Source organism: Dermacentor silvarum, chromosome 1 (genome assembly GCF_013339745.2).
Source record: "Dermacentor silvarum isolate Dsil-2018 chromosome 1, BIME_Dsil_1.4, whole genome shotgun sequence".
Classification (NCBI taxonomy): domain Eukaryota; kingdom Metazoa; phylum Arthropoda; class Arachnida; order Ixodida; family Ixodidae; genus Dermacentor; species Dermacentor silvarum.
Window position 1 is genome coordinate 288,338,544 of NC_051154.1, and position 144,179 is coordinate 288,482,722.

General features: G+C 47.0%; 1 protein-coding gene, 1 long non-coding RNA gene and 1 other non-coding gene across 4 annotated transcripts; 1 reads left to right on the top strand and 2 right to left on the bottom strand.

The window, feature by feature from the left end:
• The first annotated feature begins 7,197 nt into the window (after positions 1-7,197).
• LOC125942206 (uncharacterized) lies at positions 7,198-15,719 on the top strand. Its single transcript, XR_007464897.1, has 2 exons — positions 7,198-7,399; positions 7,873-15,719. It is a non-coding gene; the product is annotated as an uncharacterized LOC125942206 (long non-coding RNA).
• Positions 15,720-37,590: 21,871 nt separating this feature from the next.
• Positions 37,591-103,168, bottom strand: LOC119437199 (syntaxin-6-like). Of its 2 annotated transcripts, XM_037704253.2 has the most exons (7): positions 102,939-103,166; positions 101,762-101,931; positions 97,291-97,385; positions 95,267-95,329; positions 94,933-95,034; positions 65,774-65,975; positions 37,591-38,025 (listed from the first exon to the last, which is right to left on the bottom strand). In XM_037704253.2, exons 1-7 carry the CDS (start codon positions 102,971-102,973, stop codon positions 37,949-37,951), a joined length of 744 nt encoding a protein of 247 aa, XP_037560181.1. In that variant the 5' UTR covers positions 102,974-103,166; the 3' UTR covers positions 37,591-37,948. The 2 variants fall into 2 exon arrangements, with proteins under 2 accessions (XP_037560181.1, XP_049516313.1); XM_049660356.1 differs by lacking the exon at positions 94,933-95,034 and having other exon boundaries at positions 102,939-103,168.
• Positions 103,169-127,234: 24,066 nt separating this feature from the next.
• Positions 127,235-127,398, bottom strand: LOC119437887 (U1 spliceosomal RNA). The gene has a single exon (XR_005189572.1). It is a non-coding gene; the product is annotated as a U1 spliceosomal RNA (small nuclear RNA).
• Positions 127,399-144,179: the final 16,781 nt, after the last annotated feature.

The following is a 144,179-nucleotide window of genomic DNA, read 5'->3' on the forward strand; positions in this document are numbered from 1 at the left end:
TCATGAGCAGCGTGGCCTGGCTATACAGATCAACAATGATCTTGAGAACGCCCACAAAACATTAAATATATTTTCAAGTTTATTGATGCATCGTGGGGAGCGTAATGAGAAGTTCAACATCGTCACCAATCCCGAACCGTACGGCTGCCTTATTGCGGTACGCGTGCAGCAGACGACACGCACTTGCTTGCGTGACGCAATGCGCGCGGCGGGAGACCTTGCGCACGCCGGACACACTGCGCATGAGCAATGCTTCTCGTTGCCGCCGCTGAACCGCGCTGTGCGCTCAGAAGGCCACGCGTTCCCGTGTTCACCCTCAAAAAGATTGCGACTGTACATCTCGAAGTGCCGGTAACAAGTACGGACAGTTGCAGCAGCAGTCCGCGAACTTAGCTACACAGATTCATTCCATTCCTTAATATACCAGTCAATATTTTTTTCAGCCAACTACTGCACAGGTCTTCAATCCGCATGATTCAGTCCAGCGTGATTGGAGCACAGTGTATAAGCGAAAACTCAGTAGCATTTCCGACAGCTGATCGCAAAGAAGCAAGGTAGAAGCGGCAACGGTTTCGTATTCGTGCACTGTCGCTGAGGCCACGTGCGGCCTTGCGTGCGGCGCGTAAGGAAGGTCCCGAAGGGTAAATCTCCGCATCGCTGTCATTGCATGCAGACGCTCAGTCGGCGCTAGCGCCAAGGCCCCACAGCCCTAGCAGGCAGGCGATACTTTGGCAAAATGGTATCGCCCACGGTTGTTTACGTCGTCATGGCAACACGAACAGCAGCCGCACGGAGCCTTCTTGCTCTCTCTCTCTCTCTCTCTCATTTTTTATTTATTTATTATTTTATTTTTATGCCGACACGCTCCGGTTGCTCCTCTACCCCCCCCCCCCCCCCCGTACCATGCCCATACCATGCCGCGCGCATCGGATTTTCTTTCTTCTTTTCGTTTTGCAGCACTGGCTTCCCGATAACAGCAGTAAACAAAACTTCAGGAAGCTGGCACCGGCACGGCGGCGGGCGCGCGCGGTGGCAGTCGAAGGTGAGGGAGTACAAGGGGAGCGGAGTTGCTAGAAGGGGCGTCAGAGGAGCTATGTCCTCCGAGATATGCGCGCCGGAGCGGAGTTTCGGGAAGGGGCGTCAGAGGAGCTGATGAGCCTGTGAGAGGCGGTTGGAGGTTTGGTGGCAGAAAAATAGGGAGACCACAGACAACGGAGACGTACAGAAACAAAGTTCCCAGTAATGGTTCCAAAAGGTTGATGCCTGTAATTCTTAATATTTGTGTGTTTCTCAAAATAAAGGTAGGACATTAGGCAAAATAATAACAAGAGCTTGGTGACGCAACCCACCACCCTGTTTCAAAGGCGACGCTCATAGCATCCATCCATCTATTACACACTCCGGCGCGCGCATGTTTCGGAGGCTGCAAAAGAGCGAATTTTGCTTTTCCACCTGCCTGATGGATGACACTAATTACCTCTCCACGGAAGCGCCGGAGATTCAGAGGCGTAAGGTCCCCAAATAAGAGAAGTAAACTTTGTTTTATCTAGGAACTTTAGCGATGGATGGATGGATGGATGAGGCTGAACCCTTTAAATCGGGCGGTGGCATACGCCACCTAGCCATGGCTATTAACATAATTTGTACTTTGTGGTGGGTGAAATTTCACCCCTGCCTTAATTTTATCCACCAATCAGATAACCTCTGTTTGGTTATTTCTAGCCGCTTAAAGTCTATTTTGCCTTCACTGTCCCTAAACCCCAATGCTTTGAAAAAATCAGCCCCGTTGCCTTGCACTGTAGGGTTAAGCCCCTTACAGAAAAGTATGAGGTGTTCAGCCGTTTCCTCTTCTTCTCCACACGCACATCACAACGTGTCTATACCTTGGTACTTGACTCGGTACATCTTAGTCCGCAATACTCCCGTCCTGGCTTCAAACAACAAAGAGCTTCCCCTAGAATTATCGTAGATATTTTCTTTGGCAATTTCTTGCTTGAAAGTTCGGTATGTGCCCAGTGCTGATTTCGTCTGCATCCCTGTTTTCCACAGACCCCTCTCTGTTTCCTTAACCTTTTTCTTAACCGCTGTTTCCTGGTTTGCACCCCTCCTGCAGTCCAAATATTTGATTGACAGTTTTCTGGTCAGCTTCCTCCATTTTGTATCAACATTCCTCATGTACAAATAACTGAAAACTCTCCTTGCCCACCGCTTTTCTGCCATCTCTCTCAATCGCTCCTCAAATTCTATCTTGCTGCTGGCTTCCCTGCCCTCGAATGACGTCCATCCCATGTCACCCTGTACCCCCTGATTTGGTGTATTTCCGTGTGCTCCCAGAGCCAGTCTACCTACCCCTCGCTGCTTAACTTCCAACCTTGCTCGAACCTCTGATCTCATGCACAGGACCGCATTGCCGAAAGTCAAACTAGGGACCATCACCCCTTTCCAAATCCCTCTCACCACTTCGTACCTATTGTAATTCCACAGTGCCCTATTTTTCATCACAGCTGCATTTCTGCTACCTTTAGCCGTCACATATTTTTCATGTTCCGTTAGGTACTCAGCCCCATTGTTTATCCACACTCCAAGATATTTGTACTTATCCACCACCTCCAGCGTAACCTCCTGTATCCTATGCTCGCTGCCCTGATTATCATTAAAAGTCATGACTGCCGATTTTTCTTTACTAAACTTCAAACCTAAGCTATCTCCCTCTTTACCACAGATGTCCATTAATCTCTGCAAGTCTTCCTTGCTGTCAGCCATAAGTACAATGTCATCTGCATACATCAGTCCTGGTAATGACTGTTTAATCCATTCTCCCTGCTTGGAATAGGAAAGGTTGAAGCCAAGTCCGCTCCTCTCTAATTTTTTCTCTAATCCTTGTAAATACAGCATGAACAACAGAGGTGACAGAGGGCACCCCTGCCTAAGCCCCTGCTGTATCTCTATAGGCCCAGATACCTTGTTTTCCCATTTTATAAGCACCCTGTTACTTTTATAGATATCTTTTAAAAGATTTCTTACTCCATCTTCCACCTCTAGAGTGCCCAGTATGTCCCACAAATCCTTTTGGATTACACTGTCATAGGCTCCCTTGATATCCAGAAAGGCAAGCCATAGGGGCCTGTGTTCCTTTTCTGCTATTTCAATACACTGTGTCAATGAGAACAGATTATCTTCTAACCTTCTTTGTTCTCGGAACCCATTTTGTAGTTCCCCAGCACCTCCTCGCTCTCCACCCATGCCTGCAGTCTGTCCTTTATAATCTGCATCACCACCCTGTAAACCACTGACGTCACTGTTATGGGACGGTAGTTGTTTATGTCGGCTTTGTCCCCCTTTCCCTTATATATCATGCTCATCCTGCTCAGTCTCCACCCGTCAGGGGCTTTACCGTCCATTATCATTTTGCTCACTGCCTCTCTTAATGCTTTCTTAGATTTTGGGCCCAATGTCTTTATCAACATAATTGGGATGCCATCAGGACCTGTCGACGTGCTACTAGGAACCCTCTTCTCTGCCCTTTCCCACTCGCTTTGTGCCAGTGGAGCCACTGCACTGACTAGTCCATCCTCACCTGATTGAGCACATGCTATGTTTCGTTCTTTAAATTTTTCTGTCATCATTGTTCTTATATGTTCCATTGCCTCATCTCCCTCTAGTCGAACACCTTGAGCTGTAACTATAAACCTCTGCTCTAGGCTAGTCTTATTACTCAAGGAGTTGAGATGTTTCCAAAATTTCTTCGCTGCTTTTCTATCCTTTTTGTTTACTTCTGACAACCATTGGCTCCCCTTTCTTCTGATCTTCTCATTGATCAAATTGGATACTTCCCTTCTACAGCTTAAGAAGTTGTTCCATTTTCTGCCTACATCAGCTTCTGGTTCACCCCTCTGCTTTGAATATCTGTGTTCCCTGGATGCTTCCTGGCGTTTCTCTATGGCCTTCTTAACCTCCTCATCCCACCAGCTCTTGGGTTTACGTCTTCTGTTCCCTTTTGTCCTGACTCGTACCTTAGTAAGCTCTAGCTCAAATAGTCCTGTTAAATTTGCATATGTCCATTCTGTTTTTGTGTCCTCTGAAATTACTTCCTCAATTTGCTGGGTTGCTATTTCAAGCTGCTTTTCCGAGTAAAATATCCCACCTGGTTGTTCATCTTGCCTCCTACCTACTTTCATTTCCCTTCTAAAACTCACCTTAATACGTTTGTGATCACTACCTAGACTTCTGGAGCCATATTCATCTATGCTCATTACATTTAGCCTATCGTGCATCCTATGTGACATTAGTGCATAATCTATCGTCGACTGCAGGCTCCCTACCTCCCATGTTATGTGCCCTTCACACTTCTCAGTACTGTTGCATACAACTAAGTCATGCATTTCACACATATCCAGCATCATGTTGCCTGTTGAGTCTGTGTACCCGTCCATGTCTTCTATGTGTGCGTTCATATCTCCTAGTATAATAATCTCGCACCCTTCTCCTAGCTCATTAATGTCACTTGATATGCATTCCAGCATTTTTTTGTTTTCCTCTTTGGCATTTGCTCCTGTCCACAGGTATACAAAGCCAAGGAGTGTCTGCTCTCCTGCAACTTTCCCTTTTAGCCATAAATGCTCCTTGCATTCCTGTTTGACCCTTTGCCAGTTCATACTTTTATGAATAAATGCACCAATTCCACCCCTTTTCTGCTGCCCTCTGTTCTATTGCAATGTTCCCATGTATAGTCAGGGTTACAGGGAGGTTGCTCCATGTCCCTAAGATGTGTCTCCACAAACCCGTATACCATCAGCTTTTCTTGCCTTAGTTGCTCGTCTATCTCCTCCCACTTCAGCCTATTCCTGCCACCTTGCATGTTAATGTAACCTATGTCAGAATGACCTTGCCCCTGGTGCTTACGTCTATTTCTTCTACCGATTCTACGTTTCTTGAATCTTGGAGCCTCTCTGGGTCCGTCTTCGTCTACACTGGTGGTCTTAGGGCTCTGGGTCCCCCCAAAAAAGCCGTAGCTTGGCGCCCTATCCTACTACCTACGCTCCCGCCCGTGGCACCACTGTAGTGAATGCCATCCTGTGCAAAAGGCTGGGAGCCAGACTCGTACACTTCCCGATTTACCTCCATTACACCGTACCCAAGTGGTCTGCTCAGACCCCTAATGACCCGGTTAGCCTCACGCACCCTCCATTCCATCGCGCTAGCCTGGCCCCGGACATGTGGGATTGTGCATATGGTCACATGCACTTTCGCAGAGGTTTCTCTGAGTTTACGCAACCCAACCTCTAACTGTCCGTTTAGGTTCTGGCTCCTTCCCTTCAGCACATCGTTGAGACCAGCATGGATAACGACCAGATGTTCATGCTCGAGGTTGTCTGATACCACCTTCTGAGCTTCTGCCATTGCGTCAACCATGCACTTCCCTGACTGGGCCTCCACCCTCACCCGCCCGTCTGCCTTCACTGTTGTAAGGACGCCCTCCTTAACCCTAGCTACGTTGGAGTCCCCCACCACTAGGACCCTTCGCTCTACACGTTTGCCTCCCGCCTGCGATTGTCGTCCTCCAGTTCGCGCTAGCTGGTTCTCCACCCGCCCTGCGCCACTGACACGTGACGATGTGCTCCCTGCCGTTCGTCCCTTCCCACCCGAAGCCTGCCGCACTACCTCGCTGTAGAGTTGTGGAACCGCCGTGTTGCCGCCGGCTCTCGCCTGCTGTTCAACGGCCCCTAGGCGTCCCTCCCTGCTCTCATGGCATGCCTCTGCCTGAGTCTCCGCGCTGTCCCCGCCGCCCGCCTGAGCTGACCCGGGATTACGCGCCGCCTGTACCATTAGCGCCTCCACCCGCTCTTCCAGCACGGCCCGCTTTTCCCGTTCTTCTTGTAGCTCGCCAGCTATTCGCTTTACCAGGACGGCCTCGGCCCCCTCCCTGTTAAGCAACTCGCCGATCCGAGTTTCGAGCTCAATTCGCCGCTCTCGCTCCACCTTCAGCTCCCCTTTGAGCTCTTCCACACTGGCTGCCCATTTCCCTTCCATCCGCCGCACAGCTCCCTTAAATCCTTCACACGACCTGCACGCGAAGCTAGCCTCCTCAGCGTCGGCTAAACTGGCGAAGTGCGTCTCGTCCAAATAACACCAACGTTTGCACTCCTCGCACTGCACCAGCTCGTCATCACCCCTGTCCTTCCTAGCCTGCCGCGCCATTGTCCACCCGTCCACCTAACGAGAAAGCCCAATAAAATACCTGATCAAGGCCCCACGGTAAGCCGTACGGCAAACTCGCTATCCGGCTACCTCCGCTAGCTTCCCTAACGCGGTTTAAAACTGCCGCTTTACACTGCTTTCACCATGCAACACGTGCGCCACAACCCGCTTCCAAAAAAAAAAAAAAAAAAATTTAAACAAATTGAACTATTCGCTACCTACTAACGTCCTACCAAACTAGCCAAGAAACTAAAAAAGCATGAAAAACAATATATATAGATAGCTCGGGTACCCTAACACTTCTATCAACCAAATAAGAATAAACAAAAATTGAACTTATTCACTGCTCCTGCTGCGCTGAGCTCCACTCGGCCACGACCGTCCTGTTCGGCTTCACTCGAGAGAGTCGCGCCGCCGAAAGCGCCATCTCGTTTCTTTAGAAGAAACTGCTCCACGAGAAGGTAGTCGCCGTCTCGAATCACTGTGTCCCTGATGGCGTGTCCCTTTTTTGTTTCCTGTCACTTACTTTCTGCCACATATCTTTCGTTAAAGCTATGCAACAACTTGCCCAACATTATACCCCGAAACTGCCGTTTTCCGCTCTTGGTATCGTTCGGCTTGTTGCGTATGCGTTCGGGCATTACACTGTCGGAGGCCATAATTTCGGCGTGTCGCAATGTTGCCTCTGGAGCAACTGGCCCTCGAGCACGCCGAAAGTATTGCGCACGAGCTGAAATGCCCCAAAAGTGTCTCTTCGTTCTACTCGCTGAATTCAGAGTGTCAAAACTTCGTCAAAACTTGTTCATAATCAAGAACTTGATCCCAAAACCCCTTTGGTCTCGGCCGGTCTCGGCTCATCGGAGCAACCGATGGGCGCTGAAACAACTACTGACAATGCCAGGCAAAATTATACATTACTTGCCATAATGTTTCATCTGTCATTCTTGCCGCCTAAAATGACATCGCAAAACCATTTGCTTAGCAGACGTCGGATAAGTGTCGGCAACCATGTTCATGATGGCTGCAGACGCCAATGTGTCGAGTCCATTTAGCTCATTGTCGAGAGTGCTTCGAAAGATTTCGGCATGTTATTAGCATTAATCAGTGCTCAAAAAAACACATACGTGCTTCTCCAAATAAGGAGAACTTAAAGCATCGGCGGTTTGTCATAGGGCTCACCGGATGCTGACGAAGAGACTAAGTATGCCTACATGTCCTGTCTGTTGTGTGTTTGCCCTGTTGGTGGCATCGTTTACCTGTGTGCTCGCGGCGCTAACATTCAGCCTTGTCCTGTCAAATTCATTCGTGCACAACGCCGTCGCCTGCCGCCTGCTTACGGTGACCTTATAGTTTATATTACAATGTGTGATCACTACAGCGAAAACTCTGCGCGCCAATCCATGTCAACAGTCGTTTAGAACTTGTATGCAAGAACATTGGTTCACTGGCTTCTACGTACTGCATGAAAATACGACGGTTGACTTGTGATCATTTCTAGTTGCATATTCGGGCTTTGCAAGACCTTCTCTTTTGTGCATTTTCTTGCAAAGCAAATATTTCGCGATACGTAACCCACATAGTTCCCGTTCTTGTTGTTTTCGAACGACTTCCAAAATGTTAGTTAGGTTTTATTAGCAGGAGCAATACGCTGAGGCAAGGCTTTTTGTTTTGCAGGAGCAATCTTCCATTAGCACCAGAGGGAATGAACAAGGCGGCTCCAGTTCCTGGTATTGCTGAATCTGTGGGAGACATCAAAAGACGCTATGAAGACACGGCGCAGGTCCTGTTCCAGGAGCGTCGCGAGAAACAACGACCTTCGAGTTTTCTTTCCTATGGAGAGACGAAGAAGTGCTACGCGTACAGTGGCACGGGAAAGCCGTACGTCGACGTGAAGGAAGGAGTTCGTGCTGACCAGCAGTCATTTCAGAGTCAGGTTTGCAGCATCATGTAGTGGTGGCTTAACACTGCAGTCGTCACAGTGACCAAAAATAGAGGCCCGAAGGCAGCATATGTTTGTTCTCTCTCTCTCTTTTCTTTTTTTTTTTTTTTTTGGGGGGGGGGGGGTATGGGAGCATGTTATTGACACAGTTCCGCCCATTGTGATCCACGGCCTGCAGCTTTTAGCAGGCCCAATCTAGTCTTTCTCTTGGAACTGTTCACTTGATGCTTTAAGTTTGCCGGCCCATTTCTTCAACTCATGCAAACCACGCATGCCTCGAATCGACGCCGCTGTGTGTTTGGTGACCTGTTCTTATTGATAAGCAGACGCTTCATTGCTGCAACAGACACTTATGTGCCATCTGCAAAGGCGGTGGCACTATGTGTTTTCTGCATGTAAAGACTTTTTTCCCCAAGCACTTTTTACAACATTTTCTGCACATGGTATGTTAGTGTTCTGTGGTGTTGAAAACGCAGATCACAACTCTTTTTAGTCTCCTGATCCTCGGTTTGTGTCCTTTTAAATAGATCAAAGACTGCGTTTCCTTCTGTGTGTGTTACAGTGCTGAAAGGAAGGTGATCATGCCCATTTGTTTTTCTGTTGGTATGCTTTGTGTACCGAAATGGAGCCACTGTGAAATGAACTGCAAAGACCAAAGGTAAACAGACCACGGTTTGCGATACGAGTGCACTGGCATGTGGGAATTGGGGCATACACAGTGTGCCCATGTGAATTCGTGACCCTGGTAAACTTGTGCACGAGTACAACATGTTCCTTAAATCCTACAATACCACATGACAGTGTCGCCTTGATTTAAAAGCAGTGTGCCGTTTACCCCATAGTACAAGATGCTGAAATGTTTATTGTTCTGATATTGTGTGTGGTGCGCGAGCTCTGTAAAACATGTTGCTACTGTGCACAGTCGAAAACAAACAAAGGTTATCGTGTGTGCTTGTCTCTTTGTCCAGAGTGGAATAGTGAAAAATGTGGGCGGGAAAAAAATGTGAAGCTATTACTTCTTGGTAATACTCGCACATGTTGGGTGTCACTGTTGCAAGCAGCAATGTGAAAACAAATAATGAAATTAGTGTGGCTAGTTGCCCCTTTTCTAGAAAATTGCATTTTACGTGCAGGGTACTGAAGAAAATTGTCCAAAGCGCAGTTAATGTGCAATGCCAAAATTCTTGAATTATCCAAAACTAACTCTTAATGTGCCAATAAGCTAGTATGATTGCATTTCTATTTGCCTCAAGCTGCTCTCAAAGTTTTTTCAACAGAATGGTTCACAATAGCCAGCGTCTCCAGTATCTCCACCATGATGTACAGGAAGCAATTAAAAAAATGCTATCGAGTTGCAGTTTTATGCACAAAATAGTGGGGAGGGACAAGGTGATGCATTATTGTAAAAGAGCTGCTAATCTTTTACAATGATGGTTCGCCTGATGGTTTGCCAATTGTGGAATTAAGATATTGTGCTACTCCATGGAAGTTTAGTCGAGACATCTGTCTCCTTTCCCATTTCCGTCAACTCTTAAAGAGCCCCTCGGCAGGCCCTGTCGGAAATTTTGGTGTACACCAAGAGTTATATAAAGGGTCATCCAGGGAGTGCTCTACCAGAGTAATTTTTAAAAAGGGTTTGCTAGTAGCCGAGCTAGAAGCAAAGAGATGTTATAAAGCAGTGGCCTGAGGAGGCAAGCTAACTTCCCATACGGAGGCTCTCTCTACTTGCCTCGGCAAGTGCCCACAGGCAGCATTCATATACCTCCTTGTATTTTGTCGCAATCAATGACTTAGTCAACCTCCCTTCTTGCTGCATTTCGAGAGAATTCTGCATACTCTGCTCTTCACAGGAGTCCCAGATTTGTTCCCACTGCTGTTGGCTCTGTACGCTGCAGACAGCATGCGTGTGATGTGAAAGCACCATGCGCGTAATGTAATCTTGCTCACAGCCACAGTGGCTCTCTATAGATGAGAAGTGTGCAGGCTTTTGTTAGAATTTTCAGTTGTATTCGCAGTGTACATCAGTGTAACACTTTGCAGGCGCAATCACCATCGTGTGATTACGCACCGCAATTTGTTTGCAATGCAAAAACCTGATGAGAGGGGATCTTTAAGGGAAGGTTTGCCTTGGTGAATGTAGTAATGTGGAGGTTGAAATATACTCTTACTGCTAACACATGAAATGACGATGGAAACACCCATGCATTTTCTTAAAATGTGCAGAAGAATGCAAGCCTGTTATTTTTCTCCTGAAATGTATGTGAAGTTTTTTAGAATCAACTTTGACAATATTTCTCATACACACGAAAGCAGCATTATCTTTTCTATTATGCAGAGAAATCAGACACTAGTTATAGTGCAAGTTGAGAGAAAAAAAAACAACTAGTGGTCATGATGATGGAACTTAGGCACTTTTGCATAATTTTTAGCTTCCTCTTTTGTGAATGTATTAAAATGTATTTGAAAAAAATAATAACTGTGTGTGAAGTCTAGCAAGTGCCACAGTGATTAGTCCTGCATCATGCAAAGCTCAATTATAAATGCACTTTACATTTGATGCCTGCTGCACCCTAGCGAAGCTGCATGTATGCTTCAGAAGAACCAGACGCATGCAATGATTAACACCGGGTAAACAAAAAATCCTCAGCCTGGAGCCAACATTTCACCAAAGGGAAATGTCAAAGGGTTTCAGCAAGTCCCTTTGTCGAAAACGTCAGTTCCAGGCTGCAGCTTTCCTTGTTCGCCCAGTGATAGTTGCGTCGAGTCGGCACCTTCCTGTGACCACTTTGTCTTGTTTGTATCGGCAACATGCAAGTCACACAAGCTGTTGCTCGTCTTTCAGTTTGAGCTATGCATGACTGAAATGGGCTTTCCAGTTTGTATGTGGCAATATTTGAACTTGCATCTTACCACAAGGTTGTTTGTTGTTCCTTTAGCTCAAGCAACATCAGAACCTTTGAAGGGCACAGAACTTTTGCCAAATATTTAGCACCTGTGTATGGGAGACTGGGTAACAGAAGGGTGTGTCGGCCTCATTCCAGAGCTGTGCGTGCAGGATTTCTATTTAATGTGCCTGATTTATATAAATCACCTGTACCTAAGAGTACTTCCATACTTTCCTGTATGAATGCTGAAAGTTTTCACAACTTATCGGATAAAAAGGGTAGGAACACATACAGTTGAACCCGGATATATCAAATCTGAAGGGGATCACAAAAAAGTTGAATATATAGGTAATTCGATATATAAAATAATAGGCCCTAAGGCAAACAAACGGTGGCCTTACCGATTGGTGCATCCGAGGGCCGCGGAGTTACTGCCCGCAACTCGGCAAAAAAAAAAGCAAGCACACTTTATTTACTTGCAAAAAATTGCTGGATCACTTTCAGCTTCTTTGCAAAGTCCAAGTTGATTCTTTTCATTATGCTTGCAGCGACCATCGCTTGCTGAAAATGAACTCGCAAATAGGCACTCAACCCACACGACGACGCCACGAAAATCGGAAAGAAGTAATGGTGACGTTCTAGGTAGCAAGTGGGCTAGCCGAACAGCTCGACGGGGCTCAACTGACTGCACATTCTCTTCTCCACCTCCAGGTGCCAGAAGACGAAGTGTGCACAAAGAAGTGCACTATGAGGTTTTCGGCGTGGCACCGCGTTCAATATATCGAATGTGCTGGTGAGCGGGCGTTCTATATACGCATGCACCAGCCCTATACATTTACATGGGATTTTCAAGGCGATTTTACAGCTGTTCAATGTACACAATAATTTGTTATAAGTGGGTTCGATAAATTCGGGTTCGACTGTATCTGCATTTGAGGCAAAATTGTAGGGTACCATGTAGCAAGTTAGGGCAGTGGTCCTTTTCTTTATTTTTTTTAACATACTAAATTTGGTTTTCTGTGCACACTTGCGGCTTCAGTCACAATAGTTTGTAAGGAATTCGCAGCAGATGCCAAAACAGGAAGTCACACATGAGGCAACCACAATTGCGCTGATCATGAGTTTTGTGCTAGATCTGTGGACTTAGGATTTTCATTGAAATTTTCTAAGTACTTGTCTTGCTGCATCAACTTGTAATAGAAGTTCTCAATGTTCACTTTGATGCAGCAGGTTTAATCTCTCGTTTTATGTGCACCACTCTTTAAGGTGCACCTAGTGCCTTTTTCACTTGCAGTTTGATCTATTACTTCTTGCTGCTAGCAGTCTCTAAAGAGGTTTCAAAAATCTTTGAACCTTATCCACAGTGCAAAAATACATTTAGAATCTGTCCGAATCCTGGTTTTGTAGCTTGAGAAACAACAGGAAATGCTTAGCTATTTTCAGTCCAGCATGGGAAGTCATAGGAAGTTTGTGCAAAGGAGCAAAATTCTTTGTCATCTTTGCTTCGGCAGTGGCTGTGCTATCAATGCACACCATGGCCGTTTGCTTTATTAGAAGCAGTGGCTGAGATATTTAAAGGTTGTTTCATATAAGTTGTAGCAGTGTGTTACCGCCCCAGACCTTTCAGTCAGGAACAGTGGCACACATTGAAACAAAATTTGTCTTTGAAGAGCGCAGTAGATGTCCAAGGCTACACAGTAAGCAGGCAAGAGTGCATTGTAACAATTTGAGAGGTTCCCCGTTGAAGTATTGAGCCAGTGGAGATGAAACTGCAGCAGTTTAAAGGCACACTAAAGAGACACGTTAAACCAGTTTACACCAACAAAGTATTCTTTAAAAAATATGTTCGTTAATTTCTTGTAAGTGGTTGATTGCTAGAAGAAAAAAATGGGGACCAATGTTACATTTTTTTTAAATTTTGCACTGAAACCCAATGCTGGTATGTCAGTGTGACATGGATTTCGAAGCAGTTTGTCATATTTGGGCCATTGGGGTGCAGTAAAAGTGTTCTAAACTTGCCAAGTTCAGTCTCTGGCTCCTTTAGAATGTAATGTAGTCCATCTTTACAGATTAAGTAGGTCTAAGCAGGCGCTGTCAAAATCCATGATGTCACAACGAGCTAGTGTGGTAACGTCACGGCGGTGTTGCCACCAGTCTTTCGTTTTTTGCATCTATTCTGGCTTGCCAAACCTCCTCATGGTAAGAGTGGCGTTTTATAGAATTGTAGAAGGGTAATTTAATAATGCAGCTCAAATTAACTTTCTCTTCAGTGTCCCTTTAATGTTCACTGCCTGTTCTCTGCAGTTCATTCACCACCAAATTGTTGTGGCCTATATTAGCATTCTTGAGGTGCTAGCAAATTTTGCTAGTAAATTTCTTTGATATGCTTACTACGCAGATGTAGCCACATAGCTGTAGAACAGCACATACTATTAAACACAACATGCACTGTAATACATTGTCGTAGCATCACTGTTCATGTAGTGCGGTACACATTTATCAGAACCTGCATGACAGAATACAGTGTCTCCACATACAGGTTGCTAATAATGGTACGGTGACTTGTTTTGCAGCGCATGAAAAAAAGCAGTATATTAGAAATGAGTGAGTGTGGGTTGCTGTAGCACTCAGTGGCCGATTCAGTAATGTGTCGTGGAGCTGTTTGGTATATCATGTTAAAAATCCTCGTGTGGTCAAAATCAATCTAACCCCCCATTATAGTATCCATTGTAGTCCCACTGTGCAAATTCAAGATGTTAAACCCTGCAATTTTTTTTGTGCACGCTGACTTATAAAAAGAACAGAGCAGTAGATGACACTATAGTAGAAGATACAAACTGCTTGACAACTGCTTCTTATTCTCTGTGTAATATCAGTGTTAGAATATAGCTACATTGCAGTCAAATCTGGCTATTTTCAGTCCATCCAGGCTACCAAAAAAATTATGATCTGTCTATGACTACATGAATCCCCAAATTTTTTGTATATCTAGCTTCCTTGAAAATTTCTTTTGTAGCTACTTCTAGTGCATGACAACCTGGTGCCTTGCTGACCTTCGAGTAAAACACCCATGGCATGATGCATGGTGCAGCTGGCTGGCATGATGACAGGTAGCTGCTCGGCAAGCACATCACAGTTGCCCCAAATATGAGGGGGCAAGAAGACACACGCTCTTGCGATACTTTGTCGGTTAATCGGGGACACTCGGATGGCAAAACACGGTGTTATGAACCTGGATACAGCTTCTGGTGCTTCCATTTCTCTTTGCAAACCAAGTAATGTCTCCAACCAGGTGGTTTTATTTGACCCAATGTTTTTGCGCCAACCCTGCACCTTCCTCAGGGGTTGACAACAGATTGGAAGCAGTGCAGCTTTAAACAAAGTACAAAAGAAGCTTGACAAGAAGCGAGGGACTGCGCAAAGAGCGATAGAACGAGAAATTATAGGTGTAACTTTAAGAGATGGTAAGACAGCGGTGTGGATTAGAGAGCTAACGGTGGAGCCGACATTCTAGTTGAAATTAAGAGAAAGAAATGGAGTTGGGCAGCCATTGTAACGCATAGAGCAGGTGGCAGGTGGTCAATTAGAAATTTGCACAGGCATAAGAAGGGGTCAGTTGGTGCAGACAGGGGTAATCGGAGGTCAATGAGACAGCCTGTCATCCTATAGTGGACATAAAATAGGCGAATGATGATGAAAGTACAAAGAAGGCTACTGAGGACAGACATCTATAATTTTCTGGTGCAGTCTTACTTTTTCCGGGATATTCTAGATGAGCGAGTAAGGCAAAGGAGGGTGCATACGTAAGGGGGAAGCAGCAGTGGTGACATCGCTGGGGATACCGTTGCAATGCATTACCTCATCTGTAAGTAAGTGAACGAAACAAATTGTGCTTTGTGAAAAATTCATGTACACTTAAAAAGCTATCGATTGCTGTTTGAAATATTGTCCTATAGTATGCGCACTTTCCACTAGGGGGACAATAATGGATATTTTCTTTATTGCCGCTGGCATAGCTCTACTTTTAACTTTGTTCATTTCTTCGTGCTTATTGTTGCCTTTATTATCAAGTTTGTGTGCTAGTACATTTTGCTTGTGTTATGTGCATGCTTTTCTTTTTCTTGCTTTTTCGCATTCTCTTTAATTATCGCCTATTACACCTGGAGTAGCATGCAGAGCCTGTTGCTAGACTCTCCCTCCTAGACCCTCCTGTTTCATTAACCTTTCTGACTCACATGTGCTTTTTGTGACATACTGGTTGATGGGTATGGTTTCTTTGTGATACATTCTTGGAATATGCAAGCTTTGTAGGCTATGGGCAGCCTACACGATAAAAATAAATGTGGAGTTGAGGCTATTGTCTAAGGCTAGAGGTATGAGGCGACACAGCAACTTCTTTCAGAGTAGTCTCTAGCTCAGAACACCGAAAATTGCAAAATATACATATTTTTGTCCACTAGTGTATACGGCAGCACATGACAAGAAGAAAAAGATGTGGTGCCAGACAGCAGTTCACCAGCCACTGTTTCTCTTTGTGAGCGTGGTTTTTATTGTGCAGTGCATTGACCACGAACCATGCTGTTTGTGCATTCTTTTGTTTTGTTCCAAAATCACTTTTACTGAATGATTTGATGAAAGTCGCCACTTTCTGAGCTGATTTCTATGCAAAACGTTAATAAACCTTTACATTAGTTCAACGGCTGGTCCCAGTACAGTCCTTGCAGTAAAATCCTCAAGCAAGAATGTGATGCCATAAAAAATATTGCAGTTATACCCAAAAGTCGGTAGAAAGAAATAGCAAAATGTAATGCTTTTACGTAAGACTCGTTTTATGGGCAGTATAAATTGAAATAAATGTTTGCTTACTAACTAAACACGTGTGCCAAAAGACACAGATGAACAGAGTTCTCTCAATGCTTTCGAGCACTCATCATAACTCTGGCAGAATGGGGAGTGCCAGCAGCTGGGAGCATGTATGCTTGTCCCAAAGCAAACATTTCTTACTGTCGCTCCCTTCACCATTTGAACATTGCTTCAAACCTCAGCAGATCACGTGACCTCCAGCACTGGGCGTATGGGAAGACGGTGCGCATCAAGCCACCAGCCTTCTCGGCTTGCCTTTCCATGCTCGTCCTGGCACCCACAGCAGCTGACGTGACCTCGAACACATGTTGCGTAGGGAAAGCGGACTCGGTGGGCGGGCAAGGCCGCGCATGCACCGTCACACCTGGGACTACATGGCAGCACCAACAACAATGCTGCAAACGCCCCTCAAATGTCTATATAGTAATTGCAGTTTAAAAATGATGGTACTATATATCGCAGCTGGAATGTTGTATCACTCCACACATCATTCAAGCTTGAGGGGCTTGTAATTTCAGTAGCTTGTCGCACCTGATGTCTGCTGTGCCTCCCTCGTTGCATTGTGCCGTAGCACCTGTTACACCAAAGGCTGTCTCCATGCTAAAACAATCGGATTATGCATACGCATGTGGTGAAAGATCACGAATACAAGGGAGCAGTATCTCGTTTTTCGTGAAGCTTGCTATTCCTCTATTTCTTTTATCGCAGTCTGTTATGAATTACACAATCTAGTATCACATCTGAAATTTTGAATTTGAGTCATATAGTTAATTATTATAACACAATTCATTGTTCAACACTTGTTAGTAGTGGTTTACGACATTTATACAAATAATAGCAGCAAGTATTAGAGCCTGCAGGGAAAGGCAGCTATGGGCTGCATACTTTGGGCCAACTCAGTACTGATATAATCTCGACCGGGTGAGGTGGGTCGTCACCGCAGGAATCAGGAGACGACGACGAAGGCAGGCATCGTGATAATGAAAAATAGAAAAGATTGTATTCACTTCATTGGTACATGGTTTTGACTCTATCCAAGTCTCGAGCGGTTCTGATTAACACGGGGGCCAGGACGGCCTTAAATCCCCTCGTGGTGGCCGATGTTTCCTTCGGGGAAGTCCTCTCTCCGGTGGTCAAGTTGACGACCTCCTCTCCTTCGGGTCCTCCTTCTTGGTAGCTCGCCGTTTTCGTCTGCTCCGTAGAGGTGAGAAGCTTTCTCGGGGATGAAGGGGATTATCTCGTCACGGGAAAAGTGCTGGGGCTTGCTTCCCACATTGGAGAGATACAGATTCCAGGAAGATCATAACCTACCGATGACTCCTTCGGGGAACTTGTGGAAGTGTCAGACCTCTGTCGGGCGGTCAAGTTGACGACCTCCTCTCCCTCGGGTCCTCCTTCTTGGTAGCTCGCCGTTTTCGTCTGCTCCGTAGAGGTGAGACGCTTTTTTGGGGATGAAAGAGGATTATCTCGTCACGGGAAAGGCGCTCGGGCTTGATTCCCACATTTGACAGGTGCAGTTCCAAGCCGATCATAACAGCCCGTCCACCGCCACAGGAGGTCTCGAAGGGGTTGCAGCATCCAAGCACCTCGAAGAGACCGTAGACCCCGTGCCTCTGCTTTGTTTCGCCGTTTGTTCCAAGGCAGGCCAGGTAACACCCTCTGGAAATAGACCACGCCAAGCCCAAGGCACAACAAACAGAGAGCACCCAACTAACCATGAGAACTGCCAGGTTCACACATTCTTCACGCAAAACCTTATCAGAATTAAACCTGCAGCCCTCGTTCGAGCTTCCCGAAAATTAACAAAAGGAAAAAAGTAGACTTAAGTGCATATTTCAATTAACCTAATACCTAACGTTTTTGTTTCTCCTGCCCGGGAAAGCCACATTTATTGAGAGACTGAGAGTGCATTGAAAATGATCAGACGGATAAATGCTGCGCAGTGAGTTAGTTACTCGTTGGGTCAATAGTATCTGCCAGTACCAGCGCTTCTAAGGCAAAATGTACTGCGCTCTGATGACCGCTTCAACTCCTAATTAAGCTGATTCGTAAAGTGGCATTTAAAGCCAGAAAACCAAAAGCCATACTCTATCTGCAATGGTAGCCGATAAACGCACCTACCCTGTAAGCATTGAATTACCCAAAATGGTTTGTTTCTACAAACCTCCAATGGTCAATGCCTATCTACAAAAACAGCGCGTTCACGAGCCACCACTGTCGCAAAACCTGCTTCGCAGTTTTATTCGCGTAACTGGCGCGCATAACAATCATCACAACGAATCACCGAGATTAACGCGGAACCTTTGAAATTAAAAGAAATAAGGTCTTAATAACTAACAAATGAAAAAAAAATGCAACGTGCTCTATTTACAAATTTACAAACGGGAACCTTATGGAGGCGCCCACTTCGACAATTACTACCTCCTAATGTGCACTCGACTAGGTCGCAATCTGAAAGTCATTGGGCCTCGCCATGGGCAATAAAGGGTGCCAGACATACACTGCCCCCTCCCATCACCTGTCAATTCGTGTGGCCGCAGCTTTCTTTCACGTCTCAGAGAGGGAGGCCGTAAACGCGAGGAGAATCGCCATTCTTCCTTTGTCCTCGCTCTCGCGGCGCATTCCCCCTCATTGACTGTTTGACTGGCCCTGTGCGTGCGCGCGTACCTCAACCAGGTTGCCCTTTTCAGACGCAGTCCTAATCGCGGCGACGCGCCCTTTTCTGATGTCATCCACCTTAGACGTCTCCGTTTTCTCAACCACCATAACGAGCCCTTTGACGTTCTGCATGATGGCCTGTTCCCTTTGCTTACGGGCTGCGGTGTGTCTTGTCTCGAATTTGCGCTGTGCGAAATACTTCGCTCGTTTGCGCTGTCTGAAAACTTTTTGCCTTGCCAGGCGGTCACCGAATGTGCCTCTGCAATCCTCGATCGTCCGGGTCCTGCCCTGTTTGGCCGCCATATCAGTCTCCTCTCCTTTGGACGATTCCGGAACCCCGCTCAAATGCGGAGGTACAAGGGAGTTTTTCAGCGCCTCCTTGACCTTTTTAGGGCTGCTAAAACAAGCCTTGTCTCCGCAAGGAACGTGCTCCGGAATAGCCACTGCTTCTACCTTTGCGACGTAATTGCTCTCTTCTGCCGCGATTCCTTCTTTAACAACCTTCAAATGGTCTAAATAGCTATCCGAATGTGACACCTCCGAATTAGTTTCTAATTCCTCTACCAGCCTCTGCTGCGGTATGCCCACTGAGCCGAATGCCTCCTCGCTAGCACCTTTTTCCCCGCTTTCATTAGCTATGTGCTGCGCTTCCTGAGTGCCTATGTCATGAGGCCTTTTCCTTTCTTCATTGCCAGGCCTTATCTCCGCTGCGATCTCATGAGCCTGGGGACGCGGGAGAGCTTGGGCCGTATGGTCGCCAAAACTCAGACCCTTCTTCTTTAACAGCATCTCCGAGCGATTTGAAAATAAGTAGGGGTATTGCTTGGACAGATTTTGTGATACTGCGGCTTCAGTCAGCAATATACCGAATGGCCCCTCGATCTTTACGCTAGCTATGGGCAAACAAACACTATTCTCCTCAACTACCTGCCGGATCCACGCATGTTCCCCGGTGAAATCCTCAGGTTGCACATACGCAGGGTGGATGATGTCCATTGTCGCAGCGAAGTCCCTAAGTACCCTACATGGCGTTCTGTTCACTCTGAGGTCGCGAAGGTAGGGTTCTAGGAGCGCTAAGTTGTCGTCATTCACGAAAGAAAAAACAATCCTAGGCTTTCTACAGCCGATCGCAAGGTGTCAAGGCTCCTGGCAACGGAAACAGACGACCGGTTTTCTAGCCTCAAACGCTTTTGTTGTTTTCTTTTCATCTTTCGCTGCGCTGTTATTCTGTCCTAAATTATCGGTCGACACATCTTTGGTCCCACTTCCAGCTTTCTCGTTGTGAAAAGGGCGCCTGTTTTCCTCTTTGCTGAATTTCGTCAATGGCCTGACGCGTGTTTTCTCGGATTCGCGACGTGCAGCGAATTCATCTGCTAGCACTGCAGCACGTTCTAAGTCCTTTTCGCCCGACCTATCTTGAATCCACAGGCGCATCTCTTCACTCAAGGACCCATACAACTGCTCCTTGCAGATTAGCTCCACAACCTTGTTGTGACAACCGAACGCATCTTCTCCTTTTAGCCACTCAATTAAATTGGCTTTCAGCTTATAACTGAAATCTTGAAAAGACTCGCCCGGTGTCCTAACTGCTTCCCAAAAACGGCGGCGGAAAGCCTCCGCTGAGAGCTGATATTTTCTTAGCAGCGCAGCTTTTACTTTCTGATAGTCCTCTGACTCGTCCTTCGTTAGCCTCGCAATTATTTCGGTTGCTTCGCCAGGAAGAACGGTCAGAATCTGTTGTGGCCAACTCTCTAGTGCCAACCCGTTTCTCTCGCAGGTTCGTTCAAAAGTAACGAGAAACAAACCCATGTCATCGTTCACCTTGTACGATGGCATGAGATCCCTTTTCTTCACTCCTACTTCACCTGAACGTCTTTCATATATTGAGAAGTTATTTGCTGATTGCCTGGCCAGATCCCGCTGCACGTCTAGTTATTTTAGCTTTAGTTTGTGAGCTCTCTGTTCCTCGCGTTCCTTTCTTTCTGCAGCTTCCTTTTGATCAGCTCTCTGCCTTTCTCTTTCTTCTGCAGCGTTTTGTTCAGCTTTCTCAGCTCTTTGCCTTTCCCTCTCCTCTGCAGCGTTTTGTTCAGCTTTCTCAGCTCTTTGCCTTTCCCTCTCCTCTGCAGCGTTTTGTTCAGCTTTCTCAGCTCTTTGCCTTTCCTTCTCTTCTGCAGTGTTTTGCTCAGCTTTCTCAGCTCGTTTCTCTATCTCTTCCCATGCTTCTGAAATTTCATCCTCAAGAGCCCTGCACTTCTCAATCGCCTCAATAAGCTGTGGCTTTCTCTGACTTTTCCAGACCTCAATTCCCAGCTCTTCACAAAGTAATAACAACTCTGGCTTTTTCCGTTTGCCCAAATCCATGGTCAATCCCAAACGAGGACTTTCTTACTCTGCTGTGACTTGAGGAAGCTTTCAACAGGAGCCTGCACGTACAGAAACTAATTCGCCGTTTTAGAAAACACACAAGCTAAAACCTGGCAAATTCTCAAAGAAAGTCAAGCGCTCACCATTCTGCTGAAGCCAGGACGAAGGGTGGAGTATCCCATTGCTGCCAACCAGCTGATATAATCTCGACCGGGTGAGGTGGGTCGTCACCGCAGGAATCAGGAGACGACGGTGAAGGCGGGCATCGTGATGATGAAAAATAGAAAAGATTGTATTCACTTCATTGGTACATGGTTTTGACTCTATCCGAGTCTCGAGCGGTTCTGGTTAACACGGGGGCCAGGACGGCCTTAAATCCCCTCGTGGTGGCCGATGTTTCCTTCAGGGAAGTCCTCTCTCCGGTGGTCAAGTTGACGACCTCCTCTCTCTCGGGTCCTCCTTCTTGGTAGCTCGCCGTTTTCGTCTGCTCCGTAGAGGTGAGACGCTTTTTCGGGGATGAAAGAGGATTATCTCGTCACGGGAAAGGCGCTCGGGCTTGATTCCCACATTTGACAGGTGCAGTTCCAAGCCGATCATAACAGTACGAAGTACCTGCAGCTATTCCTGCAGCCTCTGTTCCTGATGATTTCGCTACACGAGGCATTTTTGCTGCACAGGGGCACTAGTTACTGAGCAAGCTTGTAGAGCAGGTTTTTTTTTTTTTTTTTTTTTTTTTTTTTTTTACTGCAAATAGCTATCTATGCAAAGTTACCAGAATTTTTGAGAGATGCAATATGTGCATGGTAATGCTCATGATATTAGTCGCAGGCAGAAAAAAACATCTCACCATGGCTGTGACTTGAACCGTTGTCCGGCGTGTAGGATACAAGCATTCTGCTGTAAGCCTAATCCAGCGATACCATAAAACACCACACAAAAAATGTGTAATTTGATGTAAAAATGAAATGTGATGTAAAATTCTGAAGCTCCCCTTACCCAGTGTCTATTCTTCAGGCCTGTAAGGTATTTTGAATAAATAAGTAAATTGGTAGGGATAGCTGCGGAATTGCCTCTGAGTTCTCCGGCTCAGTGCATGGCATGTTTCTCTGAACCTTCTTGGTTCTCGATTGCTTCACAATGGAGGACTCGCAGGACCATGCCTTCTTAGGTAGGTGTCGCACAACACTTGCTAGATGTCACAGAAATGCCACACAAGACTGCCAAGCTGCAACTTGCCATTGTCACTGCGATTTCAGTGACAACATTTAAAGAAGTAAAAATATTGAGAAAATGGATAATTGGAAATAGGACTACTATTCGCTCTCTTAGAAGATTGTAGAGATCTGGAGAGTTCCTTTCGCTCAGTAACTATCAATTGTGCAACTAAAGGGTGCCTTGCCTGCAAGCCGTTTTTAGGTTTTTCATCGATTTATGTGGAATATTGTCCCGTTTCTAGAGTGTATTTCGCCAAGTTTACATTACTGAAGCAATGCAATGTGTGATGCTTGCAATTATTCTTGCTTCCCTTTCCGAATGTATGGTATATACGATGAACCAAAGATTATGCGTAAATCTTTTCACATGTAGTTCCACTGTCTCTGTACCTTCACTCTTATGATCACACAGACACAATCGCCATTCACTTCTCATTTACAATATGTCCAGCTGACCATGTGCACAATCTGCAAAAAGGATTCACAGCAGCATGTGAACAATCTGCTATGGAGGATCATGACTTTAGCCTTTTTCTCTTTCCTGATGTGTTTCAATTCCTGCGACCAGCTTTATCTTCTTTAACCTACTGGTTTAGAACTTGTGTTGTGTGCTGTAGCACACTTCACAGCCGCTGTCTTTTGAGCCATTGCAGCTCTTAGTATGTCCTGGTTGGAACAGTTCATCAGGGTGTCAATTTTTCAAAGGTCCCAAGTTCAAACAAGGTATGAGACTGGGTTAGTCCCCAGGTTCAAAACCTGCTGGGACACCTTCTGTTCAAGCTTTCATGCATATTGTGTGTAATGAGCATGTCACTGTCACGACATGATGATCGTTAGTTGTGAGTTAATATACAACCTATGACGGCAACATGTGGCAAATAATATTCAGCAATGCTAAGAATGCAGATAGTCTCTAAGACAGTTGGTACTGTAAGAACTATTTTGTGACCTGGATTATCGTGCAACTTGGAATTGCAGAATGAAACTTGTCCACATTCTTTGACTTTCTTCTGGGTCATTTAAGTTACCTGATCATGGCATACAATTTCCAGAGATTTGTTTATCGACATTAAATCATGTTAGTGAATGACCACCTGTGTGCAGCTCTGAAAGATGCCTTCATAGAACAGCTAGGCCTTGAGCATGTAACATCTAAGTCTTCCATTCCCATTTTAATTGGCAGTATTATTTGCCTTCAATACATAAATATGCGACCATGACTCCAGCATTTGCATCTACTCTTAGACACTACCACTCTAAAGTGTGGTACTGTCACTACTCGCAAGTGCAAATTTAAGCTGCATGCGAAGATTGGCTTTGCTATGAACAATGCACTGTCAGAACTTGCAGTTTTCTTCTAGAACAATTAGAAATAAAGCACGCACAGCCCACTTAAGGCTTGACTCGAAGAGGATAAAGCAGTGCCAAAAATATGTAATGAAGTCAGGCTTGCCAAAGTGGGGTCATATTGGCTTTGCAAGGTCTCTAGCCTGTGTCTTTTATATAACCACGACTCAACGAGAAAAAAGCTGTTTATTCAATGCTGTTCATTCCAAACAGGAATTTTGGTTTTAGAGACCCTGCATTGCCTGGGTAAAGCATGCCTTCGAACTCTATATTGTCCTAAGTAGATGACTTGTGTCTTGCCGGACAAGCATTGTAATATCCCCTGTGGACAAAAAGGATTACCACTATTCCTTGCATCATGGCTTAGCCTGCAGTGAAGAGACTGCTTCCAAAACAACAATGGGACCAGTATAATCACTTTCTTAAACTGTTAGCCATTTATGTGTAGATCATTTCCTTATTTCATGGGATTGTCATTCACAAACAATGCATGTGCACTCCTCCTTGATTGCTTATAAGTGACATCTTACTAGTAAAATTTGATGGTTTCCATACGAGTAATGGATAGAAGCCCTTAGACCTGTTTACAACTTCTTGATCTTTCAATCCAAAGTTGATGGGATCCTTGCCTTGTTCTGCTGGGTGCTACAAGAATTTGAACTAATGTCTGGAACCGAACTACTTTTCTGTTCGTACTTGCGGTTTGTGAATGTTCTGTACTTAGTGACCTGTTCTATGGTGGTCAAAAAAACTTACTTCAGATGCACAATTAATTCAGAGCTGCATCCAGTGGCATTCACATGATTCAATATTTCAGCTTGAAGACGAGTAGGCTCAGAAAACACGCCACACCCCCTGCAACAGCCAGCAATGGTACATTGCCTCCTGCACCAAACTGTTTTCTCTCCACCTGCCTTACTTGTTCCATCGCAATCTACATGGAATCAAAGGTATTGAGAGAAGCATTTTGTGCAGGATGGGTTCAGTTCAGTGCATACTCTGTGCGATAGCGATAGACTCTGGTTTTGTTTGGCCATGTCCGTGGTGCCGGAGTGCCACACATTTACACTGAGCAAGACATATCGGTTAAATCATGTCCTACTTCATCTGTGTTCTACTTGCAAATTTTCGTCAAACAAGAACAGCATTCCTTGCAAACATGAATGAAAGCACTGCTTAAACCGATTCCCAGTGGTATAAAAAGTTGAGTTTTAGTTTGCCAAGGAGCACAAAAAGCTGTGCATGCCACATTTTCATAGCTCACATAACATTTTCAATTAGTGCAAGCTTACTTTTGACCATGTGGTATATGTAATCTGATGGCATGAAAGTCATTAACTCAGATTTCTATAATATTTCACTCATTCTGGCGTATCATGAAGCTACTTGTTAAGTTTACTTCCAAATTTGCAGTGATGATTTGATTGTTACAGAGCAGATATACGCTTTTTATCTTTGTCTTTAAAGGGGTCCTGAAACACTTTTCTGACTAATCATAGACTGATATCACTATTCAATTACGTCGCCTCATGAATCTCCTGCCGCAAAATTTTTTCAAATCCTTCAAGCACAAGTGAAGTTACCTGTAGTTATCGAATAGATGAGCAGCTTTCTCTCCTTTCATTTCCACCAGCATGCTGGAAGCTACAGAGGGGAGATGGCAAGGGAGCGATGCACCGCTGGCCCCACCCAAAGGATGAATGTCTCGGCAGTGCAAAGATGAAATGATTTTTCTGTCTTTGAGATCGCAGACATATTTTTCATTTATTGTAACTCGAATGAGCAATAATTTTATTACTGAGAATGCTATCGGGATCACGAAATCAGTTAATAGCTGTTGTGGGCTCCGCTGCTTGCGATGATGCTGCATGATAACATTGCAAACGAGAGAGAGCAAGCGATTTTTCACTGCTTTTGACGCAAATTGTAAATTCCCTGCTGCATACAGTGCAGTAATATTTGGCTCACATGTTCAAAAAGCCTCGTTAACAGATCAGCAACGTTTTCTTACTATGTTAAAAAAAGTGTTTCAGGACCCCTTTAATTTATAAAAGTAAGCAAGATCCAATGCCCGCAGCCCTTGGGGAGCCATTTCAATGGTGGTGGCTCTTATGCACTTGGCTGCCCTTACAAAAATGCTATAAACAGCCTCATACGCACGATATAAATACCCGTCATACACCAAAGTTGCCCAAGTTGGGTAAGTTCGACAGTGAGGTTGCTTTGCAATTTCTTTAGCAATAACAGAGTAGCGTGTGCACAATGGCTGTGCCAGTGGCTGTTATCAAATATTTTTCTTTCAACGCGCAAGTTTTTGCTGAAGACTACGGGGCGCGCATATATTCAAAACTTCCGAATAATGAATCGAATATTGCCCTATTCGATTTCAAATCGAATAGTCACTATTCGTCGATATGAATATTTTTCAAATAGTTTTCAACCGTTTCGAATCACCGACTGTGTGCAATCAATTATAAAACTGGAGCGAAAGTGTGAAAAGTTTCATCGCGGCAGCCACAGTAGACGCAAAACACAACTTAGTGGAGCAGGCTATGTCACTCATGGAGCCAGTCTTTCCAGCTAAACCGCCGTCATTTGCACTCACCAACGAGTGTGAAGTATGCAAATAAACTGCTTATTTGCGTCTAGTGCTCCATTTGTGCTTTTAGTAAACAACGCTTCATAACGCGACATCAACTTGCCATGACATCAACTTGCCAAGGTTTTAAATATTGTAGGATAGGAAGGTTATTTTATAGCAATGGTGAACACTGCTGTTATTTGAAAAATATTCAGTTCAATTTGCTTCTGCCACCATAGGTCGGCACACTCACTCACACTCACTCGCACTCATTTCAAAGACGTGAGTGCCAGTGAGTGTGAGTGCAGGTGAGTGTGAGTGCAGGTGAGTGCGAGTGCGTTCCTGTGAGTGTGAGTGCCAGTGAGTGTGAGTGCAGGTGAGTGCAAGTGAGTGTGAATGGAGGTGAGCGCGAGTGAGTGCCAGTGAGTGGAAGTGAGTGCCAGTGACTGTGAGTGGAAGTGAGTGTGAGTGAGTGGAGGTGAGTGCCAGTGAGTGTGAGTGGAGGTGAGAGCCGATGAGTGTGAGTGGAAGTGAGTGTGAACGTGGTGAGTGCGTGTGAGTGGAGATGAGTGTCAACGTGACTGAGTGCTGTGTGAGTGGAGCTGAGTGTGAACGTGACTGAGTGCTGTGAGTGTGAACGGGGTGAGTGCTTCTGGGTGTGTAGAGGTGAGTGTGAACGTGAGTGTGAGTGCAGGTGAGTGTGAACATGAGTGAGTGGAAGTGAGTGTGAACGTGGTGAGTGCTTGAACGATAAGCAGAGGTGATATCGGTTCACCTTGCTTGCGGAAAAATGGAGGAACGTTGTGTGCACAAGCTCACTCACGGTGATGACTTATCGCACTAGCAGATTGTGCACGCCAAGATAGAAACCACTCACTAAGGTCGTAATAATCCAAGGATCAGGCATGAGTGAGAAAATGTATAATGAGATGAGCGGATATATTGCGATAGCAATTATATGGACACTCGAAGTGAACTTCTGCCGTGGTCGTGGACATCGTTGTGAGGTTCCGTATAAAGTCCAAACACGGTAAAATCGTCCGGTACGCTGCGTGTGCGAGTGCAAGCTTGCGAGGGTCAGCAGACACTTGCTGCTCAATCTCGCGCCCGCGAAGGAAAAGGCGGGGCGGAAGCGTCCTGCTTCTGTCGCGCGTCAGGCCACGGTGTAAGAGCACCGTGGCGTCAGGCATTGGAGGGGTCGTCTTGCTCCAGCGGCGGCCGCGTGGGTGTCGTATCTCGAAAGCGATCTGCGATGTGGAAAAAGCGCGCGCGCCTCCGCTTCAAAGCGATTTGCGATGTCAACTATGTTCAACTAGAGCCGGTAACTTCGTATGCGTCGTGTTTTCGACGTTTAGTTCGCTTTGAAGCGAGAGGCGGCACGAAGCTCAATTCGCTCGCGGCTGTAGCTGCGCCTCCTTACTCCAGCGTTCTGACAGCGAGTTTCCGCGGTCATCGAGCGAGATGCGTTCATGTTTACCTGATCGCGCGTGACACCGTGCTTGTCTATTTAGTTAGTAGGCGAATGTTTACAAGTTTATACGGCTCATTAAACTACCTATCCTTGCATCGTATAGCTCTCTACTAATTTGCTATCGCAATCGAAGCTTTGCCTTTCGGGCGAAACTGCGACATTTTTTTTAATACACCAGGGAATATGTATGGGCTGGAGCGCTGATGGCAGACATATCCAAATCATGACAGGCAAATTTTGTCATGACTTCCACTGAGTGAAGACGTTTAATACCGTGTGATTTGCTACAGCTTCCCTGGTCATCCGCCTTCAGAGGGTGGAATGGCTCCTCATTTTCTTCCTGCTTCCCTCTTAAACGTACACGTACAGGCTCCTTATATAAACAGGCAGAGCGGAAGAGGGACTAGCCAAGTTAGCACAGAGTAACAGACACGCACGCTCGCATACATGGAGCAAAAGCGAAGATGCAATGATAGATACCGCTTTGTTCTCCCTTTTGTGTTTGTTTCAGCGTTAAGTGGCTGACTAAGTATACGGACAGTCAATCTCTCCCTCTATTTCCCGCTCTCTTGGCTCAATCCGACCGAAGGGGAGCTTAGCGAGCATGGGCGGCAAGCTTGCACACGTCTAATGTCAATGACAGAGAGATGGACAGAGAGAGTTTGGGGCTGACGTCAATGTTTATGTCACCATGAATAAATTGAAATGAAAACTTTAGTCGTGCTAGTTTTGCTCTACTTTGCAGTGTTAATAAACCAGCTCTCTTTAATAATTTAGTCAATGAATCTGTTAATTTGTATTTATTAAAACATAGCCTTATTGCCTTCCTCTGCACCCCTTCCATTCTTGCAATGAGTTATTTTGTGTACGGAAACCAAACAATATTGGCGTGCTCCAGCACTGTTACAACAAGAATTTTGTACTTGTAGGCCAGAAAATTTTATCTGGGGGCGCAAGACGAAAGTGTCTTCTCAGAAAGAAGAGTCGGTTTAGTGTTCAGCATGTACATTGATTTCCACTTGGTTATTTTGTTAACATGGCTGTCCCCTCAGAGAGCGTATGTTTACGCTGAAATGCACAAGTGAGAGGTGTGTCATTAATAATGTAAGTAAACTTAGATATCTGTTTCTTTTTTACTGTTAGCGTTACAGATTTTTCAGCATTTAGAGTCATCTGCCACTCCTGACACCAAGAAAAGGCAGAATTTTGTGTATGGTGATTATCACTGTGATTAATTTCGCGGTACGAAATACAATAGTCAGCGAATAGACGGATGTTACCATGTAATCGGGAAGGCAAATATTTTATGTATATTAAAAATAAACCTGGGTCCAAAACACTGCCTTGGCGCACTCCCGATGCAACAGGTGCTAAATTGAAGTTTCGTTATGAATTACACGAGTTGTGAGCGGTATAGATCGGCACACTCACTCATGAGTGCACTCACTCACACTCGCACTCATTTCAAAGGCCGGAGTGCGAGTGCATGCCAGTGAGTGTGAGTGGAGGTGAGTGCCTGTGAGTGTGAGTGGAGGTGAGTGCGAGTGAGTGCCAGTGAGTGTAAGTGAATGCGAGTGCCAGTGAGTGTGAGTGCAGGTGAGTTCCAGTGAGTGTGAGTGGAGGTGAGTGTGAGTGCGAGTGAATGCGAGTGCGAGCGAGTGCCAGTGAGTGTGAGTGCAGGTGAGTGCCAGTGAGTGTGAGTGCGAGTGAGTTCCAGTGAGTGTGAGACTTCAGGGTGTCTACCAAGTTGACATTTTCAGATTCCCTGAGTTTTCCAGGTTTTCCCTGAGTGATTTTGCTAAATTCCCTGAGTGAAACGGAACTTTCTTTTACATCAAGATGGGCTGACATCATGTTGCCTGATGCTGTCACTCTTTAGTAAGCATGTTAAAAAAATGCGAAGCATCAATTGCGATAGCAAATTAGTAGAGAGCTATACGGAGTAAGGATAGTAGTTTTATTGATCAGCTGTATAAACTTAGACATGCAGCAGCATCAGCAATGCGCCGAACTGTTGTCGACGCCGTCGGCGTTTTGCCCGCGTTCGCACCGAACGCGCACGGCGCTGGTGACTGTTGCCTCTGCCTCTGGGGGCGGCTCGGAAGTTTTCGACGAGATCAGAACGGGACACTCGTCGAGCAGCGTCCGAAGTTTTTACCACCTTCTCGCCTCACCACATTTTTATATAGATACGCATTTGGTGGCGCAGCTAAACGTCGCCTCCTCTCCCTCCCTCCATTACCGCAACTTTCGTTCCCTTTCAATTAAATTACAGCTAATTTAGGGACGGGGGAATAGTGGATTTGAGGTTCGAAGCGAGTAGTGATTGGTCAAATAATTTCGAATCGAATAGTTTGAACAGTATATATCACATATTACAGTAAAACCTAGTTAATTCGAATTTCACGGGATTGAAAAAAAAACAAATGCCCGAATTATCAGGGTATGCAGAAAACAATAAGCAAATGCTTACTACGTCAGCACGATTTTATTAGTATAATGGATGAGCAAATCCTTTCGCTATTTAACACAAAAGCAGTGCGGAAGCTGCAATTCTCGTCATCTCGTGACTGATTGGCTCTCGCAGCGGCGATCGAGGCCTCGCGACTTCCTTCGCAGCACGGCTGCGGCGCGCGCCATCATTTCCGACACGCTTTGCACTACCGCGCGCACATCCCGATAATTTTTTCGCCAGTAAGCTCAACGCCAACGGATCGCACGTCCATCGTAATGTAGCCTGTGTGCTTCATCCTCGACAGCTTTGCCCCGAGTCAAACCGAAACAACTGCTTGTCGCAACCGCGGCCGCTGTCGACACGATTATGAACGGCGACTTTGCGGTGCTTAAGGGTATGGACACGATAGCGGCAAAAACGCCCGCGTCATGCCGCGAGCGGCAACGCATCATGACGCGCGCGGCAAAAGCGGCAGGAATCGGGGGGTTTTACGGCTTGCCGAGAGCGACGAGGGTGACGTCACGGAGCCAATGGCAACCGGACCACCGCCGCTCCGCGCCGGGTTATCAATCGACGATTGTCGTCTCTCGCGAATTTCTGGACGCTGTCCGATCGCACCCTTTTCGCTCACGGTGATTCCGCGTTCCGAGAGCGCGCGAGATCATATCGCGCTGCCGCGCGGCGAGACGCGATTGCCACGGTGGACTTCGCGGCAAGGCGCTGACGCGCGGCAACTTGCCGCTAGTGTGACCGTACCCGGCCGACGCACGCACCGAGTCAGAACGAAACTACCGTTCACTGCAACAACTTCAGACGAAATCGCGGTCGCTATCTATGCGATCATGGATGGCCACTACGCAGCTCTTTAGGCACGCGGCCGACGTGCGTATTGAGTCAAAACGAAACTAAACGAAACCGCTGCGAAAGAAACCGCGGCAGCTATCGACGCGATGATGGGTGGCGACTATGAAATCCCGCGGCCAACGCGTTGTTATGCGCGGCGGTAAAAGCAATAAAGGCACAAATAGGCACGAAGCGTTCCGTCGTTGCTGTCATTCACGTACGATTTCCGCTGCTGACTATGGCTATGCGGACTCCGCCGCTTCGTTTCGGTTGTGCGCTAGCGCCGTTTCTGCTCTTCTGCGTCGCACATTTCAGGCTCTTTAATGCAAAAACATATAGCCTTCGAGATTTATGGTTGATGTGTGGCAGCCATGACGTGAAGCATAGCCTCCGAGATGTGCACCGACTGCCCGTGGCTTTTGACTGCCTATTCGGGACCGCTGAATAATTCGAAAATATTGAATCCATGAATTCGAATCGAAGCAAATAACGAACATAGAATTATTCAATTAAATATTCGACAATACCCTCTATTCGCCCATCTCTACAGTAATTTTCCCTGATAGAGGCACAAATTCCCTGAGAATTCCCGGTTTTCCCGGTTGGTAGACACCCGTGAGTGCAGGTGAGTGCGAGTGAGTACCAGTGAGTGTGAGTGGAGGTGAGTGAGTGCGGGGCCTGGAAAAAAATTATGGTGAGTGAGTGTTCGCCCACACTGCCGACATATGTCTGCCACTATCTGATTCGTATTTAGTTCGTTCTCAAAAATTACTATTCACACTCTTTTACTGAAGACGGCAAATTAGATTTCAGTATAATATCTGCGACAATGAGAAGACAGAGCAAGGACATAATCATTTTTAAAGTCAGTTCTGATTCCCTACTGGTATGTTACAAACGTGAGAAACACATATCTTGTTTAAATACTACAGTTAGATGTAAGCAATGTTACCATTTACGTAGAAAAAAGGGACCAATTTCTTATGTTTGTAATGGTAAATAATGCTTTTCTTTGCCTAAACAAAAAGATTAAATTGTGACTAGGCAGACCACAGGCGTTGACACTCAGATTACTCCAGGTCGGGGCATACCCTAACCCCGCACTGGTACACAGAATCTATCCAGAGATACAATCGACCAATGTTTGCGAGCTATGCTCAGACCTAGCTGACTTGGAACATATGCTCTGGCGGTGCCCCGCGTTACGCGACGGCGTCACGTCGTCCAAATGGGAGGCTGCCCTAAGCAGCCCCGATCTTGAAGCACAGCTATGGGCTGTCCATCGGGCCCGCGACGCAGCGAAGAGGCTCGGCCTTTCTGTGCCGACGTGGGAGCGGCCCGCTACGCGCTGACGCACGTTCCGAGGGACCGTAATAAAGTTTTATCATACCATAGGTTAAATGTAGGTAATTAGGTAGTGTAGGTTAAAATGGTGATGCTGTATCCTTTAACTTTATCTAATCTTGTAGTATTTGAAACACACTTCATGGGTGGCTTTATCTTCTGTGATGACACAACAGTGTGGATTAAATTAATGTTAATTTTCACGAAAGGTGATGGCAAGAATATTGTTACGGGGAGAATCTATGTACAGAGGATATATTTACAAGGGAAGGCGCACAACACTGCACCAATGGTAGGGCTAGCGCATGCACACCAGATAGCCACACAGTTGTCATCGTCCAAGCACCGACCACTGGATCGCCGCCCGTGACAATATGATTAAACCACTTCCATACAGTACCACATGCATCCAACCTATTATCCGGAATGCATATTTTACATACTCGTTTTAGGGTTGGTTTTGAACAGGACTGAAAACAACGTGAAATATAAATATTAGGGGTGTGCGAATAGTGAAATTTTATCTCGGATCGAATAGTGCTGAATAGTGGCCAAAAATATTGAATATTGAATCAAATATCGAATCGTATACATAAGATTTTATTGAAAATTTACAGAAAGAACAAAGAAATGATGTCTGCTCATGTCCTCGAGCACACAAAGCGGTGAGTGACTGTTACCGCAAGGCTACAAATTGTCATGCAGAAACACAAGCTGTTCCACATGACCTGGCTTCAGGCTCTCTCGCCACGAAAATTAAAAATGGCCTTTTTCAGGAAACTATTTTCAAATTTTGATGTTTTTGGCAAACCCACTTATGTTTCAGTGCAATTTTTAAATATAACGGTGCTTGACAAAGCAACGAAAATTATTTCGAAAGAATGTGAAAACTTAAAAGTTCATGTGCACCGAGTATTATTATCCTCCCATAAATTCCTGAATTACAGGTGTTTACCATGTTTGTGATTGTTTTTCTCAAAATTCCTTCCGTATCCAAGTGTAATAAAATATTCATAAGGCAGCATTTCACTTGTTCTTTGTGGGGAAAAAAAATATTGTGATCGAGAAGTGTACCATTGTTTCTCTATGCGCGCTCAAAGTTCAGAAATTGCAAAACTGTCAGAAAAGCATTTTCGGCGGCCGAAATTTGTTTTTTTTTTTTCCAGGTGAACAAAACTTCTTTTTCGCGAAACTGAGTTCAGAATCATTGTTCTGGGCCCAAAACCTGCGCCTAAAGTAAATTTAATCAATATCGGGAATGGTGACCAGGGCCACCTGTTCATTCTTATCTGGATTCACCCTTTTCATTTTTTGGCAAGTTTGAAACTGCCGCAAGTGGCAAGCTATGCAAGTCGGTATCGGAGAAAGGTCTGTAAACCACAGCCGAACTACCTGGCTCTGTAATGCATGTACAGAAGCTGCACCCGTGTAGCTTTCCCTTTATTTCCACAGAAAGTTGCCCCCAAATACAGTCGACTCATTAATTCAATCTCGAAGGGACCCCTGGATTTTGTTTGAATTATCAGGAAGTTTGAATTATCAGAAGTTCTCATATATATGACTCAGGGCAGGGTGACAGTACACATTATGATTAGGCATCGATTTTAATCACATTTTTAAGCATTTCTAAACCCTAACTACACAAAATAAACAGAAAGCATAGGCCTAAGGTCCACAACAAGCTTATTGGCCATATACTGCTGACCAGACCTTTTAAAGAAATCATCGATGGTGAAGTGCTTCTTTGCTATATGTGCCTTTCACACAAAGCTTTCTATGCCAGTAAGTGCAGCCAGTTCATTCTCAGAGTTTTCTGTTGCTGTCAGAAATTTTCGGACCTGAGCAATGTAGTGGAAGGCCTGTGCAGTTAGTTGTCACATGCCGCGGCGACATGGTCAATCGAGAAATGCGTGGCGCGGTTCCAGCGCTGCGATGTAGCAGGCACGAAAGGCAGGTCACGTGCTTCGGAGTCGGCCGGCACGCCGGAAAAGCAGAGATAGCCGAATGCCGCGCGCGTCACTTTCGTACCTGCCGTGACATTTTTCTTTCTTTTTTCGCCACGGCGCAGCATGCTGACGCGATTGCGCGATGCGCATTGTTTTTACGACGATGGCCTGCATGGTTTTCATCACTTCGACAAGTGTAGGCAGGCAATCATGTTTAGACTAGTTTTGAGGCCTATTCATTGTTTTGGTTTCTAAATCACATTGTTGAAACAGTAAAGAGGGCTAGAAAGTTTAGAAGCATCACGGTCTACCATACTTGTGCTTCGTTTCAAATGTTTGTTTACTAGCGAAGTCTTTTTCCTTGAAGCCTTGAGGCGTTTATTTTTCAATTTTTGACTGTTATGATTAAATACGCGCGCAAATTCTCAAATAGTGGCGGCAAAGCAGTAGATATTTCCCGGTATGGACATGCAAAAAGTACGAATTAACCGAATGACTGAGTTTGAATTAAGGGGGGACGTGGCTTTGAAAATCAACTTCCTGATTTCTTCATGGATTTTGATGAAAATTGGCACAAATGTTTAGAATGTCTCCCTGATACTTCCATAAATGTTTCAGAGTGATACCTTGCGAACATTTTATTGAGCAGAATTTTTCTCTCTTGAACTTTCTGGAGGGCCTAGGGAGCTTAAAAAACATGATGGAAGGCTCGTTGAGTATTGACTGCATAGCTCAATGCGTGCTGAAGGTCGTGACAGTCTTACTTTTTTTTTTTCGCAACACAAATTTTTTAGATAGTCATTTTTCAAGTTACCTTCGCACCAAGCACACTTTCGGGGTGAACGAATAGCCATGCCATAAATTTATAAATAGTCAAAATAAAAATGCGAGACTGTCTCGACCTGCACTGTAGTCCAAGGAACGTGACAAAAAAAAAACAGAATCAAAATTGGCTAAACGGTAACGAAGAAATCAGCTCCAGAAACTGAGCAGAAAGGCGAAAAAACAGTTTTGAGAAAACGGCTCTCAAAGTTGCACCTTCTCTTCAGTTCTCTAAAACGCACCAAAGTTGTAATCTTTGATGTGTTTTGTGACGTGGGGCTTCTTGGACATGTGGCCTCTGGTCTGCTGAGCCTTCGTTCTGCCTTTTTCATGTTTGTATGGCATTCTTTACTGCTGCTCTACAAAGAGCATGGTGCCTGGGTTTCAAACCAAGTGAGGTGCAGAACTATGTGGGCATAAATATACAGTAGTTCTAGTGTTGTATCTGCAGACTGCCTCATTGATAGCAGCCTCTAGTGCAGTCAGTGAGGCATTGTTTTCTTTTGGTAGAATCGACCATGTTACTGAATGAAGGCTCTCAGCAGGCTTCTGAATCATATTCCATTGCCAATGGCTATGGAGGTTAGGAGAGCCACTGATAGATAGGCAGCAATGCAGCTGCTAGGTGCTTTCCAGCCTGTACTTTTGTATCATGCCTCACTTCTGCAGCCAGGTGTCTGTGCCAGCCCAAGTGGCCTAGTGAATAGAGCTCATGACGAGGTTCTCTTTATGAATTAAAGGGGTGGTATGATAGGTATTGTTACGAGATATCGTGGCATCACGATAATTGAGTCGGCGCGCGATGTGCCAAGTCGCGGGTCCGAGGTGCCGATGTGCGAAATGCCTCGTCGCGGATCCGCGGAATCGACGCTCGACGAGCTTAGTCGCGCAGTCCGAGGTGCCGGTGCGCGAAATGCCTGGTCGCGGGTCCAAACGCTCGGTAAGCTCAATCGCGCAGTCCGAGGTGCCGACGCGCGAAATGCCTAGCCGCGAGTCCGAGGAATAGACGCTCGAGGTGTCGATACTCGATGAGCGATGTGCCGACACGCGAATTGCCTAGCCGCGGGCTCGAGGAGTCGACGCGCGAAGTGCCTAGCCGCGGGTCCGAGGAGTCGACACTCGATGAGCGATGTGCCGACGCGCGAAATGCCTAGCCGCGGGCTCGACGAGTCGATGCTCGATTAGCTTAGTCACACAGTCCGAGGTGCCGACGCGCGAAATGCTTAGGCAAGGATCCGAGAAGTCCGCGCGCGATGTGCTTCATCGCCGAGTCGGAGACGCCTACGCGCGAAAGGCTTAGCCGCGTGTCCGAGCATTCCGTGCCCGAAGCTCGGTCGCGAAGTCCGCGTCACCGATGCTCGGAATGCTTAGCCGCGGGTCTGAGACGTCCACAAAAAGCGGAATCGGCCACGCTACTGCGATGTCCGCGTAGCGCCCGCTTTAACACTCGTCGAGATTATGGAAACTGTCCGGAGCTCGCGAGGAGACCGCAACAAGCGGAGCAGACGACGCCATCACGGAGCGAGCACCGGACCAATGGCGAACCGCGCTGGAGTCACGTGGCGGGCGCGGCCAATCGGTGGCTCCGGCACGACCTTCAATCATTTGCTTTTTGTGTGCTTGTTTCTGTATGGAGGAGATAGCTGAAGCGGCAGATTTGAAGACGGAGAAATGCGCTTTCCAACGAGACCAAGATGGCGGCGCTCGGCTGCGCCGTTCCGGAGATATCGTGACTTGAAAAACGCCGTTTTTTCGCGATTTCCGCGCAATTTTTCGGCACCTTGGCTGATATAACAATTTTTTTAGAGCACTTCTACTTGGTTTTCAGTGATGATATTTCGGAATCAGATAGAATAAGAGTTACAGAAACTGAAAATGTGATTTTCAAAAAATCGATTTTTTAGCCATTTTTCGCGATGCGAAAGCCGCGTCCCCCCTTAAGCGGCTTTTAAATACATTGGAAACACAGCGGGCCAACCAAAAATTTGATATTTGTTTGAATTAACCGAAAGTTTGAATTATCGCAAGTCTACTGAATCTATTTTCTTTTAAAAGCACAGAGGTATACAAAGAACAACAGACACTAAGTTAGGCTTGCAGTCGACTAAATAAATATTTGTATGTGCCAAACTTGCATGTATGGTTTTATATTACTCGCCATCTACGATCAACGAGGAGAGGTGTTAAATGCTGGAAATGAAGGTGCCGCTGCCAGGTTTAATTAAAAGAGCACTCAAAAGCTCGGTTCAATGTCAACCTGGTTCCTTGTTTCATAATTGATATAGATTAAACTGTTACACAGCAGAGATTTGCAGAGATGTGATTTTGCAAATGCACGGCTAGACTTTCAACTCAATTCTTTCGACAATATTTTTTTTAAAAGTGGTTCTCTAGATTGGTCCCCATAGACCCTTCTCACCTCTCTCAGAGAAGCCAAGGCTCTACGGTCCACCAAAACATTGTCCAAAAGAAAAGTTTGAGGAGAGTTATGCTGTCAGATGTACTGTACATAACTGAATTAGACAAGCACAACTTCCAATTAAAGTCTGAATTTGCCAGGATAACAGTGCAAACAAGACATTTTAATTTATGTAGCGAAGGTAGTTTTTGGTGTTGTAGCAGAATGAAAACTACAATTTCTGCCATTAACACAATACAAGTTTCATTTCAAATTTATTTTGTTTTTTATTCAGAAATGTAGACCAAGCCATATTTTGAAAGACAGATAGAGGAAGGGACAAAGAGAAAACAGGTGCAGTTTACCCTATGGCACATGAAAAGTGTAACATAATGTAAATATAATGACATGCGCGAGTACAATGTGTTTAACTGCACAATATGGTGCACATGGAAGCCACGTGCACGGGAGAGTTATGTACATGCTCAAGAGAGAGGGCACCCTCTCTGAACTGCGTAATAGCATTATGGTTCAGTGTGGTGCTTCCTCTATGCCTCTGGTAACTGCAAGTGTCCTCCAAGCTGCAAAATTCATTAAGCTGCAAGGCAAATGCACTAGCTCTAGAGGAGAAAAAAGAGTGCCACAACAACCACCATAACACCTGATAGTGCTCCGATGGCCATCCACTGGCGGCGATCTGAAAGAGAAATGAAACTCTGAAGAGTGCTTGCTTCATGTGCCATTGGTTAATAACTCGCACACAGTGTAACTAAGACTGATTTCACTGTATTCAGGGTGCTTGCACAGTGGCTCTGTCGGCACCATGACGACAGTAGTCGTCGGCACCTTCCCACTGTACGTGGATTCAAGGCAATGCCAAGAACAAAGCCATTGCAAATTTTTCCAAGGAATTTTAGGGCGAAGTTGAGGGGCCGTGTTTCAGCTCAATCCCATTAGTATTGTACAATCGTTTTTTTATTCTCGAGGGGTGACCTCGAGAGTGGTGATCGGGTTTGTCATGGTCCAAACACAATGTGCTTCTTACCATAGTTGCCCTTCAGCCCACAATGGACTAATAGTACCAGCATGCTTTGCGTCAGCGGTAGTGCAGTGAAACGCGCCGCGAAATCGGTCTACTGGTTCATGATGCAGCAATCATGCAATGCTGACCTCATCATATTCTTCAGAGGTGATTTACAGTGGGCTAATATGTGCATCCCAAAAGTTCTCACAATGGTACGCGACTTCCAGTGGATCAGAAACAAAGGGACAGATTTTCTGAGCTGAAGCATTCCCATCTCACAGTCATCAGACAGCCAAAATACTGCAGCAAGGCATGTACTTTTTTGTTGTTTACTTCTGCTCTGTATGACGTGCACAGCACAATAATTCAGACAGTTGCCATTCAGCACTGCATCTGTGTGCCCATTTATCTTATTGACCTGTCTTTAAGCACTGTTTTCCCTGCCGTCATGAGCCAACCAGACTGTCAGGCAATTCCTGCAGGAAAACTATAACTGCAAGGAAAATTTGCAATTATTCCTCTTCAAAGAGACAGCATGGCTCTACGTGAATGCATCATGTTCAATAAACTGGAGCATTTTGTCAGAAATGCATCACGCAAGGGCTTGGACACTCTAATGTAAAAAATGCTGGTTGGCTGTCTGACCTTCTGATACAAACTTAAAATGAACAAGCTCCTGATATAAAAATAATTCCCAAGATAGAATAGAACTTTATGTACAAACATTCTTTGCTGTCCACCATTGCAAAATCGACGCATATGGCTACACAGGCTCAAAAGAAAGCAATGGGGTGAACAGACTAAACTGAACACTAGGACTCTGCTTGGCCGATTGATGGAGACGATAGTGTAGTGTGTGCGCCTAGAGACACATGTCGGTACAGTCAAGCTTCGACATAATGAACCTCAATTAAACAAAACCCGCTATGTAACGAACTATTTTCGTTTCCTAATCTTAATTCCCTTAAAAACCACGTATTTTCTAAATTTTTATTTCACGAATTAGCAAGGTGATCTCTCGCACGGTTTCAATTTAGCGAAGTTTTCGGCATTTCCCTCTATGGCTAACCCTCTATGGCTTAAAGACCTAACAAAAGAACTACTTAAAAAATCCGCCTCCATTCCACCCTGTGAAAGTGGATGTACAGCGAAGCTGTTGCCAATGTTAGACAAGCACAACCGACTTTATACGACATTAGACAAGCACCACCACCACAAGCGATGTAGGTCACGCGCGCATGCACGTGTGCGGAGGTTTCTCATTCATGCATCCTCATTTTTCTAGGCCCTCTGCAAGTACAAGTGCCCTATTAAAATAATTGAATTTTTCAAAGTAAATTGAGTCACAAAATTACACACAAGCTGCAGACATGATAGCTTCGGACTGTAATTCGAATATATGAGAAAACATAATTCTATTACACCGAAACTAAAAGAGAAATGTTGCACGTTGGGCTTGTTGGTATAACATGATAGAGGCAAAAGGCGTAGCGCATCAGAAACAGGACACAAGAAGAAGAACACAGACACAAAGTGCCAAATGTGTGCATTGTCTGTGTACTTCTTGTGTCCTGTTTCTGACGCGCTACGTCTTTTGCCTCCATCAAAGACAAAGCCTTTTTTCCAGCTCCCGTTTGAGGTCTGTCTGAGGGGCCACGGCCGCTAGGTGGCGGTACTGTTTTTGAGTGAGCACAGAACAAGCCCATGAAAAATCCCCACCAGCAAGAGGCTAACATCTCCGCTGTAAATTGTAGGCTGAGGTAGAAGACATAATTTGCACCCGTCCTGCTGTACAAAAAGTTCAAGCAGCAAGAACCGTTCATCGAAGTGCACACGCAAGAGTGCAGTATGCAGAAAGCACCACTGCACCATATGTCGCACCAGTAAAGAACTTACGAAGACTGCACAGCAGCTCGAGGTAACAAAGTCAGCACCGGGACCGGATAGCATCACGAACAAGATTCTCCGAAACCTAAGCGACGAATCCATCAATCACAAAGTACATGAACGCGTGCTGGGAGCGGGGCGCAATACCGCTGCAGTGGAAAACTGCGCACGTGGTGATGCTCACAAAACCCGGGAAGAAATTACTGATTGAGAACCTCAGGCCCACCTCTCTGACCTAGTGCATGGGGAAGCTGATGGAGCACGTCGTTCTCACTAGATTAAGCAACTACATGGAAGATAGAGGCCTGTATCCACTCAGGATGATCGGGTTCAGGCCAAAACTGTCCACGCAGGGCGTCCTACTTAAAATCAAACATAAAAAGGTCGACGCGCGGAGCAGAGGAACGGGACTAAAAGCCATCTTAAGGCTGGACCTCATCGAGGACTTCCAATAATATTATGCACAAGGCGGTCCTAGGGAACCTCCAGGACCTGGGAGTAGGTCGCAAGGCCTACACCTACGTCCAGGACTTTCTCTCGAACCGCACAGCTCAAATCACGATAGGAGAAATCAAGTCGGATGACATAGAACTGGGTAGTAGAAAAACGCCGCAGGGCTCGGTATTGTCCCCCTTTCTCTTCAACGTGGCCATGATCCGTGTGGCCAGATCCGCGGCCTCAACCACAGCCTGTATGCCGACGACATAACATTGTGGGTGACAGGTGGCAGCGAAGGCCAAATCGAGGAAACCCTCCAGCCGGCCACGGGGGCCATCGAACGCTACGTAGCAGAGAAGAGGCTCAGTTGCTCCTCGCAAAAGTCTGAACTCCTGCTAGTGTACCCTAGGACCAGGAAACAATACAGAGGAACACCGAACATTAACATCAAGGCGAACGGGGGCCCGATACCTATCGTAGACCAGATCAAAGTCCTAGGACTCTGGTTGCATGCGGAAGGCAGAAACCTCGGTAGCATCAATGTGCTAGAGAACAGCGCACAGCAAATACTAATGGCATCTTCGGCTGGCCGTTTCGGAGCGCTCTAGACCGCTCTCGCGAGCGGCTTTGCCTTCGGCTAGTTGAAAGAGGGTGCGTGCCTTGCATTCAGCTGTTTTTTTTTTTATCGCTCTCCTCCATCTTCAAGCGCTCTGCGGCGATCCGCGCCCTGTCGTCGGAGCAGTCGTCGAGATGAGAGCGCTTCCAGCAACGTCATCACAGCACAGCGTCGCCGTTCTTGGTGACGGTCCACCGTAGCCTCAGCAACCTAGGCCACAGCATGCTGGCGTCTCAACAAACGGTCGTCCCACAGGCACGTCCGCCAGTTTAGCTTTGGATAGGCGAAACATCGGAGGTTAGCAGTAGTCACATGGTTTCGCAACTGCCATTTTCTCCTCCGAGAGCAAGTCACACGTTCAGCTTGCGCACTTGTCCTCTACCTCTGAGTTCGGGAAACGCCGGATCTGCATGACTCTGCTTCGGGGGATGGATGCGACCAGTCGAAGATACCATAAGGCTAATCAAACGGACTGCCAATAGACACTACGGCACGAGGGAGGTCAGCCTAATTCATTCAGTGCAGGCCTTCATCATCAGCCGCGTCTATATGGCACTGTACCCAACATTTGGAGTGGCAGAAAAAAACAAGATGGAATGCATCATCAGACGAGCTTTCAAACAGGCAATAGGTGTCCCAGTCACAACATCCAATGACAAACTTGAAGAGTTGGGGCTAACTCTTAGAGTTGAGGCTCGATTTAATCGAGGCGCACACTACCGCCCAATATGAAAGACACACAGACCCCAACGGGTCGACATATTCTATGAAAACTCAAAATATGATACGAAGCGCAACACGGCACGAAACTAAGTATTCCGCCAGAGATGAGGAGGGAATTTAAAATTCCTCCACCCAAGAACATGCACTCGGGGCAACACCAAGGAGCGACGAGAGGCAAGGGCGCGGCCTACGTAGACGCCACAGAATACAGAGAACGCAAAGGGATGTCCGTCGTAGCAGTAAACGCGGATGGAGAACCCCTTGCGAGCGAAACCGTGCGAACGGATAACCTCGAAGTTGCAGAGGAAGCCGCCATACCATTAGTGGTGGCCTCCACCAAAGCGAGAATTATCATAAGCAACTCAAAAATCGCAGTTCATAATTTCGCAAAAGGACGCATCTCACCAGAGGCACTAAAAATTCTAAACAAGAACAGCGACCGTCATCATGGGACGATCCAAATTACTTGGGTGCCCGCGCATTCCTCTCTCCCCGGCAACGAGGCGGCTCACAACGTAGCTTGAGGACTTACTCGCCGAGCAAGGGAGCCGGCCCAGCCGGGAACGAGAGGAGACCGCATGGTCAGCTACAAAGAAATAACCGATTACTATCGGCTGGGAAGGGCCCGGTACCCACCACTTCATCCCACACTAACCAGGAAACGGGCGGTGGCCTGGCGCCTCCTGCAAACAAACATGTATCTTAACCCGGTGGCCTGCAGCGAATTCTATCCAGGGCAATACAATGATCAATGCGAATTATGTAAGGGTAGGGCGGATCTGCCACGTGTTCTATGGGCATGCTCGAAGGTGGATCCTTTCGAGGGCCGCAAAATTCAAAACCGGCAGCAGTGAGAGACCCTGCTGCTAAGCTCGGACCAGCAAGACCAGGTCTGGGTCGTGCAGCTAGCCAAGGCAGCTGCTGAGACTCGGGGGGATCTCGCCCGTCTGCTAGGCGGAGGGAGGCTGCGTTTGCCCTCGTGATTGTTGGCATCAATAAAAGTTAAATCTCTCTCTCTCGAAGTAACAGTAGTCAATCTCGAAGGCCATGCTTTTATCTTGGAGGTAATCTGTGGCGGATAGGGGTGAGTTGAAATGGCTCGTGCCTTGCACTGTGTTCCCACGTGCCTAGTGTTGGAGGTGACGTAATCTCAAGTGAGACGTGGTGAAGCGAGAGGCAGCAGCAAGCGTTTGCACCATGTCGTTGGCACTCTTCATCACACCAGGATTGCGACAGTGAGTGTTTGTGGTCATCGAATGAGATCTGTTCATGTCTGCCTGTGCATGCTTGACACCATGCTAATCACAGTAAACCATCGTTACCTCAAACTCTGATATCTGTAAATATTGGTTAAGTTGAAATTTTCCCCGGGCTCGGTGTCAAGTTCATGTGTTTTTCACCTCTTAGCTCGAAATCTCGACTGCGAAAATGTCGGGAAAAGTCACTACGCAAAGGTTTCCATACTTTGTGTGCAGCTGCGATATCAGCAAAATGTCACAGGAGTGCAAGTCTGTAGTGAATTCCACTTTGTTCTACGCCACTCTTATCATCCACCGTTTACAGCCGGCTGCTACCTTATTGATAATGCAGGAGGAGTGTCGCTCTGGCCTCTGACGAAGTGCAATAAGGTACATGTGACCTCTGCAACATGCATGCCCACGTGTGCATGGAGCATCGTTAGTTTGCTTAATAAATGCATCGTCGGTTTCCAGAACAAGCGTTGCGGAGGCAGAGGAACTAGCGATAGCATTAGCCACTACGATGAAACTGCACTGGGAGTGTGTCATTGTTCTGACGTACTCTCAGACAGCATGCAGAAATTTTTTCACCAACAAAATTTCCAGGGCCTCACATGGCACTCTGAGTGGAGTGCACCAGCTCCCACCATACATACAAATCATGTGGACTCCGGGGCATGAGTCCTTATGCGGCAATCAGCAGGCACACACCTATGCCCGAGCACATGCACACTGGGAACCTTGAGAGGGCCGCGCTAGGCAATTCCACCCCGAGCCCATTCCATTAACCTACACACACACATCCTACAACACTACTGCCTTTCACGAAGAACACTACCACCGCCTCATAATTCTCCGACGTGAGAGCAAGCAGTAATATGGTGAAAACGCCAAACAAACACATATCCACATTTGAGTCTCTACCACGCCATACACCCTGCGCTGTATTCTTATAAATGCCCCCACTGCGATGGATGCACAATGCTTTACCACATGGTATGAGCTTGCGCAAGCACACCAGAGCTCACGCCAATAACACACCCCACCACACGGCAATGGGAGGCAGCACTGTCCAGCTTCGACTCGACGGACCAGCTCAACCGAGCAAGAAGGGCAACTAAGGCCGCTGGACTCCTGGACTGAGGGGACCACCCACTGCACAGCGGAGGAGCTACTTATGCTTGTGTGCACTTTTGTATACAGTCACCGACCGTTTATTTGGACGCTGAAAATTCAGACATGCTCGTTTATGAATGCCACTCGTCCCATTGAAGTAATGTATATAACCACGACCAATAGTTCGGACGCCCTACAGCGCGCCGTTCGATTTTTCGGACTCCGGCGGCCTGGTCAGATGCGACGTCGAACGCCACGATACTGGTCACGACAAGCTGGCCGCAATGTTTACATTTTGCTAGGTTGCCAGCACTGAAAGGGCGCGCTTGCTATGGTTGGATTGCTGGTGTCTAAATCCACGCAGCACCTACAAGTTACAGTTGCCGATCTCGAAGGCTATACTTTTGTTGTCTGCACCTATTGGTTGACGTGCTTCGGATTTAGCCAGTCCAGTATCCACTGACTGTATACCGCGGCCAAACAGCAGGCCAGGCCAAGCCAAGCCAGTGTGCTTGGAACTCGGTGCTCGGCCTTTGCGTTGTCAGTTGCAACGCCTCCTAATAGACAATGCCTGGAACATTGCTCTTTTTCCTCCCTGCCGTGTGTTGTGACCAGGCGCCATGCAAGAGCGCTCGCCTACCTACCGCCTGGTCACGTGACACCATCGGCGTAGCCAATGGCGTAACGGGAGCAGCCGGCAGCGCGCTGTCCGCCGGCGGAGAGCGCGAGCTCCCGCCGGCGTCCCTGGAGAAAAAAAAAACACCAGCGTAGGTTTCAGCGCCGCTGACGCCGCGCGGAAATTTGCAGCTCTCCAGCAAATTTTTGTACTAAAACAAACTGACCAGTGCCATAAACCCCGTAAGGTGACTCGCATGATCTCAGAACAGCGATAAAGAAACCAGTTGAGTGTCATCGTCTGCATATAGCAGCGGTGACCATGCGCGGTCGGCAAGGTGTCTGCTCGCGACAAGCCAGCTGCTCAGCTCCCGGCCGCCGCGCGCCGGCATTGTCTTTATAGGAGGCCTTGTCAACAGCTACCTTTGAAGTATGGCTCTTTTGCTTAGTGTGTTAGGCCTGATTTGCTTGTTCGATCTCGTCCAGTCGTCGCGTAGTGCGAAATGGCTCCGACGCCTCCCGTGCCATCTGCGCCGACGAGACGCGGCAATTACAAGACTGTCTATAGCGATAGCCAGACACTGTCGGCAATACAGGCTGACCTGATCGCGCGTAAGCGTGCATCTGTACAGTCACGCATTGACAATTTTTTCCGTCCACTGGGACCATAAAGGTACTTTTTTCTGGCGAATCCTTTTTTTCGGACTCTCGATTATTCGGATTTTTCGGTGGTTCCCGTCGAGTCCGAATAAACGGTTGGCGACTGTACAACATTTGCATCTGGGCCTCTGCAGTGACTCGCCCTCAGGTGCGGGCCAGGCTTCAGCGTGCGGCAGTCTTAGCGACGAGATTAAGGCCTCAGTGTGTCAACAAAAAGTGCGCATTGGTTGGCTTTACGCGCAAACAAATGTCATTGTATCCCATTTCGATCAACGGTCAAGCTGTGTCCTATGTTAAGGCGCATCGCTTTCTGGGTCGCAACCTGTCGTGGAGCCCTCACTGCATCTATTGAAGAAGTTTATTGCTATTGCTCAGGTCTTCAAATTTCTCTGCCGGAAAAACTGGGGTACACCAGTCCATTCTATACAGGGTACTGTTCCTGGGACTCCTACGTTACAGTCTACCAGTTTTTTCAAATACATGCAAGACGAACATTCACACTCTGGAGCGCATACAAGGTCAAGCCCAAAGAACGTGTTTAGGGCTGCCTCGGTGCACCACAACAACAGCAACAATAGCCATTGCGAGAGACCATACGATCCACACACATGTAGCTGTCGACTCCCTCAGAGCGCACATTTGTCATCTGTCAAGGATCCCCGACCAATACTTAGCTTCCCTACCAGCTGAGAGACCTCAAGCGACTTTTTCAAAAGTGATAAGTGCTCATCAAGAGTGCATACCGTCATCTTATACACCGGTGGCGAAGCCTTCATTTCCCCTGTGGTGCCTGTGACAGCCTCAAGTGAATTTTGCTATTCCTGGAATTACCAAGAAGGCCAATCATCCGTCGCCGGCTCTGAAGCAACTGACGTTCTTATTACTGCCCCAGACTTATCATGACTGCATACATACATACATATATATATCATACCTGCCAACCTCAAGACTGTCAAATTCGTAAACTCGCGACCGGGGGGGGGGGGGGGGGGGGGCGTGCACGGGAATTCTGCCGAGTACGACTTCAAACACACTTGGAAGTACTGTTAGAGTCTAGTACTGACGAGGCTTCGAGCACGCCATCACACTTCGCAGCCTCTACGGCTACAAAACACCGGAGTGCCGGAGTCGCACTGCGCCCGATGCAGCAGCACGTCGCACAAAAAAAAAAAAAAAAAAAAAAAAGCGAGGCCCACAAAACAGGTCATACAGTAAAAGTTCGTTAATTCGGATTTCACGGGACCGAAACAAATGTCCCAATTAACCGAATGTCGAATTATCGAGGGTATCAAGAAAACAATAAACAAATGCTTACTACGTCAACACGCTCTTATTTGCAGTATGAATCAGCAAATTTTCTATTTTGCATAAACGCAATGCGGAAGCTGCAATTCTCGTCATCTCGCGACTGATTAGAGCTCGCAGCGACGAAGGTTTCGCGACTTCCTTCACATTGCGGCCGCGGCGCGCGTGTTCATCTGAGACGCGTTTTTCACTAGCGCGCGCACATCCCGTTTATTTTTTCGCCAATGTCGCCGGGTCGCCGCCCATCGCGATGTAGACGGTGCGCCTCTTCCTCTTCACAACCGCAATCTCTCTCCATCCTCGACAGCTTTGCACTGGGTAAAAACGAAACTATTGCTTACCGCAACCGCTGTCAACGTGATCATGCACGGCGACCTTGCGGTTCTGAAGGCGCGCGGCCGACGCACGCATAGTCAAACCGAAACTACCGTTTGCTGCAACTGCGGACGAAACCGCTGTCGATATCGCCGCGATCATGCATGGCGACTACCGAGTTATGAAGGCACGCGGCCGACGTGCGTAACGAGTCAAAGCGAAACTACTGTTTGCCACAACCGCAGCGGACGGAATCGCGGCCGCTATCAAGACGATCATGGATGGTAACTACGCAGTCATGAAGGCACGCGGCCAACGCGGTGCTATGTGCGGCGGTAAACGCAAGCTAGGCACGAATAGGAACAAATAGGCCTTCCGGCGTTGTTGTCATTCCAGTACTCCGTCGCTTCGTTTCGGTGGACGCTAACGTTGTTTTGGCGCGGTCCATTCATGTTTCGGAAGGTGGCGTGGCTTAGAGCTATGGGCGCGGACCATTCGTGTTCGGAGGGGCGGAAGGGCAACGGGACAGAGGTGCGCGAGGCTGGCGATGCGGAGAAGGATGGAAAACAACGCGCGGCGGCGTGGAACGGCTCAATTTTTTTTTTTTTTTTTTTTGTCTTTTCAAGGAGTTCGTATTCCATTCCCTGACGGCACGACAAACTACTTTTTGCCGCAACCGCTGCGGATGAAACCGCGGCCGCTATCAACGCGATCACGGATGGCGACGACGAAGTTTTGAAGGCACGCGGCCAACGCGGTGCTATGCGCGCCGGCAAACGCAAGAATAAAAGCTTGGCTCAAATAGGCACGAAGCGTTCTGGCGTTGCTGTAATTCCCGTACGATTTGAATCCTGTCGCTTCGTTTCGGTGGACGCTAATGCCGTTATGGTAGAGTACACTCTAGTTATAGCTCGTTTGCGTCGCACATTTGCGGCGCTCCGCGCTCGCCGAGCACCGAGAGTTGTCCGAATTAACCGATGTGCGGCCAAATACGTCCGAATTAACGAGAGTTTCATTGCATTAAATAATGCAAACGCCTGCCGGGACCAAAAGACGTGTCCGAATTAACTAGCTTTTACTGTACTCGCGAAAAAAGCCTAGCGAAGGTGACAGGCAAGACGACTAGCCACAGCCTCCCATACCGAAACTGCCTGCCGCATCGACCCGAAATCGCCGTCGTCTCTGGGGGCGCCACTTACGTACAGGTGGGATTCTATGTTGAGAGTAACGACAAACAGTGACTTCCAGCCGTCGTCAGGTAGTCCAACAATCCGATGACGAAGGCAACGTCACAGATTGAAAAATCTCCTTACTCTGCAGACAATAAAGATTACGGCACATACCTCCATCTCTATGCGCCCCTACGTAAGTGGCGCCCCTACCCACCAGCAACGGTGTGAATTTATTAAAAATTTTAAAAACTATTTCGCGAATATAACCACTTTTCCGTAAAAATTGAGCCGACATTCGTAAAATCGTAAGACGGGTCCAAATTCGTACATTTTACGGAAAATTCGGAAGAGTGGGCAGGTATGTGTATATATATATATATATATATATATATATATATATATATATATATATATATATATACCGACGGTTCGGCGTCACCTCCCAGCTCAAGTGCTGCATTCGTCGTTCCAGCCAAGCAAATTGTCACATATGTAGTGAAGAAGAAGAACAGGGAGCAAGCAGTAGTGGGGCGCTCTCATAGATGTAGGGCGTGAGCGCAGATCACGAGCTCTTGGCGCCGAGACCGTTGCTCTCTTGAGACTGTACTGGTTTTTCGCCTGCCGCTTGCCGTCAGTAAATCTCCTTATCAAAGTGGTCGAGCTTCCGGGGTACCCTCTTCAAACCTGGAACTCCGAAGCCAGACGTTGCCCCACTACTGCTTGCTCCCTGTTCTTCACTACACATAGACATCTACGTCGGCAGAACTTGCAGCTCTCCATGCAGCTGTGACCTAAGTCACCGAAAAGCCAGCACAGAAATGGGTCATATTTTGTGACTCTAAGGCAGTTCTTCAAAGTATCAAGTCTGCCTTACATCACAGAACTTACGAGCAGATGATATCCGACATCAGGAAAGTACACCACTATGCTCTGGAAACAGGGCACAGCATAGTCTTCCAGTGGATTCCTGCTCACTGTGGCATCATCGGCAGCGACTTTGCTGACAGGGCTGCACGGTCTGCCCACAAAGACACCCAGACGTGCTCAATACCTTTGGCAAGGACGGACACTGCCAGGGAACTTCCTCTGCTTGCATTCAAAAAGTCACAAATTTTCTGGTGTTAAGTGCCTTCAATTGCCGATTGTATAAGCTTGACCCCTTGCTACGGCTACAACTGCCATTTAGCCTTTCCCGCGGCGTTCACGAACGCTTGCTCCTATCATATGGGAATGGCCGAGAGCCCGATGTGCGACTTCTGTAGGTGCGAGGAAACCATCGAGCACCTATTGTGTACCTGTCCTCGCTACGACGTACAACGCCTCTCTCCCGGGACAACTTTAAACCGACTGGACTCGAGATTATTCTCAGAGTCAAAGATACTCGACCGTGGCTACACCCGTCACTTGCACAAAAACCGATTCGAGCACTAGTACACTACTTGAAGTGCACCAGTTTAAGAGACCGCTTATAGTGTCCCAGTGCATCATCCCACGTGTACTCAGTACTCTCTCTCTCTACCCCTTTTCCTCTTTCCATTCCCCCTTTCCCTTACTCCCAGTGTAGGGTAGCAGACCAGACGCTCGTCTGGTTGACCTCCATGCCTTTCCTCTCCTTGCTCTCTCTCTCTGTTTGCTTATTCACTGTGCTCTGCATTTCTGTTTGTGGATTCACGCACTAAGCCTTGCAAGTTGTGACACTTAACTGTGGATTTAGTAACTCGGACAATTTAGCAGAATACAATTAACGATCAATTTTCTGAATGCCTGATTTTTCAGACGCCTTCGAGGCACCACCATACATAGTGTCAATGTATAAGAACGCCTGGAATTTCGGATGCAAAACCCTTCACCGTTCAATTTTCCGGACTTTTTGTCATGACTGCAGGCACGAGACGCCATTAATCGAAGACACCACTGCTGCCATTTTGATTATCTCGCAGCCTCGAACCGGCGCTCTAGCACGTCGATTCACTGGCAGCTGTAGCCACCACTGCGGCAATGCTAGGCCTAGCTGCTTTGATTTTCGCTGACAAGCTGCCTGCTATTCAGTGCTTTGTTTTTTACTAATCGAATTCGTCGCTGTCAGCAATGGCACCAACTCCGCCTCTGTAATCCTCGCCGATGGCTTTGAAGTGTGGAAAGCATGACACTGGTGCATAATGCCGGTTCCCGAAAGTCAGCTTCGCCGCAATACAGCGGTATTACACAGTGAAATGTATGCGATGTATTGCAGTGAACATACTAAGATTGGAAAGGGGCAACTGTCACGAGACACAGTAAGTGTAAAGGATGTTGACAAGCACAGGAGGACCTAAAAAGTAATTTCACCCCAGGAACGTGGAAGGTCACCGTTTTCGAGCCTTGCAGAAAGCAAAACCAGCAGGGGGCTTTGTTCGTGGGCCAGGAGGCGCACTTCGGCCTCAGAGAACCCGCGTCACCAGCCCGGTGCATCGTAAAATGTTGCACGCGCGGTCTCATGACACGGGGGAGGGAGGTGGCTTTGGGAGCTGTTTGGCCCAGAAGCGTGAACGGAAGCATGAACAGTTGCCCTCTCGCGCACTGCCCAAGATGGACCAACTGCAAAACATCTTTAGAGTGTCAATGGGCATGTCTCAGTAGCAAAGAAGCCATATCAGAGCCGGAGGAATCGTGTAGCCCGACGCGCAGGCTTTTGAGCGACGAGCTGGCACCAGAGGCGCAGTCCGTCTTCAGAATGACAGTTTTATAAGCCCGCTGGAGATGGACCACGCGCAGGAAGGAATTGTGAATCGATGGGCACGCTTCGGTGGAGTGCTTTTTACTGCATGCAATGCGTGATTTTCAATTAAGGCACGAGAACGGGGCAACTCGGGTGTTTCTTTCACTGACAGTGTTCTGGGGAAACACTGGGATATTTTAACATGTTGCAGAGCAGAACGGTTTGTGCGTTATTTATTTCTTGATGTTTTCTTTTTCTCCCTCTATCTCTCTGAATTTTCCGAGAAACGCAGGGAGAGAGTGAGAGAAGTAGTGACAAGTGAGTGACAGCCCAGTCAACCCAAATCGGGTCACTGTGGTGTCGCGATTTGTTGCGAGGGGATTTGGAAGGAGCAACCAAAGGGTTAAAACTGGGCTTCCAACCCCTCACGAGGATTCCGGATGCAGAAAAGGTGATCTGCACTGTCGGCTCTGCCGAGTTAAGTGCGCTGGTTCCAGTTTAAACAAAGGGTCTGGACATATGAGCGGTGTTATGCACTATCGGCTATGTCGAGTTTTGGATAAGACGTTCGTTGGATACGAGGACACCGTAACGCATGGATACGAGGTTCGCTCACTTGAACCCTGACAGGAGAAATCAACCAATTATGAGTGAGTCGGGAGATGGGAATGTCGAGGACAACTCAGCTGGGGCTGTCACATCGGAGAGTCAGAGGGAAACGGACCTCGGAAGCCTCGCAGATCAGTGCTGAGTGCTTGAGTTGGAGGTGGAGCTTGCGAAACTTGGGAAGAATGGAAGCGGGAGCTCATGAAAAAGTGAGCATGCGTTCGGCAGGCAGGATTGTTGCGAGCTGAGGCGCCATTTTAAATGTCTTACTGGAGTGCTCCCAAATTTCCATCAGAGGCCGAGGCTCCGGTGTGGTTCAAATCGGTTGAGAGCTCCCTAGAAGCATATCAAGTGCCAAGGGATTTTTGGGGACACATTGTTTTCCGGTTGGTGGCAAAGGTCCCGTTTCTGTCCACACGACAGCCCGGCAGAACACAAGGCGTATCCGAAAATCAAGGAAACAGTACAGCCACCCAAATCTTTAACTAGCGTGAGCGAGCAGCGACTTCCTGTGTGCCAGCACCTTAAATTAGGAACAAACTTACAAATGACTATGCTATTTTCACGAGCTTTGTGAGCATAGGAGAAAGCATAGTCATTTGTAAGTTTGTTTCTAATTTAGGGTGGCGCGGCGCACAGAAAGTCGCTGCTCGAGCATGCTACTGGGTTTGTCCGAAAAGTAATGTCAGTGATTATATTGTGAAGCGACTATACGTTGCAGAGCTCTAGGACCGGTTGGGATTGGTGGAGGGGGAAGTTAGCTGATGCACGCGCTGTTGCTCAGTTGTCTGCGACCATCTGGAGAGTAAGGACAGGCTTTTCCGTGAAACTCGTTTTCATTTCCCGTGCAAGCCGTAATGCAGCGCTCGTTGGAACAAAGGATTGCCATCAGGTTTTGTGTGAAACTCGGCAAGTCCGCCGCGGAAAATTTTCCTATGATAAAGATGGCCTTTGGTGTTAATTTTCTGTCGTAACATCTAGTCAACCGGGAGCACACGGCCTCTTTAGAAGGTCGTGAAGAGGTCAGTGATGAAGCCCGCACTGGACGGCCATCAACGACAATTACTGAGGAAAATGTTACGCTTATGAGATTTCTTTTGAACTCAGACCGTCGTTCGAGTGTCCGTTTAGTGGCACAGGCAGTAAACATACCAAAAAGTACCGTTCACGAGATTTTGACGAATGATTTGCAGATGCGAAAAGTGTGCACGAAGATTGTGCCCAAAGTGTTAAAGGACGACCACAACTAGCGCCGATTTGAAACGTGCCAGGAACTTTTGAACTTGTGTGGAAGTGACCCCCACTTTTTAGACAATGTCGGCACAGCTGACGATTCTTGGGTGTTTGTCAAAGGTCAAGACCCAGGTCATTGTGTTCTTTTATATCGGGGGCTCGTCCACCATGACTTTGTACCACATGATACAACCGTAAATGCCAAATTCAACCCGGAAGTGCACAAGAGACTCAAACGAATGGTTCATCGCGCCCGGACTGACATTGGTGACGATTAGAAACTTCACCGTGACAACGTGCCAGCCCCCACTGCCTTCCTCGTGACCTGCTTCCTGGCCGATTCAAATGTGCCAACGGTTCCGCAGCCACCCTACAGTCCTTACGTGGTTCCTTCAGACTTCTTTTGTTTCTGCGCTTGAAAGCTCCCATGAAAGGACATCATTTCAGGACAGTTGACAAAGTCAAGGAGGCTTGCACCAAGGCTCTAAAGGACATTCCGGAAGAGGCCGACCGCGACGCCTTCGATGCCTGGAAATCTAGCTGTAAGTGACATAACGACATAGGGGAAGCCTATTTTGAAACCTTTTAATGTGTTGTACCGATCTGATCAACAAATTGTTATTAATCGACTCACTGACATTACTTTTCGGACATACCCTCTACAGTATAGACCACTTATAACGTAACCGCTTATAGTGCAGGACCGGATATAGTGCGGTCTTTTCAGACTCCCGTTAATTTTCCCATAGCACTCCATGTATACACGTATCGCTAATAGTGCAGTTGCGGGAAACGAAATACTGGTTACAGTGCGGCTGCCTGGGAGTACGGAAGTCAACGGAGACGGCGAACGCTCCCCTCAAACGGGCGCCCCAAGGAATGCTCGAGGAAGAAAGAGAGACGAAGTTGAGGAGAAGGGCACGTGGTGCGAACGAACAGCCAGTGAGGCTGAAACCAGAATCTTGAGTGCGAGTCGTGAAATATCACGGCGCGCATAGCGAGCGAGGGCCACGAAACTTCCAACGCCGGCCAACACGCGCTTCACGATAACGGCAGTAAATGAAACTTCAGGGAGCGGGCGGCGCCGGCACAGCACGGCGAAGGGCGCACGCGGAGACCGTGGAATGTGACGGAGGAGGGCGACAGGGAAGCGTATTTCGCCTCGGCAACTCCGCCGCTTCGGTGGCTCCCCTCGCCCTCCCTTGTAGCTCCCTCACTTTCGACTGTCACTGTGCGAGCCCGCCGGCCGGCCCGGCGCCAGCTCTCCGAAGTTTCGTTTTCTGCCGTTATCGGGAAGCGGGCATTTGCCGGCGTGGGCAGTTTCGTCGGCCGGCCTGGGACAGCGCCGCTGCTTCCCGCTTCGTCGTAGCTGCAGCGTGCAAGGTCAACATGTGACTAGAAAGTACAGAAAGCATAAAGGAGAAAGAAGGGTTCACTGCCATTTTCTATGCGTGGCTACGGTAGTGTGGCTGAGACGTCGGCACGTACACGCATGTTCTGGCGCAACGCAGAATCGGCGACCTTGCCATTTGAGAGAGGGTGAAATTTCCACGTTTTTTTTTTCTTTTTTTGTTTTGTTTGCGCGCGACATTGAGGGGTCTCTCCTAAGCTTTTACTCTATGGTGGTGCCGGAGCAATGCCGGTCGGAGGCGCCGCCGCGTGATTTGGTTCGAATTAACGAGACTCGACTGTACATTGAATGCAAACGTTCTGGCCGCATTCCTCGACTGTCGCATACGCGTGGCGGCTCGGTGCACATGTTTTGCCTATGTGCGGGGCTTGAAAATTGTTGCTTTGGTTATAGTGCGGTACCGCTTATAGTGCAGATATTCGCGACTCCGGCGACTTACGTTATAAGCGGCCTACACTGTAGTTATAGATTTGGGCGGCTGTACATGACGAAATCAAACTTTCCACAGGGGAATACCTGAATACCGGAAAAGATTCTTAGGGTCAGGAAAGCGTATGAACGAAGGATGGAGACCTTATGCAACAGGCCTTCAAAGCTACCTGCACTTTAATCTTGACTTGACAGGCTTGTCGACGTTTGAGGAGCTGGTGAAACTATTGGTGGCCGATCAATTGAAGAAAAACCTTTCAGATGACGCGTTCCAGTACATACGCTGCAGGAAGGAAAAACATGGCTATAAGCACCAGACCTGGCTGCGCTACTGCGGACATTCGAGGAGGTGCAAGGCAAGAACAGTGTAGGTGTTAAGCCAGGCGAGTAGTGTTAAGCCAGGTGTACAGCCAAGTAATTGCGGTGGTGGGAAAGGTCAAAGCGTGGAGATAAAACTGAAGTTTAGGGGCTGCTTCTCGTGTGGCTCTAGCGGGCATACGAAGTGGAATTGCCCCTAGGGCCTGGGGTAGCAACCATCGACAGTTCCGGGTACTAAGAGCGACAAGAATAGTAGACAGCTGGGCGAGTTGGTACGGATTCATTTTTTTTAACAAACTGCGATTTTGTGCCATTGAAATAATGTATATTTTGACGATCGCGCGGGTTTCGTTCGTTTTAAGCGTAAGTTCGTCTTAAGTGGGGTCGTTAAATGTGGGCTCGACTGTAGCGAAAATCACAGAGCAAGAGACAGCCAGAACTCGAAGGCGGTCCATCGGACACAGGAGCTGCACGGCGCCTAGAACTTGGAAACAGTCCACCAGACACTGAAAGGGTTGGCGCGGCAGAGGAGGCGATGGTCACCCAAGTGATAGTGAAAAGCAGGAACGGTGAGGACCATCAAGGTAGCAGTGCAGCCCCTGAGGAACCATCAGCTCCGAGGGTAACGAGTAGTGTGCAGCGGACGTATTCAAGCAAGAAACAGCGAGCGGACCCAACACTGCAGGAAGCCTGGGGAGAAGCAGAGTGGGAAAGGGTGGTATGGTAGTGATCGGGGTTACCAGGGCAGATAAGGTACTAGGGCAGGCAGTGGCGCCGCTGGGGAGAAGTTTTGCAGCCGGCCCACGAATCGAGCTGGGAGGGACATTTGGGTTGCCGACATACCAGTTGTAGAATTACAGTTTTTACTGGCCAGGTATAGAGGATGATGTGCGAAGACACTGCAACAGTTGTCACGGTTGCCAGACAAGAGCCGACTTGCGCCACGTTGACAGCGTCCCTATAGAACCCTTGACGAGGCCACAAGATCCATTTCAGCAGGGGCAGACAACCGCTCAGAACATGAATTGAGATAACACCGCTGATGAAAAGATCGTCTATCGTGTTGCCTAGAACGGGCCCTGTTTTGCTCATTAAACGTGGATTTATATTTTTAATTCTTCACTAAAAGTCGCAAAAAATGACCTTTGACGCCCCACGCGGCAAAAATGAGGTCTACCACGTGACCTTCTACTTGTGTACGTGGTTCCTGGTGTTTTTATTAATATTGAAATGCAGTAACATCCTTTCTATTATAAGTTTTTTTTAAACTTGCAATGTGCAGATAAGCCTAGGTTTGCAGTGAGCAGAAAAGTGGCGCTGCCTTCGCCTTCATTTTCGATGAGTTTGCTTGGCTCGTCTATCGACAGAATGACGACACCGGGGGCCAGCCAGCCATGCTGTAGGCGTGTACTTGGGAAAAAATGCGGTACAACTATAATAAAGGCTGTACAACAACGCAAACTTATTATACCAGTCTATTTACCTTTAAAAGTGATTGGAAAGGTGACAATATAGGTGGTTAACCACAGTTGCACTCCCTCCAGTGAAAGGAGGACGATGGGCGGCTTTCACAATTTGCAAGGCGGGCTATCGGCATCGCTATCACTTCTCAGCATTGCTGGAGGAGTTGACTTAATTTTTTAGAGGCTGCTCAGATAAAAAAATTCTGCTTACAAAATATCCACGCGCTTTTGGAAGTAACCGCTGCAGGTGTAAACACTACCGAGGGTGAGCTTTTCGTTGTGCCATTAGAAAACTGGGTCCATAAAAATCGGTTGTCAGTCCCTTTAACATAGACATCATCGGGCCGTTAGAACCAACGTCGGCCAGAGGTAACAAGCACTGTTTATGCATAATCGACTTGTGCACATGCTGGCCGGAGGTTGTGTGTCTGCACTCTCTTAGTGCTAGAGCCACCTGTGAGAACAGGTATACCGGAAGTAATAGCGTCGGACTGCAGCACGAATTTCACCGCGGTGCTCACGAAAGAGTTCCTATCAAAACTGAGTTGCTCCCCAAGATTTTTGATGCCGGGACACCCAGAAAGTAACGGGGTGGTCAAACGTTGGAACAGGACTTCCAAGAATGTGCTTTATCACACAGCTGAGAAGGAAAGCAGAGATTGGGATCGGTTCGTCCCTTTTCTACTGTGGGCATACAGAGAAGTTCCTCACGACACGACCGGAGTTGCTCCTTTTGAGATGCTGTAGGGTAGGCGGCCGACCGGCCCACTCAGCATATTTAAGAATACTTGGACAGGGAAAACAATGGCGTCGACGGAGCTCGATTCGTCGCCGGTGATGTACATGAGAGAGCTAAGAGAGCAGTTGCAGCGGGCGGCGGAGGTCGCAGAGTTGGTTAGTGTCAAAATGCAAAATACGCACACTACACAGTTCAACAAAAGAGCAAGAGCCAAGAAATTTGAGGCAGGGGAGATGGTCCTTGTTTTCGATGACCAACGCCCAGGAAAGATGTTCCCGAAGTGGAAGGGATCGACAAGCGTTGTTAAAAAATACTGCAACCATTCGTACTTCGTGCAGATGTCCGCAGAGCTGAGAAGACTTAGGCACGCGAGCAAACTGCGCCCGTATTGTACCAGAGTAATGTCCATTGGCGTGATGTGTGAGGAAGACAGTGCCTTTGGTGAGGTTGAATATGTGCCCTGGCCGACAGTGACACATTCAGTGGATACTCGCCTGCTGTTTGATATAACCTTGGAAAAGCGAGAGCGCGACCGAGTCCTCGGGGTTTTCAAGAGATAAGGGGGGCTGTTTGGCAGCCGTGGCTTCAGTCAGGGAACATGAAATTGTTCTAAAAGAAGGGGTTGCCCCTAAAGCTGTGGTGCAACAGCCAAAATAGGATTTGGAGCAATTTTTGGAGCAGGAAAATCCAAATTTAGAGCATGTTACAGGAAAAAAAACTGTTTTGGAGCATTAAATCCCAAATTTGAAGCAGTTTCACAAAGAACACTTACTCATAAAATGCCATAAAATTTTCCCCGCATAATAAAGGCATCCCCCAACTTTCATTGGATTTCTGGGAAAAAAAAGTGCGTTCATTACACGAGTATATACGGTAATTCACATTAGCAGCGCAGGTGAGGGGAAGGGCGCGATCGGAGATCGTTGTTCGGAGCGCTCGTTCAGTTTCACCGTGTACGGTTGACCTAGGCCGTGCCCAGCGAAATTGAACGCGTGCTCCGAACGACCTCGATCGCACCCCAGCAGCGCACTGCACGCAACTTTTTCCGCCAAACATGTGGAAAGTACACATGCATTTCTTCACGAGTGGTTGCCTTTTGTTTTTTTTTTCTGACGATGTGTCGCGACCTTCTGGCGGTAGTTGAAACATGCAACAACTGTTTAACAATCCTTTGGCTTTTCGGCGGTGTACAGCGAAAATCGCCACCATTTCATTGCAACGCGGTGCCCGTTGCTGCGTAGAACCGAACCCTTGCTAGTTTTGTGCATTGCGTCGCCTACAAAGCTCACACCGTCAGTGCCGGGTCGCTTGCTGTACCATACAAGCGATTTTCCCATGGAGTATTCGTACCCGCTCAGCTCGTGACTGCGTGCACGGATACGGCGAGGATCTTGTTGAGTCAACGTGGCAATGGCGAACTGCTTTTGTTACTGCAAGCAACGCGCACTCTGTGTCTCCTCGAGATTTTACTGCATATACAACACCCCACACTGCAACCAGCAGCAAAAATATTCTTCGGCGCCCACCACCAAACACGTCAACGTCTCAGCTGGGCATGTGTTTGGATCTCATCTGCGCTACTGGATCGGACTGGATTGGATGGCGATGTCCAAGCTGCAGGTTGTCAACACGGCCTTTGTTTCCCGCTAAAACTAGCGAAACCGACAAATTTCGCGGCTGGTCGAGTGTTTTTTTGGCACAGCGTGGCACAATTTCAACATATATCATGGTTTTGCCGCAGCACCACGCAAAAATACGAAATTCTATCAAAATGGCGCAATTGGCGCAGCTGTTGCACCCCTGTTGAAGGTTCCCGCCCATATAGAGTACCAAAGAGTTTACAGGTGGAAGTGGGGCAACAGGTAGACGAGCTGCTTGAATGGGGACTGATCTTTTCTTGCGAAAGCCCTTATGCACACCCTCTGGTGTGCATCCCGGAAAAAGATGGAAGCGTGCGACTCTGCGTAGACTACCGGTGGTTGAATGCGGTAACAGTGGCCGATGGGTACCCCACGGCCTTGCAGCAGGAGCTAATCATGAACGTAGGGAAGGCAAGCTACATCACGCTTCTCGACCTACGAAGAAGTTATAAGCAGGTGCTGCTAGAACCCTCTGCGTGGCTACTGACCGCGTTTGCATGCCACCGCGGACAGCTCGCGTGGAGGGTGATGCCTTTCGGGCTCAAAAACACCGCTCAAACGTTTCAGTGAGCAATGAATGAGCTGTTGGCCGTACTTGGATGACCTAGCCGTCTTTAGCGAGACACTTGAAGAGCACATAGAACACTTTGGGCAAGTGTTTCAGACTTTGGAATGGGTAAACATGAAAGTCAAGCCGGAAAAGTGCCAGGTGGCGCACCGCACAATACGCTATTTGGGACATGTTGTGGGCTCCGGACGTCACGCACTTGACCCAGAGAAACTTGCTGCAATCAAAGCTTTAAAGACACCAGTGACAGAAAGGGAGCTCCGAAGTGTGTTGGGGCTGTGTGGCTACTACCGAGGCTATGTACCAAACTATGCTGAGGTGGCGAGACCGCTCACAGAGCTAATGGGAAAACGAATTCCATGGTCCACGGAAGCTGACAGGGCATTCCAATGGCTTAAAACCGCACTGTGTAATGCCACAGCCCTATCAACACCAGACCCCAAAAGGCCCTTTTGGCTCTTCACAGATGTGTCCACAGTCGCTGCTGGGGTCTGCTTGTCGCAACGAGGGCAAACGGCCCAGAAAGGCCGATCACATTCGTGAGTCATAAACTTTCTCCAACGCAGACCCGCTGGTCCACCATTGAGGGAGGTCTTTACAGTCATCTGGGGGCTTAAGAAGTTCCACCTGTGGCTTTTTGGCACACAGGTGACGGTAGTGTCAGCGCACAACCCGCTATCATTTCTACACAGAGCGTCCCACCTGGAGCCAAGCTAACCCACTGGGCATTAGCGCTGCAACAATACAATGTAGTTGTCCAGCACCGAAAAGGCAGTGAGCATGGAAACGCAGATGCTCTCCCGAGGGTGCCTAACGCATGTTGGAAAACGAGCAGCGATGCTTCTAAGGCAGATAAGACACGGGAGGACTAGGCACATAGTGCACTCAAGCAAGAGAAAGTGACGTGCGGGACTATCAAACTATTCAACGGAACTGTTTGACGAAGTGTGTGTACTTCAGTGAAACAAGTGTCTTGTCTTTTTTTTTTTCGTGTATTTTTGCATGCGTATCACAAAGTTCTTGTTGTTCAGTTTTTATTTGTTCGTGTTTTCTTTTTTGTGGTCGTTCATGTGGCGCTGTGATGCGTGGTGCAATGCATGAGCAGTGTTTGCCGTTTGTTTTTGCTTTGGTATTTTTCAGTCGTTTGTGCATGTGCATTCTGTGTGCATGTACGGCAATTTGTTTGGGTAGTTTTATTTCATAACCATCACGTATTCGCATTCAGTGTTCGCAAAGGCTCTGCTGCTAAAGAGCAATGCTTGTTAAGACCACCTTGGGCAAGGACACAGAGATCGTAGTGACGAAATAGTGAGATTTGCTTTACTTTCTTTTCACCATCGTTTTTTTTTTTTTGCACCATCGGGAGGGGATGGCGTTGGGAGCTCTTTGGCCCAGAAGCGCGAACGGAAGCACGAACAGCTGCCCTCTCGCGCGCTGCCTAAGACGGACCACCAGCAAAACATCTTTAGGGGTCAATCGGGATGCCATAAAAGCCATATCAGAGCCGGAGGGATTGTGTCGCCCGACACGCAGGCTTTTGAGCGACAGGCTGGCGCCAGAGGAGCGGTCCGCCTTTGGAATGACAGTTTATGGGCCCGTCGGAGATGGACCACGCGCAGGAAGGCATTGTGTATCGATGAGCACGCTTCGATGGGGTGCCCTTTACTGCATGCAGTGCGTGATTTTGAATTAAGGCGTGAGAACGGGGCTACTCGGGTGTTTCTTTCACTGACAGTGTTCTGGGGAAACACCGAGATATTTTAACATGTCGCAGAGTGAAACGGTTTGTGTGTTGTTTATTTCTTGTTTGGTGTTTTCTTTCTCTCCCTTTATCTTTCTGAATGTTCCGAGAAACGCAGGGAGAGAGTGAGAGAAGTAGTGACAAGAGAGTGACAGCCCAGTTGACCTAATAAGGTCACTGTGGTGTCGCAATTTGCTGTGAAGGGATTTGGAAGGAGCAACCGAAGGGTTAAAACTGGGCTCCCAACCTCTCCCGACCCCTCACAAGGGTTCCGGATGCAGGAAAGGTGCTCCGCACTGTCGGCTCTGCCGAGTTAAGTGCGCTGGTTCCAGTTTAAACGAAGGATCTGGACGTACGAGTGAGTTATGCACTATCGGCTATCTCGAATTGTTACGTCAGACTCGCAGTGAATAGCCGTCAATGTATATATACCGTATTTTCGCGATTCTAAGCATCCCCCTCTATTTTCGCGAAAAAATTGTGAAAAAAGTTTGCATGCGAATCTAAGCACCCCCCTATTTGCTAAGAAGAGCGTGTAACCAAGGCCGCCAAGCACGTTTGCTCACTCTCTTCGAGTCGGAGCCGTCGGAGTCCCAAGGTGGCACGGCCACTGCGCCGCGATATCGCCGCACAGCTGGAGTGCAGAGCCTCGCGGACTCGTGACGCTCGCGCGCCGCGCGTAGCCGGAGCCGTCGGAGTCCCAAGGTGGCACGGCGTCCGCAGCGCGATCTCGCCGCATAGTCGGGCTGCAGAGGCGCGCAGACTCGTGACGCTCGCGCGCCGCGCGTAGCCGGCGGAGTCCCGAGGTGGCACGGCGTCCGCAGCGCGATCTCGCCGCACATTAGGACTTCAGAGGCGCGCGGACTCGTGACGCCCACCAGCCGCGTGGACTCGTGCGCTCGCGCGCCGCGCGTAGCTGGAGCCGTCGGAGTCCTGAGGTGGCACGGCGTCCACAGCGCGATCTCGCCGCACAGTCGGGCTGCAGAGGCTTGTGGACTCGTGACGCTTGCGCGCCGCCCGTAGCCGTCGGAGTCCCGAGGTGGCACGGCGTCCGCAGCGCGATCTCGCCGCACAGTCAGACTGCAGAGGCGCGCGGACTCATGAAGCTCGCGCGCCGTGCGTAGCCGGAGCCGAGCATCACGCGAGCGTGGGAGCCGAGCGTCACGGAGATTTTTCGAATTTAAGCGCCCCCCCTCACTTTGGGCATCGCGATCATGAAAGAAAGGGGGGTGCTTAGAATCGAGTAAAAACGGTATTGCCTACATAAAACCTAATCTCCAAGTACAAGCACCTGCGATGGAAGAGGAGAAACGATGACGGCGACAGCTGAAGAAAAGTTTCCCTACCAAGTAAGCTGGTTATGGAGCCCGCCAGCTTGGAGCACTCTGTGCTACAAGAAGAAACTGGGAAACCTTAGCGTATGTATTCATGAATTATGCACGCGTGTACCTGCTGTCTCCTGTCATAGTACGAGCACCGATACGCCTAATAATGGCAGGCCTTCAGAGCTATTTCAGACGTGTCGGTCGCGATTTGAGCCCTTGGGGGCAGTTAAGGGGGGACGTGGCTTTGAAAATCAACTTCCTGATTTCTTCATGGATTTTGATGAAAATTGGCACAAATGTTTAGAATGTCTCCCTGATACTTCCATAAAAGTTTCAGAGTGATACCTTGAGAACATTTTATTGAGCAGAATTTTTCTCTCTTGAACTTTCTGGAAGGCCTGGGGAGCTTAAAAAACATGATGGAAGGCTCGTTGAGTATTGAATGCATAGCTCAATGCATGCTGGAGGTCGTGACAGTCTTACTTTTTTTTTTTCGCAACACAAATTTTTTAGTCATTTTTGAAGTTACCTTCGCACCAAGCACACTTTCGGAGTGAACGAATAGCCACACCATAAGTTTATAAAAAGTCAAGATAAAAATGCGAGACTGTCTCGACCTGCACTGTAGTCCAAGGAACGTGACAAAAAAAACAATCAAAATAGGCTGAACGGTAACGAAGAAATCAGCTCCAGAAACTGAGCAGAAAGGCGAAAAAACAGTTTTGAGAAAACGGCTCTCAAAGTTTCCCCTTCTCTTCAGTTCTCTAAAATGCACCAAATTTGTAATCTTTGATGTGTTTTGTGATGTGGGGCTTCTTGGACATGTGGCCTCTGGTCTGCTGTGCCTTTATTCTGTGTTTTTCATGTTTGTATGGCATTCTTTACTGCTGCTCTACAAAAAGCATGGTGCCTGGGTTTCAAACCAAGTGAGGTGCAGAACTATGTGGGCATAAATATACAGTAGTTCTAGTGTTGTACCTGCAGACTGCCTCATTGATAGCAGTCTCTAGTACAGTCAGTGAGGCATTGTTTTCTTTTGGTAGAATCGACCATGTTACTGAATTTTTGGATCATCTTCCATTGACAATGGCTATGGATGTTAGGGAGAGCCACTGATAGATAGGCAGCAATGCAGCTGCTAGGTGCTTTCCAGCATGTACTTTTGTGTGATGCCTCACTTCTGCAGCCAGGTGTCTGTGCCAGCCCAAGTGGCCTAGTGAACAGAGCTCATGATGAGGTTCTTCTTATGAAGGGGTGGTATGATAGGTATTGGTGCGAGATATCGTGGCAAGAGTCAGCGCGCGATGTGCTAAGTCGCGGGTCTGAGGTGCCGATGTGCGAAATGCCTGGTCGCGGGTCCAAAGAATAGACGCTCGGTGAGCTCAATCGCGCAGTCCGAGGTGCCGACGCGCGAAATGCCTGGCCGCAGGCTCGAGGAGTCGACGCTCGAGGTGCCGATGCGCGAAGTGCCTAGCCGCGGGTCCGAGGAGTCGACACTCGATGAGCGATGTGCCGACGCGCGAAATGCCTAGCCGCGGGCTCGAGGAGTCGACGCTCGATTAGATCAGCCGCGCAGTCCGAGGTGCCGACGCGCGAAATGCCTGGCCGCGGGCTCGGGGAGTCGACGCTCGCGATGCCGACGCGCGAAGTGCCTAGCCGCGGGTCCGAGGTGTCGACTCTCGATGAGCGATGTGCCGACGCGCGAAGTGCGTAGCCGCGGGCTCGAGGAGTCGACGCTCGATGTGTTGCGCAGTCGGAGGCGCCGATGCACGAAATGCTAAGGCAAGGATCCGAGAAGTCCGCGCGCGATGTGCTTGATCGCCGAGTCGGAGGCGCCTACGCGCGAAAGGCTTAGCCTCGTGTCCGAGGATTCCGTGCCCGAAGCTTGGTCGCGAAGTCCGCGTCGCCGATGCTCGGAATGCCTAGCCGCGGGGCTGAGACGTCCACAAAAAGCGGAATCGGCCACGCTACTGCGATGTCCGCATAGCGCCCGATTTAACACTCGTGAAGATTACGGAAACCGTCCGGAGCTCGCGAGGAGACCGCAACAAGCAGAGCAGACGACGCCGTCACGGAGCGAGCACCGGACCAATGGCGAACCGCGCTGGAGTCACGTGGCGGGCGCGGCCAATCGGTGGCTCCGGCAAGACCTTCAATCATTGGCTTTTTGTGTGCTCGTTTCTGTATGGAGGAGATAGCTGAGGCGGCAAATTTGAAGACGGAGAAATGCGCTTTCCAACGAGACCAAGATGGCGGCGCTCGGCTGTGCCGTTCCGGAGATATCGTGGCTTGAAAAACAGCATTCTTTCGCGATTTCCGCGAAATTTTTCGGCACCTTGGCTCATACAACAATTTTTTTAGAGCACTTCTACTTGGTTTTCAGTGATGATATTTCGGAATCAGATAGAATAAGAGTTATAGAAACTGAAAATTTGATTTTCAAAAAATCGATTTTTTAGCCATTTTTCGCGATGCGAAAGCCGCGTCCCCCCTTAAAGGCATGCATTCATTTTTTTGGACTGCCCAATCTTTCTGACGTTTTCGCGGCCCCTCGGGAGTCAGAAATATGGGAAGTTGACTGTATCTCACAAAAGTGATCTACCGAAAGTACTGCTCCAGGTATACTGAGCTTTTCGAAGAAATTTAGTGGCTACTGGCACTTATTTCGACAGGCTCTATGTGGTCTACGCACGGCCAGAGGCTTATATTGTCGTAAATTCTCTCATCTGGAAGCTCCGCTTATCTCTCAATTTTTCCAGGTTTTTACAACTTTGCGTTAATGGGGTTTTACTGCATATAGCAAGTGAATGTTAACTGCCATTTATACGGCCGATAAAACTACGAACATTTCATGTTGTTGTCTATTTGCTATCACTGCTTCACCTTTCAGGTGAGATTGTGACTTTTTTTTTGCCAGGGAGGACGAAACTCCGTGTAAACCTTGTTTTTAATTTGTGGGCCCCATTTTATACCCTGACTGAACAAAATTCACTATTTAACGAAGTTTTTTACGACTTCGGTATACCAAGGTTTGAGTGCATCAAGTCCCCTTTTGGCTCAGTAAAAACATTCTGGTTACTATTGGGTCCTACCTTGCATGTGACACCCAACAAAAGCAGAAACAACAAGAAAGGAATTTGGATAACACACAAGCGATGATCTCACCATTAGACATATGGAGAACTTTAGCCATCTTTTTGAGAGCCCCATCAATCTTCGACTCTGTATTGTCCATATCATGCCCTAGGTCATCCAGCATTACAGACTGCTCATCTAGTTCGTTGCCAATCTGTTTGCTCATGGACTTGAGCGTGCCCACAGATGTTTGGATGCCCTCCAATTCTTCATCTTGGGTAACCATCAGCTCCTGCAGATAAAAAAAAAAAGGGCAGCAGTTTCAGCTGGAAGCTACAGAAGCAGAACATGCACATCCAGGTTACAACCTTCAAAAATAAATGAACCACATGCAATTGTTTATAAGCAAAATGGGATTATTACAACTGTCAAACCTCGTAAGCAGTGTGCTTACACTTCCAGTGTAAATGTTTTGTTTCACACGCACACAGTCTGTCCCAAAAGATTGTGCAGTACATTAAAAACATTATTTTAGCAACTTCCAGATACATCAATGTGGTCACCTTCAAAGTACACTCCATTAAACACAATACACTGGTTCCACCTCTTCTTTTATAGCTGGAAGCACCCTTGGAAGGCTGTTAAGCGTAATAGCAGCAGCACACCCTTGTCACCATCCACCATCCTACATGAAAACTTGTTTTGCCACCATCTTGAAACTTGATGACAACACGCTGGCTCTGACAGTAGGCAGTTGCTAATGCTGTGAATGCTGTTTCACATCTGGTTTAACACACAAGCAATTTTCATACCAATCTTCTTGGAAAAAGTGCAAGCATTAGAATCGGTTAAATAATAACTGCTGATTGTAGCCGCCATTTTTTCTTAAAATTTGCAGAAGCCAGGCTGGATATCGCCGTTTTCGGAGAGAGACAATGTGTATTTGATGCAGTCACTGTCCTCTGGCACCACAAAGACGGATGCTCCAACTGTTGGAGTTATGATTGGGGGGTCACGGGTCATCATTGAGGCAAGGTGCATGCGTGCTGACCAGCCAAGGTCGAATTATACAGTGAAGCATTTTATTAAAAAAAACAATTGAGGAGGCTTTGCATTAGCGACAGGTCTTGTAATGCTGCACTACAGCGAGCAAAGGTTTCTGGAAAAACTGATACGATTAGGCTGTATCACTAGATTGTCGGTTGGAAGATGACTATAGCTACGCACTTATGTGCAGTGCCCTGGGAATCCACCTTGTTTCTTTAGATGAATTGTCGGCTGCAAATAAACTTTAGTTGCGAGTAGCACCAGTCCTGTGTCTTTCTTTTTGAAATTTTATCGCCTACACTGTTTAATCTAGTCATGCGACGACTGGCTGTGCGTCTACGACAGGTTCACGGCGTCCATTTCACTATTTATGCGGACGACGTGACACTGTGGACGGAACCTGGCGGCCCTCTAAAAACAACAGAAATAGCAACCAAGGCAATGCAGCATGCGTTCGACACATTGACTGATTACTTGAAAGGAACAGGCATGCAGCTGTCTCCGGAAAAAAAAAAGTACATCCTCCCCGGTGGCACGGTGCAAGAAAAGGAAAAAGTCGAACTGTACCTAGCTGGCCAGAAGCTTGAGAGAGCTCCGCAACACCACGTCAAGATACTCGGCATTCTAATTCACGAGGACGGCGGAGCGGCTACCTGGCTCAAAGAACTAGAACCTACGTGGAAGAAACTTCTGCACTTGGTGAAACGCATATCGCAGAAACGCGGTAGAGCTGGCACCGATACCACTCGGACTTTGACGTCGGCAGTGCTTCCGTCGAGGGCTTGTTACGGTGCGGTACGCTTTGACCTCACCAAAGCACAATACAACAAGCTCGAAAGGATGCACCGGGAGTGTCTTCGAGTGATCACGGGTCTTCCCCGCCACGTGCGAGTGGCAGACCTGCACCAGTACGCGAGACTTCCTCCACTCAGGGACATTAATATAGAACGCAAGGAGGGACATGACCGCCGTCGACATTACACATGCTCTGGACAGCAGCTCTTAGAGTTAGATGGAGAACGCTTGTCAAACAAGGTGGAAGTGCTTCCGGCTGTTGCTCCTTGGGATGACGTGCAGGTTCGAGTCACGAAGCCTGTCACACGCCGGCAGACGAAAGAGTACCACAGCGCTTATCGATTCAAACTTGCAGAACGGGCTGACTTGAAAGAATATGCCATTTTCACAGATGCGGCCTGGGATCCTACTACATCCAGAGCGGCGCTGGCAGTCGTTAGTGGTGAGCAGCAAGACATCTGGATTCACCAACACCAGCAAGAACCGACCATTAAGGCACTTGAACTGCAGGCCATCCTATTTGCCATAGAGAAGCTGAAGGAAAAGGCGGGAAATATTACGGAAGACCACAGGGGCAAAGAGTTGGCAATATTCACCGAATCTTTAGATGCCCTAAAGGCGCTCACGGTGACGCCCAGAGTAGGCACGTGGCGCATGATATTAAGGTCGCATGCGCATCCCTTCATCGGGATTACGGCATGAGTGTGCGAGTGGACTGGGTCCCGGGGCACTCGGGCAGCATCGGCAACGGTGCGGCCCACAGTGCAGCGAGCGAGCTGTTATTTTCCCGCTCATCTCCCCTGGGCCCAGTCCCTCTCACTCCTGTGCGTCTGGATCCGGAGGAGGAGCGCGAGCGACTTGAAGTGCAAGCTAAACAGGAGCTGAAGGCGAAGTTACCGCACAATGCCCACCCTTTGCCCAAGGGGCTTCCTCGGGGCGCGCAAGTCCTGCTGCATAAGGCCAGGACGGGCGCAGCACTCACCGAAGACGTCCTGGCTAAGTGGCGCGCATACGCCGCTTCAAGGAAGACGCGAGGCCATCAGAGGCAACGTTTGGAAAATGAGGAGGAGGAAGAGACGGAGGTGAACGTCATGTCAACATCAGTGACTTGCAGTACGTGTGACATCGGTGCTCGACCGACAATCAGACATCTATTGTGGGACTGTCCCAGTCTCGCGGCAGTAAGAGACAAACACAAGGGACGCGGCATTACCTCACTGGAGGCATGCACCACGCCGCCCCCTCAGGCCGATGCCCTACGGACTATCAACTCCTTATGGGAGTTTGTGCACGAGGCTGGCGTGACCAGCAGGTTATGAATGTAGTGTTTTTTTTTTCCTTGTGAACCCCGCCATTGACCCTTACCCCTACTTAGGCCATTCTTTTCATTAAAGTTCTCCCCCATTCTCTCTTTCTTTTCATCTCCATTAAAAGTGTGTGCTTACATAAACCTGAAAACATCTATGAGCCACGTAGATACAATCACATCCAATAATCACAGTTCTGTTTGTTATTGCACCCCACATTAGTCAATGTAGTGTAAGGTCCAGCAAAAATTCTGTATGTCAAGCATCAAGACATCAATCGTAGTGCTGTGAAGTACAGCATAGTACTTCAGAGCATCACGGGTCGTTTTCACAGAATGCCTAAGCTGTGCTGTAAAGCCCACAGTGAAACTTCATTCAAGAAGCACACAGGCATGCAAATTTTGGCTGTGTTTTCTTTCTTAACCCGTCCAGGCACCAATTAGTTCCGTCCATCGAAAATTTAGTTTTATGGCCTTTCTTGCACCTTCAGAATCATGAAAATAGTACAGCTGCAGAAGAAATTAGGAATTTTCAATTCTTCAGTGAGTTTTGGAAAGTTTACAGAATGCGGACTCTTTACAGAAACATCAGAGATGAGAATATCAATTATATCATGTTTAGCATACACGGAAAGCACCTATCCAGAGACTTGAAAGGTATACCTCATGTAAAACAGTGTGAAAACAACGAAAGAAGCAAACCCGCTACATGAAGACTAACTGACACCAAGGGCCAACATCCAGCCATCCTTCCAACCAACCTTCCAATTTATTTTACTAAAACAATTTACACGTACTATTCAAACTTGCAGCAAAGGTCCAATCAAAAAGCCTTCAAGTTGTTTGCGGCACAGTTTACATATAATTTTAATCAGTTCCTTTGATTTTGATGCATTATCCTTGGATGCACAATTGTGCATATAGTGCCTGAAGGGGTTAAGTTGCTGTGTAAGCAATCACTGATTATCCATCTCAATGCACAATCCAGTGAGTTAGAAAAGGGGCCAACAGTCACTGAAACCCAGGAACGCACAGGAGAATGAGAAGTTTTCATCCTACAAGACCTTTTATTCTTTCTTACATTTTTTTTTAATGTCATGAACATGAACACAATTACTAAACTGGCTGCCCCTATAATTAGTTCCTCTGTGTTTTCCTTTGTTTCAATGGCTAGTGAACTATTTTATAGATCAATTCATTCAACAAACTTGCCTCAATTTTCTTAATGCAGAGCCTAATAATATTGAACATTTTAACAATGGTGCTAAATCGAGCAGGTCGCATCACGAGGCGGGCATAAGCAATATCTGTTTATTGCCATCGCACTAAACAAATACAAAGAACAGGCCAGCCGGCTAACACCGATAAATATATATACTTTCTGTACACCGATAGGTGGCGCTCCCCATGGCCAGGGTCCATAACACTGCTTAACTACAGTAAAAGCTCGATGATACGAATCTCACGGGGTCACGAAAAATATTCGTATTAGCCGAAATTCGTATCATCGAAACACAATTAAAACTACTGTCGAATCTCGATAATTCAAACTCGAAGGGGCCCGAAAATTTGTTCGATCGAATTAAAAGGACGTATTTTTGAAGTATTCGTGCACCATAGCACGATGCACGAACGGTGCGAGTCGTGATATATCGCGGCGCGCAAGCGCATAGCAAGCGCGGGCCACGAAACTGCCCACGCCGGCTAACGGTCGCTTCCCGATAACGACAGAAAACGAAGCTTCAGGGAGCGAGCGGGCGGCGCCGGCACATGGGTGCGCGCGGAGACCGTCGAAGGTGAGGGAGGAGGGCGGCAGGGAAGCGGATTTGGCCGCGTCAACTCCGCCGCTTCGGTGGCTCCCCTCGCCCTCCCTCTCAACGCCCTCGTAGCTCTCTCACCTTCGACTCCGTACGCACATCTCCGTGCGCCCCCGCCGCCGTGCTGGCGTCAGCTTATTTTAGCCGCCCCCTGAAGTTTCGTTTTCTGCCGTTATCGGGAAGCGAGCGTTTGCGGGCGTGGCAGTTTCGTTGGCCCGACTGTGCCTCCGCCGCTGCTTCCCTCTGCGCTGCTGCCGCAGCGTGCAAGGTCAACATGTGACTAGAAAATAGAGGAGAAGGGTTCACTGCCATTTTATCCGCGTGGCTGAGACGTCGGCACTAATGTGTGCTAGAATACGGTTGTCTAGAACACTCTAGTCGGCACGTACACGCTTGTTCCGATGCGATGCAGAAACGGCGACCTTGTAATTTGAGAGAGAAGGAAATTTCCGCTGCGGGTTCCTTCCCCCCCCCGTTCCTTCGCGCGCGGCATTGAGGGGTCTCTCCTGAGCTTTTGCTCTATGGCGGTGTCGGAGCAATGCCGGTCGGAGGCGCTGCCGCGTGATTTGGGGCGCTGCTAAGAGCATTGTCGGTGCGTGGTATGTTCGAAATAAGCGTGTTCGAATTCGCTTGCTTCGCGTTGACGTTGAACGAAAGCACGTTTTTCATGATAGTCTCGCTGTGCAACAATTGTGCTCAGTGTTGACGTTGCGAGGCCTAGCTCCTTAGCCAACTCCGTCCGCTTCCTCTTGGGATCCTCATCGACCTTTCGAAGAATGTCTAATTTCTCTTTAAAGGAGAGTGCTTTCCGCTTGCGAGACATAGCTCGCTGCGACTAGGCAAAATGGCGCAAACACGAAGAACGCGGCCCGAAGCGCAGCAGCCACTCCATCTGACGGCTCGCAGAAAAGGAGGAAAAGTACAAAAGCACCAAAAGCGCCACCGCTTCAAACTCTTCGCGCCCAGTCGCGGAGTCCGCGCTGTCCGGCGCCGCGCCTCCGCAACCAAAAGAGAAGGAGAGAAAGCGCGTGACTGCGCGCTGTTCTCTTTCGCGGCCGTTGGTGGGGTGGCGTTTATTCGTATCAACCGACGCAGGCTGAAAATCGATTCGTAACAACCGTTCTCTAGCACGTTGCAAAGTAATGGGGCTCGGCCGGGACCACAGAAAAATTCGTATCATCCGGAAATTTGTATTAGCCGTGATCGTATCATCGAGCTTTTACTATATTCTGCTGAACTTAGCAGATGGCATTTCAGCACACAACATATGGCATTTCTTCACAACGTGATTCCCTCTTAATGTTCCATGTCCGCACCACACAGGCGCTTTTCAATGGCTCTCTATCTGCTGGCCTTCAAGGCTCCACAATGCCATCAAACTCAGAGGAGGTGCATAATTACTGCACAGGACAGCCAATGACTCACTAAGGTGATTCAATGATTTTACACAAAGCAGCATGCCCACCATCACCAATGACAATACCGTCCACCCAAGAACAATCAGCACTGTGTAACTCAAACGCCGGAAAACATTCCTCGCGGATACAAAGTGGCTTCGATGTTGACAAATATAGTAGTAGATGTATCTGGAGCCAATGTTTTGGCAGGGAGACTAGTCTTCATCAGATCTCCTTGCAGAAATGTTGGCTCCAGCGACATCCCTTGTTCGGCCACTGTTGACCACTTCAAGTCCCAATCTCCCTATGAACCTTTGTGTTGTTTTGAATTCTGTGTCAACAGAATTTTAAACTTTTAGATGCGTTTGCACCCGTGATATTTTTCCCTAATTGCTTTTTCACTTAAGATTTCCCTTGAGTGCTCTGACAACAATCAGGCTGCTGGCTGCAGTACAGTACAAGGAAGATAGTTAATTGCAATTATCTTTCTTCATATGCTTTCTTTATGGTGTATTCACGTGAGCATGGTGCAGAAGAGAGTATGTGCCATCACCAATAAGATGGCTTTTCGACAATTCGGTATGACTCAATAGACCTGCAAGATCTTGGAAATTTGTTGTGCACATTTAACCACTGATCTGTTAAACTACTGGCTCAGTGGCCTCACTCAAACGCATAACTCAAACATAACCCAGCACAACCAGCAGCAGTGCGCCTTTTGTTTTCTCAGAATTCTAGCTACCCATTAGCAAAGCAGCTATTCTACCTTTTCTATTTCCTCATACAACCATCATGCAAGTTGCACTAATCAATTCCTTTGTCCTTTTTTTAAGCTCATTCTTACATCACACAATTTTAAAATTTCCTATTGCTGCAGTTGCTGGCAAAGTCAATGAAGTTTTCAAGCAGTCAAGAAGAGTCCCAAGAGTGTAATGCAGTTATACTGAAATAATGACACCTTGTTGTACTTTATAATGCCCTCACAGACACATCCAAAAGGTAGGAGGTTTGGATGCTATTTGATTTTTGAACCAGAGGAGGTGATGCAAAAGATGTGGCCAATGGATCTGTAAGGACCACTCTAATTTATTCACGTGCACCTAGTCACAACAACCACAGCCATCAGATGATAGCCAAATAAACAGTTTGCTTCAAATGATGCATGCCATCTGGAGTAGCATAATACAGTGGAACCACGATATAACAAACCTGTACTTTCAGCGAAAAACTTCAATAAATGACGAATTTTGTTAATTCGAGGTGTTAAAGCTTGAACACTAAAAATCGTTTAACACGTTTCCAGAACATTCCTTGTGGATAGTATCTTGTCAGTAATCACTTATAGACAAAACACAAGAAGGTCAGGGCATAATACAGTCAAACCTCGTTAATACGTACCCGCTTAATGTGTAAGTCCGGTTTAAACGTAGTCGCGAAGATTCCCCCACCCGGTCCCCATTGAACCCCATGTATTGGCTGACCGCTTAAGCCGTAGTCGCTTGTTGCATTACATACGGTTAGTACGTACCATTTTCTTTGTTTTTATATGTTCACGGGCAGAAAATCGCCAAAATTTCAGTGGCGACGACAGGAGTTGCCGATCGAAGCGCGCAAAAGCATGGCCTTCGAGATTGGTAAACTACAATTGTCAGCGTAGTGACGTCACAACATGGCCACGTCGACGTATTTTTTGTTCGTACGGTTGTTGCCGATCAAAGGGCGCAAAAGCGTGGCCTTCGAGATTAGCTTCTGGTAGCCCGCAGGAGCTGAGGGTAGGGGAATTCGCTGTCACTTTGGAATCCAATCCAAGCATCGTAACGGCTCAAACGCCACGTTTCTTTATTCTTTTCTTTCATTCTCCCGTGTCCACCAGTGCTAACGGCAGTGGTGGTGTGCTTTTGCGTAGTGTTGTGTGCTTTTACAACATTCTTTTGCGCGGCGTGTCCTTCTTTTTTTTGCATTGTTTGGTGCGCGTATTGTGCGATTTAATTTGCACGTGAAGACTGTTATGCCGTATCACGTTTTGAGTGTAAAGGAAAAACTGGAAATCATTCGCACCATTGAAAATGGAGCGAAGAAATCTGCGGTAGCCCGTGAGAAGAACTTGCCTCTGACGACTGTGTGCGGAATATGGAACGCTCGCGAAAAGTTGCGGGGCGGCTCAGGCAGCAATCTGAAGAGGTGCCGCATCAGAGACTGCTTTTCCCGAAGTAGAAAAGGCCCTGCTGCTTTGGTTGAAGAAGGCGCGTAGCATGAACCTGCCAGTCAGTGGACCCCTTCTGGCTGAGAAAGCGCTAACTTTCGCAGCTCAGCTGAATTGCACCGGTTTTGCCTGCAGCAACGGCTGGTTGTCGAGATTTAAAGCTCGCTACAGCATAGTAGGGGAAAGCTGTTTGCGGTGAGGCTGCTGCAGCGGACAAAGAAGGCGCTGATGAGTGGCAGCACAACGAATTGCAGGAAGCCTTGGCAGCCTACGATGCCGCCGACATTTTCAATTTTGATGAGTCGGCACTTTTCTACTGCCTGCTTCCGGACAGGACATTGGCATTTAAGAATGAAAAGTGCACCGGCGGGAAACATGCCAAAAATCGGGTATCGGTCGCTTTCGGCGTCAACATGACCGGTAGTGAGAAGCTGCCACTGATGGTGATCGGCAGGTACGGAAAACCGCGTTGCTTCAAAGGCGCCCGTTTGCCATCCGATGTCATTTACAAGCACAACAAAAAGGCGTGGATGACTGCTCAGCTGTTCGAGGAGTATGTGCGCCAGCTGGACCGCCGTTTTGCTGCCAAGAAAAGGAATGTCCTGATCGTTCTCGACAATGCGTCGGCGCATGTCGATTTGGACAACCTGACGGCAATTAAGCTGCTCTTTTTGCCCCCGAACACGACAGCGCTCGCCCAGCCCCTCGATCAGGGCATCATCCGCTCAGTGAAGCAGACGTACCGCAAAAATCTGCTACGGAGGATGTTGCTCGTTATGGATAGCGGCAAAACGTACACCATAGACCTACTGGGCGCTGTACACCTACTCGCGCACTCATGGAGGGAGGTCCAGCCGGCAACAATACAGAATTGTTTCGCGCGAGCGCAATTCAAAATACTTGAAGGCGACGACGACGCGGACGGTGAAGACGCCGAGGACTGCGAGAACCTTTTGGTTGAAGTGCTCGAGCGGCAAGGTGCAGCAGATGAGGAGGTGAACTTCGGCACCTTCCGAGATGTCAACGGCGACGTGACCACCTCCCCGGACTTTTCAGACAGCGACATTGTTGCTGCCGTCGCACCTCGTCCAGCTTCAAGCGAAAGTGAGGAGGACAGCGATGTCGAAGTGGACGACGGCCCTTCACTATCCGACGCGGCGCGTGCTGTGGCAGTGATGCGAGCGTTCGCAGAGAAGCGAGGCCTAATGGACAAACTGGCTGCTGGACTTGCTGACTTCGAAGATGCCGTCGTCGCGGCGAGGCCACCACGGCGGCAAGTGAAAATAACTGACTTTTTGCTGCCTGCCAGTGAATAAAGCTAGCGTGCCTGTGTGTGCGTGAGAGTGTGTTTGTGGGGATCGTGGCGTTCTTTTCTGGCTGGTAAGTAGCCGCTAAACCGGCACTGACGGTTAATTCGTACATCGCTTAGTGCGTACCCAAACGTCATTCCCGGCCAACTACGTATTAACGAGGTTTGACTGTAGCGTGGTTATGGGAGTCCACGTGCACAGATTGCGCCGAGAGCAAGAAAAATGTCGAAGTTTCGCTAAAAAACCGGAGCATTGATGGCGATAGCAAAGAGACAACTACCCAAAGTAAGGTTCGTAGTGTTATCGGTTCCACACGTGCTCAGGCAAAGATATCGCTCAATAACCAAGAACACTTGCTGTCGCAACGCAAGCGAATGCTTCGCACTGTGCCTCAGAAACTTGAGATTATGCGACCGCCAACACTAGAAGCACGGGAACGAAATGTACTGTCGGCCAGAAAAGTAAACGAACCACGGCTCCTGTGGCCGGAGTGGCTGCCTGGCCACAACGGGGCGGTGCTGTTTTGCTCCGCGCGCTTGGGTCGAGAGTGCCATGGGCGACGTTAAGCTTCTCCCTCACTCTCGCGCTGCGTCTTGTCACGCTTGATAAAATGCCTAGTGCGTCGTCTAGTTGCTCTGCTGCTGGCGGTCGCGATGAAAGGGACCGTGCATAGCCAGTATTCAACACATGGCGCTGTCGCGCGCAGTAGCTGACGGCCGCAGGGAATCAAACACCGGCGCTATGAAGGAACAAAGACCTGCTCTGTTGCTTTTTTATTTATTTTTTGCCTATATTGACCTAACCTTTCATACTAGTGTCTGTTGCCTATGTCCCTTGCTGCTCGAGTTTACGCAACATTGCGCAAGGCGCCGCAGCGGCGGCTGACGCACGCTCCTTCACGCCTGCGGGATAAAGGCACGTTCACGTTAGCGGCGTGGTGACTTGCCGTGCACCCTTTGACGTTCTCAGACTGACGTGCGCGGGTGGTTGCGCTCGCACCAGTCAAGGCTTCCTTGCCGTGCAGAGAATGAATGCAAGATCCATTTTTGCAACGTTCTCCGGCTGCCACAAACCGACGTGACCACCAGCGACGCATGAATGGTGGCCGTAACTAGGTCAGCTTGCCCCCCGCGGCGCCGGCGCCGTCCGCATTTCGCTCCGTGGCTTTCTCCGTGAGCGCTCGCTACATCGTTAAGAAGATTCCAATAGGGAGATTACTGGAAACTGTACGCGATTACAGGTTTCTCTACGACAAGACGAAGCCAGAATACAAGGACACGGAATTTAAAACCAGTCGATGGGGACGTGTTGACGTCTAGAGATGCGTTCAAAATCTTGCCGTCCCACCTTCGTGCAGCGAGGTTAGATTAGATAGTGTCACGTGTTTTGCACACCGGCGAAACTTGACGTGCAATTTGAACACCTCCCTGTGGCCGTCGGCTACTGCGCGACAGCACCACGTGTTGAATACCGGCAATGCCCGGTTCCTTTCATCGCGCCCACCAGCAGCAGAGCAACCGGACGACGCACTAGACATTTTATCAAGCGTCACAAGACAGTGTGAGAGTGAGGGAGAAGCTAAACGTCACCCACGGCACTCTCAACCCAAGCGCGTGGAGCAAAACAGCAGCAGCCCTGTTGTGGCCAGGCAGCCGCTCCGGCCGCTGGAGCTGTGGTCCGTTTACTTTTCTGGCCGATAGTACTACATCAAGGCACCAACCCATCTCAGTTCATCCTGTGCACTTGCCAAAGAATAACTCCAAGATGCGGCGTGTGGCCCCCATATGGACAGCCGTGCGCAGCTGCAGCAAGGGTAGAGGAGAGGAGACGCGCGTGTTAGGAGGAGAGGGCTGACAGGTGTGCAACTCCTGCATCCCCACCTCCCCCCTCTAAGTGCGTGCTTGATCATGTTACCGTGAGCTCACCTCTTTTCTCACCACCCTTGCGCTGAAAGAATCGTCAGCTCTCGCATTTCTACAAGCGCGCTGAGCTCCCACGCGCCCCGCGGCCTCTACAAGTTTTTCACACGACAAATGGCGCAGCAGTGTTTCCTGCATACTGCGTCCCGGTGTGCATGCTTCGACGACATTTTTGCCACTCGAACTTTTCTACCAGTAGGATGCTTGCAATTAACTTTTTAATAGTTTTTTTGCTAGTTTTACCAGCCATACAGGCTACAAGTACATGCTTGAAATGCCCGAAAACTTCGTTGAATCGAAACTGTGTCACGAAATTACTTTGTTAAATTGCAAATAGAAGATTTTCAATGGAACTAAAATCGGGAAATGAAAACAGCTCGCTACATCGTGAATTTCGTTAAATCAAGGTTCGTTGTATCGAGGTTTGACTGTATTCGCCATCACCCACCTCCTCCTCCAGGATGTGTACACACTTCATCAGCTACTGCTAAGGGAGCATTAAGGTAGCTAAAGTGGTCACATCATTATGTTTCACACTACACATCGCCTACGTATGTCAAAGATTGCATTGATGCACTTGCTATGCTTATTTGTCGACCAATTCAGGTCAACAACATGTCGAATGCATTTTTCATGAATGTGACACTCGACAACGATAGCAGTGGCAGCTCCACTGCCACTATTAACAAAGCAAGTCTGGCATCACTTTACACAAACCCTAGCACCATACCAAAAAGCTGTCAGACAACGCACAATCAAAAATTTGGCAAGCTAGTGTTGATTCAGGATTAAGGGTAGTGCAAACAAACTGACAGAGAAGAGATCTGACAAGATAAGCACTGTCCTGTGTGATCACCTCACTCTGTCCATGTCCACACTGTATTTAATCACAAGGTTCGTTCATTTCGCTTGTACCACCGTGAACCAGTTGATGGCGGAACATGAGAAATTAAGAAATTGTGAAGCTCTAGTTCAGTGATGCAGGCACAATGCAACACTTGAAACGAATGCCGAGGTGCAGATGTGGTGCAGATGCTTGTCTGCCTGAAGTTAGCAGTCCGTGCAAGTTTGAGAGACGGGTTCCAAACCACTGATATGGGGTTGATAGCTAGACGAGTTGGTATGAATCCGTTGTTACAAACTGTGCAACAAGACGGTACACAAGGTAAGAAAAGGAACAGAAGAGCGCAGTCTTACAACTGAGTTCATTGGTGCGACTGTGGGTGCGAGCCAGATTTCATGAACGCAGTAGTTCATTCAAAAGAGAGGTTCGTAGGGCGAAGGATCATCGAAGCATTCCATACCAAGAGGAAGGGATAGGGGTGTGTTTGCCACCCTTCAATTAATCTTTCAGACAAGGAATATGTTTATTTATACTCCATGTGCAACACAAGAATGTGAATCATGCTGTTGTTTACGTACACCTGTATCTCTGTAGCCGTGATACTAACAGGACACACTGGTTGAACACTATATAAGGTTTTTTAGTATTTTCAATAAACTCAGTTATAAGTCTGCGCTCGTCTGTTCCTTTTCTTACCTTGTGTGCCGTCATGTCGTGCAGTTTATACCAACACAGGTATGGTCAGCTTTTCAGGTATTTGGTGCTTAAACGGGCCCCAGAAACACTTTTCGAACACAGTAAGAAAATGTTGCCGTTCCGTAGACAAGGTTCCTGTGAACACGTGAACCAAGTATTATTGTGTTGCATGCAGCTGAGAATTTACAATCTCGTGTCAAATACAGTAAAAAATCGCTTGCTATCTCCTTCACAAGGTCGTCAGCAGCTACCACGCAAGCAGCCAAGCAGGCTCAACCAATTTTGGCACACTTCGTGATCGAGAGAACATTCTCGGTTATACTATTAATGCTAATTTTGTGTTAAATAAATAAAAATTATACATGAGGTGTGTTCAAAAAGTATCCAACCTTTGGTCAGTAGAAATACATTTATTGATTAGGAGGTAGAAAACCCTCATCCCCTTCAATGTAGTCTCCTTGATAATGCACACACTTCTCCCAGCACTCCCGCCATTGTTGGAAACACTACTGGAATGCGTCTTTCAGAATGATGATCAGCCGGGTCATCGAATTCCGCATGATGTCTTCTCTTGACTCAAATCTGGTTCCTTTGAGCAGCATTTTCGGCTTGGGAAATAGCCAAAAGTCACACGGAGCCATATCAGGGGAGTAGGGAGCCTGACGAACCACAGGAATGTTTGTTTCACAAAGAAAGTCTGATGTGCAGAATGGGCAGCTGCATTATCATGATGGAGCTGCGAAGTTTTTGCTGCCCATAGATCCGGTCGTTCGTGCCGCACAGCATCACGAAGGCAACGAAGGACCTCCTGGTAGTACAGTAAAAGCTCGTTAATTCAAATTCCACGAGGATGCTACGAAAATTGAAATTATACAAAATTCGAGCTAATGAAAGCCAGAGTAAAAATCGCCGCCCAAGCACTCTGTACAAATGGCTAACCAGCAAAGCTGATACGTGCGGGCCCAGTGTTTATCACTGGGTTAATCCCGACGGTACATTAAAGTCTTTCTTAATTACTGGTTATGTCTTTGTGCATCTTAATGAGGTTACACACACGTTCGGCTGCGACGGAGAAAACGACGTCACTGACGGTATGCCCGCAGTCTGCCGTTGTCGCATTGCCACTTGCGACTCTTCAAAATGAAATTCCTTAAAAATTAAATGTGTCCGTCACGTAAGACAATGAATGGCTCATACCCCCTTAAGCAATGGCTCATGCCCCCATAAACGCGGCCTCCCCATTACGACACCAGAAGAGAAGTGAAATTTTACGCTGGAATGATGAGTGCAACAGAGCCAGCTATGGAAGATGACAACAATGAACACGGAAGCAGTGGCGCATTCGCGCAGTAGCGCCGACGGGCACCAACGAGCCAGCTGTGGAAGACGTCAATGCTCGAGCCATTGCTGATGATGATAGTTTCTGCGGATGATAGACTGACGAAGCGGCTAACCATATACAGCTTCGCTGTAAAAATCGCTTGGTTAAGGCACGCGTACAGTCCGACGTAGCGTGAGCGCGCGTGCACACCAACACACACGTTACGTCACGTTGGCGAGAAGAACAGCGTCTATAGTTCAACACACTGGCGCAGCCAACGTAACCGGACGCGGTCAACGCAATCCGACGTCGAGATAGCTCTTGCTCCATCCGCGTGTTGGTCGCCCCAACTGCGCCGACCCACAATGCATTGCGTGAAGAAGAAAGGTGCCCACGCCGCTTCGCCAACGGTAGCAGACAGCCATTCACCCATCGCCTGTGATCGTGGTTTTAAGAAAGATGGGGTTACTCTTTGCATTGTGCAGCAGGTTCTGTGCGATTTCCAGATGGAGTTGCTTCTGCTCCATTGTTAGCAGTTTCGGTACTAATTTCGTGGACGCCCAAATCCTTGGTCAAAATTGAATGTACCGATCCAATGCTTACCCTTCTCTCGTTCGCAAGTTCTCAGACTGTGATGCGACGGTCCTCCATGACCAAAGTCTGCAGCTGCTCAATGACACTCTCATTTCAGCTTGTTGAGAATCTGCCTGAACGCAGTTCGCTGTTCACTGATGTGCGGCTATCTTTGAAGCAGTTGTACCCCTCCATCGGTGACGTGCTCATGGCATCGTCCCTAACAGCCTGTTGAATCTTGCGAATGGTTTCCACTTGGGTATCACCAAGCTTTTGGCAAAATTTGATGCAATATCACTGCTCATGTTGTTCCCTCATTTTACAGCTTACTGGAATCCGACAAGCGCTCACTACACGTGCTCACTCATAGGCCGACTGCCAGCAAATGACACATTCTGCAGGTGGAAAAAAAGTCACAGTTTCGCCCTAAGGGCGAAGCAATGAATGTGATAGCAACACAGCAATGTCATACGAAGTAAGGTGAGCGGCCTTGGTAGCAATATGAATTGTAGTAAACATGAGCTGATTAAGTAAGCAGGTGTGCTGCGGCGTAAGTAGACCGACATGAAGAGAGACTCGATGACCACGAGAAGGCGCGTGTGAAATGGTGGTGTTGATGAGAAGCGCTTACCGTGGGCAGCGCGTGCAAAGGGACACACCTGTAGTGCTGCACTGCCGATCTGGGCAGCATTGCATGTGTAGCGTGCGTTGGAAAATGTGGCCCGACTATTACTAACTGAATGAACAAGCGTGGTGTGAGCGCGCACAAACAAACATGAATAGATCACACTGAATGACTGCAGCCAACGACTGTCAAAACGCTGGCAGCGCAACGTACCTTCGCCCGCGCTGAGCGGGCGAAGGTACGTGCCGTCTATCGCTTCAACGGAAACTGAGCAGCGAATGCACGGCGCATAAAGGTCAGAGCCGTGTGGAGATAAGAGACGGTGCGGTCGAACGAACGACGAGCGCGGTTGTTGGCAGCGTAGAAGTGCCCCCCCCCCCCCCCGCTCCCTCCGGCGCTCGCTTCCCGCTTCCTTGCTTGCGCGTGGGAGAGATAAGAGACTGTGCGGACGAGCAACGAGCGCGGTTGTTGGCAGAGAAGTGCCCCCCCCCCCTGCTCCCTCCGGCGCTGGCTTTCCGCTTCCTTGCTTGCGCGTGGGAGATTGAGTGCGTTTGCTCTCCGTGATAGCGCGCGTCCCCGCACGCTTCCGCTGGGGCATACGGCGCGCGGCGAAGATTTTATCTATACGGAACCTGACGGCGACGACGACGGCGACAGCAGAAATCCGGTTGAAGTGTCCATTTAATTGCTATCGCAATAAAATTCAAGCATGCACATAAATTTCCCCGCCACATCTCCACCGAAGGAAGCCTCCCGCACTTCATTGGTTTACGTGGGAAAGAAGGCTCGATACTTTTTGAACACACCTCATATGTCCACGATCTCAAAAAGACCTAAAAACTACACTCGAACCTTGTTAAACCGTACCTGCTCAAACCGTAGTTTCTTATTAAAACGTAGTTGAGACGAATCCCCGACTCGGCTACCCTTTAATTTAATGTGTTTAGCACCAGCTTAAACCGTAGCGGTATATCGTGTACTTGTTGGTTAATGCGTACTATTCACTTGTCGAATGCCCATCATACTCCTCAGTTGCAGTCTCGCACTCCTTCGGCCAACCGATTCTGCACAGAGCACGCCAAGTGCGAGCTAGGCGTTGCATGAGTACGCACGAATCTCCGTAGCCATTGCGGAGCCTAGCCTCCGAGCTGCGCCGCGCACAATCTTGGACTAGTAATCTTGGAGGCCACAGCAGAGCGACCTAGCAAGATCCCGTTGTCTGCAAGTGCTTTTGCGATATCCTGCGTGATGCTGTTGCCGGCGAGAGCAGTCAGAGCTGCCGCGGACATACACACATGTGCACAGTTGTTTTGTTCGCCAGCAGCACTGCACGTGTGCTGAACTTCGCAACAGTGATCTGCGGATGCGGTCTGATTGTGACAGGAGTGCACAATGTTGAACAGGCAAGTGAAGCATCGCGTGATGAGCATCAAAGAAAAACTGGAGATAATCAATGCCATCGAACGGTGAGCAAAAAGCCTGTGAAAGGAGAAACAGGAGAAAGGCCTGCCACTGAACACTATTTGTGGCATTTGGACAGTGCGAAAGACGGTGCTGAATGGTGCACTGACCAACTTCAAGCGTTGCCGTTTAAGGGGCTCAAGTTACCCAGACGTCGAGGAGGCTTTGGTGCATTGGCTGAAAAATGCGAGAGCAAAAAACTTGCCTGTGACCGGACCTCTTCTCCCCGAAAAGGCGCTGTGCTTCGCCACACAGATGGGCCATGACAGTTTTGTTTGCAGCAATGGCTGGCTCACTAGATTTAACACGCAATACAACTTGACCACAAAGGTTGTTTCCGGCAAAGGTGCAGTGGCAGACAGCTCAAAAGCCTGAGCCAGCGCAGAAGCCTGGGCCAGCGGCAAGCTGCAATATATCTTGTGAGAGTGTTCCCCAGAACACATATTCAACATGGACGAATCGGCACGTTTTTTTAAGATGTTGCCAAACCGAACTTTTAAAGGGGAATTGTGCACAGGCGGAAAACAAGCGAAGGATAGAATATTGGTTGCATTTGCAGCCAACATGGCAGTGACGGAAAAGTTGCCACTCCTCATTATTGGCAAGGCTGCGAAGCCGAGATGCTTCAAGGGTGGTCGAATTCCGTCAGGCGTGTTCTATCGCAACAACACCAAAGCCTGGATTCCCTCGAAGCTATTTGAGGAGTATGTGCACCTACTTGCCCGTCGCTTTACTGCGAGCGGAAGAAATATTGTTATGGTGATTGATAACGCACCGGCTCACGTGGAACTGGAGAACCTTTCTGCTGTGAAGCTGGTGTTCCTGGCAGCAAACACAACCTCCCTTTCATAGCCCTTGGACCAAGGAAGCACTTGGTCTGTCAAACACTCCGCAAAACATGCTGCGCAGGATGCTTCTTGCAATGGAAAGTGGCAAGACTTACAACATCGACATGCTGGGCGCGATCCATTTGCTGGCGTATTCCTGGCAGCACGTAAAAGCCGCAACTGTGAAGAACTGTTTTGCACGTGCACAGTTCGTTGTGCCCGCCCAAGAAATTAACTCAAGCGAAGTGGATGCGGATGAAGAAACGGCTGACGACAGCGAGTGTGAGGCGCTGCTTGCAGATATTTTGCAGCGACAAGGTGGTGGCGACAGAGTGCCGTTTTTGGCATTTTGCGATGTAGACAATGATGTCAAAACTAATGAAGATTTGTGCCGACAGTGACATTGTCAAAGGGCCCCTAAACCACCCTGAGGTTGAAATTTAGTTGTGGTGTTGCAGTTGTGCACGAGTCTACAACGAACACGTAGCCGCGAGAATTTTTCGAAATGGTGCCGTAATGGCGGAGTTATACACGTTTGATGATCGAAAAATGGCCCTCGATCATTTCGCTTTTTTCTTCGCTACTCTCTTCATCAGCTGGTCTCCCCTCCTTGCCGAGTGCTTCTCGAAAGGTCACGCGACATACGTCATCGCCAATGCGCTTCTCAAAACACTGCCTACTTCGGTTAAGGCACGTCCACGCTAGAAGCACATATACCGATGGCCAACCAGCCGCCAGTGCCATAGAACGTCTGCTGCGTGAGAGGTGTCCAAAGTAGATGGCAGTTCGGCCAGCACCCCACCCGCTGCACGATCAATGGGTCAATAGACGACCGCGAAGCTGCGCGCCTCCGCCACCAGCAACGAAAACATTGGCTGCAGCTCAGCTGCAGTGCACGATTACCGCCGGGAGACGACGGGCTCGGCTGTGCTCGCATCACAGCCAACGGCGCCGCTAATATCAGCGTATTTTTCTTCTTTGTGTACAATTACTGCGAAGAGCGATAACAAGGATAAGAAAATATTGCGGCTTGTGAGCGTTGGTACTTCATTTCGAAGCGCCGTCCGTTTTAGCTTTGAAGGGAACCAGAAAAGGCCTAGCGACGATATCGGCACCGTCGAGCGATCAGCGGCGGTGAGGCTGCCGCGCAACTGAGTCCCGGTCTCATCCTTTCTACTTACGGCAAGGAAATCTCGCCGTTTGCGAGCAAAAACCGCTGTCGAACGGCGGCCCGCGAATGGCAAACGGCGTGCGACGAGTTACCGTGCCGGTAACGTGGACTCAGCGCTTCTTGGCTACCCGCTGTTGCTGCGGTGCCAGCACGTGTTATGCGAAGCGTACCGCTATAGACTCTGTTGCGCACACGTCTGGAAAGGTCAACACTGTCGCACTCTGTTCGCGCAGCTAATCAGACCGCTAAGCACGACTGTGTTGGAACGTGAGCAATTTGGCACTTGCGTTGTGGGCTGTAATTACTGATTCGCAAAGGCGCACAAACGAGCAACACGACGAGGAAGAGCAGAAAGCGCGCGTACCTGCTAGCAGACTAACCGTAAGTCGTAGGTTCTTATTCAACCAATGGACATCGTTTCCGCAGTTGACATCACCAGATTCCCCCTGCTGACATCGTGACGACCGCTGGGGATACCGGAAAGGCGAGGGCAGGAGGACGGCATTGTTTATTTCTTGGCGCGCCCGCGGCGCGTAGAGCTGGAGCGTTTGGCATCGTTGATCGTGACGGCATTCTGAACTCGATGCGCATGTTTACTTGAAATGTTCAAAAAATATCTGAGGTGGTTTAGGGGCCCTTTAACTCTCTCAGTACCAAGTTATCCAGCGCAAGCAACGGTGAGGATAACGACAAGGCTGAGCTGGAAGATGTGCCGTCAGTTGCAGAAGCAGCGCAAGCACTGAATTTGATGAGCCTGTTTGCTGAAAAGAGAGGGTTAATGAACACATTGGCCTTCCACTTGGATGGCTTCAAAACTGCAGTTGTCGCTGCGAGGCCGCCGAAGCGGTAAACGAAAGTGATGGATTTTCTGCGGCCTATTTCCACAAAATAAAGAAGTTTCTTGGAAGGATAACACGTTTCATTCCACAGGGAGGTAAGTGCATATTTCTTACTTTCGGTTAAGCCGTAGTGCCTCTTAGCACGTACTTTCTTCACGTCCCCGTCAGGTACGGTTTAACGAGATTCCACTGTATTTTGTCTTTGCACTTCCGGTCTACAAATGACAGTTGCGCGTACCTGCACCTGCTGCGCGTGGCCTCGGAGATCGCATTGTTGTGCTGCGTAGCATTAATACTGCGGCCGTGACAAGCCCTCTGGCCGCTGACAACTGCATGATCGGATTGGTCAGTGTGGATGACATAGCTCCAGAGGCGTGGCGATGCAAGGCAGCCAGAGCATCCACCTCGCGTCAAGAGAGTGACGCTCACGCCTGAACCGGAAGTAGCCTCATGAAGAAAAAAAAGACGAAAATGCCCAACTTCTGGGCGGGGCCTTGCCATCCCCCTGTGTAGCTTCCAGCGCACTAGTGGAAATGAAAGGAGAGAAAGCTGCGCATCAGTATGATAACTACCTCTAACTCCGCTAATACTTGAAGGATTCGAAAAACTTTGCGGCAGGAGATTTATGAGGCGACGTAGTTTAATAGTGAGGCCTTTTTATGATTAGTTAAAAAAGTGTTTTAGGGCCCCTTTAAAACAGCATAAAACACCAAAAGATACCGTAGGGACATGCATAAAAGCCTGGAAATGCAAGGTCATTTCTGCCAATGACAGAAGTAGGAGTAAATGCATGCTATCTGTTTTGTTAACGGATTACAATTCTTACACCATATACAATCAGATAGCATACCGTATTTATTTAAATCTAGGCTGATAGTTATTCTTTTAAATAATCATATACCAAACTCTAGGATCGGCTTAGATACGAAAATTTTAAAAAACGCACAAGTTTTTAATTGAAATTAATAAATGTGGTGCATAGCTTGCGCCATCTAGTAAAGTCAGTATCGCAGCCACTACTAGCCGTGCCAGTAGCCAACTGAAGTGCACGAGCAACGTCGCCATTTTGACCTGGGGCCGTATTCTGTAACGCTTCGGTTTTCGAAGAATTCAGTTTGGCAGTGACATCATCTTTTGGCGGTCCACTGATGTAATTAGAATGTGAGGAAGGACAGAGGCCAATCGGTGCACAGTTTTTTTTTTTTCTGGAAATGAACGTCGCAAACCAAGCAACAATATAGCAAATTAGGAACGCTTTTTCATAAAAAATTAATTGCCTCCTGAATGCTTCGCCTGCCATCTGAAACATCTTTTCGATGTCGAGATAGTCGTCTCTCAAGGATGCTCGCTAAAAGCCCGAACGCAAGTGCCACAGGGATCACCATCGCCGTCATTTTGCTAGGAACGCCAATCTTGCCCGTGCACACGGCATGCACGGGGTCTGCACACAGCACACGGCGCCTTCGAATTACATCGAAGCACCTTGCAACACTTCGCTTCGTAGCAGATGCCAATTCAGTTTCCGCATGATTGACATGTGCGTGATGTCATCATAATATGTGTGCACGCACCGAGGTGATGGTGTCACCCAGGTGGTGACCAATCGATCGCTGCTTGCAAAGCGAATTCTTCGAAAACCGAAGCGCTACAGAATATGGCCCCTGTATCGTACTGGTTCTTTATTTTATGTTGGTAGTACCGGTGTGCGGTGTGGCATTATCGTAATGGCACCAAGAAGGCGATGCCACTATAGTGCCGCCTTCAAACGGAAAAGTTGTGCTAGCCACAGAGGCATCGTCAAACGTTCAAGCCGGGCAGGACTTCGGCATCGATGAGAAAAATCTCCGTCGTTGGAGGGGGCAACGGGAGATGCTTTTTACATGCGTGGCAAGGAGGATGACATTTACCCAGGAACTTTGATCATGCGCTCCTTCAAAAAGTGCAGCATCTCCGTGGTACTGAATATAGTGCACAGATTGAAGATGACAGCGATGCAGGCTATGGAACAGCAGTAGCATGGACTAAATTTGTGAAGCCTTTGGTAGCAACGATGATGACGTAGAATGAGCTCGGCATGTTTATAATCAATAAATGCGGTTTTCATTTTGTGAAGGCTGTCCTCGCGTTTTTGTTCGGCCAACATTCGAGGTAAGTTTTTTTTTTTTTAGCTTCGGAATTGCGGGGGTTGGCTTAGAATCGGGGCCAAAATACGGTATTTCTAAAAGCAAAGCAAGCTATGGAACAGCAGTACCATGGACTAAATTTGTAAAGCCTTTGGTGGCATACATGTGAATGATTTTCTTGTTTTCTTTTCTCAATTTTACAGGGCAATAAAAACACAAGGAAAGCACCAGCTCTGACATATTGACAGAGCCATGTTGTTTGTTTGATCCAAAGTAGCATTGGTTTGATCAGCACAGACAGCTGAACTGCAGGCTATGGCAAAACACAATATGCTAGTGCGTGCGTACAAACGCATGTCAATAAACCCAGCATTGCATAGATAACAGACACGCGTGGGCGGGGTTTCAACACCGCTTATGCCCGCGTGCTGCGCTGCTGCTTCGCACCTTCTCGTCTGCAACAAGTCGGCACCGTCAGTAGAGAGGGTGTAGAAAAATCGTGAACCAGCCCTGCACCTTTTGAAACGAACGGCAGGGTTCAGAGGACACCATTGCAGCACCGCTGAAATGAACGGCAGGGTGCAGTACCTCGGTTAACTGGTTCAGATTCAGATGGTGCAAGTGAATCGAACGGACCTTTACGACATGGCACAGGCCACATGCAAGCTGAAATGATGTAGCCAATCTCAATAAACGAGACAAATTACTAAAGAGCCCAGTGTCTCAGCCAAGACAACGAATTTCAACCCAATGTCTTTCAGTTTCGAAATGTCAGTGATTAAGCTACCGGTAATCATTACGAGTGTGACATGTAGCCTGGTGTCATGCTACAAAATTACAGTAATCAATGCGTCTATTTCTGCTCATTCTCAAAGCACGCAATTTTATAACAAACTGCTTCAAGTCCAATGAATTTATCGCTGAGACACAGCCTTAAAAGAATATAAAATCAGCTTTAGCTCAAGGAACTTCATAATCTATTTAGGAGGCACAATTGGCAATATATATTCAGATGTGTGTAAAAGTACCAGACCCCTCAGTATTTTTCTGACTGCAATTGGGCATCACTTGAAACCGTTACTGTTAGTTCCTTTTTCAGTGCAGTCATACGCCTAAAGAACATCCTCGAGTAGAAATGATGGCATCTTTTCCAGCTTATCAAAATTCCGGTAAAAAATCGAAGAGTCCATCGCTTATGCATACAAGGGTACATGCAAATGAGGAGTGTCTGCATCAGTCACAATGACAGTGATGCATTTAGCTTACGTCAGCACTTTAAAGCGACATAGCATCATGGGGAGAGAGTTTATTCTAGGTTAGTCGGCAGCGACTTATGTATAAAGAAGGCCACACAAGACAGGAGAGAAGCAAATGGCAGTTGTCCCTTTTGCGTTTCTCTTTTCTAACCAATGTTGCTTTGCACTAACTTCATCATCATCCTGTTAATTCCACTACTGGACAAAGACCTCTCTAACAGATCTCCAGTTGTCTCCGACTTGCTTTCGCTGACTCCCCCTCTCCCCATTTACATATCTGCCTATTTCCTAATCATCGTTCCATCATATCCTGTGTTGCTTTCGATTGTGTTTCCTTTCCTTTGGCCGCTATTCTGCTATGCTTAACAGACCACCGGTTATTTGCTCTACAGATTGAACGACCTGCCAAGCTCCACTTCTTCCCCTTGTTCCAAACTAAATTAACATTTATACATGCTTGTGCTCCAATCCAAACCACTGTATATATCTCTCAACACAACACCCCCATTAAACTGAACCTTCTTCCTGAGAATGAACTCACTCTGCAGTCTGCTGATGCCACGTGGGTTTCTGCATAGTGATGTGCCATTTGTTTCAATATGCTGCTACATATAACTATTTCTTTAAGGGGGGACGCGGCTTTCGCATCGCGAAAAATGGCTAAAAAATCGATTTTTTGAAAATCACATTTTCAGTTTCTGTAACTCTTATTCTATCTGATTCCGAAATATCATCACTGAAAACCAAGTAGAAGTGCTCTAAAAAAATTGTTGTATCAGCCAAGGTGCCGAAAAATTCCGCGGAAATCGCGAAAAAACGCCGTTTTTCAAGCCACGATATCTTCGGAACGGCGCAACCGAGCGCCGCCATCTTGGTCTCGTTGGAAAGCGCAATTCTCCGTCTTCAAATCTGCCGCTTCAGCTATCTCCTCCATACAGAAACAAGCACACAAAAAGCAAATGATTGAAGGTCGTGCCGGAGCCACCGATTGGCCGCGCCCGCCACGTGACTCCAGCGCGGTTCGCCATTGGTTCGGTGCTCGCTCCGTGATGGCGTCGTCTGCTCCGCTTGTTGCGGTCTCCTCGCGAGCTCCGGACAGTTTCCGTAATTTCGACGAGTGTTAAAGCGGGCGCTACGTGGACATAGCAGTACTGTGGCCGATCCCGCTTTTTGTGGACGTCTCAGACCCGCGGCTAAGCATTCCGAGCATCGGTGACGCGGACTTCGCGACCGAGCTTCGGGCACGGAATGCTCGGACACTCGGCTAAGCCTCTCGCGCGTAGGCGTCTCCGACTCGGCGATGAAGCACATCGCGCGCGGACTTCTCGGATCCTTGCCTAAGCATTTCGTGCGTTGGCGCCTCCGACTGCGCGACTAAGCAAACCGAGCGTCGACTTCTCGAGCCCGCGGCTACGCATTTCGCGCGTCGGCACATCGCTCAACAAGTGTCGACTCCTCGGACCCGCGGCTACGCACTTCGCGCGTCGGCACCGCGAGCTCGACTCCTCGAAGCCGCGGCTAGGCATTTCGCGCGTCGGCACCTCGGACTGTGCGACTAAGCTAATCGAGGATCGACTCCTCGAGCCCGCGGCTAGGCATTTCGCGCGTCGGCACATCGCTCAGCGAGTGTCGACTCGGACCCGCGACTAGGCACAGCGCGTCGGCACCTCGAGCGTCGACTCCTCGAGCCCGCGGCTAGGCATTTCGCGTGTCGGCACATCGCTCATGGAGTGTCGACACCTCGAGCGTCTATTCCTCGGACCCGCGGCTAGGCATTTCGCGCGTCGGCACCTCGGACTGCGCGATTGAGCTTACCGAGCGTTTGGACCCGCGACCAGGCATTTCGCGCATCGGCACCTCGGACTGCGCGACTAAGCTCGTCGAGCGTCTATTCCGCGGACCCGCGACCAGGCATTTCGCACATCGGCACCACGGATCGACCCGCGACTTAGCACATCGCGCGCCGACTCTGTTATCGTAATGCCACGATATCTAGTAATAATACCTATCATACCACCCCTTCATAAAGAGAACCTCATCATGAGCTCTGTTCACTAGGCCACTTGGGCTGGCACAGACACCTGGCTGTAGAAGTGAGGCATGATACAAAAAGTACAGGCTGGAAAGCACCTAGCAGCTGCATTGCTGCCTATCAGTGGCTCTCCTAACCTCCATAGCCATTGTCAATGGAAGATGATTCAGAAGGCTGCTGAGAGCCTTCATTCAGTAACATGGTCGATTCTACCAAAAGAAAACAATGCCTCACTGACTGCACTATAGGCTGCTATCAATGAGGCAGTCTGCAGATACAACGCTAGAACTACTGTATATTTATGCCCACATAGTTCTGCACCTCACTTGGTTTGAAACCCAGGCACCATGCTCTTTGTAGAGCAGCAGTAAAGAATGCCATACAAACATGAAAAAGGCAGAACGAAGGCTCAGCAGACCAGATGCCACATGTCCAAGAAGCCCCACGTCACAAAACACATCAAAGATTACAACTTTGGTGCGTTTTAGAGAACTGAAAAGAAGGTGCAACTTTGAGAGCCGTTTTCTCAAAACTGTTTTTTTGCCTTTCTGCTCAGTTTCTGGAGCTGATTTCTTCGTTACCGTTTAGCCTATTTTGATTCTGTTTTTTTTGTCACGTTTCTTGGACTACAGTGCAGGTCGAGACAGTCTCGCATTTTTATCTTGACATTTTATAAATTTATGGCGTGGCTATTCGTTCACCCCGAAAGTGTGCTTGGTGCGAAGGTAACTTGAAAAATGACTATCTAAAAAATTTATGTTGCGAAAAAAAAAAAGTAAGACTGTCACGACCTTCAGCACGCATTGAGCTATGCAGTCAATACTCAACGAGCCTTCCATCATGTTTTTTAAGCTCTCCAGGCCCTCCAGAAAGTTCAAGAGAGAAAAATTCTGCTCAATAAAATGTTCTCAAGGTATCACTCTGAAACTTTTATGGAAGTATTAGGGAGACATTCTAAACATTTGTGCCAATTTTCATCAAAATCCATGAAGAAATGAGGAAGTTGATTTTCAAAGCCACGTCCCCCCTTAAGCTTAACAAAGGGCCTGTTATTTTTTTTTTTTTTTATGTGCTCAGGGGTGGGACTGTCCAAAGTCATTTTGGCGCAATTTCTGGAGCAGGTCAAAATGCGTTTTGGAGCAGACAAAATTGCATTTTGGAGCAGCTTGGAGCAGACTAAATTTCATTTTGGAGCAACTTGGAGCAGATAAAATTTCAATCTGAAGCAGTTTGGAGCAGGCCAATCTGAATTTTGGTGGAACAATGGAATACGGCAGCGCACTTCTAAACCATGACGAAACACAGAATAAACTAACAGGAAGCTCATAGTGGAAGATACTAGAATATGGAAGAGTGGATCGAGCGGCTTGGCGCATGCTTTCCTGTAAACCCGGAAACATCGGTTGCACAACGATCAAACTACATATTTCCACACCTACGCTCATGACGATAGCGGGAAATGTTCTCAAATTATGCGGTCCAATCGATGCTGTAACATAATTTCTGTGTCACCATATGTCACCGCAGACCAAGAGAGCCGCAATCAACCCTGGGCTGGTATAATGTAAAACTATTCCAATCCGTTTTGTTGCGATAGCAATTATATGGGCACTCCAGGCGCATTTCTGGCGTTGCCATGATGTTCCATACAAAGTCCAGGAGCGATAACATCATCACCGCACGCTATATACTGTATGTGCGAGTGAAAGCGTGAAGATCAGCGGACGATGGCGGCTCAATCCCACACGCACGAGAGAGGAAATCGGGGACGAAGCACGCAGTCTCCCATCGCGCATAAGGCTACTGCGGCGGCTGCTGCGCATGGCACGGCCACGCGGGCCTTATCTTGGAAGCGATCTGCGATAGGGACATAGTGCGAGTGGTGATAGCTTCATGTGTGCCGTTTTTCGCCGCTTAGGTCATGTTCAAGCGAGGCAGCACAAAGGTGAATTCGCTCGCTGCTGCTGCCTCGCTTGCTCACTCCAGTGTTTTCCCAGCAAGTTTCTGCGGTAATCGAATGAGAGGTGTACATGTTTGCTTCAGCATGCGTGACACCATGCTTGTTAATTCAGTGAGTGAACACATGTTTACAAGTTTATACGGCCGATAAAACTACTATTCTTGTTTCTTATAGCTGTCTACTAATTTGGTATCGCAGTCGATGCTTCGCGTTTCGGGCGATACTGCGACGTTTTATTCCAAATCTGCCATTAGCCCTTCGCGATAGGTCAAAATGGCTCACGCCTCGCCCATATGGGCATAAAAACAGATTGGAATAGTTTTATGTTATAGCAGGCCTTGGGGACCAGACGCCCACCCGCTTCGCCCGCTGCAGCGCATGCCTCCAAAATATCTAGTTCACTCACAGTGCTCAGCCTACATTTTGGTGTTTTGCACCTCAGCTAGGGAGCACTGCACCGCTCGGCCCACTCAACCGTATTCTAGTACACTCTAAACACCATAGAGTTAGTATACTAACTCTAGAGGAGAGCAAGTCGAAAAAAAAGTGGGAACGGCATAGGCGCCGCCACATTGCTACGACTCATTTTTGTAGCACTAACAATACTCAACATATTATGCAAAAGCAATCACTTACACGTAGCACGTAGGCACGGACAACTTTTGAAGTTAATTCCGTACATTTTCCAGAAAGACCGGATGGCTATTCAGAAAATTTCGATGTAAAATTTACAATGTCTAAAAGGTTGCGTTTGCAGGCACATTAACTACATGGCGCTACCATACTGACGGAGGCTCGGGAACGCATTGATCGCGTGCCTCGTCTGAATCACATTCGCCGTCTGCACCTGCGTGCCTGCATAGGGTAGCAACATGGCAGCGCCCTTGCGGTTCCCAATTTCAATACATCGGCGCTATGGGGAGCTTTTCCTCTAGAGTTGGTTATAGTAACTCTATGCTAAACACAGCCGCCCTAGCCGTTCCGACAACAGCGACAACAGCCGGCAGTGGCCGCGCGCGCGCCTGCCACTTGCCGGAAGCGCTGAGAAGTCCAGTGTTATAAGCGCGAAAATTACGAGAAACTCTGCGGGAGGTGCCGTCACGCGGTGTGCGTAACGAGAAAGGCTGCACTCTTTTTCAGAGAACGAATCAGCTTGCTGTTCGCGGCCATTGCCAAAGCCGTTCTGGCGCAGCGTGGCACAATTTCAGTCAATTTTCTGTGTTTGGCGCAGTTTAGCGCAGGAATTTGCATCTGTATCAAAAATGCGCAATTGGCGCAGGAGTCCCACCCCTGTGTGCTATTATTTATATGCAGATCTCTGGAAGCTAGTAACACTGCAACTTTATCGGAAAAAAAAAGGGGGGGGGGGGTGGCACAGCAAGTCGGAATACCTAGCCATGAACCACACCTTCTGCAGCAAAATGCGAGAAGAAAAAGGTACTGAGCTATGCTTCTCCAAGACACCACATTTCTTGCAACACAGCCAAAACTACATCTTAAATCAAAGGCGACAGAGCCAAATAAAGCAAGAAAACATCATCTTTTGCCACTTCTAAGCGACAACCCCCCCCTCCGAGTTTTACTGGTGCACTGAGTTCTATCTCAATGTACCAATAAAAGCTATGAATACCTAAAGAATGTAATGCCTTTCACCAGTGCCATATCAACTAGGCACGCAGCACATGAAGGATTTGTTTTACGAAATGGCAAGTGGACAATCTGCACACCTGCTGCTGCTGCTGGGTATGATCCAGTAGCCGACGAACGGGACTCTCGACCTCATTTCGTAGGCTTGTGTACTTGGCTGTTCGTGACGAGTTGAACAGCTCCTGGAAGCATACAGTAGAACCTGGTTTATACATCACCACACACAAGGTAGTGACTCGTCGCTCATGCTGAACACCAACCTTGCAAATCAAAATGCATAAGCGTAACTTTAATGGAACTCCTGCTAATGCATGACCAATATTTATCTGGTCACTTCAAATGTAAGGAAGGTCCCAAACAACCACGGCAAAAGCATTACCTCAATATCCACAAGGAAATGGAAAAATTCCTTACCATGCTGGACGGTCTCATTTTCTTATTTTTAGCTTTGCTTTCAAGAATTGCTTCTTTCATGCACTGTACACGTGGAAGAGAAGGGCGAGGGCACACTGTTTTAGGTGCTAAATGACAAACTGCAAAATAACTTGTTTGCTAAGGTGAACAGAAGCCACAGGACTCAAGCTAACACAAGACAATGCCACATAACACGAGAAATGGGGCGTAAGCTCTGTGCATATTTTATATACACACGCACTAATTTACAATTTGCCTTTAGTGTGCTGACGCTGGGCCATAGTCTGCAATGGCTAACATGATGAGGCCAGAACCATGAAAGCCAGCAGCAGCCTTTGGTCACCAACAGCCTATGTGACCCTCAAATAAATATTTGTCTCTGTTTAGGTGCTGGTGTGTGTCTCAAGCAGACAGTGCACTACAAGCATGCAGAAAGACCGACCATTCCCAACTAATTACAGAGGCTGCTAAAACTGTTTGATATAAAAGTAACAGCATGTACTGTGCTCGTTATGCAAATTTTGTACAAGATCACTGCAAGAAAACCATGAAAGGCTCTTCTAACACTTGCAAGGAGGTTGTGCTCAACGTATCCCTGATTGTATTCGATGCTGCTGCATTGAATGCCTTTAAGCAACAACAAAAAAAATACTGTAGGCCATCAAAGCTAGCAGTGCATGTCTCAGTGTTTGCTTAGGTACAGTCGCGTGCAAAAGTTTGTGGGCCAAAGGTGCCACGATTTTATTTTATTTTCTTCGCAGCCTGGGCATTCCGGCTCAAATCAAGAACGCACGACTTCGTGCGCGTGTTTGAGCAATACAAAGTATTAAGCTAATTCGAGGTCGTGGAGCTGCGCTTGAATATATTTAAATTTTTTGCTGATGCCTTGGTCTCCACACTTTTGCTCGCGACTGTACATTCATGAGACGATGGGCACGCACAAAGAAATACATGGCACACATTGACACATTTCAACGCAATTGTTTGATCCCCGTTTGCTCCACTGAATTTAGTACTATGCACCACAAGATTACCAAGTTCTCATCAATAGTGGGGGCTATTGGTGGGTCAACAACTGGACAACTAGACACGATTCAAGCCCAAATATTGCAACTTCTTGGTCACACCACATTGTACCAAACCACCATGAACTTCCAATATAATAACTATTTCCAAAACATTTCGCGTTGCGATAATAATGCAGCATAAAAAATACAGCTGCAACAAATGGGCAAGGCTGTCGCACACACTGCGCCAACTTTTACATAGATAAAACTGCTGAGTTTGCTTTTATGCGGCTATACGACAAAAGTTTTATAAAGAAGTTATCGGTACGACTTCATCTTTCTGCAGCAGACAGACCGCAGAGCCTCCATTTCTTTAAGACACAAATGCGCTACAGCATGCTGCCTCAAAAAGGCCTGCCCTACTGTCTTGACCTTTTAGTGACAACAGATCACGATGTGTTACCGTGCTGTTGGTAAAGGATCTACAGAAAATCCATACGAGATGATAGGAAAAATAAATGCATGAAGCCAAAGTAAGATGATCCTGTCAGTGTTTAACACAATACACAAACTTCAGCACCTATTTATGTTTCACAAGTTTGAAAAACCTGTTTACATCGAAACAAGTACCCAGAAAATCTATGTCTTCTTCATGCTCCTATAAACATGTTTATAAAGGTATGCAGTGATTCCATCACAGCATCCATCTAGGACACCCTCACGTTGTTCTACCAACACTGACTGCATGATTATCAGGCTGATCGGCATCCTTCCATGGATTCGATATCAAGGGGCTTGAATGTATAAAATGCACCACTTCCTGGGCAAATAAATATGGAAAGAACATTCACAGACAATGCAGAAACGGCGCAAATACAGACGACAGCTAAAGGGCAAGACGCAGCAGCACATCCTGTGTCCTTCAGCTTTTGTACCATGTTTGTGCTGTTTCCTTCCCCATAATAAGTCACCAAATAGCTCATATTTGCACTCTGCTGCAATTCATCTATGACTAACCTTGACTTCATTCTTGGACTGCTCTATGAAGGCTTTTCTGCTTTTGATTTCCTTGTCATCAATCTTAAACTTCTTGGGATTTTTTTCAACAATAGCTGAAAAAACAGCAGTTAAGGAAAAATGGAAGCGAAAAAAAAAAAGAGAAGAACAAGTTGTCAGCTTACACATAGCAAACTTTATACAGCTGTCCACAGCTTTTATAAAGTACAGAGCTATATACAGCTGGCAGTACGGTTACTGCCACCTGTTGGCCAAGTTACCCAGCACAGACTCCTTGAACTAGCATCAAGACTTGACAGGAAGCAGGGAAAAAAAAAGGTGTAAATATAGGATACAGGAAGAACATGAGGCTTGACCACATGGCATTGGCGTCAGCTCTTATCTGATTGTGGGAAAAGCTACAATTATTTCAAGACAAAAAGCTTCTGGAACCAAACCACTTCATACAATAAGGTTTCTCTCCCGTTCCTCTGTCGACACGTTTCAAGAAAAGACACGCGAGTGTCACCCAGAATGGTACATGCCAGATGTTGGCACGCACACCTTGAAGATCGGGGTCAGCAGGAGCAAGTTGCGTGTTCACTTCAGGAACGCCTCCACACTGAACTATGATCCTATGTGGGAACTCTGCATATTTTTGGAATCTCACTCTATCCACATGGCCTGTCGGCACAATGGCCTATACTGCCCACTACCTGGCACACACTCATGATGTGCCCTGCACATGTCCCAAGTAAATTGCACTAATAGCTGCTATTGTAAATGCTATAAATTTAGCAAATAGTCCCTCTATACTTTTCCACAATCAGGCAGCACCAGCTGATCGGAACACCGTATGTGTGGTCGGGCCTTTAAAACCAGTGTGGCTTCCTTGCGGCTGCTTGAATATTGCTTTCTGCTCATATACAGTCACTGCAGTTTTATGTCAGCAGCCTATTCACAGCTGAACTCAATGGCCCACTTGTATTTAAAGGAAGTATGGATGTTAGTGCCATAAAGGTTATGAATCAAGGCAGAGAAGATGCAGCAATAAAAAAGTATACAAAAGAAATGCAAATAACTAGTGCAATCGTGACATGGCTCCAAGAAGGCACCACAGTTTTGTACTTCTTTCTTGCCTTCGTCACATCCATGTTTAGCATTTATTTTTTTGCCGCCAAATATGAGCACTTATTATGTACCATCTAATCCAGAGAGCAGATTTGTAGCTAAGAGGACAGTGAAGAGCACCAAGAAGTTAGTTTGGTTGGGTAAAAACTCTTTTTCAATACTGAACTTTTATTTCTCTATCGAAAGAAGGTTGGTTATTAAATGGAAGGGCAATGTCTCGGCTTTTTCCATTTCGCGCCCAAACCACAGTGCCGTTATGTCAGCATGACATAACAGATACGAAAGTATTTTTGCATGCTTGAGCCGTTTTAGCTAAGGAAATATTATCAAAACCAACTAGGTTGAGTCCTTAGTTCCTTCAGAATGCAATGCAATCCATGTTCATCAACAAACTATCAACTAGTCACGAGCAGGCATTGTGCAAACGTCATGACATCACATTAAGCCCAGTCTTTCGTTTCTGGCTTACCATGACTCTGCTCACAGTAAGACTGGCATTTCTGGCATTCAAGAAATGTAATTTACCAGTCCAGCTCAACTTAAAAGGATATTAAAAATAAACACTAAGTTTAGACTAATAAAGTATTGTTTCAGAAGCCCATTTATTCTTATTTCATGGTGATAGGTTGATTATTAAAAGAGAAAATTAATTCCAAAGTATCTGATCATGTTTCGGTCCAGCATGGTTCAGTAAAAGTTCTTGAAACTTGCTAAATTCGGTTTTCGTCTCTTTCAGAATTACAATACAATCCACCTTTACCAATAATAACTTAACTACGCCCAAATAGATGTCAAAATACATGATATTACGGGCAAGTTGGTGCACAAACATGTACCACCACCAGCCTTTTGTTTATGGATCTTTTCTGGCTTATCAAGTCTTTTTTGATGAAAAGGGTGGCTTTTTTGGTGTTGCAGACGGGTAATTTGTCCTTAATGTATCTTTAGCATTCTAGTGTCCCTTAAACATTCTTGTGTACCGTTTAAAAGAGCCACCCAAATTTTTTTATCACACTTTGATCTTCGGAGTGATGCAATGCAACCATCCAAATGCAGCTGAACATGCCAACATGCACTAATAATTTTATAACAGGATTTGTCTACAATATGGTTTTTTCTTAAACTGTTGAAGCTAGTGCAAGTTACGGAAGAGCAATGTCCTAAAAAGAATTTTACATTTATGAACCGTGCTTACATTAGCACAATTCTAGAAATAAAAAAAAAGAAAGAAGACGTGATGAAATTTTGGTGCCAATACCTTTTTTAAAAACTTCAGTGGAAAAGGTGTCCTACTGTGTATATTGCCTAATTTGTAGGCTGCACTCACCTTGCTTGGATCACAGATAATTACTAAGTTACTGTCAATGCAAAGTGACCACAGGCATGGTCATAATGCCTGCTCAATGATCCAGTTCATATCCATGGTACCCGACCAAGTTTCATTCAAGTAAACAGTCAAGTACTTTATTTCTTTGTTGTTTTCTGACAATTATCCAAAAGGCACCCATCATTACTTTAAAAGAGCAGTTAAAACAAGCCATGAAAATGTAACTGGTTAATCTGCAAAAACAAAACACTTGGCTGTTGGCTGGAATGTAACATGGTCGGGTACCACGGATATGCGCTGGGCAATATATTGAGCAGGCATTTTGTGCCTAGGATCACTTCGCTGTACAGATAGAAAACTCAGCAACACGTGACCGCATGTACACATGCTACTCAGGGTCTGCTCCTGTGAACAACAAAGCACCATGAGAGATGGCAGAACGAAAAAAATGAAAAGATGGCCTTCCTTAATATTTTCCACAGGATGTCATATTTAGTGTCCATCCTAGACATAGGAGACGTAGAAAACTGTATTATGAATGGCAGACGTTGCAAAAGTTTAATTATTAAATTTGGGGTTCAACATCCTGAATATGCACGGTGGGCGTATTGGAGGACTCCGGAATTATTTTGACCACCTGAAGTTAGGTTACGTGCACCTAAACATAAGTAAACAAGCACTTTTACATTCCTCTACCACTGAAATGTGACAGGGAATCAAACCCACAACCTCGTGCTCAGCAACTGAATGCTATAGGAACTGTGCCACCACGGTCGGTGGTAAAAGTTGATAATGCCATGTTCAGCAACTCTTTGAAGATGCAATTACAAGCAAATATACAAGACACTGTCTAACTTTGCATCAAAGGAAGGCAAATTTCCCCCAATGGCAGTTATGCTTATTTTTTTTGGTAACATGGTGAAAGCAGACCAAACCATTTTTATGTGCAGATAAAGTCAGACACAATCTTTAAACACAGATGTCGCACATGTAAATCTATACCATGCCTTTTAAAGATGAACTTTCACTAACATTATTGAAGAATCCACATGTGAATGTTTTATTTGGCAACAGCCTAGTTCTTCTTCTTGCGCAACTGCTTTAGGCTCCTTAGCGGACACATTGTGCATGGGAAATTATTGACACAGAGTCTATAAATAACTAAAATTCATAACATTTAAAGATGTTTGCATTTGAAGTATACATTTATACTGAAAACTCAGACACTTATTCTAAAGCACCTTTGGTATGCTTGCTTTACTACAAGGATAGTGTTTTGAGATATGCATCCTGAAATCTGTCACTCACTGCAGCTAATTTCCCATACTGAGGCAAGAATCCCGGCACAAAGATGCACCCCACAGTGACCCACAGCTCGTCGCATAGTCACTTCTTATTTTCGGCATTAGCACAATTGTTATAAGGTCTGGCCTGCTTCCAGACTAGCGTGCAATGTGTGATGAGCTGCGTCACCGCAGAGTTGCACTGAGATTCTCACTTCGGAATGTGATATCAACTGGAATGAGTACAAACTTCTGGTTGCATATAACTAAACACGAAATTTAACAAAACAAGCTTGCTGTAGCATACAAATGTCTTCCAGTTTACAATATAAACGAATACTGTAAATACAAAAATAAGGAGGTTAATAAGATTTAGTTGATTGTACTGTCCAAATTACCCACAAATTAGGTGTCCACCAAGAAGCCTAATGCATCTGTGAAAGCCACATTAACATAGCTTGCATAGCATTTTAAATTAAAAAAAAAATGACAGTTTAACTTTGAAAGCTAAATACAACACTAAAGCAATGTGTGAATTCTCTGCAACACAGCACACATGACTGACCACAACCTCACATGACAGAACTTCATAATGAACCTAGATCAAGAATAAAACCATGAATCTTGCCACTAAACACAGACTTCAAATTAAGAAAGCTTCAGTGTAATGCATACAGAAGGAAGTGAGTAGTTAATTCAAGGGCTACATCAGGTAAACTGCCCATAATGAGAGGCATTAACAAAAGGATACCGACAGTTTCCTCAAGGTCTTCTAAGTCCCATTCTATGCTGCGCAGACCCTTCCGGAGTTCACTTGTGGTCCAGTCAATGTCTTCTTTGCTTGGTAAGCTTGATGGGTCTTGGTATTGGTTCCACCTCTCAAATAGTGTTTTGTTATTGGCTATGGCCTTAACAATTTCACTGAAGAAAAAAAATCGCAATCAGCACATGTACCACATTCACAACTTCAAGCATATTCACATGACTGCAAGCAGCAGGCAATTTGGATAAGAGTCTGAGGTGTGTGGATTTCAAGAGCCCAGCTGAAGAAATTAGCCAGACCTATGGCACATGAAGTAGACCAGCAGTATTCTAAATGACAGTAGGTCGGTACTGCTTTGTTAAATTTCTAAAAGAACCATATTCCGCTAATGTGACATTTTACACAGCACAGTGAGGTCATGTCTGCAAGGATGCAATCATGTTTGATTTATTATTCAATACAGATATGAAAAAAATGAGACCTTGTTTTGCTGCTCCTTGCGACCTAAGTTGGAAAAGCATCCGCCCAAAAAGATAACATAACACAATGGCAATAGAGCGCACTGTTTGAGCAGTCGGGTCAGCTTCTGCTTAATCTTGTGCTTTATGCGGCGATCTGCAAGGACTTTTGTGCCCTTATCGCGACCTTTTGAAACGTAGGCGCTCGGAAACAAAAGGCGAACGATATCAATGTAGTCTTTCTCCGCGTTCAACACTGAAGCGTAGCGGTCAACACTGCAGAAAAGCTGCATTAAGGAAGTTATGAATTCACTGTTGCGAGCAAATGCTTCGTGCATACGCTCGTCTCTTTCGTCAGCTGATACATTTATTGAATTTTGTCTCCCGATCACGCATAACGCACGTCGCAGCAGCTGCGGCATTCCACGGTCAATCAAGAATAGAGCAGCTGCATAAAACAAAAAAAGTTAACAAGCAAAACTTGCGCAGCAGATGCGTAGAGCGGAATTCCTTTGCAGCGAAACAGCTCAGTTTAAACTGCATCTCGATACTAATTATCCAATATTTACTAAAAGCAGAACATTAATTAGCACGCTATTCGCATTTAAATTCCTCTAACTCTTCTTTATTTTACAAATCAAGGTATACAAGTCAGAGAGAACGGAATCGGCAAAAAGTTGAAGGTAATGTGCGTACAGGGAACTTACTCTTTAACGACAAAAAATGGATCCTCAAGACTCATGGCCTCTGCGATCCACTCATAACAGTCGTGGCGTCCGTAGTGGCATGTGGGGCTCTTGTGACAAGTCCCCCGCTATCGAAAAACAACAGATATCCCACAGGAGAGCTACACACGTAGTTATCAACCTTTGGCAAGACCCCTTAGCAGTCAGAGACGAGCGCCGATGACGTCCTCGTTCAAACAAAAAACAAAGCTCACGATGCGAAGCCCAGCGTTGCCTGCGTCGGTGAATCATTGTTGCTTGCTAACATCGCCAATGCTCTCAAAGTAGTTCCGCTGTGCCGCAGCCGCCGATCTGTCGCAGTCATGCCCGCAGCTTCTTGTTCTTGTTCCCTAGTGAAATGGTGTAACCCACTGGGGGGGATCAGACATGAATCGTGCGGTGAGAAAGCTGTTATTATTTAAAGTGCCTACTGATGCATATATGAATGATCAAATATCTCAGTATTGCAGAGTAATTTTGTTAGCATAATAAATATTTAGAAGAATTTTTGCATTCTGGTAAAAAAGGGGTTTTGCCCGCACTGCTGCACCGTTCTTGCTCAAATTATGCAGAACGATTGCAATTTCGGGTCTGCTTCGTTTAATATAACACTTACCGCAGTTAATCCTGCTTTATTCGTTTAATATAACACTTACCGCAGTTAATCCTGCTTTTTAAGAAAACAAGTGCAAATTTGCCTTCACTTATGGGATGCGAGCAGCTGCAGCGACGAAGCAAGCATAAACCTGTTTCGCCGCCTGCCGGCAGCTGCAGAAAGCAGCCGGTCAGGGAGGTTTGCCGCGTGTTCCAGGAGCGGGCAATACGCGGCAAACCCACGACCTCCTCGAGGAGGTCGTGGGCAAACCTCCCTGACCGGCTGCTTTCTGCAGCTGCCGGCAGGCGGCGAAACAAGTTTATGCTTGCGCCGTCGCTGCAGCTGCTCGCATCGCCATAACTGAAGACAAATTTGCACTTGTTTTTCTTAAAAACCAGACAATTAACTGCGGTTAGTGTTATACTTAACGAAGCAGACCTCAAAATGCGATCGTTCTGCAAAACTTGAGCAAGAACAGTGCAGCGGTGAGCGCAAAACTTTTTTTTTTTTTTCGAATAGGCGCAGCGGTCTTTTTGACTCGCGCAGAAAGACACGGAGGGCTTCACAAACGTTCCTGTGGCTGTAACCCAGTATGGTAGCAGAACGGTAGAGAACTTTATTTAGGTGCTGAGGAGCGCTACCATTCACGGCGGTAGAGCAGCGTGCCGCTCTCATGTCGGGAGGGGTAGGCCGAGCCTCAGAGCAGCAAAGGAAAGAATTGCTGAACCCGAGAGTAAAATTCAAACCGAGGTTTCGGAGGGGTTCTTCTAAAAATCACTTCCTTGGAATAATGACCGGCGGCATGTCAAAAAGAAGTGTTGCAATGATTCGCTCTCATATTGCACCAGCAGTTCGAATACAGGAAATAACAGAAGTCGTGTGATGGAAGCATGGAAGCGCGGCACTCCCGATGTGCATGCCGATCGAGGGGATTGCAAGGGATTCTCCCCAACAATGATTCTGCCAAGCGACTGGCGCTGCCTGCTGACCTACATTAGGTAGCCTTCATACACTTCCAAAAAAGTTGGCACCCTTTCGGGCTCATCTCGTCCCCAAACAATAATCGTAATTTACCTTGCTTTCCTTTCTTTAAAGCTGCGCGCCAGGTCCCGAACGGCATGTACAGTACGTTATTAGCGTGACAGCATTTCTGACAGGAAAAAAGCGAGCGCCGAGTATATACTGAGCTTTCAAGACAGGAAAATGCAAGTCAGTGACGCGATTATTGTTCGGAAAGAAGATACGCCCCAAAGGGCGTAACATTTTATGAAGTGCACTCTAAAAAAAGTTTACACCCTTTGGGTCGTATCATGTCCCCAAACAATAATCGTCATCTGCCTTGCTTGCGTTTCCTTTCTTGATAACTCAGCGTTCGCTATACTTTCCTGCCGAGAATATTGTGTCACGCTAATCGACAGTTTTAGTATAGTGTAAAGCAGCAAACGCAAAGAGTTAGCGTTGCGTGCACCACACTGCGCATACGTTGTACGTAAACGGTGCTGGAGCTCTTACATACCGGGCTCGCAACGTTAAGGAAAGGGAATGTGGACAAGACAGATGATTATTGTCTGGGGCCAAGACACAAAGGGCGTATATACCTATTTTTTAGAGTGTGTGTGTGTGTGTGTGTGTACACTCTTAAAAACTTTGCACCCTTTGGGGCATATCTTATCCCACAACGATAATCGTCATCTGTCTTGCTTGCGTTTCCTTTCTATAACTCCGCCCTTGCTACTTTTCTTTCGATAATGCTATGTCACGCTCATAACGCGCATGCCGTTCGCGACAGCAGCTGGCTCACAGCGTTAAAGAAAGGAAATGCGGGCAAATGAGACGATTATCGTTGTGGGACAAGCCCCAAAGGGTCCCAACTTAAGAGCGTATACGCACACGCCCCTTGCACCATTTGGTTCGTATCTTGAAAATTGCACTCTAAACATGTCAGTCGAGTCGAACATAAATGTCCGTCACTTTTGTCAGTCTTCCGTCCAGGCGGTTGGTACATTGTTATTGGTCGAGTTTACACGTTTACAAGTTTTACACGTTCTACTTTCACTGCATTCAAGTTTATACGAGCCCCGACAAGTCTGACTTGCCGTACGTGTTACTAGCTTGTCAGGGCATGGCGCTTGGCGTCGAGACCCAGAAAGTCCACAGAGTTGGAGTGCGAAGAATATGGTGGTGTAGCAGCGACGTTGTCGACTTGGTCCGATCTTTCTACTCTGCTACTTCGGTGCAAGCGCTGGCACGCCGTTGTGCGTCTCAACCCGTTCGGAAGTTCGCCTGCGGTCACGTCCCTGCATGCTGCTTGTATACGAGCACGAAACCCTGTGCTGTATGTCTATAGCGTCACCGAATTTACTAAGTGCATGTTTTTGGCTCCGCTATGTGTATATTAGTGCGACCAAGCTCAGCCCGCGCAGCTCTGCCGAACTGCTGAGTGTCGAATTCCGCTGCGCTGGGCTGTTGGTGTGCCCCTCTCGCTGAACGATGAGTTATGAGGCGGGGCAATAAATGTGGCACCACGTAGTGGCTATTGGTGCCTATGTCGGGAAAAGTTGGAGGGAGAGAGACAGAGTTTTGATCTTCAAACTCGATCTACCGCAGATGCCATCGGACGAGTCCCTATCGGTTGCTCAGTTGCTGGAGGGACTGCGTACAGAATTCGACACTATATGCGTAGGTCTTGCTTCCCACGGCGCGCTGCAGCTGCAATGGCAGAGCCTGCAGTGCGCCGACCACAAGTATCGATGGTGGTGATGACGACAACGAGAAAGTTTACACCGCGCATGGGCTGTCCGCGATGGCTTTATTATTTTGTGCGCGTAGTGTTTTGTGTGCGAGCGGATGTGGCTGCGAATGAGCAGATGCGGGGTGTGTCATTGCCATCAGCTTTATAGCTATAAACAACGGAAAGTAAATATAGCTATAGGGGCGGTCGACGCGGCGCCGCTGCTAATCATCGTGACTTAGAAAAAGAAAGAAAGAAAGAAAGAAGGAAAGAAAGAAAGAAAGATCCTGATCCCACTAGGCGGACGTCGTTCAGCAGTATTGTGCATGGGATGGGACGGGGAGGCGATAAAAGGAGCACAGGGGCCATCATGGTGCTAAACCCGTGTGGAATTTTCTCAGTGGCTTATGAGCGTGCAAAAAAATGGCAGTCCCTAAATTTTAAGACGGTATGGCAAGTCTTACCTGATGCATCAGAGGACTATTAAAATTAATCTCTTTTTAACGATCATAGTAAAGGACGCTGAGTGCATAGATACCCAAACGATTCTAATGCGTGTATAACGCGCTCTGCGACGCTTAATGATATAAATAAAGACTTGGAGATGCGCGAGCAGCGAGCTTTCAGACTTTGTTAGATGTAACTGAGAACGAATTCTTCATGCTGATTTAATACATAAGCTAAAGAAAACTGGTGCGTAACCAGCCGCAGCATGTATGGTAAAGCGAAAACTGCAAGGAAACTGTGCACAAAATAAACAAATAAATAAATAAATGTGGTCTCAAACCAACGACAAATGGGCTCAAGCATAGGACTTCGGTATAGCTAACGCGAAGTGGGAATTGCTACATTATCCCAATAATGCTTACTCGTAAGACAGCTGTATATGAGGCTTTGCCCTTGAATGATTGTCTCTCATTGGTGGCTTCATTCTGTCAAGTGGAGTCACAGAACCCGAGTAAAGCAGTATACAGAATATGAATGCTTGTATACACAGGGTGATGATTTCCAAGTTTTGTGGAATAAAAAAAAATCGCCTGGTACAGGTAACATAAATCTACTTCTTTAGCTGTATTATTCAGAGAGGCGGACATTACTTGCACGAGACATCGAAGCACATATTTAAAAAAATTAAAAAATCCCTAATTGACTTATACATTAATGACATTACGGGACATATTGTAATTTACGAATTGTAGCTGATAAATTGGCGAGGCATATACACTTGGAATGAATTTCAAGAATGACAGCAGTTTGAAGATATGCGCCATCAAACTCGCCGTAAAAATGCACTGTTGTTCCACTTGTCAAACAAAACGCTCTTCTATGCGCATTGAAGCGCCAAAATTAACTAGAACGCCTATGTATTTCGCCCCGCACTTGGGGAAATAATACTTTGAAACAGGTGTCATCCTGGAAATTCATTTCAAGTGGATACGTCTTGCAAACTCACCGGCTACGATTCGTAAATTGCAATATGGGCCGTAAGTCAACTAATTAAGAAGTGAATTAGCCATTTTTTGTTAATTCGTTGATTATATGCTTCGTTTTCTCGTGCTAGCGATGACTGCCGCTTCGAATAATCCAGCTCAACGACAAAAATCATGATACCTGCCATAGTCGATAAAAAAAATCCGTAAAACACAATTATGATCACCCCGTATATACCGCACGAAACGCATCCGCGAAGCCCTCGTGAGCTCAAGCAGGGCTACATGTGCTGCGCGCCCTCAATGTCATTTGATTGATTGATTAATGGGTTTTAAAAGGGCCAGATCTGCCCAAAGAGCGCGACCAATGCCATTTCAGAAAGTTTATTTGCCTTGTGCTGAGGATTCTCGAGTTGATGCTGTCAATAGCGTCGTGGGAATATATATATATATATATATATATATATATATACACATCTTAAGCGTCTTGGAGGTACATCACGTTCCCCACGTATACGACGTATCACTACTTATTAGGTCCAATAGTGAAATTTAGAGAACCCAGAACGATATAAAGACTTGGTTTCTCAACCATGAACGTGATTTCGTAGACTGAACCTATTTTAAACAGCAGTTGCGACAGATTTTGCCATCCCCGATGTCCGTTCAGAGGTCGTGAAAAAGAAGCTTGCTGAGCCTGTTCAGCACACCGGTGAGTTGTACACTTTATACATAGAAGACGTCCTCGCCCTTTGCCGCCGTGTGAACATGGTGGAGAATGACCGCCTGTGCCATTTACTCCAACACATTGGGGCCGTTGTGTGCCTTTGTCGTGATGAACCCCCCTACTGCCGCCGACATCATGGCTACTTGCCAGCGCCTCGATGAGCTTCATTTGATCCGCTTGCAAACGTCGTCGTTCTCCTTCGCCGATGCGACGCTCCTCTTCCCGTCTTCGTCCGGCCACTTCGTCTCCTGACCATCGCTCGGAAAACTATAGATAGGGCAGCCTGAGGAGCGAAAGCTGCAGCTTTCGGACTACATCCAAACCCTCCGGAGCGCCCGTCTAATATACTGTAGGTATGCGTCGAAGGTGTGCAGATTGGAGCCTTGGTTGACACGTACGGGTGCTTCTCTTTCAGTTATTAGTGCCGATTTGTGTCATCGTTTGCGGAAAATTTAGACGCCCCACAATGGCCCATCTCTACGTTGTGCTAATGACGTCATTGTTCAACCCTCCGGAGTTTGTACAGTGCGCGTTTTCATTGAAGGCATACGTCACCACATTCAGTGTCTCCTATTGTGCTCCTACACTCACGAACTCATCCTAGGATGGGACTTCCTCTCATCCGCATCAGGTTTGATCTCTTGCCGTGAATGTGTTATTCATATGAGACACCATGAATGTTCATCTGAATTCGATGCAAACAGCCTGAGTTTCCTCACAGCTGCTGATTGTCTTATTCCGCCTGTCAATGAGGATATTCTAGCACTTACTTCGGATACCGTCGTTTATGGTGATGTGTTTCTTGTACCATTCGGTCGACACATCTCTAGCGGGCTCACCATCACTCCTAGCTTGGTGAGGTTTCATGACTGAAGTGCAGTAGTCACCGCATTTAACCCAACTGTTTCGCCGATCGTGCTTCCCAAGCCACAGCTGTGACTTGCTTTACGGACACCGAACCTTTTACGCGTGTTCCACTTCACATAGCAACACGGCCTTTGTCTTCACCTACTGATGATGATGGCACTGCAGTTTTAACAGCCACGTTAACTAACGATCTCACTTTTGCGCAGAAAGAAGATGTTTTGGTTCTGCTTCAAAAAGACAGAATTTTACTTGACGTCCATTCAAAGTTTCTCGGGCGTACTTCCGTCCCAGTGCATCGCATTGAAACCGATGGCAGCTCTATCGTACGCCGCCGCCCATACCGCGTGTCTTCCAAGTAACGGAAAATCATCGAGGAAAACGTCGCCGAGATGCTCAAACGCAACATTATCCGGCCGTTATAAAGCTCTTGGTCGTCGCCTGTTGAGCTCGTCCGGAAGACGGGCGGTTCTGTACGATTTTGCGTCGATTATAGAGCACTCAGTAAGATCACGCGCAAATACGTATACCCGATGCGACGAATCGACGATGCCCTTGATTCTCTCCAGGGCGCTGAATATTTTTCCAGTCTCAATCTCCGATCGGGCAAATGCCTACGCACGAAGCAGACAAGGACAACTAATATATGCAACACCGGATGGATTGCGCGAATTGAACGTAATGGCCTTCGGGTTAAGAAGAGCTATGAATTGGGCTAGTTAGTGTGCATTCATTTTTTCTTGCGCTAAGTATAGTAAGACGCCACAGGGATGAAACGGACACTGGAAATGAAGCGGACACAAAGTGACACACGGGATGTGAAACGCTCCCTTCGGGTTGTGAAACGCTCCCGAAACCTTCGAACGTATGATAGACACCGTTCTGCGTGGCCTGAAGTGGAAAACGTGGTTGTGTTATCTTGACGGCATCGTTAGTTTTTCTTCCACTTTTCGCTAGCACCTTCAGCGTTTGGACGAAGTTTTGACCTGCATTTCTAACGCTGGTCTTCAAGTAAACACTAAAAGGTGCCGATCTGCCAGCAAGACAATCAAAGTGTTGGGCCACCTTGTCAGCAAGGACGGCGTATGACCAGACCCTGACAAGATTGCTGCTGTGCTTCTCTTTCCTCGCCCAGAACATCAGAAACACTTGCGGAGTTTCCTTGGTCTCGCGTCCTATTTCGGGCGCTATATCCCTCACTTCTCAAAACAAAGCGTCACCACTGCACAAGTTGTTGGTCTCAGGCACTCGATCCTTTCACTTGGCCTGTTGAGGGTGAGTCTGCTTTCCAAGCCCTCCTGCGTGCCTTAACAACCGACCCCATTCTCTGCCATTTCGATGAAAGCGCGCCACCGTTTTGCACGCCGATGCTATAGTGGTCACGGGATCTGTGACGCGTCTTCCTGCAACGTGACAACACTTCACGAGAGAGAGAGTTGTTGCGTATGCCAGTTTCATACTAACGGCTGCGGAACCGAACTATTCGATAACAGAGCCGGAATGTCTAGCTGTAGTTTGGGCCGTACAAAACTTCAGGTCGTATTTTTATGGACGCCACTTTACCGCAGTTACTGACCATCTCGCACTATGCTTGTTGTCATCACTGAAAAATTTGTCTGGACGTCTTGGGCGCTGGGTGCTCCGGTTGCAAGAATTTGATTTTGATGTGATCTGCAAGTCCGGCAAGTAACATCAAGATACCGACGCTCTCTCTTGCTGCCCCCTGCCTCTATCATTTACGACCATATCTCTGCATTGCACTTCATGGGGCTATGATACTATGTCTTCATTGACGTTGCTACCACTAGCGACTATCAACACGTTGCCCTCAATTCGCTACGCTGGATTGCCTCTTATCAATGTGCTGACCCATACTGCCACCAAATTATACAACGTTTATGCGGAACTTCACGTCCACCTAATGCCTGACATCGTCGCCAACTGAAGCAGTGTAAGGTCGAGAATCATGTGCTGCACCGTTACATTTACCATTCTCATGGACACCGTTGGGTTTCGGTTCTTCCTCGTTCGCTGCGCACACCGGTCCTCACGAAGCCTTCCACGACGACCCCTCTGCTGGCCACTTAGGTTTACATGAAACCCTGTCACAGACCCCGTGAACGAGGCGCAGACGCCGGACCAAATTCCAAAGCCGACTTATCAGCTTCCGAAAATAATCCCACGAAAGCAAGGGCAATTAAGGTTGGGCCCTCTGGTGCGCCAGCGAACGCCGGTTGCTGTCCAAAGACCGAGTCAGAGCCCAGAGTTGTCACAACACAACAAAATATATTCTTCACACAAGGCAGTTACACACACACTTGCACACTTAGGCTAGACACAACACAATACAAATCAGATGGGTATTCACAAAACACAGGAAAATAATTAACGACAAGCACTAAGAGTCCAACACGTAAAGTACAAAATAAAAAGGAACACTAAGTGTCCAATCGTATTCACCAGGGTTGGTCTTGAAGTCGGACGATCTCGGCGTAACTCTGGGCAAATCTCGAAGAAGGAACTTCTTCCGGAAATGCAGACGCTCGATGAACTCGTCGACTAGCTTGCCGGGGAATCCCCTTCTTCCGCAGACGCTTGGTCTTCACGTTACATCACTTCACCGGTGCGGACTGAACTCCTGAACTCCTGAATTCCACTAAACGATTCTCGCGAGGCGTTCTCGAACATTCTTATCGGTGTCGTGATCTCGTTGCATGGCCAAAGCTTGGGAACCTTCGAGGCTTTTCTCGTTCCTTCGACCGCTGCTGTCGGAGCTTTGTCAAGGGGAGGGGTGATGGCTCATCCTGTTGGTGCATGCTCACGCTGTAGTAATGTCTGTCGACTCGCCTGGTGAGAAGGTGTCTCGGCGCGCGCGTGTGCTCTCTCTCTCTCTCTCCGGTTAACGTCGCTTCGTCGAGTCTCGTCCAGACGTTTCGGCGCCCTTGTTAGCGTTGTTGCTTAAAGCGTATGCGCTCTCCCCCTCTGTTGAAGTTGCCGCGGGGCCGGCGTGTTCTTTCGCTGGCTTGCGTGACACGCGGCGCGCGCTTGGAAGTTGGATTACGCGCTCTTGTGACAAACCCACAACCGGATCAAGAGCCGTTTCTTCTGGCCTGTCCTTGCTACATTTGTTGCTAAATAAGTCGCTTCTTGCACGCTTTGCCAACTGCGGAAGCGCCCAACAACGCCTCCTGCTGGCCTGCTACAACCCATTCCACGTCCGGAGACGCCTTTCGACACCATCGGAGTAGAGCTTTTCGGACCTGTTCCTATCACGCCGACAGGACATTGATGGATTGTGTCCGCTGTTTACCACCTTACACGCTACGCAGAGATGGCTCCTCCCCAAGCAAAAAAAAAAAAAAAAATGAAGTCGGCAGGAGATCGGGCTGACGCCCATGGCCACTTAAAAAGACGAAGACCCGATCTCAGCCATATGAATCAGGCCGGGCACGGTTTTTACATGTGACCAATCGTATTGCCGACCACCTGCCGGTGGTCGGCAGTTGACATCGGGCCGACGTCATGGTCGTCGGTTACATCATTGTGGCCTCGTTTGGCCGCCGCACGGGCCGACTGCTTCCCCATCACGCCCACAGCGTGGCTTGTCCACAGCCAACGTTCTTTTGCCGGTAGGCTCTTTTTTCTGTCTTTTTTTTTCTCACGTGCACTTGGTGCTTTTTCTTATGTCGATTTTTTAAGGCCCCTGCCGCAGATACTATATATTCCGCTTCTTCAACAGAGTTGCCTAAAGTGGTCGACATTAAATTCTGGATAAGTCGCAATTAAGTGCAGCAGCATTTGATTGAAAAAATTTCGCTAATTTTATTTTTCATTAATCGCTTTAGGGCACATGTTCTAATGGCGGAATTAGAGGCCGTCAACGTGCAATATTCAATCGGAACCAATTTTGTAACTAGCACCAATTTCGAGATATACAAAGTCAAAGTGAGCAAAATGAGTTGGTGTCCTGAATACTAGCCTCGAGCATTGCATATAGTCGCAGTGCAGCAAGAAAATAGCTGACACCAAGGCCCCATATTTTTGCCCCATACTTTGACGTATATCTTGGCACTGGTACTAGTTCCGAAATTGGTTCCAACTGAATAGGTCCTACATGTTAACGGGCTCATTTCCACCGTTACAACATGTGCACTAAATGTATTAATTAAAAAGATAATTGGCACGATTTTTTTCAATTATAGAAACTTATGCACTACTACTAATTTAGAAGTTAGTGTCCACCTGATAAATGTAACCCAGGTGAATAAACGGAATGGTGGTATCTGCAACAAGAATTTAAAAAAAAAGTTTGACATAAGAAAGGACACCCTGCATAATTCGTTATTTAATTCATGCACACATTTGTGTCCTTAAGCGCGCTAAGAAGGCGGGTGCTTTGTAGACAAATTATCACTACAGATGATTTTTGTCGACTATTGAACTATTTTGATACATACACAACAGGAACTGGAATACTTTGTTGTGAAATGCTGTAATAGCAGGTTAGTGGTTGTGTGCAACATAAAATGTGAATTAATCAATGACAGTCTTGTATGGGTACTTGAATATGTCCCTCCTTGAATTGAATAAGCCCATTTGGCCAGAGAACTGTGCAGCCAGGTCACTTGACTGATTCTGCTATAGTCACGATATGGTAAATGAAATACAGACATGTACTACTTAAGTTTCAGAACTGGGACATGTATAACTGTTGTTTGGGTGCTGAAATATTGTTCCAGATGCTTCGTAACTTCTCAATAACTTTTTAAGCATTGTACTTACGAACAGCTTCTGACAAAGCCATGATTTTTTATGACAAACACGAAATACGCATCGCACATGCAAACGCAGTCTCACAATATTTAGCCTCAAAACAAGCGTCGCGAAAATCTGACGCTAGCGGGGCGAAGTTCGCCTTTCTTCAAATTACCTTACGCGAGTCACCACGACTGCAACGTATGTACTACATCGACCAAAAAAGTTTACGGACCAAGCGATCTGAAAAAAAAAAAATCTCCGCAGCCTCAAAACGCAGCCTGGTATTCCCATTTCCAGCCTCTACTGCATGGTATGTGCGAACAACATTGTGATGCACGGTTTTACTGGCTACTTTTAAAGGCTGCTCGGATATTTAGCGTTTTCTGAAATCCCGTGGTCCGTAAACTTTTTCGGTCGATAGTACATATATACATCGCGCGCACGGCACATGCAAGCTGTCCCAACTATATGCACCAAGATTTAAGAATATGCAAATGCCGCGTAGCTGCACAGAACCAAGGTAATGTTGTTTGCCGTCGCTTGGAGATATTCAGATTATTTCTTGCATTCTGAATAATTGCAAAACTAGTGTCCAATAATTATACAACTTCTCAAATATTATAATTAGATGAGAAAATTGTAGAGCAACATAAAAGACTCCCGATACAGGTTTCTGTTGCTCAATGCGTGCAACATAAAAGTGTTTTCCCGAACGTGAAAGAAGTCCACGAATACACGCAAAATCGCCGCGCGACTCGGCGCTCGAGGCAGGTCGCGGGTGATCAAAGTTACATACAGGGTGATCAAAGTTAAGTTGACAGGTTTTTTTTTTAATTAGGCGCTCAGACGTACGTAAAGACCACCTCTACAGAAGGGTATGTGGCGAGGGGGGACACAAAGTGAGATGATAATTATCACTGTTAGCAGTGCAATTAACAAAAATTGAATAATTAACTTTTGACAGGCTGCACGCAGTATAAGCAGGGACGTTTGTATTGAAAAATTAGAGGCAGTCGTGTTTCTACAGAGTTCCACTTGGCAGAATGCTTCTAGCGTATCCGTGCTTGGAGATATTGAACTGCGAAGTTTCATCGCCATTCACATGATTACGCATGCAAGACAGTGACGACCGGCGCAAAGCTCCTCCCTTATGTGACGCGCCTTTTGCGCATGGCGTTCAGTCTGACAACGGGGAGGAGGCATAGGCAAAAGTGATAACTGCCCCCCTTTCACTCTCGGCTGGCGCAATCGCAAAGCGCAGAAGTCGGAAGCGCTATCAAAACACGCAATCGCGCAGCCTGTAACGATGGTATAGCTTCTGTTATACCGAGATAAGGGAGTAGCATTGCGCCGGTCGTCACTTTCTTGCATGCGTAATCATGCGAACGGCAATTGAACTTCGCAGTTCGATATGTCCAAGCACGGATACGATAGAAGAATTCTGTCAAGTGGAAGTCTGTAGAAACACGACTGCCTCTAACTTTTCAATACAAACGTCACTGCTTATACTGCATGCAGCCTGTCAAAAGTTGATTATTCAATTTTTGTTAATTGCACTGCTAACAGCGATAATTATCATCTCACTTTGTGTCCCCCTCGCTAAATACCCTACTGTAGAGGTGGTCTTCACGTACGTCTTCAGCGCCTAATGGGCAAAAAAAAAGTCAACTTAACTTTGATCACCCTGTATATGCGGCATGTAGTTTGCAAACAGCTGCGTACTTGCTCGCGGCTGGCCAAAACAAGCAACTACTGACTTTTCCCTTTCGTTCACGTTGACGTTCCCTCACGGCTTGACGTTGTGCCGGAATCAACGTCCCTGAACGCAAAATCAGCTGTCTGAGCGTTAAATTTGATGATGAATACCTCGAAACAGAAGCGCTCCAGGGGAATCAAACGAAGTTGTCCTCAAATACGGTTGTCAATTAGCGCTTCAAATATAAACATATACCCCTGTCGCAATACGAAAGTTAATTTAGAAGTTTATATTATTTATGCGTTTGATGATTCTAACTGTTCGCGAGAATTGTGCCCGCCAAAACATACAAACCACGTACCTCTGCAAGCAGATTTCGCCTAGCTAGCATCGCGTTTTTTTTTTAAATTAGCATTAAACGTATGAATACCATATATATACATAAGACACTTGTATATAGGCGCCTTATAGCTATCACATCGCTCTGTCTCTCGAATTTTGCTAAACGTACCTCATGTCCTTCCGAGCTGCTCCTACCTGGGTGAAATTAAAGGTCCTGGGTTCTAAAAGTAGCGCTGCCTGCAGCGCCACGTGGGTTGTGCCAAGAGAACAATATATATTGGCGCTTGCCCTATACGAGCCGGTTACATTACGTGGCAGTGTGACACTAGGCGGCCAATACGTTAGTTCGACATCTCTTTTCAAGCAGGTCGCTCCATTCTCTTTCCCTTTGTGTGAGCAAACAGAGAAGGACCAGGCAACTGCGATAGCAGTTATCGTCATATCAATACCGTGTACATCATATCGAAGGACACGTACGGGCGCAAGCGTGTGCCCGGTTGAGAACATAGGACGAAGCGAGCAAGCTAACAGCTGCTACTGGCCCAAACCAGGTTGGCCAGGAGCAGTTATCTTCCAATCGCGCAGCTCGGCGGCGAGATCAAAGCCTTGCGGAACATTTGGAAGATTCAGGGGCTTTAGGTGAATTCTGGCCCAGGGCCAATGTACTCCCGAAGCAGTTCGCACTGTGGAATTGTTGATTAGAGTATATAGGGCACCAGCCAATCGGCAACGGCCGGATAACAAATTATCAGCAAATGTGGATGACCACTGCACTAAATCTTAAACGAACGAACCTCATGGCGAATTCGACCCCTTTGTAAGCTGTTTGCTAGCTACTTGCTTGCTTAGAGGAGCTCGTTCACTTTCGCGGCAGAAACGTGGCAGCTGCTGCACGAAACGCATTTTTCCTAGTCACACAGCCGAGCGTTTGAGGTGTACAAGCCCGAGCGTGCGCGCCGGTGCATCTATGCGTGCGTATGCAGCGTTTCGCCGCCCTCGAGCTGACGTCAGCTGCAGGCGAAGGCCTCAGAAACGCTGCTTCAGCAGGAAGACCATCACGGTTTCGACAGCTGCCTTGACTCTGCACAACAGGAAGGAGGAGAGAACGGACGCACCTGCAGGCCATACGCATACATATATACGTTTACACGTACTTGAAAACAAATGGTGGGGCTGAGGGTAGCACAGGCCCGGTGTGCGACCTTTTCTTTATGCTATTTTTTTGTCACACTGTCATAACAGGGGTCATTTATATTACTCTCTCTTTGTCTCCTTTCCTCATTCTCTTCGGCATTCAATGCATTTTAAAGTTCGGAATCCTCTAGCAACACTATAAAAGATAGGGCGATGAAGGGCGGGGGGGGGGGGGGAGGCTCTAAGAGCTAATTTACTGATCCACGGCGCTGATTAACAAATCGAATCGATTAATTTGGACGTAGAATCTCATATAACGCGGAGGATGGGCGACAATTTCTGCACCGATTTTTCACTGGCAGGGAAAAGCGTAGCGTATAAAGTAGGCGTGCAAAATGTATTTCAATTATTTATGTGAATATTTTCTCGTTGAAATAAATTTATACCTTACAGATGCCATTTCGTTTTACTGTGAGAAAAATACATAGCGCTGTAAGTTATAGTGTCTATATATAGAAAAAGACGTATTGTAGCTATATGCTCATTTTTTAAAGCAAGTAGTATACGCATATAGCTATGATAAGAGAATTGAAAACTATTTTTTATGGAGATATCGCCGCTGTGACGCTGCTGAGTTACGGTTTAGCTGTGCAATGGCGGCCGCGACGACTTCCCACCGCAGCAAGGTCGATCGGCAGTTGGGCCATTTTATTGACATTCGTTTTGCTTCGACCGCGCAACAAGGACATAAGAAAATAGGACAGGGCACGGACGCTGACTCACAACTGACATTTTTTAATAAAAAACCGGAAACGAATACAATCCCGGCCGCGGCGGCCGCATTTCGATGGAGGCGAAATGCAAAAACGCCCGTGTGCTTGCGTTGTAGTGCACGTTAAAGAACCCCGGGTGGTCAAAATTAATCTGGAGCCCTCTACTACGGCGTGCCTCATAATCATAACGTGTTTTGGCACGTAAAACCACAGAAAGAAGAAGAAGAAACGAATACAAAATAAGAACGTGGGTACATATATACATTCAAAGCAAATCTTGCACCCATAATATATTTCACACTCGAAAAGAATTACAGCAATACGAAATTATAATTTTTTCCCAATGTGGAAACGCTTGCACGATGTCGATGCTATGCCCGGTTATTTTTTGTGTCTAAGTATAGTCTAGACACACGTGCGCTCCAATAAAACTACATGCAATTGGCGGAGAAATGTGAGTAGGGCGTTACTTTCAGTTTGTTTTAATATTGTCTCAGCCGCTCATTTAAACAAGCTGTTAGCCCAGTGGAAACATTTCCGCGAGAAAGGGTTGTATAAATATACTGTGTGGACACGTCTAGAAGAGCATAGACGAGACGACGGTAACGAGAGAGAGAGAGCACACGCACGCGCCGAGACACCTTCTCACCAGGCGAGTCGACAGACATTACTACCGCGTGAGCATACACCAACAGGATGAGCCATCACCCCCCCCTTGACAACTCTCGGACGGCGGCGGCCGAAGGTACGATAAAAGACGAGAAGATTCCCAGGCTTTGGCCATGCTACGAGATAACGACTCCGATAGGAAAGTTCGAGAACGCCTGTGGAAGCTATGTAACCGCCGTGCGAGAATCGTCAGTGGGAGTTCGGGAGTTCAGTCCGCACCGGTGAAGTGATGTAACGTGAAGACCAAGCGTCTGCGGAAGAAGGGGATTCCCCGGCAAGCTAGTCAACGAGTTCATCGAGCGTCTGCATTTCCGGAAGAAGTTCTTTCTTCGAGATTTGCCCGAGCTACGCCGAGATCATCTGACTCCAAGACCAACCCAGCACGGTGAATACGATTGGACACTTAGTGTTCCTATTCCTTTTGTACTTTACGTGTTGGACTCTCAGTGCTTGTCGTTAATTATTTTCCTGTGTTTTGTGAATACCCATTTGATTTGTATTGTGTTGTGTCTAGCCTAAGTGTCCAAGTGTGTGTCTAACTGCCTTGTGTGAAGAATATATTTTGTTGTGTTTTGACAACTCTGGGCTCTGACTCGGTCTTTGGACAGCAACCGGCGATCGCTGGCGCACCAGAGGGCCCACTCTTAATTGTCCTTGCCTTCGTGGGATTATTTTCGGAAGCTGATAAGTCGGCTTTGGAATTTGGTCCGGCGTCTGCTCCTCGTTCACGGGGTCGGTGACAGACACTAAAGAGAAACCGGAAGTTGAACTTTAATGGTAGATTATCCTATCACAATCACAGTCGATCATACCATTCTTACGGCGAACAGATGTTTAATAAGCGAGAAAATAGCGAAAAACTGAAGGATAGGTGCTGACGCCCCTTCGAATTTCCCGCACAACACGTTCGTGACGTCGGAGATTACAAACGCAGGCCGCTCGCGATTGGTCGAGAGCGATTTATCGCTCTTTATAAAACGCAAAATGAAATACATCTTAAACGTTCATTAACAGCATTTGCCAACTTTTTAAACCATTTCAAGCGAGCAAGTACAAGTTTGGCGCAAAATGAAATAAAGAAGAAAAATGGCATGGCGCTACATCCGGTCGTGATGGTTTCGTAGTTTCGTTTTTTGCTGCATGCATCATCGCGCGCGCCTGTTCCGCTCTACAGTGTTTGGTTGCGTGTTGCGTGGCTCGAAAAACGTTGACTTTGCTGGAAACGGCCAGAAAATGCCTCGTGTATGTAGTGTTAAGGGCTGTATAAATGGCCCAAGGCGCTTGCTCAGAGGCAGCGGCAGTGTTGACCCAATTGTGTCCTTTCATGTGGTGCCGCGCGATGAACCCCGGCTCCCAGGCATTCGCAATGGCTCAGTGCTCTGCCAATGATAAAACGGCAAAAGAGCCAGAGAAACCGATGGTGTGCTCTCTGCATTTCTGGCCCTCGGATTATGTATATAATCCTGCCCTCGGAAAGTATCTTGGCGTGCCCCAGAGGCCAGTCCTTTCTCGAGGGCTTCCTCGGGGCGCGCAAGTCCTGGTGCATAAGGCCAGGACGGGCGCAGCACTCACCGAAGACGTTCTGGCTAAGTGGCGCGCGTACGCCGCTTCAAAGAAGACGCGAGGCCATCAGAGGCAACGTTTGGACAATGAGGAGGAGGAAGAGACGGAGGCGAAAGTGATGTCTTCATCAGTGACGTGCACTACGTACGACATCGGTGCTCGACCGACAATCAGGCATCTATTGTGGGACTGTCCCGGTCTCGCGGCAGTAAGAGACAAGCACAAGGGACGCGGCATTACCTCACTGGAGGCATGGACCACGCCGCCCCCTCAGGCCGATGCCCGACGAACTATCAACTCCTTATGGGAGTTTGTGCGCGAGGCCGGCTTGACCGGCAGGTTATGAATGTGTAGTGTTTTCTTGTTTTTTGTGTGTGTTTTTTTCCTTGTGAACCCCGCCATTGACCCTTACCCCTGCTTAGGCCATTGAGCCATTCTTTTCATTAAAGTTCTCGCTCTCTCTCGAGCAGCTGTTCCCTCAATGCGGCCTTCATCAAACCCCCTACCGGTGCCCTGCAGCAGCAAACTGGCGGCTCGGTGAGTGCTGAATTTCATTAAATAAAGCCACGAAATAACCATACCGAGTACGTGCGCAACTTTCTACGCTTGTTCTGTCGGGAACATCGTCGCCTGGCGGACCGGACGCCTCGCCTTTCGTCGACGAAAACGAAGCTCTGCTTTCCGCCGGCGCGACTGGCGGCTCACCTCCATCGCACGCGGAATCACCTACCGCTCGAGCACGGAAGATCATTTCGCGCTGGTGGTGGTGGTCCGTTTGACTGAATATCGCTGAAATGCAGTACTGCTTCCCTGGCGAGCTCTTCGTTGCAAGGTTCAGAGGCAGCAACGGTATCCATCGCGGTGAACGGAAACGCAGCGGCCATGCAGCCATGATGCAGCCAGCGCCTCGACCATTTACGCAAGCGGTGACGTATCATGGCGCATTCTGATTCGCTGAGAGCAATGAAATCTGTGACCACACTGCTTCAGCGCCAAATCTGGGGTGAGAGAAATTGAAGAGATATTTGATCTTTGTTTACGAATTTCTCCGCTAATAACTAATATTTTTGGACCCAACAAAAACTGCATGCATTCCTGTTTCTCTTTAGTGTCCCTTTAAGGACCACTGATAGCAACGAAAATCCCAGCCATATTCCGATGTATCCTTCGAAATAGCCGAACGCTTATAAAATCTGCAGTTTAGAAGAGGAAAGTGTAAAAATAAAATAAAGCTTCAATATACATAGATGAGGTGGACAAATCGGTAATATAAGCAGCCGAGCTCGCTGAGACTAAAATTTACCAGAAATCAGACTAGGGGGGGATCACTCACACTCATGGGCTAACTAGGATTCACGGAACCATGTATTCAGACTGATCGCTTTATCAACGTGATGTAATTAAAAAAATAATAGTGAAAAAGTTATTGAGATAGCAATTACACGGATGCTCGAGGGGCATTCGCGCCGTCGTGCTGTCAAGGTATCAACACGCACGCGTGGGAGAATTCGAATGTCTCCCGAGACGCGCAGTGCTTTCGGGTGCAAGTGCGGTGAAGCCAAGTGGACGCCCCATATGATGCTCCCGCTCAATCGCCCCTATGCGAGCCAGGGCAGCGTTCTGGCTTCCGCTGCTGGGCACACACGTGACATTGGCGTTCCAGCGTTTGAACAGCTGTGTGCGCACCACACTGGTGGTGCACACATTCGTCTTAACCGAAGAGACAGTGAATCTCGTCGAGCTAAATCGATCTAATCTTTTCGTTTGGCGCTGACCATCGCCAACAGTTTTCCTTCACTCACGTCTCGGGCATCGCCGAGATGCGATGCAACGCTGCTGGCGGCGCTTCTGAAAACGCCAGCGCTCCTATAAACGCATTCAGCACAACGCCATAAATCTTGATATCGCTTTCAATGCTTCGATCGCGATCAGGCGAAACTGCCATGTCTTTTAAAGCCACACTAAAGGGAAAAATGATTTCTTCTGCATCAGTTGATTACCCTTCCACGATACCAAAAACATCATTCTTACCGCGAGAAAGCGCTTGGTAAGCCAGAAAAAAAAAAGAAAAACACAGAAGGCGAGTGGCGACGCCTCCTTGAAGTTCCCTCACAAGCTCACCGTGACGTCATGGATTTTGACAGCGTCTTCTAGGTCTCAGTTAATTCTTTAGCGGTAATGATTGACTATACATTGTGCCCTAAAGGAGCCAAGACTGAATGTGGCAAGTTTCGCGAACTTTTACTCAGCCAATGTGGCCCAAATACGAAAAATTACTTTAGAAGTCGTGACGTCACATTGAAGTGCTGACGTTGGGGTTTCCGCGCGAAATTCAAAAAAATTAAACTTTCAGCTTCATTTTCTCTTCTAATAATTGACCTATTGCAGTGTAATTAACGACAGCAGAGTTTTCGAAGAAAACTTTATCAGTCTAAGTTGATTTATTGTTTTGATTTAGTGTCCCTTTAAGTAATGAATAAATTTCGATGACATATCGCATTCCACTCTTAAAGGCGAAGCTTAAACGTCCTGCAATTTTTTAAAGAATTACTCAGCCACATTAAGGTCATAACAGGTGACAGAAATCAATTACAATTCAAGATGAACGAACTAATAGTAATTGCAGCCAGTTTTTTTTCTTCGTTTTTTGTAACGTGTACAAGACTGCACAGGGTATGCAGGACGCTTCGGGGTCACAGACTATGACCGCGAGGACATTTTATACACAACGTACGCCGACAACTGCATGCAATATTTTGTTGAAACTTCACGAGTCAACCATATAGCATAGCTATTTTGATGCGAAAGCATCAAATGGCCCATTGAGCGAAAAAGCCGGCGTCTGTAGCAGCGAAACGGCACCTAAATTCCCAATGGCTGCGATGCCACGTCACAAGTGCGCCTCGACGGAGCAGAGCGGACGAAACAAGGACACCTGCTGCCTCCATAGCGCGTCAGGTGTTGCGTGAGGGGAGAGGGCCTCGGTGACCGCTGCTGCTTCCTCGGTCTCTTCGGTCTCTCGTCCGCAGGACGTCGGCGGCATGCGGCTTTGGCGCCGGAGGCTGCTTGCTAGCTGCGGCAGCACGTACCGCTATGGAGTCTGAAGCATCTACGTCGTCGGAGGCCGCAACCTCGGCAGTAGCGAAACGTGGCCATCCACGCCAGTACCCAGCAGACGAAGTAAGGGAGCGGAAGAACGCATCAAAACAAGAGAAGAGGCAGAGGCACGTCGCGGCGATGCCTTCTCCCCTCACGCAACACCTGGCGCGCTGTCGCTAGCAGGTGTCCCGTTACGCCCGCTCTGCTCCGTCGAGGCTTGCATATGCGCGGGCCGAGTTCTTCATGAGGCGCCGTACTGAGCCATAGCAGAAAGTGTGCATGCGCACTGGCCCTGTGTTGGAATTCAATGCACTTAATGTACTCGACCACGTACGGTGCGAACGTATAGATACTGCAAAAAAATAACCGCACCAATTTAATTGCAAGACTCAATAAACTACCCCGCAGCAAAGCTCGAAAACATTACTCGCAGCACCAAACTGGAAGGACCGCTCAGCGGCGTTCAATTGGACATTAACGCTTTCGCATACAAAACTCATAAGAAGTGCTTAGGTGTCCTCGGAATTTTTGTTAACCTCTATCTAAGACGGCGACCGCCCTTCATAGCATGTATTTATTTATGCCGAGATGGAGGAGGCAGTGGGTATTTTGGCGAGTAAGAAACGTTATATTAGATGTTTTCTTTCAATGCCGGTACTTCACGCATGGCAGGAACCGTCTCAATTGATTGCATTCGTTGTAACACACTATATTGCGGAGTGCTATACAAATACCCGCAATGCGGCTTTTTGTGTGTGTGTGTGTGTCTGTGCGTGTGTGTGCGTGTGTGTGCTGTGTATGTGTGTGTGTGTGTGAGTTGACTTTATTCACTACATATTCATTTATGTATTCGCTCGGCAGCCGCTGCATTGAACTAGGAGTCACCAAGATAGACGTCTGTGCTACTGTATTCGAGTATTGTCACATGCATCCCGGCGCTGCGTCCGACACTGCCGTAATATGTTTTTCAGCGTCTGTGCTATTCGGCTGTACAGCAGCAGCAGTACCCAGCAGGCGCCACAATCAGCAAAGTCCCTGAGGGCTGGCAAAGGAAGCGTCGCTTTAAATGTTTCATCACCAGGGACTGAATTCCCAAAGGTTTTCGTTCGCAAGTGGTCTGTTCCATGTACCAGCCGCCTTCGCTAATCATATATTTCCAACATCACGAGTGGCTGACGGCTGCTCTTATGAACAGATCTAGCTAAGAACGTTTTCTTGAATATATACAATGCCCCAGTGAACGGCAACGCCACCACCGTCGGCGGCAAGGCACGGGTTGCGGGTTGCGGTTGTTTATGCGAGTCTTCTTTTTGATTTCATTACGGTCACGGTCGACGGAAGCGTTGGAGGATGGAAAGCTTTCTCACAAGCATTCGCAAGTTCGTGAGCGCACGGTCAGTTTTCATCAGATCACGCTGCGGTTTATTTCGGGCCTTACATTTCACGTCGCTCAGCGCATCGATAAAGGACAATGTCGTCGCGATGATTTGCTACCATGATATTAGGTTCTGTAATTATACAGAGAATTCGTCATCTGTGATATGCTGGGCGTTTTGCATCTCCGGGATGTCTTGGATCGGCTCTGCAGCTAGAACTCACAAATGATGATGCGGGAGAAACCATTTTCACAGGAAACCAAACTTTGACTAGAGATATCTTTTAAAAGTCCTTTAGGTTTAGGGGCTTGGTTAAGAGCGGGCGGCAGGAATTTTCCTCTTGTTTTACTTACCATGGCACAAATTGATTGATGTTCAGACAGATAAAGCAAATAAATTTTTGTGTATATATACATACTTCACTTTTCAAGGAAGCTGTTTTCAAAGTAACTTACAATTGTGCACCATAAGAAAAGTTTTAACCCTTTTCTTATGCCCCTGGAAAAGCTTGCAGCCAGAGCTTTCCAATTCATTACACACACACACACACACACACACACACACACACACACACACACACACACACACACACACACACACACACACACACACACACACACACACATATATATATATATATATATATATATATATATATATATATATATATATTATAGGTGCATTGCATGCTCATTGTGATAAGTTTGTCCAGAGTAGAGGCATACGCAATAAAGTGTGGATTTCGATCACAGCCAGTGTAACAAAAATATCGAACAAATGACTCCTTTACATGAAGCAGAATAATGTGCTCAACGTACGCGATTCATTGGAACGCCGAGAAAGATTGACTAGATATCAGACTTGCACGTAACAAGCATGTAGAATAGTGTCACGTAGTAGTGACGATGAAGAAAACAGCAGCAGTACTGTGAATGACGAAACTAGCTTTTTATTGGGCGAACTTGTGCCCACAAAAATAGGCTACACTCAAAGAACAACGATAGCGGCGAACACAGTCAGCGGTCGTCGAAAATCTCATCAGCTGATCAAGCGCGTCGGTTTTTAAAAAAGATTCATCGAAGGTTCCAGAGTAATCGGCGATGCCCGCGCGTGTCTTGCAGAAAGTACCACACAATTCACGTCGCGCATACTTGCAATCAGATTACACAAGGTTCGGTGACAACGGACCGCGGATAGAACCATCGATAACGTTCGAGAAACGTCCGATACATGCCGGCGCGTTCTCCACTGAGCGATAACATTTATTGAACGGTTAAACGCAGTCACACGATAAACAAGTACACGTGTCAATAGTAATGAATCTTAGCTCCAAAAACATGACCACAGAAAGGGAAGAACATAAAGACAGGACGAGCGGCTTCCTGTCTTCAAAATATCCTTCCCTTTCTGTGATCGTGTTTTTGGAGCTGAATTCATTGCACAGAAGGAAGGAAAGAAATCATTTGCGGCTCATACCGGGGCCGAAAATTTCAGCTTCGCCGGTGTATACCGTCTGTACGGGGACGGGGGTGCATGGACGTCTTTTTTTAAAGCGAAGCTTTGTACCTGTACCAGCCAAGGGTTCTGTCGTGTCCGTCGTTGTAAGCAAAAAACGATCCCGACGAACCGCTAACAATTGCAGGTATAGCAGTACAGCTTACTTGAATTCAGGCATTCAGCGTACAACTAAGCACTCGTTTTCGCAAGAAAAACCACAAAAACAAGCTTCAAAGTGATGAGCCAACATGATGGATGATAAGGGCTGCGGGCAAACAACGGAAACAGGCTCGGCGCGGTCCGTAAGATTAGATTGCAGCTGTTGCAAAGCTTATGCAGCTGCTTGAAAGAGGGTTGACGTCATTCGAAACCCTTCCAGCCTAGTAACTGCTTCGGTTCATTTTCTAGACTACCCCACTATGGGGTAGTCTAGTAGTGTATATCACACCGATCATAAAGCAGTAGTGAACATTGTTGTGAGGTAAATAATAATAAAGGCCGTGGTTAAAGTTACGTTGTAGTGTGTGAAATATACAGTGCGCCGCAGTCACCGTGAGGGTGGCGTAAGAAGCTTCGCTTTCCAACTACCTTCACAGGGTGGATTGGCGGGCAATTTTTTTTTGTTTTTTCGATTGTCTTTATGATTTCCTTATTCCACCAGATAATTGTTCGTTTTATCTGCTTTCTACCAGAATACCTTTGTTCTTTTTTTTTACTATTACTAATTTTGCTGCAATACCAGTCTACAGTTTTTTTTTTCTTCTTTTTCGCCGAATTCCTGCTTTGCGCTCACTGCTGCGTATTGGTGATTAAAATTTAACTCGCCGCGTTTGAGCCACTCCCAGCTCCTCTCCGTTTTATTCCACGGTTCGATCATATCCGCCAACCGATATTTGTGTTCATCTTTCTAGCAGATTCTAGCAAAATCCTTCCTCAGCTATCAGCGTATTACATAACTCTCAGCATGCAGTCGCCCGCTTGAGCAAGAAATGCAAATATTCTTCTTTTGGATTCAATATTGGAAGGGGGGGTAGCGCGAACGCAGTCCCCCACTACCAAAAATTGCATGCCCCATCTGCCCCAGTTTGGGGTAGTGGCAGGGGTCAGCACGGGCGCAGTGCAATGCCCGTGCCTCTCCATGGGGACACCGCCTCGTTGATCACGGTTATCCCGGCACCAGGTAAGTATGCTCGACTAAGGTCTTGCGCGGCCTCCACACTCCGTGGAGAACGCCATCTCGTTCCGGGTCGGGACGCGTTGCTAGACGAAAATTATTCCGTTCACTTAAGCAGTTTGGTCACTAGATTGGGAAAAGTAGGGATACTTATTGTCTCTCCCTCGGGCCTTTTATTGAGATTTACGAAGTGATGCATACAAGATTCAATAAATTGCATTGAGTGAACAAAAAGCAAATGATCTCCGACAACGTAAAGCTTCGCGTCGTCGACTGGTGGCGGAGCCACTTACGCCGCCGTCGTAGCTGCGACAACCCTACAACATGGGTCGGGCACGAACGTTGAGTACGCCGAGATCCGGACCACACGGCTAAATGGAAAAAAATTGTACAGTATAGCCCGGCAGATGCCTTATGACAAGTTGGAGCGAACAGCATGTCTCTACAGCGAAATATCGATGCAGCTACGCTGCGCAGTGCACGGCTTCTCGTTAAAAAGCATGAAAAGGGTACGAAATCCCAGCGTGGTTTATTCGAGCTATGGCGAACTGAAGTCGATGGGAGAATTCCTGCTGCAGAGAAAACACGGCAAGAGTTAATCCATTCTTGTCGACGGAATCCTTGGAGGATGGAAAGCTTTGTCACGGTCAGTTTTGATCAGAACACGCTGCGTTTTATTTCTGGCCTTGCATTTCACATCGCTTAGCGCATCGGTAAAGGACGATGTCGTCGCGAAGATTTGCTACCATGAAATTGGGTTCTGTAGGTATACAGGGCTGCGTAAGTGTGGCGAATTCGTCGTCTGTGATATTCTGTGGTGTTTTGCGTCTCCGGCATTTCCTGGTTCCACTCTGCAGCTAGATCACATAAATGACGATGTGGCAAAAACCATGCTCACAGGAAACCAAACTTTGACTAGAAATATCTTTAAAAAGTCCTGTCAATGCAGGGGCTTGATTAAGAGGGGGTGGCAGGAGTTTTCTTTGTTTTATTTACCATGGGCTCACAAATTAATTGATTTTCTGACAGATAAAGCAAATAAGTTTTTGCCTATATAAACATACTTCACTTTTCAAGGAAGCTGTTTTAAAAATGATATAACTTCGCACCTCATGAAAAATTTTAACAACTTTCTTATGCCTTTGGGAAAGCTTCAAGTCAAGGATTTCAAACACATTGCCAGCCTTTCATATATATTAAGTGCATTGCATGCTCATTGCAGTACGTAAGTTTGCTCAGCGTGGAGGCATATGCAACAAAGTGGGGGATTCTAGTGCAAGTTTGGAATGAAGTGTGGATTGGGATCACAGCCAGTGGGATTCTACAAATCCGAGTGTATTTGTAACAAAAATCTCGAACAAATGACTCCTTTACATGAAGCAGAATCATGTGCTCAACGTACGCGATTCATTGGAACGCAGAGAAAGATTGACTAGATATCAGACTTGTACGTAACAAGCATGCAGAATAGTGCCACGTAGTAATGATGATGAAGAAAGCAGCAGCAGTACTGTGAATGACAAAACTAGGTTTTTTATTGGGTGAACTTGTGCCCACAAAAATAGGCTACACTCAAAGAACAACGATAGCGGCGAACACAGTCAGCGGTTGTCGAAAATCTGATCAGCGGATCAAGCGCGTCGGTTTTTAAAGGGCCCCTAAACCACCCAGAGGTCGAAATGTAGTTGTGGTGTTGCAGTTGTGCACGAGTCTACAACGAACACGTAGCCGCGAGAATTTTTCAAAATGGTGCCGTAATAGCGGAGTTACACGCGTTTGATGATCGAAAAACGGCCCTCGCTCGTTTCGCTCTTTCCTTCACTACGGCTGGTCTCTCCTCCTCGCCGACTGCTGCTCCAAATGTCACGTGACATACGTCATCGCCAACGCGCTTCTCAAAACACTGCCTACTTCCGGTTAAGGCACGGGTAGCCATGCTAGCGGCACATATGCGGACGACGATACAGCCTCCAGTCTGCCGCGCGAGGGGTGTCCAAAGTAGACGACAGTTCGGCCGGCGCCCCGCCCGCTGCACGATCAACGGGCCAATCGACGACCGCGAAATTGCGCACCTCTGCCACCGGCAACGAAAACATCGGCTGCAGCTGAGTGCACGGCTACCGACGGGAGACGACCGGCTCGGCTGTGCTCGCATCGTAGCCGACGGCGCCGCTAATATCAGCGTATTTTACTTCTTTGTGTACAATTATTGCGAAGAGCGATAACAACGATAATAAAATATTGCGGCTTGTGAGCGTCGGTAATTTATTTCGAAGCGCCGTCCGCTTTAGCTTTGAAGGGAACCGGAAAAGGCCTAGCGACGATATCGGCGCCGTCGATCGAGCGATCAGCCGCGGTGAGGTTGCCGCACAAATGAGTCCCGATCTCATCCTCTCTACGTACGGCAAGGAAATCTCGTCGCTCGCGAGCAAAGCCGCTGTCGAACGGCGGCCCGCGAATGTCAAACGGCGTGCGGCGAGTTAGCGTGCCGGTAACGTGGACGTGAACTCGGCGCTTCTCGGCTACCCGCTGTTGCTGCGGTGCCGGCGCGTGTTATGCGAAGCGTGCCGCTTAGACCCTGTGTTGCGCGCCACGTCTGGAAAGGCCAACACTGTCGCACTCTGTTCGCGCAGCTAATGAGACCGCTAAGTATGACTGTTTTGGAACACGAGCGATTTGGCACTTGCGTTGCGGCCTGTAATTACCGATGCGCAAGCGCGCACAAGCGAGCAACACGGCTAGGACGAGCAGGGAGCGCGCGTACCTGCTAGCAGGCTAACCGGAAGTCGTAGGTTCTTGTTCGACCAATGGACATCGTTTCCGCCGTTGACATCCCCAGATTCCCCCTGCTGACATCATGACGACCGCTGGGGTATACCGGAAAGGCGAGGGGAGGAGGACGGCATTGTTTTTTTTTGGTTTTGTGGCGCGCCCGCAGCGCGTAGCGCTGTAGCGTTTGGCATCGTTGATCGTAACGGCATTCTGAACTCGATGCGCCTGTTTACTTGCAATGTTCAAAAAATATCTGAGGTGGTTTAGGGGCCCTTTAAAAAAGATTCATCGAAGGTTCCAGAGTAATCGGCGATGCCCGCGCGTGTCTTGCAGAAAGTACCACACATATCACGTCGCGCATACTTGCAATCAGATTACACAAGGTTCGGTGACAACGGACCGCGGATAGAACCATCGATAACGTTCGAGAAACGTCCGATACATGCAGGCGCGTTCTCCACTGAGCGATAACATTTATTGAACGGTTAAACGCAGTCACACGATAAACAAGTACACGTGTCAATAGTAAGGAATCTTAATTAGCTCCAAAAACATGACCACAGAAAGGGAAGAACATAAAGACGGGACGAGCGGCTTCCTGTCTTCAAAATATCCTTCCCTTTCTGTGATCGTGTTTTTGGAGCTGAATTCATTGCACAGAAGGAAGGAAAGAAATCATTTGCGGCTCATACCGGGGCCGCAAATTTCAGCTTCGCTGCTGTATACCGTCTGTACGGGGAAGGGGGTGCATGGGCGTTTTTTTTTTGTTTTTTTTTTCGATTGCCTTTATGATTTGGTTATTCCACCAGATAAGTGTTCTTTTTATCTGCTTTCTACCATAATACCTTTCTTCTTTTTTTTATACTTTTTCGCCGAATTCCTGCTCTGCGCTCGCTGCTGTTTATTGGTGATTAAAATTTAACTCGAAGCTTTTGAGCGACTCCCAGCTCGTCTCGGTTTTATTCCACGGTTCGATCATATCCGCCAACCGAGATTTGTGCTAATCACTCTAGAAGATTCTAGAGCGGAGCCACTTACCCAACCGTCGTAACTGCGGCAACATGCGACGTTTAAGTACGTCGCGATCCGGACCGCACGGCTACATTAAAAAACTGGACAATATAACAACGCCCGACAGATGCCTTAGGACAGGTTTGAGCGAACAGCACGTTTCTACAGTGAAATCTCGACACAGCTACTTTTTCTTTACTTTTTGCATTGCACGGCTTGTCATTAAAAAAAAAAAATGTCGCAGTTTCACCCGAAAGGCGAAGCATGAATTGCGATAGCAAATTAGTAGAGATCTATACGAAGTAAGGATAGTAGTTTTATCAGCTGTATAAACTTGGACATGTAGCAGCACCAACAACGCGCAGACCTGTTGTCGATGCTGTCGGCGTTTTGCCCGAGTTCACACCGAACGCGCGTGGCGTTGGTCACTATTGGCGGTTAAAGTCCCTATATAAGAAAAGTACCGCCATCTACTCTTTCCTCCGCCGCCTCCTCTCCTAAAGCTCTTGCTTTTTTCTTTACTTTTCGCTTGCGAAAGCCAAGTTGACGGTGGCGCACCTAGAAAGTCATGGAGGTAAAAAATACTAGGAGGGAGCGTCACGTGATTCCGCTAGCCTCGGCAAGCCAACCTCCTCTGAAGTCACCCCTCCCTCTCTCAGGGGCCCCGTGCGCGGTGCCTTATGGGGCGGAAAAGGCCCACAAGGTTGCCGGAACATTCGTGATTGTTTGGTACGTGGTAACTTTTAGGGCGCCTTCCGTCACTGGCTTGGAGGCCCGTATGCGGGTGGTGGTTTTCTGCTACTGCGCGCGTCGTTCTTCGCTTCAAATGCGATGCCTTTAAACGTGGAGCAAGACTGGGGCGTCTGACTCATGAAGACAGAAAATTTTCAAGGCGTCACTTGCGCTTACCACCGCGGTTAGTGGAGTTGCCAGCGCTCGTGGCTCGAAACCCGTCCAGACGCCCGAGTGTGGTCTATTTTTCCTACGTACTCAAGTTTCGTCAAATCAGCCGTTGTGCACCTTAAGCTGTGGTGCGTATTATCTTGCTAATTTTTCGTCCCGCTGTCTTGCACCTAGAAAGAAACGAGATTTCTTGAGGACACTTTTTTTTGTCGCATTTTCGCTTAATAAAAGGCTGGTGTGCGTGTTTTATTTTGAGAGAAATAATTTTTGTCACGCTGTCTTGCACCTAGGAAGAAACGAGATGTTTTGAAGGACACTTTTTTTGTCGTATTTTCGCTTAATAAAAGGCTCTGGTGGGCGTGTTTCATTTTGAGAGAAATAAATAGCATTAGCCGGCATTCTAAACGCCGAAGTAATCGCCGTTTATTCAGATTTACGTGTACTATTTTGCAAGGTTCTGTGGTGCGACGACGCTGTTGAGACGCGCCTCGGGGATCAATTTTCGTTATATAATAAAGCAAATGGACGGGATTTGTGCATTATCTAGAGTTTATTCAGCTGTTTCCGAATGCGAGTATAGCCCCACAGCATAATTATGTCCTAGAATCAAACACAGCCAGGGGGACCCTTTCTTCCTCTGCTAGTGTGAATTAAACGGCATGAAAACTGAATACATAGCGGCAAGGGAAAAATGGCAGCATTCATTTGCACTTGTGAATTCATTGTGTTGCTGGTGTACTTGCACTATGGAAAGCACATTTTTATGACAACAGTAAGTGTTTCATTCTTTATTCAGTGCTTATTGCACCTATAGAAGCCAGAAGATTTCACACAAATACAGAAGGAAGCCACATTTATAATTTAAATGAAGTACATTGCAAAGGTAATACACAAAAGAAAATTATAAACAGCAAGTAGGAAAACTTATTGTGCCACGGCTCTTCGGTATCAGTATTAGCATACTTGTATGCCACAGGGCATTTGTATAATAATGTTATACAAAGTAAGCTATATCACACGTAGTATTGATACCTTTAATAAAACTGGACAATGGGATCATCTGTCCTTGAATGTAGCTGCAGTTTTGCTTACAATGCCTTGTATGCAACGCCTTCAATACAGTGCTATAATTGTATAATATTTATATCTGCGTTGTCCTCACAAATATCGAAAGGCTTCGGTGATTGTGCTTGTCAGAAAAGTAAGCAATACATATGCAGAAATTAAAAAAAGAGTGGTAGTTCACAAAGTCAAAGTTGAAAAAATTGATGTGAGGTCAGACCCACAAAGTAAGTATGTCAACATTAAAATACAATGCATTTTGCTGCAAGTAAAATGTACAACAAAGCTTATGTTGTATCACATACCTACAAAAAAGTTAGCACCGTCGAAGCTGAGCCAACACACCGCAATTAGGACACGATGGCTCTATTACGTTGTGAACCTCAAATGAATGAATATTTCACGGTATTTAAAACACTCATTGAGTGGTATACACCAAATGTTTGTGGTTACAGTGAATCTAGCATCATAAAAGGCTATTGTAAAGCAAGTGAACAGAGTGAGCACATTAAATTATTTAAATAGTACCACCAACGGTATTCCAGGTGGCAGTGGCAAATTTCCACAAAAGTCAGGTAAAAGACATACAGGATAAACATTAAAAAAACATTGTCATCCTCAAGCGTATACCTAGCTCACACATAATCCATTGAGAGCATTCACAGCATGTCCATATTATCACACAGTTTGCTCTAGTGAAAGGTAGGCCAGCTAACCTACCGTCATTGTCCACACTGTTTAGCTTGGGCTGAACAGAACAATTGTTTAAGCATGATTTGCATGCAGGCGATTCAAGCTACAGCATTCAACAAGACAACAAACATGTACTTGCAGAATTTACAATAAGGTATCACATTTTCCCTCTATAAAAGTTTGAAATCTGCATACAACGCTCTTGAACAATATATGCACTTTACAAAGTCACTCAAAAAACAAATAAATGCCTTAACATAAAACCTGGCGGGACAGCTGAAGTTGATGGATAAAGGAATTAATTGTGTGGGCCATCATGAACATAATTCACCCACGAGAAAACTTGTGTAGCAATTCTTCCAGTACTGCGAGCCGCAGGCACCCAAGCTCAGACACATTGCCTGGGTCAGCAGAGTAACCATGATCGTGTAAAATTGCTTCTGTGAGTGGTTCACTGGCTGCAGGGCTTCTCTGAGGGGCAGTGAGGTTAATTACATCGATGGAGTATGTTTTTTTCAGAGGAGCGTACAAAGAGAATTTCGATGTGTTCCAATAGAAAGCAATTTCCGCCATCAATGTCCTTGACCTCATTACGAACTATCAGACGCCTCAATGCTGCTGCAAACTGCTTTGCTGTTGGCTTGTCAATGCAGCCCCCCAAATGATTTTATTGCAGCAAAAAAGTAACTCAAGGTGGTCCTGACTGAGCTTGGAAGTCGGAAGATATGCCAATAGGCCATTTTCTGTAACCAAGTGGTTGTATGGACGGTTGTCTAAGCACACCACAAAGCAAATGAAGCCTGTCGTTTGGTTGGTCCCTGTCATTAGTTTACCAGCTGCAGACTCCCTAAGCGAGCAAAAGTAGGCCATAAGTTCTTTGACATACGCAGTGACAGGAGCCACATTTTCAGGACACAGCGGTCCTTTCTATTCTTCTTGCCTTAGATGTCTTGAATTTAAAGTGTCAAATGCATTGTTGACATGTCTGATAAACTCTTCTGTTGGCAAGGAATTTGAAAATTTTGAATTTTTTTGAGCTCTGCAGTCACCAAGAGCATCTGCTACCGATTGACTAAACGTTTGAGCCAACAATGAGACTTTCATGGGCTGGCTTTTCCAGGTAATATGTGCTTGTCTAAGTTTGTTTGCCAAATGTAGGCCCTCTGTGTACTGGATTTCATGCAGCTAATCAATGTGTTTCAACAATATGAACTGTTTGTTTGTATCACAATAGCCTTTTTATCAAACAATGTGTGATGCAGTAGCTTCAACATGTGACAGGGATCCAACATGGCAAAGAAAAGCTTTTTTTGTCACTCGATGTGGAAAAGAAGCATCCAGCTCAGTCAGGTCCATCTTGCAGCCAAGGCTGTGCAGCAATGACAAATTCGCTGCAGCGCCATCGCAGGTCAAACTCACAATGTGTGCACCTTTTTCGTGAGTGAAGCTAGCAGCTTGCAGCACCAAATTGCGCCTCTGCTCACCACCAAGGCCATGCACTAGAAAGTAGCCAATCGGCAGCTTCCATCTGCCATTGATTGCAACAAGCATTAAAACAAATGCATCTTAGGCAACTGGAAAGCTGTCATCATTGACATCAATGCCCATGTCAACATATCCATGGAAGCTTTTCCCATCCCACACTACTTCTTTGAATGGCCATCTCATCCACAACCAGATTGCATAATGTGGAGAGCCGTGCTGTACCTTGATAGCCAATGCAGTCATTGCCTCTTTTGAAAAGTCAGCAGCCCTATCAATGGATTGATATCATTTACACAGTGTCTTTGGATGCGGGAGGCATGTGTTGAAAACAGCTCGTATCTGTATGGTCTAGGGGAATAAAAATGCAAAGTCAGTGCAAATGGCCTGAGCTCTGGCGAGTAAGCGGGTGACATTGCTGGCACCAGACTTATGTGGCAGTTGACGCATGAGCAAGTCTTTTTTTGCCCCACCAAGACTCTGCAATATGGCGACATCCTCATTTCCTAGAATGCGATTGTCAGATAAATCTTCTATGACATTTTCGAGATGAGCAACCTTTTGAAAAAGCTGTTGATGGGATTGCCGTAGAGTCTTCATCTTCTTCTTGGTCGCAGTTTGTAATTGTGTAACGCCATACTTCATGCCTCAGAAAGGCCGTTTCAGGTGCGTCTTCTGCTGGCTGTGGCTGCAAAATATCACGCGCTGTAACAGGTGCATGAGTGACCAACATGACACAAAGCACGTACGCAGAACAAATTAATTGTTGTGGCATACACTCTTGTGCAAGCTATGAAGAATATAATGCTTAATTTTAGGTCATTGCATGCATTGCTCACGACGGTTTCCGTTAACACTTTTGTGAACTTAAAAATTGTGGGGGCATAAAACTGCCATCCACACGAGCTTGCTAGTGCCACTTAATTTTGTTTGTTTATTTATTTGCTAAATACTGCAGGCCCATCTGGGCCCAGGCAGGAAAGGTAGAAGTACAAAACAACTAACACAGAAGAGGCCAATGTAGCATAGTTCAATGAGAGATGTTTTACAGAAGCCTTTTAGTTTGAGTGGGCAAAATATACTGAGCTCATATATCACGGCTCATTGTGACCGATCGAACATATAAAGAGCATAGAAAATTGTGAAAAACCTGTTGGTCTTCTAGTTATTGTGTCATTTGAATGGAAAAGAAAAATTGAAAAAGGATTATTGGCTGATAATTGGTGTTTAATGCAAACCCTGAGAAAACTTGATGCTGTTATGTTCCCGTGGATGTAGCTGCTTCACTTTAAGGTTGACTCATTGCTGTGGCATCGTCCTTTGCAAGCGTCTGCAGTTAAAGAATAACCCACCAGATATTTTTAAGGTCCAACAATAACAATTGCTGTGGAATGCATTTACACAACCTTTGCAGAGTCATGCAAAAGACCTCGCATGATCTGTGCATGCTTTCCCTACACACCGCATCCCCTTGTGTAGAAAACTATCTTTGATCTAAGTGTGCTTGTAAAATACACATACAGCTAATTGAATCTCGGGGGAAATGGAGCAGTAGTAACTTTGCAGTGCATGTTTCACACAAAAATATCAAAGATATAGCTGTAACACATACATAATGTAATGTAATGCCCCCTCTGTAATGCCTCCAGGCCTTCAGGGTACTACTAATAAATGAATGAAAATGATGTTCACTCCTGTAATTTAAAGTAAAACTGTTATTTCATCTCAACTGTCATTTACCTGTTGTTTAAAATATGTCAACCAACATCATATCTTCTGAAAAAAAAAGAAAATGATATTTAGCCTCAACATGGGGAGTGATTGAACTTTGCAACATGATGTTTGAACTTTGCACTCACAAGCCGAGTTAGTACGAGCAGAATATTCTCTACAAAATTATTGTTCTTGGCGACTATTGCAAAACTTGGTATGTTATATGAAGACTAATCTTTCATGGTTTCTTCAATTAATTAGTTCTATTGCAATTTTGATTGTTTTCAGCCACAAGAAATACATACAAAATTCAGTCAATAATAATTTTTATAGCAGGAGATGTAATTCTTCGACAATAAATAGTTTCACATCGTAACTTTTTAGGAGTGTACGCTAGCTGATAAAAGTACTTTAAAGAGAAATAAATGTTTAACACTTAGTGGGAATTATGACAAAGTTGAAAAAAAAATGGCTTGAATAGTATTGCACCACTATTTGTCAGTTATAATTCACACGAGCACGTAGTCACTAACGATCGCGAATATTGCTGTTCCATTTTCATAAATAAAAGAAACGTTCATTGTGCTTACCTATGGAAGGACAGGCCATCGCGCCGATTTTCTGTTCGATTAGGGCATCTTGGCACAAAACACTTCATCACGCAGGTGCGCCTACTGCTGACGGGAGCTCTCGCCGGTACTTCTGCTAAGAGGCCGAAGACTTTGAGCAGATCTCGAGCAACAGTGTCGACCCAAATATCAGTGGGACGGTTGGCTTTGGGAGCGGACGGTAATACCACAAATGAGGCAGTGCAGGGTGACATGGTTTGGGCCTCTTTTGAAGTCAGAGAAGCACCGAGCAAAATTAGTTTTGAAGAAAGGCTCGGGAACACGGATGAAAATAAATAGGGGGCTAAAGTGCACAAGTATCTCTACATGAAAAGCGTGGACACAGAATGGAGGAAAAGGTCACGGAAGTTGGCAACCAAGTACAGGATAATCGAAACTGTAAATAGACAACCAGGAGTCATCAGAAAGAAAGTGAGAGAAATAGCGACCGTAAATTGGATGCAAAGAATGGAAGAAAAAAGGACAATGGAGATTTACAAGAATGAGAAGAAAGAAATTATATGGGAAAATCTGTACGATAACACAAAGGGCAGTGCCTTGTTATTTGAGGCTCGAGCCGGTTGCCTAAGGACTAAAACATACTGGAGCAAATATTCGGAAATAGATGAGGCATGTGTATGCTGCAGTAAAGATCCAGAGAGCACTCAGCACATCCTAATGGAATGCGACGGGATCCACCCAGCCAGAACCGTAGGTAACGTGCAACTCCCAGAAGCGCTTGGGTTTAAAGTGGAAGGAAACATCAACAGATCAGCCGTAGAGATAAGCAAGAGACGATTAGAAACTGGTGGAAAAAAAGCTGACCGATCTGTTCTCTTAAAGACGACCTGATCTCTTAAAATCATAGGTAGTGGTACAAGGTAAAATTTTGAGAAAGAAAAAAGAATAATGAGAGGTATACAAAAATGCTAGATAAAGCACATGTATAGTATACCTGATTAAATCAAGCAGGCTAGGTGACTATTTGTCGCCGCCCCGTTTCAAAGGGGATGCCAATAAACCACCACCACCACCACCACCACCACCACCACCACCACCACCACCACCACCACCACCAACACCACCACCACCATCATCATCATCATCACCACCACCACCACCACCATCATCATCATCATCATCATCATCATCATCATCATCATCATCATCATCATCATCATCATCATCATCATCATCATCATCATCATCATCATCATCATCCAAATTCCTGGTAATGGTTGGTATTGTGTATTGTAATGTCTATATCGGGGAGGTGCGTCATTTGGGAGCGTGTCTTATGCTGTGTGAATGTGTGCGTAACGGTACCAGGAACACTCCGGCATGTCATGGTACCCATCGTGTGGGCGGCGCTGGAGATGCGCCTCATGCCGGGGTAAATGGTGAAGGCTGCCACCAGCCTAGCACCAGTGTGTGTCATGTGGATGAACGTAGTCGTTCGCAAGACCGACCCAGCATCGCATGGCACCGATCGTGTGGGCGGCACTCGAGATGAGCCTTATCGCTGTGGCCTGGGTCCAAGGCCGGAACCGACTCGTGTTTCGAAAAAGTTTATTTCAACAAAAGACGATACGAACACTGAGTCACAATGACGGCACAATTCCACTAGGACGATAATATATACAACGTACGGAGCACTGTATATACACGGCACGTTTTTGTAGAAATGTCCGAGTCCACACGAACATATAACCACATACGGGCCCACGGAAACGCACAGTTACACGTGAACTAATTGTCACATTATATACAATGATGTTGAATATGTACAGTGTACAAAATGGTTATTTACAATGATAATGTGACAGAGGCACTTTGCATAAATTTGTAGTGATGCTATGTGATGTGTATTTACAAAAAAATGATCACCCATACAAGATCACGCGCACACAGAAATCACGGGCGCGTATACCCATTATGTATAATCAGTGAACACTTTTGATGGCCGGGCTACAAGAACCAGGCTGGTCGGAAATTAAGCCATACGCGTCCATCAGCCACCGACAGGAAACGGCATGACCACTGCCGAAGGAATTCCTCTTTCCCAAGGAAGAACAACTCCTCTGACAAAAACGACAGTAATTCTGAGTAGAGCCTCTCCAAAAGTGGAAACAGAGCGCGGTGGTCCCACGGCAACTGCTTCGCAGTGGTTACGGCATAAACAAAATGCCCCCGCTGCAATTAAAAGTACCCGCCGTGGTTGCTCAGTGGTTATGGTGTTGGGCTGCTGAGCACGAGGTCGCGGGATTGAATCCCGGCCACGGCGGCCGCATTTCGATGGGGGCGAAATGCGAAAACACCCGTGTACTTAGATTTAGGTGCACGTTAAAGAACCCCAGGTGGTCCAAATTTCCGGAGTCCCCCACTACGGCGTACCTCATAATCAGAACTGGTTTTGGCACGTAAAACCCCATAATTTAATTTTTTTTGCAATTAAAAGTCGCGCGAAGTGGCCGCGTGAGCAAAGACCAGATGTAATAAAGCGGTTAACTCCAAGGCCACGGAAACCAGCATGCACGGCCCTCCAAAATACCCTTAGCAACGACGCATTGCAACAGCCCATGCTTGTTGGATTCTTGAAGGGGGCAATTGGGACACAACGAAGATGGGACCATACCCCACCGCTCTAATCTGTCGCGTGTTGGGAGCACTTGCCTCCCTAGACGCCACATGAAGTCGCGTAGATGGCTCGTACACAAAGGGAAGTTTATTGGACATCTCAACTGTGCTCAAGTACTCAAGCACACAGGTACTACATTACATGAATAACATAGGATACAGAGAATACACAATACGGGGAAGCTTACAAAGACATATTTGGAAAATATAAATTTTATACAATGACTAGGATGGGGTAACAGAGTAATAGAACACATAAAACTTCGTGTTCGGAATTAATACGGAACAATTGGATAGTGTAGAGTGCCTTTTTGGACGTAAAAGAATCTAGTGTGCCACCACCTGAGGAATTCTTCCTCACCACCCTCTTCCAATACCTCAATGAGATATTTCCACACTAGTTGTCTTATTTTTTGCAGTGCCGGATAGGCAGCCTTGACAGGTTGTCGACGCACTTCCGCCAGGCTTCTCCTTTTCCAAATAACAAACATGGTGCAAATGTAAACTAAGTGCTCAAAGGTACTCATTCGTTTCACCCTTTCTAGGTCATGAATGTGGAACGTCCTCTTAACTAATTTCCATATTATTTTTGCCGGTGGGCATTCGAATAGAGCGTGCTGTGCTGTTTCATCAGATTTGCAATTGGGGCAGCGCTTATTCGGGACAATGCCCATCTTGTGAAGGCGGTCCCTTGTTGGAAGCACTTTCCATCGGCGTTTCCAGTCAAAGTCCTGTACTTCCTTGGGAAGAGGATATTGTGTCCAATGCTTCCAGGGTTTCCGATTAGTCTTCAACTTTTCTTCAATGCTAAGTTGTTTAGTCGTTATCTCCTCAATAATACTAGATACTGAGGATTCAGTGACCTGTGCGTCTGGACACTCAGCGAGAATCATTTTTAGGGTCAAAGCTGCCTTACGGTAAAAACATGCCGGTTTTTCAGAGAGCGGGCCTGTACTGTGTTTTCCTGTTAGGAACTCATAATATGTACTTGACATATATGTCAAGAGAATACTTCCTACATAGTCTGGAAGTTTAGAGAGTGATATCACTGTTTTTAACGCCAAAAATTTTCCTGAATTGGTAATGTGAGGTAGACTTAGACCTCCAGCTCTTGATGGTAACTGGAGGAGGTGCCTCTTTATCGGTGGTGGTGCGTTCCCCCAAAGGAAGGAGTTTATTAGCTTATTTAGCTGAGCTGCGACCTTGTTGGGCAAGATTCCAACTCTAGAAGCATAATGTGCATATGCGCAAACTTTTGTTTTAACTGCTAGAGCCTTAGATCGTAGAGACATCTCAGTGTATTGAAGCAATTCTATAGCTGTGCTTGCTTTCTGAATAGCTAACTGCCATGTGGGATATGCCACACCATCACCATTAAAGAAAACACCTAGTATTTTAACAGTTTGCACAATTGTAATGGCACCTAGGGCTTGTGAGGGAAACGGACCAAAAAGTAAACATTTATTTTTCTGTTCGTTTATAAGCGCTCCTGATAGTGCTGCATATTCCTCAAAGATTCTTCTGAAGTAGTAAAGGCTGCTTTCGTCACGAAGGAATAGCGATATATCATCTGCATATGCAGACACTCGTGCTTCTTCCTGGCCTGTCATAGGAAAACCTCTTATTTGTTTGCTAGCTATTATTTTCCTTATTAGTGGTTCCAATGAAATGATAAAAAGAACCGGTCCAAGTGGGCAACCCTGACGGACCCCTTTATAGATGTTGAAGTTCGGCGTGATGCTTCCGTTGACGATTATGTCACTTGATAGATTACTATAAAGAAGCTGAATGGAACGAATGAAGTCTGGTGGCAATTTCAGTAGTTCAAGGATTTGAAAGAGGTACCTGTGTCGAACTCTGTCAAATGCTTTTTCTTGGTCTAATGAAATGAACGCTCCGCCGATGCGTTTGAGCTGAGCATATTCAAAGACATCTCTGATTAGCGTATGATTGGCAAAAATGGAACGTCCAGGGACAGCACAGGCTTGGCAGGGGGAGATTATGATCGGTAAAACTGGGCTCAGTCTAGAGTGAACAATGGTTGCTACCAGCTCATAATCTGTATTCAACAGGGTTATTTGACGCCACGATTTTGGACTACTCGGAGGAGATCCCTCCTTTAGAATGAGAGCGATTCGGCCTCTCCCGAACGACGCAGGTTTCATTCCTTCTTCGAAGAACATTTTGATCATCAAGAATAAGGATTCGCCAATTGTGTCAAAAAATGTGGAGTAGAACTTAGTGGTCAAACCGTCGCAGCCAGGGGCAGTTGTTTGACTCATTTCTTTTAAACAGTGCTTAACCTCATCAATAGTGACACCTCCATGCAAGTCAGAGAGTGACTCAACGTCTGGTTCTGGTAGGTCGTTACATAAATCTATTACTCTCTGTGTCCAGTCATCAGAATCATCCGGATCATCTGCCTCAAATTGCCTCTTGAAGTGATTGTAAATCACTGACGCAATTTCTCCTGGGTCAGATGTGGTGCTTCCGTTTGCTAGTTCGATTTCGGATATTCTCATTCTTCCATTTCCGACACATGTAGGGTGATTAACGATCGTGTCTTGCAATTGGTGGTCTCTTGTTTTCCTGCTTGTTTTTTCCTGCACCAGTCTGTTGTACTTAAATTGCAACGTTTCCAAGTATTCATTTGTGCAGGCAGTCAATGAGTCTGCCCATCGGATTATTTGAATTCTACGGAGTAACTCATTAAGTTTTGCAGAAATCCTCCGGTGTCTTGCCTTTCCTTCTTCCTGTAGAATTTGCTTCCATGTGGCCTTCAAGGCATCCCAGCTGGCTGGAGTCATCTCGGAAATGCCTTCTACAGTACGTGAAAGGGCGTTCTGTATGTTCTGGATACTTTCTTCATCCTGTAGAAGCGCATTGTCCAGCCTCCAACTTTGATCTATATGAATTCGGCCTGGATGTCCATGCATCGAGATCACTACCGGGCAATGATCCGATCTACCCTTTAGGAGGTCGGGCAGAGGCACAACCTCGCATGACAGTAGCGAGGATAAGAATAAATCAGGAAGGTAGACTCTGCCAATTCTACTTGCTGTTCGTGATCCTATTCGAGTCGGTCCAAAGAGGTCTTTGTGGAGGAACACCCATGCATCAGATAGAAGGAGGTGCTTTAATATTTTCTCAAGTTCTCTTGCATAATAAGTGGAGCAGCCCTGACCAGGACCCCTCACATCTCTGTTCGAGTCAATAATGCAGTTGAAGTCTCCTAAAATAACATGGGGAATAGGCTCAAGTAGACAAGGGTGCAGGTCTTTGTAGAAATTATTAGTGTTTGAACGAGTTACAGGTGCATAAATGTTCACGAAGCGAGTTTTTCTACCGTCAATATAGAGGTCTATCATGAGCGTACGACCGCTGGCACCAAATACACAGTGAGCTTTTCCCTAAACCTTCCTGATACAAAGATTATCCCCACACCACAAGCTCTTGAATGAGTTAACGAAAAGAAGGCAGTAACGTTAAAATCTTGCTGAAAATTAGTAACCTCCAATGGAGTTCTGAAATTGGTTTCCTGAATGAACAGGACGTCCAAGCCGAGGTGTCTCGCGAAACTGAGAATCAATTCCTGCTTTTTTTTCTCCCTAAAGCCTCTTACATTAAAAGTTGCAAATTTTAAGATACCCATTTAAGCGTCATGGTGAGGGGTGGGGAAGTACACATTAGTGTGTACACTTGGAGTTAGGGAGACTACTCCTGCATGTCGCCATCACTAGATGATGACGGTTCAGTAGGTATCGGAGAATGCTTCCGTGGTTTCTTTGAATTTTTGCGACCAGTCACGTCGCTGTCAGTGCCGGTTTCTGGCTTTGAGTGTACAGTGTTTTGGCTCGTACAGTGTTATCGCCATCATCAGGCAGTGGAGCACGGTGATTCACTCTTCAGCCGTA

Bases quoted from the DNA above. Each gene is read 5' to 3' on its own strand.
- LOC119437199 (XM_037704253.2), bottom strand. From the start codon at position 102,973: ATGAGTCTTGAGGATCCATTTTTTGTCGTTAAAGA. The intron at 97,386-101,761 runs GTATCCTTTTGT...CTGTTTTTTCAG, and splicing joins AGACCTTGAGGAAACTGTCG to CTATTGTTGAAAAAAATCCC. The intron at 65,976-94,932 runs GTGTGCAGATTG...TTTTATCTGCAG, and splicing joins ATACCCAGCAGCAGCAGCAG to GAGCTGATGGTTACCCAAGA.